The following is a 144,179-nucleotide window of genomic DNA, read 5'->3' as shown; positions in this document are numbered from 1 at the left end:
GGTTGCATTGACTTTAATCCCAAAAGAGACAATCTGCTATCTGTAGTTAAAAGGATGGGGGACAAAGAGTCTTATTCTGGCAGCTACACACATTCCATGTACACTTGGCACATTAATAGTTAACCCAGTGTGGCTTTATTTGCAGTGTAACCTTCGTTTTTCTCGCTTTTGACCTCCCTGCCAGCAGAAAGGAGCTGGCGTGGGAAAGGTTTACCAGGGGTTACATTACCCAATTCAATTAGTATCTGCATGCACGGTGCACAATGGCTGGCATTTGAATGAAGCTCCTGCAGCCTTTTCATGCATTTTAATTCAAAATTTTAAAAAACAAAACTAAATATGTAATAAAAACCAGTTCAGTGGAACCAAAAGCCTTGGAGGGCGCATGACTCATAATATTAACATGTTTGATTCTTCATGCTGCAGCAGCCATGCACTGAAGCTGAATGCTGCATTTAGCTGCATCTTGTAAATCATCACCACAGACTGGCTGCATTTCTTTGAGTCCAATAATCATACAACTCAAATATTAAAAATATAAATGTGTAGAAACGTGTTTTTCTCCAGGATAAGGCGAATTATTAACATTTCTTATTAATGGGAAAGGTGATATGAAGCTGCATTCATTCAATATTAATACCACACACTCACTTGAGCTGTCGGTGTCATCTACGAAGGTCACTTGGAAGGAATGTCCGTTGTTGAGAATCTCCTGGCAGTTGGAGGGGTCGTACTTCAGGCTGAGCGGCTTCAGTCCTCCGTCGAAGGACGCGTCCCCAGGTAAGATGTCAATGGGAGACTGGCGGGGGCCATTGGCCACAGGGAAGTTATCAGCCCATTTGTCGGGTCCTAAAATGAGATAATGATGTTATTATTATTATTATCATGAGGTTGGAATATTAGTGTTGGTATGTGGGTTTAAATTGCGCATCTGGGGATGTGCGTAAAAATCCCCCCCCAAAAAACGCGCACAATGGCAAATCTCTGCAGTGACCCGTGAATGCACCGTCCTCCTTCCATTCATTCTGCGAATTGCCTGCTGGTGTGACTGGTTGTACACAGTCATGTCTACAGTAAATACAGCGTGTAGGAGTCGTGCCTCACCGTTGTCTGCTGCGTATCCCCAAGACATGGTGAGACTTTGAATGTGAGAGTAAATGCGGAGCTGTAATCCGTGAGTGATGCGAGTTTCCTCAGTGTCCTCCACCTGACAGCGGCACCGCTTTTATACGGTCCCCTGTGAGCGTCTGTCGGGCTGGTGTGGGCCAATGACCGGGAGGAGTTTCGATGCGCAGCAGCAGCAGCAGTGGATCAATGAGTCTCTCTCTTTCTCTCCCGCTCTCTCTCTCTCTCTCTCTCTCTCTCAATTGACGAGCTGTGTTCAGTCCGTCTACACACTGAGCGACTCTGCACCTCTCTGATAACGGGTTAAACTCGCCTATAGGAAATAGGAAATAACGGAATTATGCAACAAGAAGGCTGCAGTGGTGACTGTGAAGGAACAGAATGTATTGACATCAACCGGACCTGCTTGATCTGCGTGATATGCCTGGTATAGTTAAATCTTAGGAGAACAGAATGCCTTTATTCCCTTTGTACAAAGAGAAAGCAGTACAAAGGTGGTACCTATATTATTAGCCATCAAAGGTAAAAGGTCAGATCATAGGCTATGAGCTGACCTTTTACCTTTGATGGAGATGCTTCTATAGCCTATGATCTGACCTTTTACCTTTGATGGAGATGCTTCTAGACTTGATCAGAGGAGAACCGTGTTCCTATTAAAAGCCTTGGAAGTTGCCCCTATTCCCGAGCCCCTATTCCCAAGTACCAAAGGCGTCCAACCCCTTATTCCCAATCTGAAAGAGGCCCAAAGGGGTTTTGGGAATAGGAGCGTGGAAGAAGATGTGTATCAAACCTGGTATAGCAGTACCTCCAGGAAGTGGTGCACCAGTTGATGGTGGTAATGCACCTTGATGTTGATTGCCACCCACCCGGTTGATGCGTGGAGTGGATGGAGCAATTCAAAAAATGTATCTAGATGATGCAAGACTTTGCATTTAGATACATTTTTTGAATTGCTCCGTCCACTCCACGCATCAACCTGGTATAGTAGCTCCAGGAACGGTGCACCAAAACTGTAGACGGCAGCCTTGACATTGGTGCCACCCGTCAATACTCAAACCTCAAAGACTGTGAACAGGTCCAGCAACTGAAGCAGGAAATCAGCAGCAACCTTAAGAACATCAGGCTAACAGAGCTTTAGCTTGCTCTGGAACGTTCCAGAGCAAGCTAAAGCTCTGTTAGCCTGTTACCCCGACTGATGTGACCACTTACAGTGGTCGGCGTTCCACTCACAAGAGTTGAGAACATGATCAATTTGAGAAAGTGGTTAGGATTCCCAAGATGTCTGAGCAACATCGGCCTGTATGCACAGATGGACAACTCCTTCAGAGCGGTGGGAGTTTGTAGTCCTAGAAGTCCTGGGTCAGGAGGAGGCAGCGAGATGCGTGAAGGCTGTCACTCAAGCAAGACAGGGGAAGTGGATAAAATGGGAGAGCATAGAGAAAAAGGAAGATCAGCTGAAAGTACCTGTGGGGGAATGGAAGCAAGCAGGATCAGCTTCCTGCTAAGAGCAACCGATGACGTCCTTCCAGATCCCAACTGGGACTTAAGATGTTAGGGACACACAACCTGTGGTGCTTCTGCCTCAGAGGCCAAACATCTACTGCTGCTTGGCAACATACACAAGGGATATTCACCATCTTGTCGTATGTTCTAAAATGATGCAAATTTATAAAAACAAGTTTAAAATCCAACACAACCAATAAATACAAGACTTATACTTTGAAACAGAAAACAATTTGTTGTTGCACAGTGAATATTGCACCTGAAAACTATGTTATGTCATCATATCATATGAGTTTAGACGTCTGATGGCCCAGGGACAGAACGTTTTCTTGAGTCTATTTGTGTCACAGGTATGCTAGAGTTAATGTTTGGCTTCATTGCACCTGTAGGGAGTTGATCCAACGACTTTACATAAATTAAAATTCACAGTGTGCCTTGCTCAATGATTTTTTCAGGGTTCACCACAAAAGCACACATATAGACAATATTAAACTATTGTCTGATGATGCCACAAATCAGAAGTGTGTTCGTGTGAAAACCTTTCTGAACTATATTTGATGAAAAACCTGAAGAAAACACCATTGTTTAAAGAAAGTCTTAAAGATATTTGGTCCCTGCACAAATCAGCAAAGATCAAGTTTAAATTAAGATATCTCAGAACAGTTTTCATTCCTCAAAAACAAGGTATAGAAACCCTGAGAACATAAACCCCAATGACCCTGATTTGTCTGCAGCCGGTGCAAAGTGCATCATTTTCAAAAGTATGTGCAGTGACAAAGAAACGGGGACACATGCACATCCATCAACATGCATTATAAAAATAGTCTGCTGAAGTTCAGGAGAGTTTCAATCATCGCAGTCATCGTATTCTTTTTTTAAAGTTTTTAAAGTGAGTCTATTTTTAAAAGGTGTTGTAAATGGTGTTGTTTGGAAACTGCACCTGCTGCTGTAACACATAGAAAAAAACAAATATCAGACAGAAGCAGCTGATCATCTTGTTGAGGGACGAGTCTAAAAGTCTCTAAAGGCTCCTGAACAGTCTGATTAGATCTCAGTGCTCAGACTAGAATGACATAATAACTCATCCCCATTGCAAACAGACACAGGCTGAAAGGAACCAGTGGTGCTACGGTGCCACCTGCTGTTGGTGGATGGGACTACAAGGATTGTGGTAAATTATAATCATAAAAGTGCTTTTGCAGAAGATTTTACTTTTTTGTTCGTTTTTTCTTTTGGTGTTGATGTGAAATCAAACACATTAAAATAAACATTAATCACATCTTAATCCAATTAAGTGAATCCGCACAAGGATCTTTGTCATTAAAATGTTAAAACATACAAAGACTTCAATGAATTCAATAGACGATCTACAGGATAATTTGCACAAAATACGTCACCGAGTGTGTTTATAACATTCTGCATCATTATTGAATCTGTTAAGTTAAATATATAATGGAACTAAACCTTTGTGCTTTTATTGTGAAGGTTACGCATCCAAAACTGAAGTTTTATTTTCATTTTAATAATAAATAATCGAAATAATCTGGTAATATATTGTTTTATATTTAGTTTTATTGAACACAGTGTCTGATAAATAGATTTTTCTTTTAATTATCCCATACTGTAAAATTGTAATCAGTTTTAAAAGACACTTCCGCTACAAATCACCTTTTTAAAATAATGAATGTTATTTTGTGCTTTGTTCCAAATATTACTACTAAATTAAAATTAACAATACGTGTGATATATAAATATTTCAGCCCAATTATAATAAAATGTATGGTAAGAAATGTGACGCGATCAACGTACGTCGGTTGTCGCGCGCCAGTGACGTCACATTGCGGAAACGTGTGTCGCACATGAGGATAAAAACAGGAACTGTTCACGAGCAGGTTTGTTTTTAAGTTTCTTTTACGTCTGTTGTTCAAAATGAATTAGATTCGTCTCGTCGCGTTAACAAGACGTTTCAGTAACTTCATTAGAAAACTGAAGAAAATACAAACTATACAAACGTGTTTACATCTGGGCTGTTTTTAGTGTTTTGGTCATATTCATATTTAACTTTAGGTAAATGGATGATGTTCTATTAATTGTTTTTAATGCACTTTTTAACCAATGCAGTCTTGACATGTTTTCTCTTTATTTATTCTGAAACATAACACGTTTCTTCTTTATTTCAATGTCAGGTGAAATATACAGGTTATACATGCAAAAGACAAAAAGACACTAACTTACAGTTAACTACAGTGGGACAGAATGAACAGACTGATAGTTAACTTTCTGGAAGGAGAGATACATGAAGAAGGAAGGAGGAGAACAACTATTTATATTCAGATGTTAAGTTGATATGGGTTTTAATTGTAAAATATAGAAAGGCTACTTTCCCTGAATGTAAAGAACATTTTCTTTAATTTAATTACATTTCCTTTTGCATGTATAAAGTGACCTATAGTTAATCATTGATGCAACTATTACGAGTAGTGCAGGATCTTTTTTGGCAGATGCCCTTCTTAAGAGTTTTTAATTTTTTAGAAATTGCCACCAGCCCTTTTAAATGAATCACCAGTTATTATCTACGACTACAAGCACTAGTACTTTACTGAAATACACCAAGAAAAGATGTTGGGTTGAAGTTGCTCACACACCAAACTCTGCCACCAGCTTCTCAAAGCTTGAATCAGGATGTGTGATTCATCGTCTTTGCTCCAGACACTCGTGTTTCTCCTCTGCACTCTCGGTTCCTTCACGCTCACTTACAGCTTCACCTTGTTGTGGGCTGACAGGAGTGGAAGGCAGGAAAGTCTCCTGAGCAGGTGGCTTCCCTACTTGAAGACTTTATTTCTTTCTCTTTCTTTCTTACCCTTGAAACAAAAAGATCCCTTTTCTTTGCCCTCAAGGCCGTTTGTTTGTGTTGCAAACTCCTGGTAACAGTCTGGACGTCATCGTGCAAGAAAATACGAAAAGAGGCCAAAACTGGAAAAAAAGTCTGCAACAGTTTGTTTGTCCTCAAGTTTTCACTTCGTATTCATCCAACATCTGAGGCTTTTTGCCATGTTCAGTTTCAAAGAGTTTCTAGCATGAAGAGTAGAGGCTGATATGAGCCTTTCACTGACATCAGAATCTGTGTTGGTTTGAAGATATGAACACTTTTATTTTTCAAAATAAACAAAGAATAGATGCAAAGGAAAATATTTTTATTCTCTTTATTCAAGCTCTGTATAATTGTATGTTGCTGTGTTTCTCATAAAGTGTGTGGTTAAACCGTAAAATATCAAGCTTCAATGACATTACATCTCATGAATACGTCTGTATTGACTTTTGTTCTCTCTCCAGGAAACATGGGGAAGAATAAACCAAAAGGGAAGAAACAGAAGAACGTCTTTCGAGTGGCGAAGAAACAGCCGAAGAACAAGAACAAAACCAAACCCGTCACGACGACACTCAAACACGTAAGAGCTCTCCTCTGCTCTTGTTTTCTTTATGAACAGTTTGTGCTCTGTTGTGTTTGTTGCACCTGCTCCAGCATCTTTTGTGACTTTCACAGATCAATGCGGTGAAAAATGAGAAGGTGGAGAGCCTCGATCAAATGTTTACAGAAGTCCAGAAGGACGTTCAGAGTGTTTCCAAGCCTGTTGCTCCCGAACCGAAGAAACAAACACAGGTAGGAGGAGGAGACTGGGCATTTGAAACTTTACTCTCTTGGCATATTTAAAGTAAATAAAAATACTTCTATTCGTTTATATTTTATTGACTGAGGGACAGTGTTCAAACCCAGAGAAATCCCCAAATCCCACTGTTTGTATTGGTTCATGATTGATTGCTGTTTGCTCTGTAACGTAAATAAAACTTTAACCAGGACCTCATCTTGGTGGTGAACACAACAACTGCCATGATCCCACGCTGCTTCACAACATCATCAAACTAGGTATTGAGCCCCTTAGCAACCGACGTTACATATCCTACGTTCTTGTCTTTGTCTCTTCAGGTCGTCAGGGAGCCGCCAAAGGAATCTGTAAATGTGGACAATGCTGCTCAGCTTTTCTCTCAGCTGTAATGCACCCAGAGAAAAGGACTGTGATGAATTACATTCATGAAAGGGTTGAACCGCTTCTCTTTGCTCATTTTCACATTTTGAAGTCAGGTCTCAGAGGAGCTGCTGGTTTACTTCCAGTGAAATTGGACATTTCAGGCCAAGACACAGACTCTGCAGCTGAGTCTGAAAAGAGAGGAGGTGCAGCTATGGCACGTTGTTAAAAATGTGTCTTTCATTTAATCAGCCAGTGTTTTCTGTGCAAAGGAATCACGTAACGAGTCTGAGCATCATCATTAGTGATATTGTGTCAGAATTATAGGATTTTATTTTATTTTCATGGACTTAATGTTCCTGTAGAGATATTTGCTTTATTAGTTCTGCAGTTAATGATCATTTTCTTGATTAATTCGTGACTTGTTTTGTTTTTAAATGATCCGAAAAATAATGAAATAAATGCTCATAATAAAATCCCAGAGCCCAGATGGATTATCGTCAAACTGTTTTTTTGTAGGTCAACGGCCCAAAACCAGATAAATATTCCCCTAACTGTCAAATATCAGAACATAAGAAAAAAGCCAGAAAATCTTCACATTTGAAGCAAATGGAATTAGTGAATGAAATGATTCATCTGCTAAGAAAAGAAATACCATTTAGTTTTCTTTTGACTAATGTTGATGTGTTTTATCTCCATCAGACAGTGTTGACATGTTTGCCATCATATTAAATCCTCAACCATGTGCATCTTTCGTTTCGTTTCGTTTCATCAGGTTATTCAAGGTTTTCACATGATTTTCTTTCATGTTCTTCATGTCAGGGTTTGTGTGAAAGCAGCTGCTGTTCGGAACCATCAAAGGTTTTTTGCCTGCAACACTTTTGTTACCTGTGGTTTTCACGGAAGTCATTAACATTTCATGTAGAATCAGTCACAGAATGTAAATGAGGGATTCGCAAACAGCTCAGCAAGAGTTCTAATTAAATATCTCATTCTGCACGGATTTTGTTGATCTTTAATATTTATGTGATTCTATGATATGATTACAACAGTATAATATGATACAAGGGCTACATGTGGGATATCAATGACATTTTGTGGAGAACCCTCAGGGGCTGATCTTGGATATTTTGCTTCACTGTCATTAACATTGTGAGATCGGGGGTGTTTCAACAATGTTGTAAATGTAATTCTGAATATTTTATTGAGGACTGTTTGGCCTTGGTGGACGTATGAGCTCTTCTGATGTCATTCTAGCCTGTTTGTAAGCAGGATTATGTAAAAACTACTGGATGGATTCCCTCTGAAACGTGGAAGGATGTGATATAGGTCTGGGAGAAACCCATAAAGTATTTGGGTCGGATCCAGGAATTTAAATTTCACCTTCAACATTGTGAGCTGTGGTGTTTTTCAACGTTTTCCTTGATTCTTGAGTTTTATTTGGTGGGCGGGCGTTTCCCAGCCGCTGCATAGTCACAAATACGGCTCGAAACTGTAGCTATTACCAATGTGAAGCTGAGTAATGTGGCCTCAGATATATGGATTGATTTGATTTAAGCGGAGCGTTGGCAGAGAAAAGGGATCCACTGAGTGACAATCTAGTTCAAGATATCGTTTGAGGAGGCAGATGGTTCATTGATGATATACAAATGCTACATGTGTGCACTGTTTGTTTTGTAGCTGCAGCCCATAGATCATGTTGAGTCTGAGTCACGGTGTCAGCTGTCTCCTGCATTTCGTCCACCTCTGCATGTACGAGCTCTGAAGTGCAACCTGAAGATGAAGTATAGATTTTTCTTCTGCGAGCAGGGGGCCGTTATCAGTATTCTGCCGCTGTAGCGACTTGACATGAAAGGTCACAGAAGTAGCGGCGCCCAGCTAATTGCTTGTCTCAATCGTGACCTCTGACTGAGTTAGTGTCTCAATAAATCTGGAGCACGGCGAAAAGCAGGGCCGAGGCTGGTAAACAAGCCAGCGTGGACGTAAATAAGCCGAGAATGACGGTTTCAAGGTGAAGATGATGATCGGGACGGAAGCGTTTGAGTGATGGTTTTAATCTACTTGAATGCAGATGGCTTGTACTGTGCAGCGGAGAATAAAACAGCTGCTCGGTTACTATATTTATGTGGTTCTGTCCTGCTGCAACTGTAGTGTCTCTCTTATAGTGTTTCAAGGGACCTTAGGGGCCCTACATCCAATGAATGATGGACTCTCTTGTCTTTAACCATACCTCTACGATTTGGCAGAAAGCTCCTGGCTTGAGGCTTCTTCTGACCATGCTTCAGTCTCATGTAGCTGATCATATGAATGTACGGGGGTTCTCACATAATTGTCATTTCCGTGGATCAGCCAGTCTCAGGGGCCACCTCTCAGTTTGGGGATTTCAGGGACTTCCATGTACACGGGGCCTCGTTGTGGATCAGCCCGTCTCAAGGACGGCTTCTCTCAGCTCAGGGCCCCGAACACTTACCTGTTTTGTTGCAACGCCCCGTTCCGCAAAGGATCCTGGGACAGCATTATCTCTTCTCCTGTCATGAAAGGATAGTCCAGTGTTTCCAAGGGAAGCATTGAAGCTCCTTTCCTTATCATTTACAGAATTCACCCCCCCTAATGGTCGCCCTGACATACTTCTGGGTCATTTTACTTCATTTGGAACCTTCCTAAGTATTGGACCGCAGCCCAGATGACTTTCTGAGTGATGGTTTTAATCTTCTTGAATACAGATACCTTGTATTCGGCAGTGGAGGGGGAGAGAAAAGCTTAAACCTGCAAAAGAAAAATTTGGGGCCACTTGCAGGCAACATTCCTCATTTCTGATAATCATAACAACAACCTTCACTTCTCCCAACGGCGTTGTGGCTTTTGCATTTGTATTTTCGGCTGTTGCATTCTGTCCAGCACTTCTGGGCCACCGTACCTTTCACCCGTGAAGTTAGTATTTTTATCCTGGTGATCACAGCAGCTTTAAAAACTAATATTCAACTTTGAGACGCAGGATGCCGCTGGGAAAGTGCAGCAGACCCGACAACCGAAACCACAAAAAAAGCTCAGATACAACACGTTTGCTCTGAAATCCAGTCAACTGATGTTTGTTTGCGGAAACATTTATTTCGAGTACAGGGGAGAAGAAACGACAGCTGCCGTGTGAAGGTGTCAAGACTTTGAGCAGGTGCTTCCCGCTAGGATCCAGATCCAGATGACAGCACCGCAGCAGAGGCAGTGAGGTGGCACCGCCGCACCCTGGGGACGCGGATCTGCCAGAACACAAATATGTTGACTTTTTCGAATGTGGGAAGTAGCCGTATGTGTCGGTGTCAAGTTAAGGGCGTGTTTGTGAATTTGTTTAGTCAAAAATTGTCGGTATAGCCGGATTTTATAAAGAACATAAACCAGAGTTTTGCTTGTTGCCAAAAACCACCAATTACAGAAGAATGTAGCTCCGTATGTCTCACTAAAGGCTCATATTTTCAGCCTTTATATACAAAAAGATACGTCCGTTTCTAACGATGTAACCGTCCTTTACGTTGGCATAGTTGTTTAGCAATCCATCCACTAGAGGGCAGCGCATAGTTCTGACAAACACGATGGTGTGTGTTGTACCGCCAAAGCAAAAGTTTCTTACCAACTCGCAAAGTCTCCTCAAAAAGTTCTGCCATTGTTGAAAGTTCTTCCTCGTGTCCTATGGTCCTCACGCTCGACCTATTGGCTGCACTGCCCCCACATGATTTCCACTGGTACTGCTCACTTTGGTTTATTTTGTACATACTCGGAAGCTTTCAGAAGACACGCACAAATACGGATTAAATTTACGCAGAGGGCACAAGGCTCCATCTGTTCTCGTATATATCTAACATGAGCAGAAATGACTAGAAGCCGACTTTTCAGTGATTCGCTTGCTAATTTCTGGCTATCAACTCTCCGGCTGAAGACTCCGATCATGCTCAGTGAGAGCACGGGCCACAGACACCGGGTTTTAATCTTAAACTTTATCTATTGATGGCTATCTGGACGTGAAAAGGTTCTTTAGGAGAGTTGGAGAAAAAACAAACCATCTAAACCTTTAAGCCTGATGCCAAGACGAGCTAGAGACAGACAATTAAATGTGAGTGTATTGATTCATGAAATAAATTCTTTAAGAAGAAGCTGCTTAATTGAACGTAATCAAAAGTGACATGAGATAACCACCAGAGCTGGAAGTGTCCACAAGATGGTGCTCTGGATGAGCTCATCATCATGCATGGAGACAAACAGGGAAGTGTGTGTGTGTGTCGGAGAGTTGAGGACACAGAGAAAAGAGGAGTGTTGGGCTCGCTGCATGCCAATAAGAAGCTGAAGGCCTATTTGCAGTATGTCATTCCTGCAGCACAGCTGGGTTTTTTCTCTCCGACAGGAACGGCAGCGAGAGGTTACGGCACCTGCACGTCTTCCTGTGAAGAATCAGTGCGTTGGTGAAACCAGAGAGACACAGCTGGTGTGTGTGTGTGTGTGTGTGTGTGTGTGTGTGTGTGTGTGTGTGTGTGTGTGTGTGTGTGTGTGTGTGTGTGTGTGTGTGTGTGTGTGTGTGTGTGTGTGTGTCGTGTTCGTCTCTCACCCCAGACTCTCAAAGCTTTGATTGTGACTTTTCTCTGCTCTTGAACGAACTGTACCAAGCGAAGCACCTTTGACTTTGATGCAAAGCTCTGTGAATTTAAAAGAGGGCTCCATAATGGTTTTTGAAAGGTCAGATTCGTTCAAATTAAATTATAAGTTGTGATAAAAATGTAAAATATTATCTTGACAGGGCCATTAAACCAAGTCTGATGCATCATTCTGCTGCACAACCTCAAATTCATATATTTACTCATAAAATTGGCTTCGCTGAAGAACATTTGAGATACAAAAATTGAAACTGAGCCCTTTCTCTCGTCGTCTGAATCTCGTCTTAATGTCCCTAAAGGCTTTTTGCCAACAAGTTACTCAGCCAAGATTTAAATTATGGTTCAAGTTGCTTCTTCAGACCAGAGTTCAGATGAGAAATTACTTGGTGGAGTTTTTAAAGTAGCCAAAAATTCTCCTCACGCTCTCAGACCCTCAGACTTTATCTCAGGTGAATCTATATATTTTTGCTTCAATCTTTAAGTCTGGGAGTTTCGGCTGCTGCTGCTGTGCCCTCGGTGTGATTTGCTGTTTGATCGAGAATCCCTTCCTCCATTAAGGAAGAATAAACACAAGCCTGTGGTACTTTCTACCAGAGACAACATCACACACTGACTCTGTAACGCTGGAACAGAGCTGCTGTTGTCATTGTTCTTCTTTTTTCATGTTCATGTTCACGAGCAGGAGAGAAGAGCAGAGAGGTTTACTGATGCAAATAGAAACGTTCCCAAGATACTAAACCCAATATCATCTTTAAACTCACACACTTTGGGGTTTAGTGTCTCACAAGGAGTTTTTAACTGGTTAGGAAACGTCTTATTTGTATATTATGACCCTACAACAGCAAATGAGAGGGTGAAAATTGGCTTTTTCTATGAACTATTCTCAATGTCTGTGGTCGGGACGGGTAACCTGCAAAGTCAGAGCAACACACCGAACTGAAATGAGACAGTCTGGTCCTCCTATTGTGTCACTAGCTTGTCCCGCCGTTACAGCCGTCGCCTAGCAACAATGTTAGAGACGAAAATGTTCGTCGGTTGAGTAGAAATGTTGATAACATGTTTGTTTTTTTAGACGTGTTCCATTACCTGCTCGGTTGAGTTCTTGCATTTAAAAAAAATCAGGCATGTTTAGAAGACGATATTTAATGTGAACAATTTGGTGCAGATCCAAATAGAAGGGATCTAGTGAATAAAAGGGGACTGTTGTAGCTAAAATGTCTTGATTAGAAAGACTTCTTAATTAAAAAAGTAAGTGAAAGCTGTGATTAAAAGCTGTTGTCTTCTCCTTTATCTTAAAGCAGGTGTTTAATTGTGGAGGTGGGCCTCCCCAGTGAGGTTAAAGATTTAGTTAGAGAAACACTTCAGGCGCACAGCAGGTTTCGGGGACTTCTGTTGTTCCTCCTATTTTTCCCAGAGTCAGAAGACAATAAAGAAAATAATAGGGATCTCATAGGCATCCAGAAAATTGAGTGACTCGAGTTCTAAACCAAGGTCGAGTGAAGCGGCTCATCTTTGTCTGCGGGGAAGATTCACGGTCTCAGACTTCGAAAACCTGGGGTTTAAAAATGCAGAGGTAGGGATCCGTCAATTTCACAAAAAAAGAGAGAAAAGACTTTCGATCAAGGTCACGGAAGAGACAGAATTTTTGAGATGCAACTCCAGTCTTTGCCTTGAAAAACAGATTTATAGATTCACTGCATTGAGTTGTTGATGAAGTGGTAAAAACTGGACTTAGTTTGCAGAGGAGAATAATTAGGGCTTTGCTATAGTGAATTTGGATGAGTAGTGAATTTCTAAATCTGTAGTTTGCATAGGAGAATTCATTTCACCATGTTCAGGTCCATCTTTGCTGGATGTACATGATGTAACAGACTCATAAGTATTTTGAAGACATAGATTCATTTTAGTTGAAACTTTTATGTTTTGTCTGACTGTTGGGGCCAAAGTTTGGTAAAGTCTGGAGTCAAAGTCTCACACGTCGCACTGTGTTCATTTCTATTATTGTTTCTATGCAAATGTTAAGTCTGGGCATGAAAACACTTTGCGTTTAAATGCCAGAAATGAGTCAGAAGAGCACACAAGAGAGTTTGTGTCTAGTTGAGGTGGGAAAGTTGTTGTATTGATAAACACAAAATGCAAAAGAAGTGCAATGGAAATGTGTTCAATGAATAAATCAGGACATGGAACATGGAATTTTAAAGTCCCCTGAAGCCTCAGCTGTGTGTGTGTTTCTAGAATTCATACAAAACAAACATATATAATGTCTATAATAAAAGGAAATAGACCAAAGAATTTATCTGTGAATTAGTGTTGCAGAACACTGACTTTCACCAAAGTGAGGAATTAACAAGACATATACCTGCAGCTATCAGGAAGTGACATCACAGCCTCATTATCATAATTGACACAGCAGGTGAATCAGATTTTCCTCTGATTTGAGTCACCTGCTGTGTCTATTATGATAATGAGGCTATGATGTCACTTCCTGTTATCTCCCAGGTTCATATATATACACACACACACACACACACACGTCTTCTTCTCCCTTCATTTCAGGTTTAGTCGAATGTGGTTTAATAAGGCGACTGTTGGGAGCTATAGGTTCTCTGATTGTATTTTGAAATCAAAACCAAACACATTTTTCAAAGCTTAAAAACCTTTTCAAATTGAATCAACAATTTCCTTTGAATATTCAAGAATCACACACTCGGACTTGCAGAAGCTTGAGTTTGACCAAAATGACCTCGTGGATACAAACTTCGATTTGCAGTCAAGATAAGAATCCATCATCACCACACACACACACACACACACACACACACACACACACACACACACACACAAACAAACTGTATCTGTATTGCAACCAGTTGCCAAAACAAACAAACTCAAGGCTCTGCCGCTCTATTTTCCATCTGCAACAAACCACCAGAGCGTCACACCACTGCAAGCTGTTTGGCTCGTAGGGAATGAAATAGGTTTTACACTCCAGAGAACACGCCACACAGAGTTACTTTTTTAATAGGATCCAGGGCACGTTGCTGGAGTCGCCGGTGAGGTCCCACCTGCAGCTACTGGGGCCGAGGGAGCAGGGAGGTGCAGGGCTCAGATGTGGGGAGGGAGTTTTCTGGTACACCTGTCAGATGCATGAACAAAGTACATCTGTTCCTCCTCCTCCTCCTCCTCCTCCTCCTCCTCCTCTGTCACATGTCACAGACTAAAAACAGGTTTCTAAAAAAGGCACACAGCACTTACGTTTGTGTGCCTCGCTGTCGCTTTGTTTTTCACACACGTATGAGCAGAGAAACAAACGCACACAGACATAGAGTGGTACACGATATGTTCAATGCGGCATAAACACAATGCAAACATAGTCTGTAAAATGCATTTTCCGACATAATGGAATTTGTCGTTTCTGCTCTCTGGTGCCCTCCTGGTTTCACATTTACTCGAATCACAGTCACAGGAATGAGAAAAACACATTAAAGTATATATATCATGTTTATTAAAGGAAAGAGAACTAAATGGTTCAGTGCCTCCTTGTTTTCAACATGTCACATTTTATTAGTTTCAGGGTTTGGTCCCTTTACACACATTTGAACAAGGAAAATCAAATCTTTGTTTATCTCATTACATCAAAAGAAAATGTTTCTGTTGTTGCATCACTTACAGGGTAATGTACTGATTCTTTTTCGTGGACATTATTTTATTGAGTCAACTGTTGTACGGTTTTAAATTTGAATTCAACATTAAAAAGCCATTTCAGAGTCACATTTGCATCTTAATAAAATACGTAGAATTCCTCACAGGCAAAGTGAAATGTAGCTGCAGCTTTTAGCAATGAATCTACAAACAACTGCAACCACTGACCTTTTGTGTGTTTTGTCACCTCAAGGCCACCGTAGATTCTCTTACAAGTTGATGGACGACATGGCAGCCCCCCAAAAGTGAAGCCAAATCATCTTGATCACCCCCTGGTGGCTGGCTGCAGTATAGCTCATTAACCCTGTCTCCATGTTAGCAGATGGGATATGAACCAAACTTAAAAATCTAAGAAAAGTTGATGTTCAAATGTTCATTTTTCTGCTAAGTTTGGTTTTAATGAGTTATTTGAGGATAATATAGAGAGACTGACTCGTGATTGGTCAAAAGGGCAAAACAAGATTTTAGGAAACCAGGAAATTTGTTTCGTCATTTGATTTTCAATGGTTGCTGCAGTGTTTTGGAACAGAATACACATATATATATATATATATATATATATATATATATATATATATATATATATATATATATATATCATATTTACTTCTCATCATCATCTGTGTTCTCACATAACTACTTTTTAGTGCAGTTGAAATGTGTTTAACAGAGATTAATGCTTCCTGCTGCACAAAACTCGATGTGCTGAAATCCCAGATGATCTGCAGGAAAAAAGAAAACCTGCAGGCGAGAAATGAAGTTGTGATGTTTTTTAGCTCCAATCAGACACCGTGGAAGATCCCTGGAGCACAGCGAGTCCCTCTTGTTGGATCTTGTCAGTGGCAGCCACAGAAAACTATAGCACCATAGGCGATGCTCAAATGTAAATAAGTACGTGAGGCTGCTGAATAAAAGTGTGCGTGCTCAGCGAAACCTCCCTGCATGCATAAAATATCTCAATTTGTTATAACAATATGAAAAGAAATGGCTTTATTCCAGGTCTGCAGTTTGCATTTAGTCAGAACAGCTTGTTGGTGAAGTCTCTTACGGAGTAAACACGATTTAACCGACACTGAAATCTGACCTCTTTACATTTAAAGTAGCAGTCGATGCCAAAATGAGGAGCAACCATTAGTTTGGGGATGACAGAGGCTGCATGGAGGAAATGTTATTCATACATTTCTGTAACAAGGCAGGAACATTTTCCAGTGTTGGCAGAGGAGAGCGGCGAGGGAGCGAGGTCTGCGATTCAGGAGAGGAAAGGACGGACGTGATGTGTTTGTGGATGAGAGGGAGTCTCAGCGGTAGAGGAGGAGACTCTCTGGTGTCCTGGCCGGGGGTGAGCAGGTCAGTGGACCGCCGGGGATCAAGGGGGCGGAGGAGCCGAGGGTTTAACACTGGTGAGGTTGGGAAGAGGAGAGAGAGGAGAGCAAACATGGAGCCTGGAGGCGAGGAGGTGGAGGAAGAGAGCTGTGACACCTCCAGGCTTGTAAATGTCCTATGTAATTAATATTAAGTTGTGTTTATGTGGAACTTGAATATCCTGAAACAACTTGTTATCTGCTGATTATTCCAAGATCACTTCTGGTGACAGAGGATAAACAGGTGTTTGCTTTTAGAGCCACAAACCTGTGGAAGAGTCAGGAAACATCCATAGTTACATATGAAGCCTTTTCAGTGTTACTTTCCTCTAACTTTCTCAATTATGATCCTGGATCTGAGCAGAAAATGCTTCAATTAAATCTCTTCTAACATTTTTTATCGCAAAGCTTTAATTAATGTTTGAAATATACAGGGCTTTAGTTTTGTGCATTTATTTTAATCCCCTCTGTTTTTCTAAATGGATTAACTGAAGCAACTTCTCATTGCTGTTCTTTTAATTTCTTGTGCTTTATAAATTAAGTTTATTCTCAGAGAAATATGGAGAATATCTTTATATATTTAATATTTGTGAGTGCAAATAAACATTAGATGAAACTGTATTATTCTCATATGGGAGCGTTTATAAAAGTAATTCTTAAAATAACAATTAGTCAGATTTTCTTGTTTAATACATTTAATAAGTATATGACTATAATTACAAGCGTTACTGCTTTTCCATTTGCTGTTGTGCTCGATCTTTTCCTGATAAAACCAAAGAACAAACATAAGTAGAAGAGGAACGTGAGCAGTTCTCCTGCAGAAACTCATCTGTCAGTAGCAGAAACACTGAGGGTCGGTTGCACAGTATTGCACACGGTGTTAAACTGACAGCTGATCCCTGGATATGAATCACTTGGCTGTTTTGAAAACCAGGATGTCACCTTAATAAATTAAAAAATAGATGTTTGCAGCTCATAACTGAAACGATGTTTGGCTCATAGAGTTCGTTGCTATCACTGTTTTACAGCACGTCCAGATAAAGTCAGACACTCGTACACTGAGTGGAAAAAATCGGTGTTGGATGATGTTCCCCTCGACTGAGTGACATTTAAAATCCCGCCTGTCTGCCAGCGTGGCGTTCAGGCCTCTTCACACCCCCGCAGATAAGAGCGGGGGAGAAGTTTTCAACCTGCAGACGAGCGGAGAGAAAGATGATGACAGCGGCGCCCCCCTCACCCCTGGGAGGCGAGGAGCCCAGAGGTGCTGAGAAGAAATGGATTTCGGCAGCGAGGCCGTGCACCCGTGGTGGAGATGGTGCAGAGTGGGAGTGCACGCTGGTAAACATGGTGGAGGAAACGGGAGAGGTGCCGCTGAGAGTCTGAAGGGGAGCAGCAGATAAGAGTAAAAGGAAGTTTCAGATCAATACCTGCTGTCAACAGGAGGAAAGAGAGAAGAAGAGATTCGCCAATGAAGACTAGATGTACGTTAAAGCTGCTCTCAGACATGAGCTGAATTTATTCGGAGGGGCTGCATGTCCGAGTCAGCTGCTCTGGACATTCTCCGGCATTTTTCATGTTTGCCCCCTGGTGAAAACTCTAGAAAATGCAAATATAAATATGTCGGGATCAAAAAGTGGCACCCTACATGTAGATGATACAGAGGAAGATGTCAGCTTACAAAGTTGAAGAGATTCCAGAGCTTTTGGGGATGTGCTTTAAACAAACATGTCCTGCCTCCTTCATGCTCTACACAGACATCACCTCTCAAGTGGACTCTCCGGACGTTTGCCCAACCAGCAGGAGCTGCCGGGTTAGACCCAGAGCCCGAGGGAGGGACTACATATCCCATCTGGCCAGGGAACGCCTCGGGTTCCCCCAGGAAGAGTTGGAAAGCATGGCTGGGGAGAGGGACGTAAGGAATGTCCTACTTGGCCGTGAGCCTGGATCAGCAGAAGACGATGGATGCATGGATGCATGTCTCAAATCTTGGAATGGAAAAATCCTCCCTGTAAGACCGGCCTCCACAGATTATTCTGAACTCTTTCAAGAAGCTGATTTAGCTGATTTACTTTTCATTTGAAGTGATTTTTGAGTCTCCTTCATGAATGCGAGTCAAATATTCCTTTTCTTTGCTGTTTTTCTCCAGTTAATTACAGAGGGAAAACGTTTGGCTCTTCAGCTGCTAAACGCTCCATTGTGTTCATCTCCTGTTTGTGTGTCTCTTCTCTCTGGCGTTAGTCATGTGCCGATTTTTGCGCTTTTGTTTCCCACAGGCGGCAGCTTCCTGCTGCGCGTGAGAACAAAGACGATGAAGAGCATCGACGGTGAATCAGAAACTTGTCATGCAGCTTTTTCTTCACAACAACACGGACACAGGTTGGTGCTTAGAAACGGGCGTTTGTTGCTTGGGTACGTCTTTCCTCTGTGATTCATCCTCGTCTCGGTCACGCCATGATCACGTTGTTTGTCTCCATGAACACAACAGACACGAGTGACAGAAACGTGGATGAATGACTGACTTGATTCCTAAGAAGTATGATTTGCGACTCTTATATATTTATATTTATTTACTGATTTTCAGCATGAGGAGCAAAACATAATGAAACAGTGTAGAAAATGTTTAATTAAGGTAACAACAGGCGAAAAAAAGGTGACGCTTCAATTAAGGGTCAAAGCTCCAAAGATGTAGTTCAAGTGGGTCACACTGTAAAAAGATACTGGCAACTTTTACTGCCATACTTTTTTTTAACAAAAACAAACTCGTAGTTAATCTACTCTGAGCACATTGAAAGCTTTGTTTGAAGTTAAAGAAGATGAAAACTAAACATATTTTCACTTTAATACATTATGCTCTTAATAACATTTGAATTTTCAGGTTTTTAAGGTCTGTGGAGTATGAAACATGAGCCGCAGCCTGTAACACTCACAATTAAAATGTCCATATCAGCAGGACATCTCCCCCAGTGGAGATGATTCATTATTTAATAATTCTTCTGCGAATGTGCAACACTAAGAGGAAAAACACCCACTGATAAAAGCACCACAGGCTCTTTGCTGCCCGGAGATCCATCTGCAGTTGCCAGAGCCACAGCGTTTGTTTTTGTCCATACAGTACATGACTCACACACACACACACACACACACACACACACACACACACACACACACACACACACACACACACACACACACACACACACACACACACACACACACACACACACACACACACACACACACACACACTGTATTTCCACACAATGCAGTTCTTCACCAGGCACTCTAATGAACTGTGTGGAAACCCAAGTGTTCCATCTCCCTTCTTTGCGATACCATTAACGACCTCGCGGACACGTCTGTGATTTGCAACACGGCATCTTTTCACAGCACACGACACGTCGATTTGTAGAATCACAACACTGGATTTGGTACGAAGCTGAATGTCCTGTAATACCATTTTGAAAAACATTATCATTAGTCCTGAAATCAGAAATGTAGACAATGGCTTTGTTCATTAGCGGAAAGAAAAACTGCCTGAAGCGTTGTAATATCATGAAAATATGTAGGAGCGAGTGTGTGATGATGTATTTTGTGTCTTAAAGCATTAACAGGGAGGTATTTGTAGTTTTTTTAACTCTTTCTGGATTGTGTGGCTTGTGCAGCCACTTACAGAAACTGAATTCTCAATGGAAAATCCAAGGAAAACTATAATCAGTGGAGCACATACCACCGCCAAGGGCCCCAAATTATGATTTTTTAAAAAAGTCGTATAAATTCTGAATCCCCGCCTTCGTCTTCAGGAAACCAAACTCTGCTGAAAACAGAGATTGGTTTGTTTCCAGCTGGGTCAAGTGAAGTGATACAGTTTAGCCTCGATCTTTAATAAAGTAGAAAATCTATTCTTTATGCAACACTGCAAAAAACTAAAATAATCATAGGATAATCAAGATTTTGCTTCTCCCGCTCAGAGCAGCAGAAGTGTGGTTTAAAATTAACTTATTACATTTGTTGGAGAAAGGATGATTGATTAAAGTTTAAAACTGTTCAATGAGGCATGTGCACACGGTATTTAGGAGTAATAACAGTATTTCACATTCATAAAAAAACATATAACGCACCAGTGGAAAGAGAAAAACTGAAAAAGCATCACATGTCTCCTTTAAAACAGTGGGTCTCATGCCGGACGCCTCCTCCCTGGTTGGATTCCCCGCAGCTCGCTCCTCATCCCGTCCTCCACATTACTCCACAGCAGCTGTTTGGGAAAATCTAATTATGCGTGGGGATAAAATCTAGATTCAGCTGCTGCCCTCAGTGTAAGTCATGATTTATTGATACTGCAGAACATTAATACTGTCGTCGAGATTAAACCTCGTCCGACTCAATTTGAGCTCAGCTCCCGTCCTGACGTCTTTATTATCCTTCCATCGGTTCGCAGGGGAGGTTCACCTTGTGCTGGGGCCGCGCCGATTGTCAGTCTTTGGGGTTTGTACATTAGGGCTTCCCTTGTTATGTGTGACCTTTCGAAAGGTTGCACCATTTCATTTGACATTTCAGAAACAGCCCATTTGCTTCGACGGGCACGGCATCAGCGACCGGAGACGTCTTTGTTCGACCTGCTGCAGAACACGGAACAAGAGAAACACTGAGTTCTCCACCATTTTTTAAAGCTTCTTTGATTTGGAACCTCCGAAGGGTCACACACATGTTCGTAACCCCAGCACATTTTTGGATTTATTTTTAATGGAGTCGTGTTGCGTTAATCAGCAGAAAGAAAATCACGTTCAAATAGTGAGATGAGATTCTCCGTTATTATCGTAAAGGTTTATCAAATACACACATGAGCTCATTCCATTTCATGGTTCTGTATCTGGATAATTAATAAAATACCAACCACGTATCTGGATGAGATTAGATTTCTGCTCATTAGCATTAATAAGGATTTAATATTTGTGAATTGTAATGCTGGAGGAGTCCTGTCGCACCGTCTTACATTAAAACACAAAGAAATATGGGTGAAATCTTTCTGAAAAGTCCGTGATTCGAACCAGCGACGGCCACGAGGCACAGCTGAAAACTCTTTCAGAGGAAAAAAGCAATCAACCCGACTGTTGTTCTCTCAGTGGGTCACAGTGGGGAGCTTCCCTTTCTTCTGCCCCCTCACACAATACCACAGCCTCAGTCCTTGCTCTGCCTCTGCCGCCGCTTCATCATCCCACTCTGCCAGTATTGATTGCATCAAGTCCCTCCAAATGGATGAATAGAATAACCTTCCTCCCTGTATCCATTTCCTCTTCCACTGATGGGCAGGAACACAGGGAGTGTGGGTTATAACGGCGAGCCTGAGAGTCTGGATTCCTGCTCCACTGATCATGTGCATCGTCCGACAGCGACCTCAGACAATCCTCCTCATCCCCTTTCCCATCAGCCTTGGTTTAGCCCGACTGGCCACAACGCGCACAGAATCAATCAGCACTGAGATATGGGCGGCCGTCACGCCGGTGACCGATTTTGGCATGCAAGGCTCTCCCTTAATAGACAAAGAGACGGAGATCAATAGTCAATTTGGCCTCGGAATGAGGCTGGAATGGATCAAGGAAAATTCATTTTATTTTCCCTTTTCTTAGCACAAAAAGTCGGGAAAATTGTGATGAACATTCACGACTGGTGCACTACAGCAGTGAATCAGTCATCGGCCTGTGTACGACTTCTGCTGGCAGCGCAGATCAGACTGTGAAATCACTCGGTTTGTGAGTTTTGCAGTTTTGAAAATGTGCAGAGTGAAATATGTGATGAGAGAATGTCGTCGGGTTCAAACAGAAAGCTGACTCGTGGGTTTTCTCTTCACCGATAAAGTCAATAAGAACATTCACTCAAAAACTGAACCTTAGTACAATTTCAAGGTTTTAGTTCTTTACCTGAGTTTGTTGCTCTGTTATTCACTTTAACTGATAACATATTCTTCTTAAACAAACTTTTGAATTCAATATTTTAACATCCACCACTTCACAACCCCCTTTTGTCTGTGTACAAATACACAGTATTTTGAAGCCTGGTGCACAGTCATCCCTCCCTCTACTAGCACCATGTTCCCTCTCACGTTGTTCTAACGTCACGGTGTAAATGATAATTACGACAGCCGGGGACTAAAATGACAATAATTTGCGTCTGTGCATGAATGGGCCGCGGCCTCTCCAGAGCGTAATTGGCGGTGGAGAGGATTCAGTCACCAAACCTGAAGGATTGGTTTTCTACACATTTACCGCTCGTTATAATTATGTGACAATTCTCGGCACTGGGCTATCATTTCCCCATTGAGATGCATAATAACGTATTTCCATTAGGAGCGCCGTCTCCATGGAGAGCTATCAGGCTGGTGGTACAGTGTGTCAGGCGGGGGCGGGGAACAGTGGCCTGCGGGGCCCGGAGACGTTTCAGGTGTGAAGTGACACTTTGAGTCGTGCAGTAAAAACCCTCGCTGCTTCAAAAGAGACCAGTCAAAAAGTGTCCTCCCCCTTCATCTCCCCCCCCTGTCTGTCTCCCCCTCACTGATCCCTGACGCGTGGAAACCTCAGAAACACGGATAATTGTGTCTCGTTATGTTTCAGGGAAACTCACAAAGTCACGACGGCCCTGAATGTGATGGAGAACTTCTCCTGTGGTTTTATTGATTCAGAGCAATTAGTGCAGAACTGAAGGGATAAGTCTGCACACACAGATTACTCCTGTTTCCTGCAGTCACATCCTCCTCCAGCTGTACAGGCTGATACCTTTAGTCCTGTTTCTGCTTCAGGTTGTTTTACATCCTAATAATTCCACCAGGTGATTGACTGCTGTAACAGAATCTATATTTTGATTCTGCTTTGTTAAAGCCGCAGTAATCTGTGTTGTTGTGATGTTATCACGATTAGACACAATGTGAATCTCTACGTGGCAAATTGTTTTATAATCACTATTTATACGACACACTTGCCAGATAACACATAATAGCTACTACTCAAAGTAGCTAGAATAACATTTGGGATTATAAAAGTTATTTGTTTTTGTCCATGCTGCAAATTAGATTCAATCGAGCAAACCAAGCACTTTATTTTGTTTTATAACAGCCAACATTCTTCATTCAGTGTGGCTCAGTGTTGCCAGATGGGAAATGTTCAAGTATCATACCAGAAGCTTAAAGTTATTGTATTTTGGGAAGATTATCGAACAGGACCAAAGTAGGGATGGGACGCTCGATACTGACATTTCAAAGCTGTGTCGAGTTTCTGAAGTGATTTAGTGTACAGTCCTTTTCAAGGCCAGGCTCTTATTTTGAAGCATGAGTCAGATCTTACATCGTACAGAGGGAAAAACTATCGTACAAATACAATAATTATCGTACATCTGGCATCACTGGTGTGGCTGAATGATTACTGGGGGTTTGTACAGTTTTCCCTCTGTAACTTACGCACTAGATCTCCCATATAACACCAACTCTTAGTAAGCTACATAAACTTGAATTATTCTATGTGCGATTATAATATAAGTTTATATTTCTTAAAGTTTCTCTTCCGGTTTCTACATAAGCAACAACAAACTTTCAGCTTTTTCTGGGATTTCCAGCTGTGACATTTCCTCTTTGCTGAAGCTGCAAAACCAAACGTCACACACACACACACACACACACACACACACACACACACACACACACACACACACACACACACACACACACACACACACACACACACACACACGCACACACACACACACACACACCTTGCGGACGTCCTCGTCTGACGGAGATCTAACGGGATTAACCTTTATGATTCGACCCGCTCTCCGGCCCACCTCCCCAATACATCACCGCCACGTGTTTTCAGTCTTAAATTACCCAGTGATGGATGCGTCTTGATGACGCCGGGGGAGCGATCGTCCCCCCCACTGCACCTGAATCCATGTGATATCATCCCAGTGGCATGAAGAAGCACCAGCGATGAAACCACTCGGGACGTTCGAATCCTCTCTCCGTGAACGAGGCAGATTTTCTCCACCGTTACGAGCTAAAGGCTAATGTTGGCCCCATCGCACTTAATGACACTGAGGCCCCTCATCCTTCACCGCCGCCATAGACTCAGCTTTATTTCATTAGGGCGTCTGCAGGGATGAGAATCGGGACGCTGAGATTATTGGCAACATGTGCAAATTTGAATATAAGTTGTTTTTTTTCAAATCAAACCTCTAAAATATGCTCCTCATGCACCCCTGAGCTAATATAATATAAATGTTAATTAAGGTCTGTGCGGCGAGCTCTGGGAATGAATATGTGTGATAAAGCACAGGATCTTCCTCTTGTTCAGCAACTTAAAGAGGAAAACATAATGATAGTTTTTTTTTATATATATTATGTATTTATGAACATAACTGAGAAAACATACACAGTAAATACTTTAGTTATTTCCTTTGCCACTGGCGCATGTGGTGGCTGCTGCTGAGATAATTTAAAGATGCAAATCTCTGCGCAAACAGTGACGTTGAAACTGAGCTGATCATTTAGTCCCCGAACGGACGAGTTAGAATAATGTGAATTCAATCTGTCAGCCGAGTTGATGGGTTGTGAGCCACATAAACATGTTTAAATTAAAGATATATGCACATTTCCAGCGTTGCCAGCTCTTTACAAATCAATGCAGCGTCCGGCAGCAGCAGCAGCGACGGCAATAATTTAATCTGTTTTCACTCCCACAGCTGTGAAAGTTAAAAAATTCCATATTGCAGAAGCTCGACGCCTCCAGAGGAATTAAAATCACATGTGGTCACTTTGATTCCGCGGCTGACTGTCATCGCCCAGTTTTCTTTCCCCGAGAAGTTTCAGTGGTTTCTGTGGAAGTGAGTAAACTCCGGTGCATTAAGCAGCGGTGAAAAAGTTTTCCTCGTACGTAGGTTAAACGGGAACAGCTGTGCGCCGTCGTGCCCGCCGCCGGTGGGGGTGGACTTGATACAGCGGGTTAATTGCGTGTGGCGGTGACGCTGGCCCTCATTAACCTCACTGCGTTACCTTGTACCGTGGATGAATGGCGGGCTTTAAATGTGCCATCTGTTGCTGCCCACCTTCCTTTGCCGAGTCGCTAACTGAGAGTGACACGACGAAGCCTTTCAAGGACGTTAATGTTGTCGTCTAACAAGGAGGTAATAAGACACGAGACCCCCCCGAAGAGCTCCGGCTGCTTGAAGCGCCGCCAAATACCCTTTTATTAGCATTGATTAGCTTTAATGTCAGGAGCGGATGCTTTAAGCTTCCCCGGCATTTGATATTAAGCTGACACGCATTGAACCTCGGACAATTTCATGAACTTATCCAGAGGGGTTCAACACAAATGTCCAAGTTGCTCCACAGAGCTTTTCCTGTCAGGCTCCTTGGTAAAGCGTCCGAGTGAGGCCGAGTGTCTGGAGAATTCAACGTGAGCGAGTGGGCGTGTAGAAGCTGTGGTGATAAGAACTGAAACAATAACACTTGATTTCCACAGCGGAATTTATACGCTCCACCCCTCGCCTGAATGTTCAGGACATTTTCCTGTTGTTGTGAACACGTCTGACCCGGAGAATCTCCTGCTGCTTTCTTTATATGTGAAAAACAAACTCTGGAGATTGGAGACTTAAATCTCATGTCTGAAATCGGCTTTATTTGCTTTTATTCCACTTCATACTCACTTTTTTAACGAGGGGGCTTGCAGGAAAAGATCGGGAGAATGTCTGGAGCAACTGACTCGGACATTTGCGTTCTCTCATGCAGACCCTCCGGATAACTTCAGGAACACGTCCGGAGTTCAGTGCAGGTCTGGTGCCTCCTTTTTGTCACAAAGTTAGAATAATCTAATGAGCTTGATGGTCGTATTGCATTTGTAAAAAAAGCTCCCAGTGATATTTACTTGCCGCCATTGTGACTGGAGCCACGAGTGAAAAACAAGGTGACGAGCGGATGTTGTGGTTTCCAGTTTTCTGCTGACTGACGTTAATTTGACATGTATTCAAACACTGCGCGGCACAACTTGTTAAAGTGTCAGTGTGGTGACAGGCGCGGCACATGCGCTGCATAATCAACTTTATAAATCAGGATTAAGTGAGCCGCCTGCATTGAGGGGAGATGGCGATGAAAGGAGAGAATGGATTTTTAAGTGGCACGCCTTAATGATGACAAACCATCTGCAAGTAATTATCACGTCTTATTTACAATAAAGTCTGAGCGGGTTCCTTCGTCCTTCAGTTCATGTTTATTTGTAAAATAAAGTGTTGAAACATATGACACAAACATTTCAGTGACTCATAAGAACACAAATAGTTTCTACGACGATGACTTTTCTAGCCTCACAACAGTTTGGGAATATACCGTATATTTTATCTTTTTTTATACATGAACTGAAAATACAAAGTTACGGTAAACATGCCTCTTGATAAAAATATCTTTACAAAAAAATGTACATTTTCTATACAACAGTTGTCAGTTACATGTCAAGTCCCACGAATTCGCTTCAAACCCACAAGAATTCCAACAAACTGTCAGTATATCATTTCAGCTTTATTTTTAAAACCTCTCTTTTTAGTCTATTGGTGTTTGGAATCAACATAAGGATTATTTACACGGAGAACAAAATGTGACCCAGAGAAATTACAACAATTAAAAGCAATGATGATGGTTGTTTTTTTTTTTAATACATATTTTTGCAAAAGTGTTTGACACATCACTGCACGGTTCATTAAATAACTACCAGCAAATAAACATAAACATGAAGCAGAGCCATTTCCCCTTCGTCGTGTTTCCGGGTACAAAAATAGTGCTGAATATGAATCATCATCCACCAGACACTTATTGTGAAAGAGGTGTTATTTTTATTTTATCGAATGGATTTTTTAGGGCAGCGCAGCCGTGTGTGTTGACTGGTGAGTCCATGAAACTGTGCGACGTGACTTTTCCTGGAGAATCTAAGGATTTCAAACATTTTCTTTTCATTACCCGGTGATGTGGTTTTTATTTTCGCAGCTTTTGTGCAAATAATAGGAGACACAATGGAGTGAATGAGGTTTTCTTTCAGGTGTTAAAAGCTCTTAAAAAGGCATTACCACAAAACCACCATAATAGTTTTCAGGGGAGCCATTTTCTACGACTCAAGGTTAAATACTACTGTGAAAAATGTCCACAGAGGAAATGTGCGGATTGTCCCGATGAACCGTCTTGAAAAGAAGCCGTTAAATGTGTCAAATGCCAGTTTTCAAACACAACACGAGAGATTTCTTTTACCTTGGCTGCAGCGTCGTGGTCATAAGTCTCAGGGGCAGACGCTTAAAAACCTGCGGAGGTAAATCCACCACTCTCTGCTTGACTAGAGGGCACTCGGTGTCGGGAGGGAAATGTTTTCTTTCTGCTATCGTGAAATTACTCCACTTTCCTTTAGGAGCTCGCTCAGGAGGAGGAGGGGGGTGCGGCTCGTATACATCAGGTGTCTTATTGCTCCATAGAATCTATGAGGTTACTAAACAGATTCCCATGAACCAACTTGGTGGGAGGATGTGGTGGGTCAGGACAGAACCAGTAAGAAATAGGACGGGAGGAATGTTAGCGCCACCAGCTGTTTATCTTCCCATAACAGTGGTGAATAGAAATGTACACAAATATTCATTTTCTTTAGCTGAGTTTCTTAAACTATATTTGAATAGAAATCCATCTAATTGGGGGAGTGTGTCACTTTGCATTTCACTAGCTTAGCCATTGTTCAGAGTGGAATTAGCTAAATGTTAACTTGCAGAATAATGGAGCTAAAGTTGGGCGTGAGTGACTGTAGGTTTACACCCCACACAGGTGACAAGGGAACAAGGAAGTTTGGACCTGGAGCAATATACAATATTTGTTTTATCATTTATAGCCTTTTCCGACTAATCCTCTAATTCACATCAGCATCGATAATATTAATTGGGAATTCACATGTGTAAGCTCGTCTCAATGCCCAGAAAATACATAACAAATAAAACATGAAATCTTAAGTTATTTAAGTGTATTAAAAATGCAAATGTTGAAGTCCAATAAAGAACAGAACACAAGGTTTAAACTGCATCTGAGTGAATAACTTTAGTTCTTTTAAATCCTTCAGACCTCAAGTGCAACAGGTTTAACAGCGTCCGGAAAGCTTTCACATTAATGAAGTTGTTAACATGAAGTTGGCTCACGTACAGTAAAACATCATCAGCAGAGGAGACACCTGGTTTATGTCGAACCGACGACCTGCTAACGGCCACATCTTAGTGTGTGTGGGGGGGGGGGAAATGGAGCAAACATGAAGTGAATAATTAACAGTAAAACACGCTGGCGCCCAATCACCGGTGACATAATTCAATTTGCAGCTATTTATTTATAATCATGTTAATTGTAATTGCTCAGCTGAAGCTCAAGCCGCTGAAATTTGTATATGTTAGCAGCTGCACGTGGCAGCGGACGCTTCTGCCAAATATGAGCTGGCAGGAATCGTACCATTGATGTTGGTAAACAGTAAATCCTCCGGTGCCAGTGGCCAGTTCAGCTACATCTGCTCACGGTTTGCACTCAACCATAATATTGACTTTCACGGACATCTTGTGTTTTGTATCGTCTCATTTCAACGCAAATTAATCAGCTTTTTGAAGCGATTGGAATCATGAACGCATATTTACAGTAAACAAGGTCAAAGCATTACATCTTCCACCATTTTTTAAAACCTTACCTCGCTCCCTCACCTACATAAGACAGAATCGATACCGGATACAGAGGGATGAGGAGGATGAGGAGGATGAGGAGGATGAGGAGGGAGGGCGTTGGCTCGTGAATGGCAGAAATCCATGTTGGGTTGCGCAGGCTGAGCAGGGCGATGCTCCGTGGCAGGAGGCCTGTGCCAGGGCTGGCGTTCTACCACAGGAGGCCCTGTCTGCTTTTGAAAACCTGGCAGGAGTTGGAATATATGATGGAGCAAATTTGTGTGATAAATGGATAACGCAGGAAAAGTCATGCTCACAACTATTGGCTCATGTGCGAGTTAAAATCCGAAACCAGGCGGCAGCGACGCTTCTTTCATTTGTCTGAATATCACACCGCTGCCGCACGTTGTTCTTCTTTGTTATTTATTCATTCGATTTTTGAGCTATAACAGAAAATCCTTGAAAAAAAGTAAAATTACAGCGCAAACACATTTAAGAAAAGCAACAACGTCAACGTCTCCTTCTTGCAACACAAGTCAATAAGTAAAGTCCCTTTTATTTCCTTCAGTTGTTTTATTTTTTTTTTCAGGAACATGATTATCGCATCATATTTGCAGCCTCTTGCAATGAAATAGGAGTTGCACAGAATATCCAGGAGGGTCAACTCGGGCCGACGCATTAAAATGGATCTTGAATACATTTTCTACAGAGAGCAAATCACACTCGGTTTGTGCCGCACAGTCGTGGCATCTTAAATGTGACTCGGCTTCTCTTGAACACACAACTCACAGTCCAGAATGGGTGTCTTGATTCCTTCAGAGATCCTTTCCCAGTCTCTTAGAAGGTGATGATGAAATTCTAATATCGCGTCTGCGTCCTCACCCTGGAGTGACAGAAAAGAGAAAAACGGACTTAGACACATATCAGGCTCGTGTCTCCTCCTCAAACATGACGGCTGTTTATTAAGCTGGAAATCTGATGAGGATTAAGTTGCATTTTAAGAGCTTGTCCGTTCTGAATGGGCCCCGGAAATATCCAGGGAAGTGCAGATATTCGTTGGAAGAGGGAGCCGCCTGCCTCTCTAATCCTTCTGGACATGAGGTTCTGCTCAATGGGATTTTCTGCCTCCGAGCAAAACATTGATATATTCCACACGACCTCAAGGGAGATTTTCAGGTTTTTAAATCTATGTGCCGGGGAGGTTTAGAGGATCTGCTGAGAGTTTTGAAAAAGGCAGACATGTGGGGATGGGAAATAGATGTGCAACCTGTAGAGGGGAGTGAACCACCTGACGCCTGGATGGATGGACAGGTGATGGAAAACCTTTTGGTATTTGCTGTGAACATTTTAGCTCGAATTCGTACTATAAGAAACTTTACAGCAGTTTTATCAACAGATGTCAAAGGAAAATAATACAAACTATATTTCTGGATGATAGAAAATGAGTCAGCGTTGCCAGATGGGAAACGTTGAAGTATCGTACCAGAAGCTTAACGTTATCGTATTTGTATTATCGTATCGGATTAATTTATATTTAATTTCTGCCTATAGATCCCTTTCACCTAAATCTTACCCACTCGACCTTTAAATGATTAAACTTTAACCAAAAGTAATGAACAGCTCCCTGAAAAGATGACGAAAGCTAAAATGAAAAAACCATCCAAATAACTTGATTAATGGTCTGAACAGAGTTTTTCTCTTTGCTCAACCAGCAGCAGCAGAAAAGTGTAACCGAGCTGAACTCCGTGTTTCAACATCAACCGTCTCCAACTCATAAACACATTCAAGCCCCCCCCGCTAGTGGTGAGCTAACTGATGATGTGGCTGCATCATTACCCTGAGAGGCAGGAAACGTTTTACCTCGGGCCTTCACACCCCCTTCCACACAATTCAATTAGATGAAGGTTGTTTATGGGCAGTTCTGGCCCATTGAAATACCATTAATGTTTCCTCTGTCGAATCCGGCATTAGCTGCCCTTCACTGGAGCTGGTCTTCCAAATGTCATGGAGCTCGTGACTGAGCAGATGATTAAGGGATGTTTAGAGAAGTAAGAGCCTCCAGGACCTTGTGCTGCAGGACAACCTCACAGATTGTCCTCCAGGACCTTGTGCTGCAGGACAACCTCACAGATTGTCCTCCAGGACCTCGTGCTGCAGGACAACCTCACAGATTGTCCTCCAGGACCTCGTGCTGCAGGACAACCTCACGACGCTTGAATTAAAGCTCTTACCTGATCTCAGTTGTCAATATCCGATACGTGGTTTTCTATCTGAAAAAGAACAGAAGAAAGGATTTCAACTGAGCTCGCAGGTTTTCGTTCATCTTCTCTAAAAGGTCACGCGCTCGGCAACAGCAGCCGCACTAACCTGTGGAACAGGGTTTGTTGTACATTATCACAGTCAATGATCAATGTGACCTTCAGGAAACAATTAAATCCATCCACCCTGTCTCTGAAAAATAATCTCTGCTGTGAGCGAGGACACAGAGCTTTCATCCAGGACAGCAAACCCATCCATACATGGTTAACGACCAATAAATATAACATGACAGAAGGAGGCCTGGTCAAAAACATGGCCACAGCTGAAACACGGGTCGGGAGACGTAAAGTAAAACAGCGTGACTCTAAATTTCTGGGTACTATATTTTAACTGCTGTGTAATTTGGTGTTGGGGATTTCTAAATCTATAAAAGTTATTAATGTAAGAAATACTTAGATTTGAACATTTATATTTATGTTATTATCATCATCATGCTACATTGATATTTGTTTTACAATATAAAAGCACAAAACAGAAAATACTGCCAAAATGGTACCAGTCTTTTTTAAAATTCTTCCATTGTCACATTTTCTTGCCCATTTCACAACTGAAAACTACAATTTTGTGTCTGATGGCAGAAAGTAGCACAAAGCACTGAGTCTTTGTCACTTTCACACCGGCATAGTTATCATTTTATCATTCAGCGTCTATTTTGTCTGAATAGCAAAATGCTTTTAAGCCCATCTGAGGAACCAGTGTTAGCCTGAGGCAGCAGAATTAGATATAAATATAGAAACATGAACAAAATATAGTCTACAGCGTGTGTATCACCGCAGTTAACTAAATGTGATGACATCCCAATGACGTCTTTGCTTTCTGCTGCAAAATGAATGAGTGCTTGTAGTTTTTATATCCGATGGATGGAAACACTCTCATGCAAACAACAATCTTCCACAGCCAGTATCTGTTTCGAATCAGCAATTCTGTGTGTTGTCGAGTTTGTTGGCTGACGGAACATTTTCTCTTTTAAATCATCTTCAAGTTAAAACATGAAACCTTCTCATTTTTCCATAGTGTCATTTTAAGAATTGTAGACAGTTTGTCTACCAAAATAAACAAATTACTGTTGTAATATTTTTTTTATTTCACGACAGTTTTCTTTATCTTTTGAGAAAGAGAGATAAAAATAAAAACCTCCTCTTCCCCCGTTCTGCATGCACCATTTCACGGTCAGCTCCACAGCCGTCCATGCAGTTCTCGTCTAAAACCCCCGTACTATGTGTCTTAAGCCCTTGGCTTTAATTCCAGCCCGTGAGTGTGTACGTGTGCGAGCCCCGTGACTGTGTGTGGGCTTGTGAAGGGCCATGTTTCCGCCGTCTGAGCCGGGGTCGTCAGGGAGAAACTGTCAGTCCGGGCGCCCTCGCCATTCACTCATGTGAAGCCCTGCTCTCTCAGATCTGTGGCCATGAATAATTCTGGAAAATTAACTTTCAGAAAGCAAAGACTCTCTGCCCACTGGAGAGCTCCCCAAAGTGCCTCGCTCTCTCTCCCTCCCTGTCAGCGCCGTCAGCCCTTTCTCTTACCAGATGGTGGCTGCCCTCCTCGTCGTAGTCGTCCTCACCTCCATCGGTCATCTCTCCCGCCTCCACGTCCAGCTCCCCGTCCCCGGCCTCCTCCCCGGAGTTCTCCGCCGTCTCCGACACCGACTCCTCGTGCAGGGAGTCGCAGTTGTCCTCGTACTTTCTCTGAGACTCTTGGAGTGAGACACAGAGAGTGAAGTCAGCGGGACACCGAGATCAGTATCGGTTTTCTTCCTATAGAAGCTGCAAAGTTGACTTGGCTGCTGTTTTCAGAGACATAAAGGCTTCTCCTGCTGCTTCTTACACTCAACTGGACACAAGCAGTTTGACCTCAACAACAGAAAATCCACTTTCTAGATATTTCTTGATACAGTTTTCAGCCGTCGTTCTTACAAACAAGCAGATTCAGATATTTCACTGAAGCTTTAGGAGCATGAACACAACCAGGAGCATCTCTTTATCACTTTCCATTCAACCTAAGCAGGTAGATGATTAAATGAAGCGGACGTAGACACTGGCTGAAGCACGATTTAATATTTCTGGACTTCCACCCGGTGCTAAATCGAGTGGATCAAACATCCCTAAGAGGAAACTACTCAGGTGTGGTCACACAGATTAAGCGAAGCACGTTTTCATCCCGTGCAACTCAGACAAATGTGACCAGTGGAGCGAAACAGCAAATGTACCGACTGTACATTAGCAATAAGCTACGTAGCGACAGACACACGCACTGTGCCTGTGGGGGTGTGTCCGAGCTTTTCTGTTCATCTTAATAGAAAAGTTCCCTCCATTATGTACCTCCAGTTTTACCGTAAAGCAAATCCAGAATGTCATCTGGTTACATCTTTCCAAAGCCTGTGTGCACTCACGTCATCTCTAAACTTAATTTTGTGTTTCCTATGCAAACTGTCAGATGTCAAATTAAATTTCAAATATGAAATATTACAGTAGGTGATTTGAAGGGGGTGGGTGGGTGTGTACCTCCAAAAAAGATTCCCTTTACAATCTTTGACACAATGTTTTATTTTTTTAGAAACAACCTTATGTTGAATACATCAATAGTTGTATGAATATATGATCAATCATGGCGTCTGCCGCCTTTCTTTGATAAACACGCATTCAATGAATCTTCTTCTTTTTTGAAACATTTCAAAGAAAAGATTGTTTTTCAAGCCTTCACATGTCATCTTGAGTTTTCACTGTTCTCTTTTATCTGCTCTTGAATTTATTCTCACTTCTAACAAACCCCACAGAAGTTTGCACGAAGAACCAAGTTCTGTGATTTTTCTTTTTTTTGGTTCTTTTTGTTGCTTTTGAACTGTCGCAGTCACAGAAGAAAATGTGGGGTTTTTAATAAACAGTGCAAACATGCATTTTGGAAAATTTACAACACGCACTCTTTTTTTGACACAAATTCCTCGTGACCTTCACAGTGAGCTGCACTCGGAGCCCGTCCTGTGGTGCAGGGCGTCTGTAAAGACCTCTCATATAAACTGAGTCAGCGTGGTGTTGACGCCTGTTCACTGATATGATGGAGAGCTCTGCTGCTCTTATCTCCCACAATGTCACAAAGACTTATAGCCGGCGTTGAGCTCTTAATTTCCCTCCCTCAGTGGTCGGCGTCCTTTTCCCCCTTTATTTCTCTTTCCTCCCCCTCCTGCTGTGATCCTGCTCCTCACCAGACTCGGCTCGCTGCTGCTTCTCAATCTTCTCCAGACGTCCGAGTAAAGAGTCGATCTTCATCTTAATCTGAGTCAGCTCCCGTTTGATGGTCTGAAGCTGGTCCGTCTTCACTGCTGAGGCCCGGAAAAAAGAAACAGAAACAGAGCGTCTTCATTCATAGCTTGGTTAGTTTTTCATTTAGCTCTAATGATGCTGCCTCACGCGGTTTATTACCGACTGCACGCTGTCATCAGTTAATATGCTTGGTTTTTAATTTTGGATATCAAATCATCTCTCTTTCCTCGGGGAAGAACATCTCAGTCCGGCCAACTGCAAAGTCACCGAGCTGAAACTGTGGACCCGCTGTTTTCAATTTGAGGATTAGTAGCAGGCTTACGCCCACCACCCTGCACAGCGCAGCTCATGTTCTGCACAATAGTGCCAATATCTCTCAGTTGGCATGAGAAGCCAACTGAGAGAGAGAAAGTAATATGATATTATTACATAGACACTTAGCTTTTACTGTTCCCCGTAGGAGGGGACTGCTGCAAAAAACTGGGGCAGTGCTCGAGTCGCACACATCGTAGATTTATTCAGTGATAGTAAGTTCCTCTGTATCTTATCAGTTAATAACAGAAAATACTGAAATATGAAATGTGGTTTCCAGATGTAAATCAACATTGCTAAGGTTTAATATTTTTCCAGACTGTTTTTTATGGATGGTTTAGACTTTCTGACCAATAGGAGGAAGACACAACCCAGGTAGGTTATGACAATAGGACGAACTCTAATCTGTACAAGCTGAAAAGACTGAAGAGCAGATCAACAGCAGCTCATGCACTATTTTAAACATCAGCTTTGTTTTGTGTTTTCTCTGAAATCTAAACAACCTGCAGCAGGAATTCTCAAATCATTTTAAACAGTTTTTCTTTTTATTAACACCGGTTTAGTTTCAGGCTAATATGAAATTTTGATGGATTTAAATGAACTCAATCCACTGTGTTGCTTTCGCACTTTATTCTTAACACACTCACTGTAACTGTGGCTGATCATTGCCTCACTAACAGAACCACATGAGAAACACGGGGCACAACTTGCCCTCCCACAGCTTCTGTTTACTGCCTCATGAATTATTGCTTTTTCCCTCTTCCCCGCTTCGCTTTGCTCTCCGTGTTCACTCCACAATGCACGTCTGAGTTTTTTGGGGGAAAATGAAGCAAAACCAAATCATGTCAAAGTTTGCCTTTGATCCTCGATGTGTCGCACGCAACGAACATCTGCTGGAAATTTCAAAAAGGAAGCCGCCGTTAATTCAATCAGGCCGAACCTCACGGTTGCTGAAGAGAGGATGCTCTTCCTCAGCAGCTTGAACCGAGCAGATTAAAGAATCCGGACCCTGAAGTAATAAAATAATCGTATTCCTTAACCCTTGGAAGCTGAGATGTGTCAGGTTTTTTATTTTTTGGGAGCGGAGGGGAGGAAAACAGACAGCATAAGTTGAGACGGGAACATAAAATTCTCTTTGACACCTCTCAGGTTCCGTCAGGGCTGGCGAGCGGCTGGATGAGCGCTCGGTAAACAAGCCCACGACTTCCTGTAAAGCTGCAGCCAGAAAAACCAGCGGCGGGAGACCAGACGGAATCAAAACATCCGCTGTGTGGCATCATGTCGGCATTCGGCTCTTTAACTAAAGTTTCTCTGTGTACATTTACACCCACACAACATCACAATGCAGAGCCCCCCCCCCCTACATGTCTGTGCACTGCTATGTATGAGCTAAACTGATGCATAAAACATAAACTTGTACGCTCTGAGCAGATGTCAGTGCATGAGAGAAACGTGTGACGTATTAGCCTGCACTTAACTGGATTTCCCAACAGGACGTTTTAATCTTTCAGTGGAATTCATGCTGACAAAGAACCCGAGTGCTGCTTAGGTACGATTCAATGTGGTGTAGTTACTTCTTTAAAAAGCAGCAGGATTTTAGAGAAAGGGCCACGCGGATGGCGATACACACGTCTCATGTTTCCTCGTAAAGCAGCCGTCAAGCCCTGAAGCTCCAGAGACGCACAGAATGGACCTTTGTGCTGCGGCAACAAGGAGAAAACAGTGGATAAACAACGGTATCTCCGACTGTCTCTATCTCCTCCTCGGTATCACCTGCGTCCGTGCGCACAAAGCAACTTCCACAAACGCTCATGTACACACTCGATTCCTTATTCCAACGCTATCTGAGCTCGCGGTGGGCAGCTTACTAGTTGTCGTTTGAAGATAAGAAAGTGTGGAACAGTTTTTTAATTTATCGCCGCCTCCAGGCCTTTTTCCCCCTTTGTGCTATCAGTCTCATAAGCTGCGGAGAGAAAAGCGAACACGTCCTAATCCAAACGGCGTTTCATCAACACGGTGTCGAGGGACGACTCGGGTTAAAGGAAACGGGCAAGAATGAAAAAAACGTCATTGTTATTTAATCAGCATTAAGGGAAGATTTAGGGAAACGAGAAATGGATCTAATTTTAGGAGCTGGTGATGAACTGCAGAAATGTTTATCTGGGGGATACTGAGGGTGAATCTCCTGAATCACTGGTCTATGAAGATTAAACCGGACAAAGAGCTGGTGAGGCTGATGTAACTCAGACCCGAAATAGATGATGACAAGCTCCCAGCTCGGAGGTATTAACAGTATGGAGGATGCTTGGGAGAAATCTTAACACGGAATGAATGGAAACATGATTATTTTACCATTTTAATGTTTATCTTGTATTTGTGTTTAATATCACGTCATCTGAATCTAAGACGGAGTGTTTGGGACTTAATTTTGGACAAAATCTGTTTAAATCCAATCTTAATATTGACAAACTGTAAATTGTTTGAATATGAATTCCTACGTCAACCATTTTAAGATAGATGTTGTGGTTAAGGCTCCGGAAATGAGTGTAAATCATTGTAATTTCCTCTGAGATTGTGTGTGTGTGTGTGTGGATCAGTGCAGCCTGTGACTTTATTCCTTTATTACTATTACTATTAAGTTTAATTTTATCTTCAGTCTTTCTTCAACAGAAACAATAGGTCCAAAGTCAACCTCATCCTCATGATCCGTCCGTCTGACGCAGTTTCTTTATTTCCCCCGGAGTGAATTGTTGTACACGAGTCCTGCAACCTGCCCACACTGACCCACCCTGTTGGACAAGCTAACCTTATTCTCCTGTCCAATCTATCTGGGCCAAAGTCTTTACCAGCGGTGATTTTTCATGGTCCTGGCAGAAGCGAATTAGTCTCCCGACACACAGCAGCGTGGCTCAGACACACGACAGAGGATTCATTGACTCTGTCCAAAAAAGAGGAACGAGATGGGCTGATTTCCCCCTTCGCTAAAATACTAAATGCGAGCGGGTTCTCCTGACAGACCTCACCAAGCTGCTCGCGCTGATAACACCGGCCGAGACGGGCAACAATGAACAAACACTGTAGCCAATTACACAGCCGGCTACGAGTGGTGAGGCGAACGTTGAGGAAAACACAGCTGACCACGGCTCCACATAGATGCCCCCAATCTCACGTTAATTACATTTAGGACGTTATAAAGCATCTCCGGCTAATCAGACGACCCAATGAGATCCAGATGGATCCCAGAGCTGTTTGCTGAGCGGGCGCTGCTCCGAACGCTCAGATTGTATTTGTGTTTGTTGTTTTTCTCTCCCTCTACATCGCAGCGCGGTTTGTTCAGAGCTGCTGGATTGAATTAAAAAGCTTTTCTCGGCGGCGTAAGTAGCACAGCTGAATCACGTCGCCGCCTTCTCCTCCCCGAGCCTCTCCGCCGTCACTCTTTTGAAAGGGACTGAATGCATATTGGCGTAATTGGACTGCGTCACAAACTCTTGTAAAAACACTAGACAAGTAACAAACACAAAAGAAGGACCTTATACTGTACGTACGTTTGAGCCCGGAGGAGGAGGAGGATGTGGGAGGTCTGGAGGATGAAGAGGAGGAGGAGGAGGATGTTTTGATGGGGAAGGAGGTCTTCCCGCGGCGGGAGGATGGAGCGATCACCCTGGAGCGTTTGAGGGGGATCACGGCTCTGGGTGGGGGGGCCACTCTGCCATGGTAGTCGAAAAGCCTGGAGAAATAAAAACACCAACAATATTACACTTCTCACACAGTTTTTATAAGTTACTGTATCCAATAACACGTCATACAGCATTTTGAAAACCAAGGTTTATCTATTTATTTCACCTTCGGCTCAAGTGCTGCATTGCAACGTTCATATCTATATGGATTTCTCTTGGATTCTTTGTCTCAGCCTGTATAAAACAAAAGGTAGACGCTCACCTCCACAATAATCCCCTCACACATCCTCTCAAAGTGAAGAGGATAAAGAGAAGAAGGCGCTAAATGTCAGATGAAGGTGTCAGCGTCGACTGTGACAGTGGACGTCAGTCACGGCTCTCAACAAGTCTGACATTTAGAAAAATGCCTCTGCAGATAATCACTCGTATCGCCCGCAGATAAACGAGGGAGACAACAGACAGCGTTTTCTGCATCGGCGTGTTGTCCCGTGCGTTCAGCCATTTTGACAATCGGACTATTTAAAAGGTGCCTCTGAGGGACGGTTAGTAAATTGAATCTGACAAGGGGGGGACCTTTAATGAGGAAGAGTCAAAGTCTGAAGAGGAACTGACCATTAAGTAAAGCCCTCCATCCAAATAGGTGCTGTCCGGTTTCAGCTTAGAATCATAACAAGGCATTGGAGCCATATCAGGCTTTGGATTTCTAAACAAGTGTTTAGCCTTTAAAAATGAAAAACTCTGCAACAAAAGTATAAGAAATGTATTTAACAGTCTATTCTTCTGTTTGTCCAGCTAACTATTGTACTACAGTAGTAACCATTCATCATTATTACTAAGAACATCATAGACTCTATGTAAAGATGAGCAATATGGCAGCTCCCCAAAAGTGGAGCCAAATCATCTTTATCACCTGGCTGGCTGCAGTAAAAACCCTGTCTCCTTCATGTTAGTGGATGGGACATGGACCACATTAGAAAATTCAAAAGTACAAGTCAAATTTCTTTTTCCAAAGATGTAATTTAAGGTGTATTCTGCCTCTTTTGCTCACTAGACGGACTGTTTACCTGCAGGCAACCTAAGCCTGCTCACACGTGATTGGTCAAACTAGAAATAGAAACCAGAGGAACCTTCTGGCCCCAAAATCTCCTCCCTCACCTACAGATTTATTCACATGCAGGATCTTTTTATAGAGATTAGGGTTCAGCCAAGGGGTCAATAGTTCCCTTGTTCGGTCCCAGACTTGTTGCCATGATGTGAATGGTACATACCTGTTGTAGAAATCATCCCTGTAGTACTCGTAGTCAAACTCATAGCCACTGTAAGAGAGAGAGAGAGAGAGAGAGGAGGGTGAGGCAGAGATAAAGAAAGGTTGTGTAAAGAGGAGCCATTTTGGATCTGTCAGGGGATCAAGCTCAAGCTGTTCTGACTCGATTGGACGCCCTCTGGTTTTTGCCTAAAGCTCACGGCAGGTTCAGCAGCGAGCCTGAGCCACGCTGGCACGCAAAGACCACAGAGCAACAAAGAAGAAGGAAGGTTTCAGAGGTGGAAAAATACAGTCGGGGGAACGAACTCCGACCCCGGAGAGGAGAATCAATGTTCCGCACACGCTCAGGATGGCAGGTCATTTAGAATTCAGAGGGAGGAATAAAACTGTCGAGAAGAGGAGGATAGAGACGAAGGAGCTGTTTTGAAATGTTGCTACTCTCACAGGAATTTGAATTAGTATTAATGCATCAGTTTTGCCAATTTGGAGAAGTGTAGCGTTGGGTTTTTGCCTCTGCTCTTCCTGTTTCATAATTACCATATTACATCCTGGCTGTTTTCAGCTGCAGCTATAAAATGCAAATTAGGCTTTATGATAACACAATGCACAACAAACAAAAATTAGTGAAAGAACATCGATTCAGAGAGAAACTGAGTAAATTGGTGGGAATATAAACTTTTCCAGTGGACAAACTATTAGTAAAGAGGAAAGTGTCACATTAGGCTTTGCTGCTTTCATCTGTGTGCGACCAGGAGATGTGCACGGGCCAAAGGAATCAGGCTGATGCTTAATGACGCTTGTAACAACGGGCTCTCCTCTGAGCTCCACAGGCCTGTGACCCACAGTCTCCAGTCAAGGCTGTGGAAGATGTGGAGCGCGGTAAAAACTCAATTAGAACTTCAAGGTTCAAAAGGAATAGAATGAATAAAGAAAAAACACACGGGAAACGTAATCATCATTCTCTAAATATTACTCCACGTTTACGTCAGCGGCAGCAGCAGGATGTGGAGGACGGAGGACGGGAGCTGTGAGGAGGAAGTGGTGAGTGGGACGGGTCTCACCTGTAAACGGCGGAGAGCGGCCGCTTGTTGCCGGGCTTGGGCCTGTAGGGCTTGGGCTCGCCTGCCATGTTTATGTCTGCAAAAGAACACACACACACACAGTCAGATAAATCACTCCTGAGTCATTCTTTAACACCCCCCATCAAGCATTTATGAGCAGTATATAAACCATTAATTAATGAGATAAAACCTAATATATATAATTGTGTGATCATATAGTTATACTGTGGATGATTGATTTATCTGCCTGCCAGTAAACATTGGCCGATATGAGTCATAATGATATCTGTGTTTTTCTACGATATATTATTATCCAGTTGTGATTAATTTGAAAGATATTCCTTAGCTATTCAGTAGCTTGATGTATTAATATACATACTTTATCAAATTTCTATATTATATAAGAAGGAACCTCCAAGTTCAATATGTCTTTGTGAGCTCTGAACATTTATCAACAGTTAATGAATCTTTCACAACAGACTTTATGGATATTTTCATGTACTACAGGTTCAGTTATACAATAGTTTACAGTAGTTACAGATCCGCTCATATGATTCAATGTGTTCTGATTAATTACGTAGAGAAACACTGCTACTTAATACTAAATAGGGAGTTCAATTAAAGCACAATCATTTGTATACGTTTTTCAACATTCTCTACTGAACAGGTCGTGTTCAATGATTTCATTCTGTGCACATTCACACTGATGCTTTCCACACAGCAGTGCAACCTGCAATAATTCAAAACCCAGGAACTGTGTCAATGAAAGCCAAAAACCTTGAGAAACCGTCACGCAGAGCGACGGCTGATGATTCTAGTGATGCTACTCCACACAACTCAGAGCGGCGCTTGAACAGAAGGCGGCATAAAAGTACCACTTGATAATAAACGGGAGTAAAACATCTCCTGAAGCGCTGAGCTATTTCCACCTTTTCATGCGACACTTAAATATGCAACACACAAAGCTGCAGCACTGGAGGACATGCTCGCTAATGTCGAGGTGCAACGCGAGAGCCAATTTTCTGAGGCACAACTGGAGACCTCGCTACGCCGTGCACTGGAAAGATTACAAAATGAAATTCTCGTCGCGGAGCAGGAGAGAATCCTTGAGCACGGAGGAGCAAATAAAGGAAAACTCCGACAAAAGCCGGGCGTCAGGGAGGCTTTGATTTATAGGCAGCTGCTCGTTCTTTGTGTTTAAAAGTAAAAAAATTAAAATCTGGCGCACAGTTTTGTGATCGAGCAATGCAGAATTTTTTCCATTCGCTATCTCTGCACTGCCAAGGGTGTTGCAAGGTCCTTGTGTTCGGTGCCCGGTCTGAGTGCCGACTGGGAGACGAGCCAGTGGGTCAGAAGAAGCTCCAGAAACTTTACGATGCACACGTGAGGCTACGTTGACTCAAAGGGGAGGAAAGTGAGAACTTCATCTGAGGGTCAGAGCTAAAAGTAGCATCCTTACTATTACCTCCGCCAAACCTCCACTTCTCAAAAACTACTGTACGGATTAACACTAAACTGGGTGGAAAGATATGGTGTGAGTCAGGGAAGAACCCATTACACTTTGGTGCGGGTCCAGGAATATATTTTTAACTTAGGGCATTTTCTTTTAAGGGAACCGATATTTTTAAAAGTGTTAAATTTGTTGCAGATTCACAAAAATCTGTGAATTTAAAATATGGACTGAATACAAGGGCCGTCCCTTTTTATTAGAAATTAAAACATTAATTTGACCCTGGGAGAAAAGTTTTTCTTTGTCCTCCTCCAATTCAAAATCGTCTGAAGTAGTTTGTCTCCTTATCCATCAAAGCACGATCACTGAACCCACTGTATTCAAACAAATTGTCAAATTCTTTCAAATTAGATTTTTGGAAAAACTGACAGCCCCACTGGCTAAATATTATTCTCCAAAAATATGTATAAATTAATTTAAAAGAACTGCGTATGGGGACCAAAGGTGGTAAAATCCCATCATTTTCTTTAGAAATAAATATTTTCTTTGATACCAAACAACCTTTTGAAAGCATCTTCACATTTTTTAGAAGTGAAGTCCCCAGAAAAGGTCATTTCAAAGCCAACAAGAGAGAGTGTGAGAAAAAATATATCCATCAACACGATGCCCTTGAAAGAATAAACCCAAACTTCTTCAGTGTTGTTGGAGTCCCTCTGAATAAGAGCCTCAGAGGTACATAGATCACTTTAAAGGAACTTTCTTTTTGCATGGAGACACATTTTCACTATCATTACATCCCTTCCAGCGATACACATATGCTTAACTAATTCATGCATCCTCCCTGCCACCTCCAGCCCCGACACCAAACGAGCGAAGCGCCCCGATCCCCCGGAGTGGAATCGCACCAGGGACAAAATAAGCTGCTGGCAAACTCTCGTCTCCTTCTCCCTGAGGCTGCTCTTATGAGAAATAGGATTAAACCCTGGTCTGTTTGTACACCAACTACTTAGACATGCTAAAACACAGACTTTTTATGCAGAGCTGCATGACCAAGCGAGTGTGTGTCTGCATACATGACGGAGCATGTTGGGATTTACCGTGATGCTCATTAACCCGAAGGTTTACATAGAGGCAGGAGGGTCGTACCTTTAATTAGCCGGCAGAAACCAAGAAAATATAACTGATAACAAAAAGCTCAGACTGCTTAAAAACCTTCAGATGAATCTTGATGAGCCACAGAGTTACTGCAGAAATCAGGTTTTTCTTTAAAGCAAATCAACACCAGGAAATGGAAAATGTCAAGAAAATGTCCATATTTCGAAGGATGTCTGAAATGACATCCTCTGAAATGTAGAGGCTCTGCCTACGGTGGGTCTGCATTGCAGCTTGTGTCTTAAACGGCTGAAACACTTCATGATGCTGAGGTTTACAACTGATGAAACCTCCCTAACATCCGCTGAAAGATACACAAAGTGCGTAAAGGCCTCGGAGCGAGCTACACAGCTAACTGCCTTATTAAGTATTTGCCTTTGAGAAAATTGCGACCATCTGCTGCCGGTTTATTGGAGGATCCCAGCATCAGGGGAAGCAGCTTTTACACGTCGGCGTGTTTTACTAACCTCACTTCTGTTTAGAGGCAACTAAAGCTTAACAACTGTTTAGCTTAAATCTCTTATGTAGGTTTTGGCAGAACACTTAGTGTCTACGCAGCAGTAAAACCATGCGTACTGGGTCTGCAGTGTTTTATTCATACGTTAGTCAGTTGTTCTTGTGTTTTTTTTCCGTTGCTTCGTGCCTTCGTTTATTTTTCTCGTTCAGTCTGAAGCTGGGTCAGGCAGGAACGGAGGCGGAGCTCTCCGTGGTGCTGAAGTTACTAATGGTCGCTCTGCACAGCAAATCAAATTAAAAAGGTCTCCATGTTGCAGTTGCATGAACGTACACGTGACGCAATTTCAAATTTGCAGCCCTGAAAGTTATTTTTAGACATTTATGAGCTCCTTTTCTCTTTCTCACAGAGATAGTCTTGTCTTTCTGTCGGAAACGAGAACCGACCAGGAGTGGATAAATATTTGAGGTGGGTTTGTTATTGGCTGAGGAAAAATAAGGAAGGACAGAGGCATAGAGCGTAGGCAATCACCGAAGACAAACCTGAGCTCTTCTGTCAAAAAACATGGATCTGTGACTCCCTGAAGGAGCCTGCCCATGTGTTTTATTGGTCTCATTTGTTACCTTCCATCTGCGTCTCTCTCGGACTTCTCCTCCTCGTGCTTCCTGTTCTCCCCTCAGCCTCACCCTATCCCTCAACGTCTCTTTCTCCATTCCCCTTCACTCTCCCTCCCTCCGCGCCCGCACAAGACGATATCTAATCCCACATCACCATCCCTCACTCTCTCTCACATCCCATTTTTCTTCCCGTGTCCCTGCGCTCGCTGGGGAGGCTCATTACGAGACATTTCAGCGCTGAGCGTCACCTGTGGGGCCTTTTCTATGTGACACCTGTGCCGCCAGTGAATGCTCCGTAAGACTTATTCCTCCTCTCTTTTCATTAGCGAGGGATGAATAACAGCACGGCGACGGAAGTCGAGGCTGTGAATAAATCAGAGCTGTAAACTGAGCCATATGGCTTCATATTGCAGGGGAATCACTGGGATGAGAAAACATGGCGGTGGAGAGCAACGGGACCCAGGAGCGTAAAGGGGGGGTGAGGGTTGTGAGAACGCAGGGGGACAGAAAGACGCTACTGGAAGGAATGTGAATGAGCTACTGTGGCGAGCACGAAAAACTGCTGAAGCCACAACAAATCAGACTCTAATCCGTCGAGCCACTTTTGCATAGAGATCCACTTATACTGTATTCTTATAGAGGCGTTAGGAAGAAAAGGAATTTTCACAAAGCTGAAATATCGCCCCACAGTGTGAAACTGTGCTGTGTAACCATGTACTCTATATAAAGATGGACGACATGACAGGTCATAAACCCTGCCTCCTCCATGTTAGCAGATGGGGCATGGACCAAACTAAAAATGAGAGAACACGTCAAATAAAAGATGGTAGAAGTGTAGAAATTTCATGTAAATTTGGTTTTAACAACCTCCACCAAAGAAATATGTTTTTTACCCCAGTCTGTTTTTCTGTTGTAAGCAAGATTTTGCAAGCTGCTGGTCGGATTACCACAAAATTTAGTGGAAGGAAGATGAATATGTCAGGAAGGAGTCTATAAATAATTAAATTCTGGTGCGGATCCGGAACAGAGAGTGATCCAGGATATTTTTTTTATCTCTTTCTTTAACATTGTGTGTTTAAATTTGTACTGCATTCCTAGAGAATAATTCATGGATCTTGATGAGAAAAGGACTGATATATAGAAGTATGTGCAAATTGGTGTATCTTGATTTGGGCCTTGGTGGAGGTTGGTGCCCTTCTAGTCAAACCGATCGGGCGCGTGCATCATCGTGGTGTCAATCCTGCAGCTCCACTCACTTTTGCACAGACTCTGGCTCTTTGTGATGTCAAAGGCACAAAATGGCGGCACCCGTAATAAGGACATTTTGGCTTAATTCTTGTGGAGACTGGTTGTCCATCTCTATTTACTCTCCCTTTCACACAGACGTCGTTCAGGCTCTGTGACCGTGTCCCCGACTTCCCAGGACAAACCCCCCCTCCCCAAGCAACACTTGAACATGTTGCGTCAAGGCTTCTTCTTTACCTCCACTCTTCCTCTCTCTCAGACGGAGGAGGGAAAACCATCTAATAGCCCCGAGGCTTCAGAGGATAGCGATCAGGCATGGCTAGCACAGGTCACCACAAGGTCAGGGAGAGGGAGAGAGGGATAGATTGTGTCTCGGTGAGCCGAAGAGCCTCTTTGTATTAGTGTGGGCAGAGCGTTGGAAGATGGACAGAAGGGCAGCTTCTTTAAAAATCTATTTCTCCTGCAAGAAGCTGTTCTTATCAGACATAACTCTGTTGAAATAATAATCCCATCCCTCAGCTTTCGCCAGCTCATCTGCGGACGGGCTTTTCTTTAAAAATGTGGTGAGGAAGATTATTGACTGGATACGAGGCGAGTCACGTCCATCAATGTAGTCAATCATAAGAACAAACAATTCAGCCGCATTACTCACTGAAAAACAGGCTCAACACCATTTACATCTCCGGCAGAAATCAGGAGCAACCAGTGACTCATGCCCTCATTTTGAGTTGCAGCAGCTGTACGGCTGAGAACACAGCGAAAGCCGTAATTTGCATGTCAGACGAACTTGCTAGTACCATGTCAAATTTCACCCGGCAACAGAAAATCACAGCACAGTTGGGTTTTGTAGACTTTCACTGCTGCAGTTTCATCGCCCGCTGTGTTGAAGCAAACACGCAGTAATAGACAAAAAAACAATTTCCATGAATCAGTTATCACCTTAGCATGTCTGAGCCGTCGTGCAGAGACGGGAAAAAAAACATGCAGGGACTCAGGCTTTGGTTTGAGATCACATGGGCTGTAAAATATAGATCCAGTCCCTCTATGCTCAACGTTTGATACCTTCTGTATACGAAACATGGATAAAGTCCTTTTAAAACAAATGAGGAACCACTGGAAATAACCCGGTACCTTCAACTGACAGCCTTGACATTGACTGTTAGTATCATTATCTTATCTCGAAGGCCCACATGTTTCTATGCTGACGATATGAAAAACAGAGAATCTTTGTGATTCGGCAATGTCAAAGGAATACAATCTGTGATATTTAATTTATAGGGGCGGTCTCTCTAACCTCGAACATCCCGCCTCCATCAAAGTACAAAAAGTCCTTTCTCCTCCTCATTACATAAAAAGCTGCGGCGTCTCCTTCTGAGTTATATCTGAGATGAGCAGCACGGCGACAAGGTGATTGACTGCAATAAACCTCCTTTCAGACGTATCAGCAAAGACCTTCGAAGAATGAGAAATGTGTTCCTTTCTTTTCCAATAAACAAGAGGAAAATTCAGCCCAGACCAGAGCTGATGGCTCTGCTACACATTAGTTACTTTTTTCTGTCATTTCATTCTCCTCGCCTCGCAAACGCCAACCGTCTATTTGACGAGATAAACATTAAAGGCAAAGACGGGCAAAGGGAAAGAATGAGGGAAGCTTGCCGCTGAGGGAGCTGCCGATCATCTCCTCACGGAACGAGAAACTCTGCCGCCAATCTCCCCAACGTCTTAATTAATTGAGCAAAGTAACTAATCATGCAAATTGTTCCTCAGCAGGAGAGATGCGAGCAACGAGGTGAGGAAAGCGTGGAGGAGCTGAATCACGCAGGTGATGGACGTGCAGGAGGGACCGGTACGGATGTGGGGAATTCATCTTCCCTCTCCGGCTCCGGCGCGGTTGCTTTTGATGTGAACTCCTCGATGAATTGTGATCAGGTCCAGTCTGAGAGGACGGCAGAAGGTCTGAGCGGAAGGAATTTGCCACATCTAATTCCAAACGCCGTACATCACGGCCTGCAGGCGAGGCCCTGGCTGGCTCAGGGATCATGAAACGCCAGGTACACGTTTCATCTTTGGCCGATAAAGGACATTTTTCAGGTGTCGACTGACAACTTAATTGACAGTTTTCCATGAAACCTCAGTTTGAATTAGAATCAAATGTGTCATCCCAGCAGATCCTTACTGTGGCCTGACAGGTTTTCATTTTCACTAAGTCCTTCCTGCTTCGTGCAGAATCAGACGTCAACCTTCACTGCCAGACATGAGCTTTGTTCATAACTTTTTCTGTGCGTGAGAAGCTTTAAATCAAAGATCACACGACGCAGCAAGCAGCTTGTTTATGAACAGCTCTCAACAACAAGAGTCACAGGAGGCCACGCAGTGGCCCGCTGTCGTCTAATTACATGGAAGAAAAGAGTGGCGAGGAGACGTGGGGCGACAATCTGCATATCAAAGGTTTGGTTCCAGGAAACTTTGAAGACCGAACATCACACGGGGAGATTCAGGAGAACCATGAATCAAAGTTCAAGGTGAGGTGGGGGTCTACATTTTTCTGTTTGGTTATAAGATTTAAGCTGACACATAAAAGTATCTATGGGGAATTTATGCTTTTGTTTGTCGTATATGATCATGAAATAAATATCTTTTCGTTTTTAACTGTTAGAATAACAATCTGAAGAAGTTGTCTTGGGATCTGGGGAGTAAGAATTGAACTTTTTCCCTAGATTATAAATATATCTATATCTAAATGATTTCACCTGCATCATCCAACCCAGGACGATGTGTTATCAAGAGCAAAGTGACATGATACAGTATAATTTCGACATTGCGATGTTAATGCATCATGATTTACAAATAGTAATAAAGTGCAAAAGTAAACAATATTCAGTTCAATTAATATCACCGATCATATAAAACCTGAAACTTCACAACTTCCAAAGTAACACAAGTCTCACACTTCTGCACAACTGGAACCACAACTGTTCACAACCAACATTTTCAAAGCAGTTGCCATTTGTCTGTTTTCTTCATTGTAGAGTTTCCAGAGTTTCCTCTTCCTCGACTGGTCAGCGATGAGCAAAGCCTCTAAACTCACATCCTCCTTCGATCCTTCTCCTCTTTAATACCAGTCCAGATTCTTACGTGACTACAACAGATCATTACAACACTGGAGCGTGCCTCTCTCTGTAAACACTCGAGCGTGACTCTCAGTCTGATGCCCGGCCTCAGCACCTCTCTCAGCGGCTCCACCGTTCAAACTCCGAAAGGGGATCAGCTCATAATCCCCGGCCCCTTCAGGCACCGGCACAACAGATAAAGGCACCGCATCGGTTTGAGATCACATGCCTCTGTGTGACCTGTGAGAGCCAGTGAGCCGTCTCCCCACGAGTCAACAATGATACACTTCAAAAAGCAGACTATTTGGACGGCCGGTCGGATGAACATGGCGCAGCGAGGGGGCTTAGCGGCGAGGGAGCCGGGCAGCACAACAAACACGGGTATTTAGAGCAAGTGTCTCCTGTGGGAAACATGACGAGCGGCGATAATCAGGGCATCGCCTTCCACTTTCCTCACTGCTGACGAACGGGCCCTTTGTTGTCTCTTTGACTTGCTCCAACATCGCGCTGCTTTAAATGTCCCGCTTAGACATTTATATTTCATTTAAAATGGAAAAACAAAGAGAATCGCTGATTGAGAGAAATCTGACAGGCCCGTCGGTTGCTGGCCTACATGCCCGTGTCACTCATCCCTGCATGTGAGAGCGAAGCAGGAAAGTTCTTCTCAATTATTCCACCGAGTTTGCATTGACAATTGACAGATGCTAATTTTCGCCCGTTCCTCGGAATGGTGCAGTCTTATCTGTCGGCTGTGCACATTAGATCCAATATTAATACGCAGCATTCACCAAAGCCTGTTGCTCTAAATATTCTGCTTCGTCGAGATAAGAACAATAAAATCTGCTGCTGGGCTATAAACCCCCAACCCTCACCCCCCCCTTCCACGAAAAGCTTATCACACGCAGGACTGTGGATAATAAGGTGTCATCTACTTGTGAGTGTTTAGTCCGTGCGTCAGCGATCGTACGTGTGCAGATGTTACTGTGTGTGTGTGTGTGTGTGTGTGTGTGTGTGTGTGTGTGTGTGTGTGTGTGGGTGCCCGTCACTGAATGCTTGTCTTTATGTCACACTGATTGGCCGGAGTCCAGGCAACCTCTGCTTCACTGAATCCGAGCGGAGCTGCCGGTGGAGAGACGAGGAGTCCGGGGGGGGGAGACATCTCGTGACAACTCTGTCACATAATTTCATCATCGATATAGAGGAGTCTCATTAGGTTCCCTTCTGACAGATGAAATCACATTTCCGGGACAGAGGGGAGTGCGATGCGGCCGCTTGTCCAGGCCACGATGTGTTAAAGGCAGAGCTGGTGAATTTTCTTTTTTTTTTTAATTGTAGCGACGAAACTAAAAGAACCTGAATTATCTTGTGGAATCGCTTATGGTTTATTCAGGAGAAGCAGAGCAGTTCCGCCAAGGAGTGAGCTGCACGTGATTTGTTTTCCTCCTCATCAACATGCAAACTGAGATTTTTGGGGGCAAAATGGAGCCAAACACACACACACACACACACACACACACACACACACACACACACACACACACACACACACACACACACACTTCTTCACACTCTCACATACGCCCTTGACACATGGCTTGAGATACACGGAGGACATCTGACAGACGATATAACAGCCTGCCTCTCGTGCTCCCCCACCTCCTTCCCCATTCCCTCACCCTCCCATCATCATCACCAACACACACTCACACACAAACACACACACACACACTCACACGCACACACACTAACATCTGCAGCACAGCGAGACACATTTGCCAAATTTCACAGCAGTAATTTGCAACAGTAACAAGAGGTGACCAAGACGAGACTCAGTGGATTAATAAAAAGAAGCTGCACAGACGACGCTGGAGTGACTTTCTTTGTTTGATCAATTTTCATTAGCAGCCTTACGAAGTGAAAATCACTCAACCGGACCCTCCGCAGGGACGAACGTACACATACAACACAAACATGCACAGAGAGCCCATCCTGCTGGTGCAGAGGGCTGGAACCAACATTTGATCTCCAAAGATTCCTGAGCTGCAAGATCTTAAATATTCATGGAACTCAACCCAAATACTCTGCTCGTGCTCGCAGACGCACAAGAATAAAGGCTGAGAGCTTTTCTTCTCCTAATTAAATTAATTGCAGTATGAAAACACGCTCACGGACACAGGGTTCACCTTGATAAAGAACAAAGTGAAAAGCTAAATCTGCCAGTGGGTATAACTGCACAGCCTCGTGTTTATGCAGAAACCTTTGTTACAACAAAAGAGGGATTTCTCCTTTCGAGTTAATACACAATCACAAATAATGAAAGCTTTTACTTTTCTATCGCATCAATGCAGCAGTTTTGCAGAGCACATTTCAAAATAAGAGATGCTGGTGCCAAGAAATAAATAATGAATCACCGTAGACCTACTCATCCCAGAAGTTACACCCATACACACCTCTTCACGGCCAATCACACACACACTGTTCCAACATTGCTGAATCCGCACAAAAAATCGTACACGAACTGAAGGGAAGAAAAGACCAAGAAAGACCAAATGTTGGAGTGAAACTTCATCTGGATTCGTCCTCCAACAGCCTTTCTCGAAGCCGCCAGCGTTTAACGAAGCCGGGCCCGACACCAAACGAGCATCTGACTCTGCAGAAAGGTTTGACGAATCCAGATTAGCTGCTTTGAAGACACATAACTGAGCTTTCCTTTTCAAAATGTGTCAGGGCTGTCACAAAAATTCATTCAAACGTTTGGGGAAAATATTCAAACGATAATGACCTGTTTCGAATTCAAAACAGTCAGTCTAGAAGTACATAAGACTGTTTGTTGTTTGCCCCATAATCCAGCAGAGGGCAACTCATTACCTGAGTGGACAATCACAACACCGAAGCATCTGAGAAGCGGCATCTGAAAGTGTTACGGGTTCTATGATGAAGGCAACGTGATTGTACCATGCAACTTACATACAAAAAGAGATACGTCCATTTCAAACGATGTAACTGCCCACATACCTCCATGCATCTTTTACTTTGGCGTGGTTGGCAACAATACATCCACTAGAGGGCAGCGCAAACATGTCGATGCTGGAGGAGGTTGTGATATTCGAGTAAAGTCTATAGAAAGAGGCAAAAGCAGCTGTTTTGTAATCTCTCTACGAAAAGTTCTGCCATTGTTGAAATTTCTTCCTCGTACCCTGTGGTCATGGTGCTTGAACCATTGGCTACACTGCCCCCTCACGATTTCCGTAAGTACTGCTCCGTTATGTCTGTATCCGTAATCTTTCAGAAGATGTGAACAAATAAGGACAAAAAGACCTGACTTAAAAATCAGCTGTTGCTTTAATTTTGTTTTCCTGTTCTCTCTAAAAACCCAGTTTGTAACGAGACACCTCATCCTCTCTCAGTCTCTGTCTGTCTCTACGGATCTACAGCTGCCAGACAGAGTACAGAACAATCTCTTTAACAAGCTCAACATCTTCAGCCCATGCACATATTCACTGTCTCCCTCGCTCTTTGCCGAAGGACTTCCTGGATTTCCTCCTCCTGCTCTGTCTCTTGACACTGCCTCCTCCTGTGCTCAGCCCCCTGCTGTGCACAAGCTGCGTATCCACACAGTTCAAATGCAGCTCGCAGATGTACAGTGCAGACGACAGGAAGGAGAAACACGCTGTGGGAGGAGCCTGTGTGCACCTGCGGAATATTGAGCCAACAGCAAGTCAGCCTAATTAGCCAGCCACTGATTTTACATATCTGTTCAGAGATATCTTATTTTTCAGATTTCTTAATCAGCTCTTTGTTTTTTATACTTTCCCTGCACCATGCATTTCTTACTTGGCATTAGATTGGGCTGCATATCACCATCCACATCAACTGTTATAAGGCTGCAACTAATGATTTATTTATATTCATATGATCAGATTCATCTGCTGATCATTTTTCTGGATTAAAATCATTGTTTGGGGTAGAGCACATCTGAAATTAGTGAAATAATCATAATTATTTACAGTAACTCAGACCAAAGAGACTGTAAAACAACATGTCTTATCTGACCCACATTCCCTAACCTAAATCTTCCATTCTGTGGAAGTTCCTCATGAACAACAAGCTTGAAGTAGGTAATCCTTGCAGAAAACAAGGAAATAAACCATTATTTAAATATGCAAACCGTTGCCTCATGGATTAATCAATCAGCTGATCAATGCATCCTTTCAAATTCATGCATATGGATTAAAATTCCCCACAGTCCATCAGCACAAGAGCAAACTACAGAAATCTATGTAAATCTATGTGAGTGTGTGAAAAGCAGCAGCAGAACCAGTCTCATAGGAAACAGGGTCTTGCAGAAAATCTAGTGCTGAGTTGGATCTACATTTCTAAGGTCATGAATAATATCTGCGATACTTTCAAAAACAGAAAGAAGACAGATCTCATCGTTAATAGCGACACGTTGAAAACACTTCTGCAGAACGAACACAGGTTATAACACAAGAGAAACCCGAGCGAGGATGAATCTTGTGAAACAAAAGATCAGGATCCAGCAGGTGACCTGACTTCATATGAGTCAGCTGAGTTTAGTGATGAAAGATAAAAAAAATAAAGACGAAACGATTCATGCTGCAGGTTTAACTTTGCATATTAGATTATTTTTTTGGGCAGATTTATTCAATCGTGCACGAATCAAATCTCAAATATTTGCAACTTGCATTTTCCCGCAGAGCGACGGGAGCCCGGAGAACAATGTCCCCGTTGACTCCTGCAGCGATAATAACAAAAAAACTTACAGCGACGGTTGCGACGCTTCCCCTTGTACATGGTCATCATGTACGGGTCCAGCTTTGCGCTCGGTCAGATCCTGGATGAGGAGCCGGAGGGAGAGAGAGTCGGAGTCGGACTGAGATCCTGAGAGATGCGAGACTTTCAGACTGGAAACAAGAATCAGCTCCTCGCACTGATTCTCTGCTGCTGGAGAGGATCGTACCATGATCTCACACCGGAGGGGGGGGCAGAGCATCTCATTCTCACAGGGATCAGCGCACTGACAGTCACAGACTCAAAGATATTTAAAGGAGAAGATAAATGTGGGTCTACGAGACAAAGAGGAATCTGTGATGATTGATTCTCTTCATCTGCTCTTAATTTAGATCCAGATATTTTTTATTCTAACCCTTTGATTGATTTTTGGGTCAGATTTTACGTTTATAAATCGAAAAAGCAAGAAGCCAAATTTATCTGAGTTGATTAACTGCAGCAAATAAGATTATATGATTATATGATCAGGGCTCAATGTTTGTTTTACATAAGCTATATATGTACAAATTATACTGTCTGTTCATATCTGTTTAAATAAATATATAAATGTCATATTATCCCTCACAAAAGAAAAGATCCTATCTCACTATAGTACAATGAAGACATATTACATTTATCTATAGGTCAGATATTTGGAGCCACACATGTCAAACTCATGGTGGCGCTAGAGGAGAAAGTTAAGGGATCTCCCACATCACTGGGACTCATCCTCTGTTGACCACAACGCAAAACAAGTTGTCACTTTGTCCTCCAAGTGTTTGCAGCTAATTACTATTCTTCAAATTTATCCCGCCGGTCCACCGGGGGATGAGTTAATTCACAGTACGCACCACGCACGTTAGATTCCCTGTCAATTCAACCTTTTGAAAAAAGGACAAATCCCTGAAATCGAGCTCCGTCTCTGACCTTCAGCACGACACTGTTCCTGGTGATGGTTTCACACGTGTAAAGCAGCTTCTGGCTGTGTGAAGAGAAGCAGGAGGAAGCAGCCAGCAGGTGCTCGCTCTGCACCGTAACACTGATTATTATCTGACTCCACATTGGCACATAAAGAATATTCTCCTCCATCCACAACCTCTGGGCGCTCTTCAGTAAAGGTGCTTCTCATCTCACTTGCAAAAGGGGGATTGTGTTGCTACGGAGACAATGATGAGGAAGCACCACGGAGGCTGGTTTTGTGCAATTCATCCCACTACATTACATTATTATTGTGTGGGGTGAATGATAATTTTTTTTTTTTTGGGGTGGTGGAGAAACAAACAACTCTGAAAGCCGACTGGATGGAGAGGAGCCAGATTTCAATCAATATCTCCGTCCTCTGAAAACCACCGTTGCTCTCACACGCGTCACAATGACAAATGTTCTTCTGCGTGTTTTTCACTTTGAAACTCAAAGACGATGAAAATCCCTCAGAGTGGATTTGAGTGAAAACGGCCAATTAAAGTAAATCAATGCAGCGGATAAGATCAAACGCTGAGCTGTAGGTCAAAGTCATTTATTGTAAAAAGGATGAAAATGCTTCCCTCACATATTTAAATTTGTATTTTTATAGAGGAGGAGAAGATCTAAACAATGATTAACCACCAGCCAAGAGAAGAGTCTGTGTATAACAGCATAGCAGAGACATCTACTGTCCAGGATGCATTAATACAACAAGCAGGGTCTAGAATGCAATATTGTAAAAATGGCATAAAATGGGATTTGATCATAATAAAAAAACATTTTCTAACGTCCAAATAAGAAATTAAAGACACATTTACTTAATTCAGAGTATTTTGAATGAGCGTCACACAGAATGAAGCTGGAATCGCAATTTCAATTTGTTCTTTATTAGAAATACCTTAAATAATTTCCTTCATGTTTCCGATGTGAATGAAAAGTCATGAATTCATGTTTGAGAAAAATGTTTTCCATTGAATATCTCAAAACCAGAGCTCTCTGAACCAGAACTTGAATTCTTTTGGTTTTCTCTTACCATCCAAGTTAGATGAACCTACTGGAAGCAGTAAAAACATCTGGCAGCTACAGAGCCAGATGTTTCCCTCATATGTGTAAAAAAACTGATTATGAATATGTTGCCATGAGGATATAATGTCAGTATTGGACTCACAGCTTGTTTCTGCTGCCCCCAAATGGCCGAAAGAATCTGTTGTTTTCGTATTAAACTTGGTGGCAAGTTTAGTTTAGTTTATTTCACGGAACATTAATACAGAATAAACTAAATGTACGTGACACATACATGTGGGATGTGGTAGAAACCAGTAATGTCTTGTATGTAGTTTGTAATACAACACATACAAAACCATGACAACAGGTTAAGAGAACATTTGTATATATCAGTATAACAGTAAAAATAACACAGAGGGAAGCACGTGTGCCATGTTTACAGTGAGGAGAAGCAGAATAAGGAGGGAGATTGATGTGAAATAACTTGGATGTTAACATTTAAAGAAAGAGCAGAATACAGTGGGTTTCTGGAAAAGTCTCTAAAACATTAAGCACATCATTAGCAGCTTCAGAGAGGACGCACATGCATCAACATGATCCACAGAGCTCCACACTCTCACACTCCCTCCGCCCGTTAACAAACGATCCTCATTTAGAGCAGAGATGGAGAGATGGGGACGCAGCCGACACCCGGGGGGGGGGGAAGATTTTCTACATGATGGATATAAATCTGCTCCAGCTATCAGATCTCATTGGCCTGTGACTCACAGCCTCTCGGAGCTCATTAGACAGCCACTGCTTTTGGCACAGAGTGATTGCAAACGTATCCTGTGTGTCAACTGCTGCAACTGCTTAGCAGCCTGTGACAGAAAAGCCTGTGTCTCTTTGCTAATATTATGCTCACAAAGCCCGAACCACCCATTTGTCTGGATTCGGTCCAATTTAAGGTGAAGGTTTCGAGCAAAAAGTGTAAAAAAACATGCTAAATTTCTATATTTTTATTATTTTCTGAATTAGTGCCAGGTTAGCAGTGTGTTTATTAACATTTCATGACGTTCTCCAGGTCTGCACATGTAAATTAGCCAAGAATACTGAAAGAAGCTCTGTGCACAAAGACGACTTTATACCGAGAAGAAAAAACTGCTGTGAAAACGAAGAAAACTGACTCAGGAGATTCAACACACATTATGTCCCATGCATGTTTTCTAACTGCACACGAGTGTTGATTCAATGTGAGAAAAACTGCAGGAAACAACAGTTTCTCCAACAGGAGCTGAAAGTGCTGGTGACTGCAAACCAGAAAACCTGGGAAGACAAATTGCACCCTCTAGTGGAGAGCAAGCAGCACGACAGCTTCTTCCAACAGAGATTGAAAGAAACAAATGTTTCCGGTTCACTGGTTTGGTTTGTGGATTTTCTTTATGAGCTGAACACTGGAGACACAGACAGTAAAGATATTATATAAACAGTTTCTATAGCTGCTGCACAGAAGGTAAATATGAAACTTGCTCTAATTTTTGATTTAGAATTTAGGTTCAAAGTATTTCCACATCTGTCTCTAAACATCTTGTCAGATGCACAAACATTAAGAACGTTGCTTTCATTTTCTTACTGTTTGCAGATTAAGTCGATGCAGGGAAAACATGCAAACTCAATTATCAGAGGCAAAAAGCAGAAAACTCAATCATTTCTTGCTTTGATAATTAAATTCAATAAATCCAGTTAGTTATAAAAAAATGTGTGTGATGATTTTAACGCCTCGCTGGTTTTCCTTTGAGGCAGAAGGAGTCAAATGTTTAGAAAGAAATAAAATTGTTGGAGTAAAACTTGATCCTGTGCAGAAAAGAAATTCTCGACGGTGCTTTTGAACTCAACAAATACACAAATGAGAAAAACATGATCCTCGTTACGTTGAGGGATTATGTTCTAAAGCTCAGACTCGTCCTTTAATTTGCCCTCATCTAATCAGAAAGATGAATCTGTTCATCCACCGCACGACTTTCATTCATCCATCCTCTCAAGTAAAACCTCATTTGTTTCTTTTATTTAGTTTCCATCCCCAGGATCATCCCCCCTCCCCCTCCGCTCCCGTTTTCCTTATTCCTCCCTCGTTTTCTTGTCTCTTCTTCTCTTCCCCTCTCCCCCTCTCCATCTGTCAGGGTCAGCGGAGTGCAAAGAATCACATTAAGAAGTATTCAAATGTTGAGCTACTGGCAATTGCTATTCATACAGGCATTAAAGGCTGCCAAGTCTAATTCAGCTCAGACGACATCAGTGCCACGCTCGTTCACCCAGTCGGCAGAGATAATGTGAACCACACTAAAACAATAACGACTCCTGGATGTAATGGAGCCACAATGACAGAGGCATTGGCCGATGAATGGTTTTCACCAAAGGGAGTAAAACAAAGAAGAAGAAACAAGTTATAAGTCACCTCATTTCTGATTATACCCACTGTAACAATGTTAATACTATAAATATGTTTCCACCTCTTTATGGTTTCCACACATGTGTTAACATGTTTTACATTTCAATACAATAGTATTTTTTTCCCACCACACATGTTTTTATGTTTATTACCCTAGGCACATTATTGTCTATATTTATGGCTTGGATGAAGACCAGATGATATCGTATGATCAAAAAAATAGGTCATTCCAAAGGGTTTAAATACTTTTTTGATTTTCAGAACCATAATTTATGCATCAAAAGACACATGAATCTAAATCTAAGCTCTATTCTTCCTCAACTAGACACAACAGGTAGAATAGATTCATATTTCTATAAGGAACAGAAAGCATTGTAGTCATATGCTGCATTTATCCATAAATGATTACAGAAATGTGATGAACTTTTGATTTGTCTTTGTGAAACTTTGTGTTGGACTTTTTGGATTTTATATCTCAGCTGTTTGCACTTTGAGTTTATTCCTGTTTTATTTTGTGGTTTCTTTCCTTTGTCCTGTTTCCCTGATCTGTGATCACCTGCTTCACCCTGATGTGTTTCACCTGTGATCAGTTATCTGTCTCCACCTCCCGGTGTATTTAGTCTCTGCATGTGATTCTCTCTCTGCTTTGTTGGCTTGTCTGTTCAGTTGTGTTTGGGTCAGTTTACACGTTTTGTTCCAGTTTAGCTCGTGCTGGGTTTCATCGTGTCCTTATACCTGATGTTGCGGTTTGTTAAATTACTTTATCTTTGCATTTGGGTCCTGCTACTTACAAACCTATGTTCACACTTTACAGTTTATTCTGTCTAAAGAAATAATCTTTGTACAACTGACCTGTACTTGCATTCTATGTGTCTCATGAACAAAACCTGTATTAAAGTTTGGAGTTAACAAAGTTCTGTGGTCACAACAAAATCTGTTTAGTAGTTTTGGTTTAATCTGCCAGACAAACAAGCAGACAGGAGCAAAAACATAACTTGGCCTCTTGGCTGAGGTATTAATGACAACCACAGTGATCCTAAGGACTTTAGATTGACTTCCATTCATTGTTTACAGCCAAACCAACCTTAACCCTGAACCTAACCACGCTTAACATCTGACCTCTAACCTTAACCAGATCCTCAGAAGTGACCTTTTGCATCATTAGGTCTACTGGTCCTGATAAAGTCACTGTTTATACTGGAAAAATTCCCTTAAGATGTAATAAAAATTAGTATATGCGCACACACACACACACACACACACACACACTACAAGTAATAATCTTCTCCTACATTCTGCTGTAGCAATACTGCAATTATTGATATTGTACAAAATAATAAAGTAATGTAATGAAGATATTTCTAAACCTTTAAGTGGATTTCCTTTGGCTCTGTGAAACTGCCGATGTCATCACAGGAGTGGATGTGCATTAGTAAATGAAGCTGTGAGTCTAAATCACTTGAACAGATCAGAATGAACATGTTGGCAGCTTCGCCTCCAGCACCTCAACATGATTTGTGTCAAGTCCAATAGCTCTTACACCAGGACTCCTCCACTGCTCTCAGATAGTGACACATGAGCCTATTAAGACAGTGCAGCGTCGCCCTGTTCCTCCGAGCAGCCGACAGGAAGAAAGTAAGAAACGAATCACTCAGTGAAATGGTTCTTTATGAAGAAAAGCTGAGAGCCTTCACGGTGTTGGAGTGTGCATAAATACATGTGACATGATTGGCTCTTAATGCAGTGAGGATCCACGGAGGTAATGACTGCTGCGGGCCACAGTGTGGTGCTCAGTGACCACGGTGTGAGGAGCTGCCTCTATGATTCAGAGACACATGATTCTGTGAACCTCACTCACACACGAGGAGACGAGGCCGACAAGCGTCTCCAGACCCATCATCTCCAAACCGAATCAACGCTCCATGAATTCCTCCCCCCCTTTTGTTATAACAAGTGCTCGTCTCGGGCTGCGGCTCACATTTCATTCGACAGGACGGCTCCTGGCGGCTCGGGGTAATGAAGGAGGCCCATCTCGGCCTGTTAGATGAGCTGCATAAATACAGACACAGCTCATTAATAATTCTGTCACACAGGTAGGCTGTGGAGGAAACTGACACACTTAACAACTCCAGTCACAGAACTCAACAGATACAAAGGCACCAGGGTATGGTCACGTTCTGCAGCCAGGAAACTAAACAGCTCAGAACCAGGTAGTGGTCAGAATCCTGTTGTGACGTAGTATCTCAGAATAATGAGTCAGAATCTTCCCAGTTTAACGAGTTAGAATCTTCCCAGTATAACAAGGTAGAATCTTCTATATAATGAGTTAGAATCTTCCCAGTATAACGAGTTAGAATCTTCCCAGTATAACGAGTTAGAATCTTCCCAGTATAACGAGTTAGAATCTTCCCATATAACGAGTTAAACTTTTCCCAGTATAACGAGTTAGAATCTTCTATATAAAGAGTTAGAATCTTTCCATAAACAAGAATCTTCCCAGTATAATGAGTTAGACTCTTCCCAGTATAACGAGTTAGAATCTTCCAGTATAACGAGTTAGAATCTTCCCAGTATAACGAGTTAAAATCTCATTATTTTCACTGCATCTTTTTTTTCAATGGCAGAAATGTGCTTCCATAATTCATCCATCAATTATGTATTTAATTTAAATTCTTGTCATCCTGCGTGTGTGTGTGTGTGTGTGTGTGTGTGTGTGTGTGTGTGTGTTTTGTGCTAAATCTTCTGGCAGGACTTGCCAACTGTTCCTGTTTTCATATAAAGAAACCTCTGCAGCTATAGTTTACATCTTCATCCTGCAGCACCGAGGCTACAGGCCAATAAGAAAGTGTGAACGAGCCACGAGGAGTTGTCAAGGTCAGGAACGCACTTCCCACCACCTGCTGTCTGTTGAAGACAAACCTCTGCCTGCGTGTATAAAGCTAATGTTTGTCTCTTTTTGTTCCTGCGAGGCACAGAGCAGACAGCTGTGCGTTACGATTCCTCTCCCTCAACAGCTGCAGTCGCCGCTCGGCCCTCCTGTCCGCTCAGTGCAGCGTGCCGCCTTTTTATCGCTTTGGCTCTAAAAAGACGAATTCTTATCCAAAGTGAGTTTCACCGAGCGCGCAGGCAGTTCAGCGTCTCACCCCAATCTACCCTGAATATGCAAAATATCCAGGACACTTTTTATATTTTTTATGAAGAGGTCTGTTCAGGTAGAGGTCATTATCACTTTATGATTCCCTTAATTAAATCTATAGCCGTCACAAAGGAGGAGAAACAGATAAAGGAGAAGAAGCTGAGTTTGAGAAAAGACTTTTAAAGCTTTGAGATAAGTGAGATTGAACAAAAAAAAAAGGCTGTAAAAGTATGAGACTAATGCACCAGACGCTTTGCCACCTCGGCTGCAGAATAATCCCTCCAGCTGCTTCCCCTCTCCCCAAAATAGCTCAGGTTTGAGGTCTAAGAAGGCCAAGTGGCCAGTTCTGTCATGCGCCGCTGCCCTGAACAGCGCCACGAGTACCTTGAGGTGGTTATGGCCTCGCTGTAAACTGCGTCTGGATGGTGTCAGAGAGGTTACTCCTATAATGCAGAGTGTTGACTGCAATAAACTTGAGGTAGTTAACCGCCATCATGCTCGGCGCGACCTTTACCGGACAGTGGGCCCCGAGGCTGGGCAACCGTCGTCCACGTTTCCAACACTGACAACTTGATGCGATGATTCACAGGCCCACAGCTCTGCAGCGTAATTGGCGAGGAGGCCTCGTGAGCAAGAGGACGAGGGAACGAGGAGGCAAAGTGGCGTGAGGGCAGAGCGAGGAGAGGGAGGGAGAGCAAATGCAAAGTCAAAAACGGAAATGTGAGAGGAAGAGCGAACACATGAGAGAGCAAGACATGGCTGCAGGCGAGGCTAGGGGCTGTTTTTTAACGTTATCTTGTTTATACTGTCCATCTCCATTCAGGGGGCGAACTCCCCAGCGAGTCTGCCACAGTGATTTTTAATCTGCGCACTAAGCAGGGGGGAGTCAGAGGGGGTTACGCTGCAGAGCCCTGTGAGCACGGGTCTGCAGGAACCCTCCGGGGTCGCAGTAATTATCACCGCATGTGTAATCGCGAGTCACGAGCCATTACTCACACAATATGTCACCTTTTATCGCCTGGATTTCTCCCGTTGTCGCTCCGCCCGAGGTGCACATCGACAATTATAACATGAATTAAGAGGCAGACATGACTGACTGGATCAATTATTGTGGAGTATTAAAGGGCAGATTTTCCTTTCCAGGGGTGTGAGTGTGGAGTCTGTCGTGGAGGTCTGTGTTTGAGATGATGCTCGGTGTTAAAAGGTCACACTGCAGTGGCCTCTCGTCATGTGCACCTGCCACAAACACAGTTGTCATGTTGGAGTATTATCTCCCAGCATGCACATGTGGAGCATCTGTAAGAAGACTAATCCTACACAAAAGGCTCATGACACTTCATACACATCACTGAGACACATATAGGCAGGAGCGTTCCAGCAGAGTAGGCAAAGCAGGCAGGTGTCAGGGGCCCCGAGATGAGACAGGGGGGGGCCTCCAAGAACAAATCATTATCGCTGTTTTCACTCCAGATAATCTCCTGGACATTCTCCGGAGGGGCTGAATGTGAGGAGCAGACCTTCGCACCAGCACGCGCTAATGATGAACCTGGACTCGTAAACATGTGTCTGTGATTATGCACAGAGAGAAATGATCTGTTCTTCTTCGCTGGTCCGAAGCCACTTCCCCTCGCCGCCCGCGTCTCTCCGTCCCTGTGGTTGGATGTAATGTTAATGAACGCATCGTGGCCAGGATGCTTGTTAGGCTTCCAGCTAATCCTGTTTCCTCACTGTCCCCACTGCTCGTCTCAGACTGAGCTCCATCCGTTTATTCTCTGGCTGCTGTGGACCAATAGAAAAGGACGGACGCTTCAGGGAGCCTCAGTCGGCGAAAAATAAATAAATGTGGCTTTGGACTGAGGGGAGGGGGGGGTGGTCGGCAGGAATATGTGAAGATGGATTCAACAACTGACTCATGTCAACATAAAGGCTTTACTTCTATACCTGTCATTAGCTGAGATGGAGAACACTTTTGGAATCACTTATCTTAAAATGTCCTTAGTCTCACCTGTTGCTTTTTTTCTGATCATATCGATACATCACCCACTAGGGGGCAGCACAGAGTTTTCTGACGACAACAAACATGTCAGCAGTGGTGGAGGTTGTGATGATGTTCTTCTTCAGAAAGGGACTGTTTGTCCATATCCAGGGCGTAACCCACCTCTCGTCCAATGGCAGCTGGGATTGGCTCCAGCGCCCAACAACCCTGACAGAGCTGCATAGATCTAGATCTACAGGTCTGTACATTTACAAGAAAGTCAAATGTTAGAGAAAAAACTCCAACAACAGTTTGTGTTGCTGACTGTGTTTTCAGTCCTCTCATGTGATGCAACACTGCAGCTCTGCTTTCAGAAACACAAACCGTCTTGTTTTCGTCAAAGACACTTTGGTTGTGTTTCTAATTAGACTTTCACGTGTGGGACATTCGGCAACATTTAGTTTGTTGTTAAATCTAAACTGAGAGATGCACTGTGGAGGAACTTTAAAAGCCAAATTATTTTAATTGAAATAAACAAATCAAATTAAAATTGTTGTTTCCTCATGGTGTTGACACACATGATCTAAGTGAAGTATTATAGAGAAAAAAAATTGTATTAATAACACTGAAGACTTTTCCAACTATACTATAATATTTATTGTAAAAAGTTTGAAATACAGAGAAACTTGAAACTAGAAAGTAATTGGAAACATAACTGTATGCAAAGTGAAGCCAAAGCGTCTCAATCGCCCCCTGGTGGCTGACTGCAGTACAGGTCATAAACCCTGCCTCCTTCATGTTAACAGATGGGACAGTTCAAATGTTCTTGTTTTAACTTAGTTATTTGATGCTATTTAAAAAGCAGTGAAACGTCAAGATTGACAGCTGTGACTGGCTCGGGATTGGTCGAGGATGTGTATGGGTGGGACCTCGATACCACTGCTCCTCCCCCTGATCGCCACTGTGCAGACACTGGCTCCAAAGGAAGTGTTTGCCACTAGATGGCAGCATTCGAACCTTGAAAATTATGGCTTCGCTTTTGCACAACAGGAGGATGTGGAGACGCTGCGTCCATCTTCATAAACAGTCTATGGTTAAATCATCAAGTTGGAAGCAATAAAAAAGTCTCAATAATGTGTTTACATTTGTGGAAAAGGGAATATCTGGTCATTATGAAGCGGATATTGGAGTTTTCATTTTGGGGGGGCGTGTTGCTTGTTGCTGAGGAAGCAGCTTTCTTCATTTTGCTGAAGGGCACTTTGACACATTGGCTGTTGCACGAGGATCAAAAATACAACCTGTCATATACGGCGAGCACGATGCCCTGAATCATGCATGAGTGTGATATTTTACCACAGAATATATTATGTATTTTATTTACCGGCCTGTCGCTCTGTGGAAAATTAAACTTTGAATATGGAAAGCGCCTCTTTTGTTTTTCTCTCGACAAGCTAATAATTTTACCTGCAGTATACTATATAGAACCATAACTATACAACACATACAGCGTCTGACTTTGACATATGAACATATGCACCCACACACACACACACACACACACACACACACACACACACACACACACACACACACAGAGCTTTCCGGAGCGCTGAGCTCTGACTCTGATTCTCTGCCTTCTGAACCCAGGTTTCTAATCAGAGAATTAGCTGCAGGTTCCTCTGCCAAAATCCACACAGTAATCCATCTCACTTTGTCCACACTGTGGCTCATGCCCCACTAAAGCATTTGTCAGTATGTATGAAAGCGAGAGGGAGATAGAGGAGGGGACAGACGGGGAGAGATCCTGGCACTGTTCCTGGTGTCCCGGTGGCTTTATTAAAGCCTATTAAGTGCACAATGACAATCTTAAAATTTCTTCAGTGTTGTTTCAACAAAAGAAACATGTTCTTATATACTGAATACATGACAGCTCAGATAAATCCTTGGCTTGGCCACATCTTTGTTGTTATTGTGTGACCGAGGGCCTGCGTGCTGCTCTGCACACCGTGTTGTGGAGGCTGTTGTCGAGCGCCGGGTCGGGCCAACTGTGCATTCAGCGTCCGGCCCAGTCTCTCAGAGTGTGACTAATGAGGGAGGAGACGGACAACCAGGATGCATTTTAATCACCCACGAGGACGAGGAAGAGACACGGGAGGGAAGAAAGAGACTAAGACACAAAAGAGGTAACAAAACAAGATTATACAGTGTATGAATTACAATTGGCGTGAGGTGGCTCGGCTCGTTTTTAAAATCCTTTTCTGAATGAAGCTCAAATCTAAATATTTTAAGGTTTCCTGTCTGCACAGAAAGCCCACATAGATACACATGCCCGGGACGCGCTGAATACGCTCTCCGAACACAGGGACATGAAAGACCGAGGGGGGCCTTATGGGGTTGTCTTTGGCAAGGTTCAAGCCAGGGTATGAGGGGGGGGGATCGGCCCCATCTAGCTGCAATACCCATAAGGCCTCTCACTCATGACGGCTCGTGCCTCTGAACCTGCTCTCTCTCTCTCTCTCTCTCTCTCTCTCCCTCTCTCTCTCTCTCTCTCTCTCTCTCCTCCCTCCCTCTCTCGTTACTGAGCTGTGCAGTTATTGTAGACATTGTTGGAATTATCTATGCAAACTTCAAAGTGAGAGCGAGCCTGTGAATACTAATGGCGAGCGGTAGAGAGAATCGTAGCAGCCCAGGTGGAGAAGATGCAGGAGGATTTGGTTCGGATTGACATGAAAGGGAAAAAAAAGAATCCCCCCCTCGGGTTTTCATTTGCAATGTTAAGCCTGTGATAGTCAGTGTATTGAAGGAGTTACCTGTGCTCTCTGATGGGGCTGCGGCAACTGACTTGTTGCATTTTATTTGATAAGCTCATCTCTATATGGTGATGACATATTCTTTCTTTTACCAGGTTGCTTTTGAACATCTCTTACACTCAGTTCACCATATTTAGGTCGATGGTGCAAAATGGCGAGTCTAGAGAAATACCTTTTTGATTCTCATTTCAGCCACTTTCATTCTTTCAAAAGCCCTTGAACAATGGGGGAAGGTCGAAACATAGATGTTCTGGTTTATCTGAAGGTTTGCCTACAGGGTGGCTGAGCTCAGAGAAAGAGGGTGAGGGGTTCGGACATCTGGAGGGAGCTCGGAGGGGATCCACTGCTGGTGGATTTTATTAGGAAGCCTTCTGGGTGGCTTCCATTGAAGGATTTCCAGGCAAGCCCAAGTGAGAGGAGTCCCAGAACTGTCTGGAGGGACTGTAATACCCATCTGGTCTGGGAACACTTCAGGAGGGACTAGGAAGCGTTGATATGGAGGGAGATGACAGGAAAACCCTGAATAGTCTGATGCCACCGAATCCCAACAGCAGATAGATGGATGGAGGGATATTAATTATTGGAGACTGACACGAAATATTGTCCAATGGCATCCAAAGTGCAGTAAAACAAATGTTCAATGTGGGTCCAACAAAATGAATGGCCCCTCATAGGAAAAGTGCTGCCCATAGAGGCACTGGATGAATGTGTGTGTGTGAATGGGTGAATAGCAAACTGTAGTGTAAAGCTTTGAGTGGTCATCAGGACTAGAAAAGCTCTGTATGAATACAGACCATTTTACATCAAATGCATCAAGGAATACAGCCTATATTTATCCAGCAGGTGCATCTAGAGCAACACAATACACTGTAATCCCTGCACTCTCTCTCTCGCCACCTGTCCCTGCCCAGTCTTCTCCCTCTTCCCGGTACACTCCAGCTTCTCTGTCCTGTGCTGCTTGCTATGCATCATGTTGGCCCAAAATGACGATTGATTGCAGTGCCACTGCCTTTGTAATCCGCTTAGGATGGATTTTGCATCTAAATCACTTTATTATTTATGTGCCTAACTCTTGCCAATGCCATTTGGAGGCGGTGTGATTGGTGATCCATCACACATTATCCTTCAGTGTGGTCATTAATATTGTAATGTGATGGACCTTCACCGTGAAACTTCCAGGTGGATGGGAATGCAGATCTCTTCAGGGAGGGTCATGTTTCTCAAAGCGGGAGTCAACAGAAGGAGGATTATCAGGTGTTGTTGCTTCGAGGCTGACTCTCCAGAGATGTTGTTATTTTCCTCTCTCTGCTATTAACCTCCCTGTGCCGTCCTCGTTCTCCCCTCGCCGCTCCCAGGTAGCACGGAACCTTCTATCTTCATACACGGCCTCTCATAGAAAAATACTGGATGCTTTCATTGTCCTTTTCCATCAGGGCTTCAATCACCACCTGCCAATCACACGCATCTGCTGCCTCCGGGCAGACACACACAAGCACACAGTGACACATCAGGATATAGAAACAAGCTCCTTTTATACTGTAGATGGGAAAAATAAGAGATGATGGTTTCTAATCTCATCGCACAAAGGGCACGAGTGATGTGCACTGCAAAGTATCTGGTGCAGAGATGTGAACGGAGTCTTATAAAATCATAACTCTTCCTTTTAAAAACTCTGAAAACTTTAAAAACATCAGTGTTATATACAGTCACTGCACCGCACAGATTTGGAGACTCAGCACTAACGTGAACCGGAGGCCCGGGGCACGCTGGGACAGCTCAGGGCAAAAAGAATCTGTCACTCTTTGTCTCCATGGCAGCCCGCAGAAGAGAGGGGGCCACAGAGATGCAGCAGATAGATCTCAGCGGGCGAGGAAGGAAACCGCTTGGATGCATTTGAGGTTCATGGATGCCAGCAATCATCGTGTCACTGTGTCATGAGGAATTCCCCCCAGTACGCTTTTAGCCAGAGGGAAGGGAAGAGACAGCAACACATGTGAGACGCAGACATTTTAGGAACTTAACAAGAATTATTCCGCTCCAGTGCAGCTGACTTCAGACGGCTCCGACATTTGCAATGTTCTCGTGATTGTGGCAATATTAAAAGTTTTAGGAGACTGATTTTGTGTCGTAATTACAAAAAGCAATGCATGTTTATTTTAAGCAAAGTATGTACAATAAGTGCACTATTCATACAGTTGAGCTATGTTGATGGGGACCATAGATATACTGTATATAAAGATGACAGCTCCCTAAAAGTGATGCTGAAACACTTAGATCGCCCCCTAGGTCACAAACCCTGCCTCTTCTAAGGGAACAAACAAAAAGTTAAACCTCTTTGTCATTTTAGGTAGTTGCATTGTAATTAGTTTGATCCTAGTAATACAGGGTGAAATGTCACAATTGACAAATAAATAAGACTTGTGATTGTCGATATGTTTGTTGTTGTCAGAAATTCTCAACTCAGTGCTGCCCTCTAATGGATGTTGTGCCTAACAATGATGCCAATGTGAAGGACACATGGAGGAAAGTCACCGATGACGATTACATTGTTTTAATTGGACGCATCTCTTTTCGTCTATAAAGGCAGAATAAACGAGCCTTAAAACTGCAAATAACGTAAAAAAGTGCAAAATTGCTGCACCCATCTTTATTTACAGTCCATGATTGGGACCCAGCCTTGGATGATACTTTTTAGCACCATAGAGATCCAGAGAGAACCGAGGAAAGATTCATCATGTGTACTACACAAGACTTAATATTAAACATCCGTGCTCATGTGAGGTGTTTAGAAAATGTCTACAATCTTGAATGTGTTCTCCTGAACTCCTATTCATGTTTAATGGGTAATGAAGCGTCCATTTTTCTCCGAGCGGCAAGGGGAGGAAGGTGCTGCCAGCTGTGTTATTATAGAATTTTTGCACTCGTTCATCAGCCGTGTTTCATACACACACACACACACACACACACACACACACACACACACACACACACACACACACTCATCTTCTGTGGTGGCGGCAGGCTATGACCTCCGACCCTTGCGTGTCATTGAGTGCACAGATTAGTCATCACCAGTGCGTCTGAGCTGCTGAATTGGATCTGTGCAGTCGCTGAGTGATGTGATTATTCCACTGACCTCTTTCCCAGTGACCACTGCCAGCAGTAAAGCAAAACCTCGGCCTCCTCGACATGTTGTGCTTCTCTTTGTGTGGGCAGAGGATGATCTCAGTAAACAGACACATTGATTGTTGGAACATACATGAATGCAATCCCTGCAGCACCACAGCAAAACTAGCTTACAGATGTGATGTGGAAATTAAATTCAGGTGCAATCAGCCTGCAGGTAATGGCACTTTAATGAAACGTTTTGGAAACAGAAACACAGATCCTCGCGGAGGTCATTCCTCAACTGCAAATCATTATGAGGCTGATTCATTTCTTTGCCGTGTTAATATAAAAAGCATCAGCTTCTGAGAATGAGATTGAGGGTGTCCATAATTGTCAATTAAAGATGTATTGAAATGAGCACGGGGAGTAATGAAAATACTTTCAATTATATCTGCTTTCTCTGCCAAAATCCAGCTCCCACATGTGAAGAGAGTCAAACAATTTGGGGAGAAGTAACAGATAAATCACTAAGTCTCTTATTGTGGATATGACAGAGTGCTCAGTGGTAATTTCAGCTCTGACTGATGATGGACCAGGTTGTGACTGTTAATAAGTGATGAAGTTTTTCTGCAGATTCGCTGATTATCACATCCATAATGCCAAATATCAAACTAATGAAATCCCTGAAGCACAGAAAGCCATTAGCCACCATTAATCAGGCAGAAACAATCAATACCTTTTCTTCTTTTTATGAAGAAATGGTAAAATAAGGATTGGCCCTTGAAACACCTTCAGTGTTTCGTGATATCACATATATTGGTGGCTAGTCTGACACGCCCCCTGACAACGCCAGAGCCGAGGCCGACATTGCCTGGCGCTGGAAGTGGTTGACCAATCTAGGACTAGCTGGCCAATCAGAGCAGACTGGGCTGTGGAGGAGGGGGTCTTAAAGAGACAGGAGCTAAAACCAAGTGTTTCAGACAGAGGCTGAAAAGAGGAGCTGCAGCAATGGACAATATGAGGAAAGTGAGCATGTAAACCTTTTACAGTAATGTCACAAATTAAATATGAACCTCAATCTGAACATGATCTGTCTCCTTTAAGATTCTGCATTATTTCACTTATCAAATTCGATGAAGACAATCAGATTTCCTTGATGTTTTCCTTCCACTGCTTCATGTTTTCACAACATGACACGAAGGTGGATTTGATCCACTCATCGGAGTCTTGTTTATGCAACTAAACTTGCAGCCAGCGTTCATCTATTATAAATAAAGCTGTGGCTAAGCTGCTGCTTAGTAAGCAACGATCTGCAGGAAACATGTTTCCAGAACATCATTGCTTACTAAGTAGCATTGTGATGGTAGGAAAAATGGCATCAGAACTAAGTGAAAGTGACAGAAGTCAAATTGTTATTCTAAGCACAGAGGAGCTTTCTCAGCATCAAATCATGACTAGACTTAAGGTTCCTACGGGGGCAGCGCATGGAACTCTAAAACGCTTTGCGGAAACTGGATCAGTTGCATCCAAAGCACGATCAGGCAGAACAAAAACAACCACACCTTCAGAAGATCAACAATGGAGCTCAGGTCCCTGAGAGATAGAAGAGCTGCTTCATCAGTGAAACACAATTCGCTTGATATTTGCTAAACAAAGAATGCAAAACTCCAAAATTTGCAAATGTAAAATCAAAAGAAGGTTGTGTGTTGTGGAGGTCTCAGAGAACGAGGAGCAGTCTCTGCAGTGCAGGAGCAGAGATTTATGGCAGTAACAGAAGGGTGCATGGAAGGAGGCGAACAGGAGAGAGAAGGAGACCGCAGTGTATTAAACTGACAGTGAAACATGACGCTGGGAATATTCAAGTCTGCTGGTGTTTTGCTTCTGTAGAGTCGGACACCTGCACCAAATTATCTAGAACCTGATGAGAGGAGAAGTATCACTTGATTCTTCAGAGACAAGCTGCAGCTTTAAGTCCAAAGCAGGCAAATGAGTCGATTACTGTCGATTGAATCATGTAAGGGTGAAAACATATTCAAAGATTTTATTTATAGACTATATAGACTATCAAATAACATAGTAAACAAGCAAAGATAGTACTACAAGCTTAAGCACACTATCTATGCTAACAACAGACTGGGAGTGTGTTTTCTCTTGCTTCTCTGTACCTGTTGTTTAAAATTGAAAGCCCTCTGCAGCGTTTGTGTTGTTTTGATTCATGACATAACGTTGGCGGTAATTATTTTGCAGTGGCGACCTGCTGTATATCGGAGATCACTCCCCAATGTGCGATGCTGTCGGAGCTATGAATTAAAGTCACAGGCCAAACTCCCTATTATTCACTCGTCTGCTTTAACTGTGTAACGTCACCCAGTGATATTTGCACACTTCACTCCCTGGCTGATGTTCTGGCATGAAACACTAAACTAATTTCTTCCTTCACCCCAGTGTCCACCTACAGTTTATGCTCCACGTGGAGTTTATGTTCCATGTTATTATATCACTACGATCCCTCCTGTGCTGACTTGATTTATCCATGTGGATAGTCCAGAGGTCAGAGCCTGGATGCCAAATATCAGCTCTGTAAATATTCTACATTTACATAATAAATTCCATGGTGCAGAGTTTGGCCCACGTTCCCTGATTGAAACACTTGACCTCCTGCAGAGTCCACCTCTGAGTTCCCATCGACAGGAAACTGATGTTGTTTCCAATTCCTGCAGGGAAAACTTGGTGTATCCTTGTGGGGAGTGACGAGGTCAAAGCTTAGCTGCCAAAATTAAATACAGGCCAATAATAATTGACTTCCCCATGTTCCCTGGTTGAAACACCAAACATCTTACTGTCTGCTGCAACGTCCCTCCAGTGTCCACCTCTGCGCTCTGATTATGTTCCCTCTGGGTCGAGTTATTATCACGGCCCATGTTCTGCTCTGCTGAGCTTGATTTATCCTTGTGGAGAGTGATGAGGTCAGAGCCTCGATGCCAAATATCAACCCGGTAAATAATTCCACATTCACACAATAATCCAAACTGCATATGTTACCTTCAGGCTCCTCTTACGCTCAATGTAAAATACATACACGGGAAAGGACGGAGCCTTCTGGCCGTACTCTGCGTTCATTTTGACATCCTCTGAAAACTGACCAATACGGATACAACTGAGAGGAGATTGGACAATAATCAAATCTGAGTCGGAGGCAAAGTAGAGGACTGTGCGAGATCGCTCTGCACTGCCCTCTAGTGGATGTATGGCTTAAGAACCATGCCAACACGAAGAGCACATGTATGTGGGCAGAAAGAAATCTCCTTTTGTACATAGAGGCAGCTTTAATTGAGCCTCTAAGCTATCACCTTTTATTCGAAAATCAATATGCTGCATATATGCTCACATATGTTCTCTGGATGAAACACCACAGAGATTGTAGTTCACTTCCCACCTATAGGCCCGTTAAGCACGGTCTCTGTATGTTTGCATAGGGAGGGAGCTATTATTGCCGCTCATTAATCCCAGCTCTGCAGAACTTGCCGTATCCAAATATAAACTCTGCACACACTTTTAATTTACATAATGAATCCATTCCAGTTTCTCACTGCACTTCCATCAAACACTGCCCTCTGTGATCGTCTCATAATCATATTTAAACGTCTCCATCGTCCTGACACTGTGATATTTGTGGTCTTTACACTAAGTCATGATCATTTGAAAATAAGCAGTACAGGAGCATTCTCTGAAATGCAACCCTGTGATTAAGAAAGATGTTTTAACAACATCAGGGCCAGGACATTGGCTTTCACAGACAGAGCTCATTCATTCAAAATTGAAAAGATGGCTTTGTTTGCTTCAAGGGAAAAAAAATGATTTTCAAAATTTCCTCAAATTGTCTAGAAAGGCACCTTACGAATCACATCTTTCATCCTCGCAAATATCTTGCCTCCCGGCCATGAGCACAACAAACAGGCTTATAGGCTAAAAGACGTTTCACAGTCAACATCCACAAAAACAACCTATTACAAAGTGCACGCACACAACTAGAGTCAATGCTTGCCGAGTAATTGGTAGCTGCAACCAGTGCAACCTGACATATTCTGCTGTGCTCTGAGTAATGTGTCACAAGGACTTTGACATACTTTCTGCAAGTTGCTGCCTGGTAAGTGGTGACATCAAACTGTGCTTACATTCAGCGGTGGATCAGTTAACGGATTCAACTGGGATTCCCCCCCCCCCCAAAAACAGCATGACAACAAACACAGACACTTCAGCATTTAGGAGCCAAGGGATGTTCAAAAACTAAAAGTCTGAGAGATGCCCAAGGCCTTTCTGAGTTCCAAGGAGAGACAATCCAGTCCTCTAGCAAACAGCAGGCTTTAATGAAACGGTCTGCATTTCAAGGGGACGTTTTTGTGAAGTGCAACATACAGTATCTAGCGCTTTATGAGTTCCTTATGGCATTTGCATTGAGAAACAACACATGACTTTTTCCACAAAAACACAAGAAAAAGATGAGACTCACCAAGAGGCTGCCCAGCGATGACACGGGTATTTTCTCCTGCCACAGCTTGCCGAGCGTTCCTCTCATTCACGTACTGCACAAAGGCGTAACCCTTGTGTACGGAACAACCCACTATCTTGCCGTACTTGGCGAAGATGACCTCTATGTCGGTCTTCTTGACAATGGCTGTGTTGAGGTTGCCAATAAAGACTCTGGAGTTGAGGGAGCGCGGGTCATTCTTGTTGGTCACGTTGCTCGTCTGGGTTTTACCAGTCATTCTCCTCCAGTTGCCCTCCTGGGACACACACATGGGGGGGAGGGGAGGAGAGGGCTTTAGAGGTTATGGACAGGCCAACTCCAGGTAAAGCTGCTCCTGAAGAAAACACTGCAGAACCTCAAAAGTGTTAATAAAATCAGTTTATAAGATCATGAAATAACATGAAATGGTATTTTATCACTGTCTTATGATAAAACATGCTCCTAGCCTCCTAGCAGGCTCACCAACCACCAAATTTCAAGTCGTAATATCCGACTTCCGAGTTGTCTGGAACGCAGCATTAGCTTTTCAGATGTGTTGTGTGTCTCTGATGAACATATTTAAAATCACAAGTCTGCCAAAATAACTTTGAATCAACCATTTATCTGCCACCTAACAAATGCTCTTTAACTGAGCTAGTTAGCTCGTTAGCTAGTCAATTAACTAGTGTGTACAGGAAGTAACAATTGCTCCTGTAGGACTTTTAGCTCAGTGGCTCGTGTGAGCTCGAGTGGCAATAATGCCAAGGTAATTTTGTAATCTAACCTGTTGCTTTATGTAATTACAGTGCAAAGACAACTACCCGTACTTCATTACCAGGGTTTCATATGCTACCAACTTGGGTTTCCTGTTAAATTCAGAGTTACTGCAGCAGCGTTGTGATTTCAGGGGCTGTGAGAGCCTCTCGTTGTGGTTTATAGCAGCTAGAAGCTAGTTAGCCTGCTTTCAGTTGATAAAGACAAATGGTCACAGTTGGTAAAAATGTGATATTAAAATAAATTGTCACCGACACATTTCAAAAGGGCATTTTGATGATTAAAATGAATTCAGTCATTACTCTTAAATTGATAAAATATCATTTCATATCAATGTTTTCATTGGTTCATTAAACTTGATTATCATACATATTTAATACCTTCTTCAATTTCTTTGAACACAAGATTACAATAAATGTTGCTTTATCTCAGTATTTTCACATGACTACATGATTGAAATGCTCCCACTGAATACGTGCGTGGGGGAATTAGAAGGAGCAACAATATGTGAACAGTTTTCTCTGCTTTGTCAAAAAACAAATTCAGTGAAAGCTTCGCCACCTCAAGGCCCATATTGTTGCATCCCTGCTGCTTTGTGTGCCGCAGCATGTGCAGGTAATTACTGACAGTTTTATTCAGGCTCCTTGTTCTGTCAGTGCATATTAGAGAGTTTGAGATTTTCATGGGGAATCTGTGCTGTTATTTCTAGGTAACTTGTGCGTTCGTTTTTTTGACAGCTGATTGGCTGCACTCAGGGAATGAATCTACCCAAGGAAAGGATGCACTGTTAAACAACTCAAATTCCATATGTAGTTACAGTTCTCTCAAAGTAAATGGATGGATTGATACCACACATTTCTCATTGCTGTTCCCATTGATTTTCTTGTTAATGAAAGCGCATGATTTCATTTTTCATACCTGTAGAAAGTTTTCATTAGCGTTTGGACTCCTAAATGGATTATTCTTACTGAATTAAATACTCTGATACATTGTGAAGGAAACACTGAATATTCAATATTTGCTTCCTCTGAGTCTCTGTCCCTGACACACGGTGATAACAACTGCTTTGAGACGAAGAACCTGAATAATGGATCCAATCCTCAGTAAATAGGATTAGTAACCAAGGTAACACAGATGTTGTTGGACTAGTGCACATACACACACATGCACACACACATTTTCTCACTGGAAGTCTTATTTTTTTCTCGCTCATACAACTTCATTTCTCATTGCAAAGAGGCAGGTGACGCCGTGTGGCCTCGGTCTCGTCATAATTACATGACGCAGTTTTACTGTGGAGTGGTTTACGATAACGGGGCTTGTTCGGCTAATTAAAGCACGGTGTGAGATTACGTCTAAAATACAGCGAGGAGGTGTAATTCACAAACCAAGCGACGGCTACATTTCCTCGTCGTGAAGTCACTTGTTCTGTATCTACAGGAGATGAAGGAGGACACTGACCACTCATCCAGAAATTCGACAGCAGACGTTTGATTTACGGGGCAGAGCTTCCGTGTCAGGCGACCATTGTACCTGAGACTGGGATCATGAGAGACATTCGGCTGCTCACTCATGGATAAACACGTATTATTCCACTCGACAGCATCTGTTTTCAGCATTACATCACCTGAAGTCTGATGCTATTCACTTTGCCGTTATTATTCAACACCCACTAGAGGTGCTGGTGATTCAGGACTCCTATGGGCCCTTTGTTTACAGTGCACAGTGCATCAGCATGTGTTTTTACTGCATGTGGGTGTGGGTGTGTGGGAATAACCTGCTGATCGCCATCTCTCGAGTGACCTTGACATTTATGAGCACCAGACAGTGAAAACGAATGTGGCACAGGCACACACACACACACACACACACACACACACACACACACACGTTCTAACTGAAATGAGCTCCACAATTACCACCTAATGGTGGTTTAAACCCACAATCTGACACCCCCCCTATATCGATGTGCACGGACAGGTCACCGGGAACATGACAAATCAGCGGAGAAGTGTTAGATTACCTCTCGTGTCAGATAAATCGGGAACGGGTAACGGCCACGGGGCCTTTTACCGCTCTTTACTGATATATTTCATGTTGTCTTCAGGGTTATTTTCTTTAGAGCAGGGCACTAATTTATTCCATCAGTGGCATTCCTGCTGACCTTGCCTTTTAGTTTATTTACAACCTCCATTAAGCTTCACATCCCATGAGGTGATAGCGTCGTGAGGAGAAACATGGGCGAACAACGCTGCAAGTGATAGGAGCCAGTGGGGCAATTTGCTAAATAATTGTTGGGGGGACTTGACATTTGTTATCAAAAGCAGAGAGAAAGCGCTTCATCCCAGAGATGCAGTGCGCAAACTGCTTTTAGAGGAAAATAATCACGACCTGGTGTTCAGAACGATCACAACGTCTACATTACTCTGTCAGTTTTTTTTTTTATGTGAGTGAAGAGCAGAAGAACAGTAGAAGTCTTCATTTTCACTTTCATGCCAGTGTGGTCGTGTCAGAAGAAGTGTCACATTTTTCAGTAAAGGTGGGTGTCTCCCTTTTTTGAAATGAAACACTTTCCATTACATGAAATCCTGGCATGTCTTTCCTTTTAATGCGGCACGAGAAAAAGCATTCCGACCTCAAACAATATTAAAGAAATGTGGATGAGTTCAGCAGAAAAAGCACCAAGGTCATGTTGTTATCAGTGCTGCTGTGTTGGGAGTGTGGCAAAGTGAGAAAAGGAGGAGGTTCACTGTGGATATTACCGAGTTCTCCCCTCGCTCTGTAAAGCATTGTCCCTTTTGTAGACAGCCTCTTAAAAGGTTGTTGTTTGGCTCTGGCCATCTGCCTGATTTATAGACATCTCTCGCGAAGGGAGGGAACTCATTGAATTGATTCCTTTCGTAATTTCCCACCACTGTACATTTCTCTCCGCCATGCCTCAGCCACTCGGCTCTGATTGTTGCCAAGGCAGCTTGACGGGCTGAGGAAAGGCTGGAGGTGCTGCTCACTCAGACAGAACAGAGAGAGGTAGCCCGATACACCTTTTCCCCCGGTGTTGCTGCCATGTACTGCAGAGGTGGAATAATTGCTTCGTGGATTCCCTCCATTTATATCGTGTCTGAAGATGTGTCTCTCTGCCTGTGAAAGCGACGGCAACAACTGAGGACACGCACACACACAAAAAAATTCCCCTCTGTTGGTAAATCAATGTTTCTATTTGCATTGTTGGCTGCAGAGAATTACTGTGGAGCACCCAGCCGTGAATTTGTGCATGACCAGAGACGGAAGCTCTTCTGCCCCACCGGGACAAACCGCCGACACAAAGAAATGTATCTGCTTTACAAATTAAACTGTTGCATGGATTTAATTGAATATCAACAGCAGACTGACATATAATAAGGTAAAGATGTGCACAGACCACTTATACTGTCCTCTTGAAAAACGAAGTCTCATTTTCTACAGATTTTCAGCCAAGGCTACAAGCATAAAGTAATTTCAGTGGCTTATTAAAAGGAATTATTTCCGCTGAACAATATTTGCATTGAAAAATGTCGAGGTAAGTGCCTTTTATTTCTAATGTGTGAGAAGACGTGAACTTTAATTGCTCTCAACTCTAACGTTCGCAGGAAGATTAATTGAATCGGATCCATCAAAATGTGTGTTTGCAGCATGACTCAGTTATTTATCTAGAGTTACATCGCTAGTGTGACGGGTCTGTGATGTGAAGTGTGTGACGTGGTCTTGTTTCGTCCTCTGCCTGTCTTCATACCTCACAGGAAGTGTTTCAGAGGTGGGCAATTGTGTCTGCCTGGTATTTATTGACCTGCCATTTTGGTAATTGTTCTCAGATATTTGCGCTACTCCCACAGGTCCATGGTGAACACACTCTGATCCTCTGGTACCACCGGTTATGACTCATGGTGATCTGATATAAGATCTGCAAGAATATGCACAAGACGTTTTATTAAAAAATACAATTTTGCTCAGAGCTACTTTGTGCAGTTTGACACAGCTTCTGTTGAAAACACACCTAGAGTTCAGCTTAGGTAGAACAGGTTTGTGATGCAGCAGCCCACTCAATACCAGCGAAGCATGTTAGTGGGGCCCTGCAGTCATGCACATTTAGTAGTTTGCATCACTTATATACCAAAGGAAAAATACAAACCCTTACAAACAAAATTAATGGTATTTTACTCTTGTAACCTATGATATTTTTGTATACTTTAATATTTGCATAGCTGAAATGTTCGGGTTTGAAGTCATCATATTCACAAGACTTCCAAAGCTTAATTCCAAGCTTAATTTATTGCCTTTTCCCCATGTTAGAAAAGCCTCAAGGAACTCTGGGATATTCTCAGAAACTCAATTTCGAGAGGAGGTCACTGGAGGAACGTCAAATAAATCTGTGCCAATGGAGTGGTTGCATTGATTGAAAGAGAACTGCAGGTCTCCTTAATCTGTCTTCACCTACACAACTCGTGATACTTTATTCCTTCAGCAGCTACATTCAAAAACACATACTCCCTAAACCTCTGTGTATTTTTTATCGTAGAGAATGCTTTTCTACTTGGGTGGTTACCACGTTTACGCTCCTGGGACAAAGTCTATACCCTGTGTACCTCATACATCTTCCCTGACTCCGGCCTCTCTCTGCAGGACCGTTTCCTCTTACCTGCAGAAAACCTCATTTCACTACAAATAGTGGCTCTTTGCTTTGCAGCTCCAACCATTTTATTCCTGCCCAACTCTGTCCTCAGAAAATTCATTGACTATTTAAAAGCCTGAAGCAATTAGCTAAAAATGCAAATGAAGCCATTTCTCTATTGGCCCTCATTCACCTGCAGTGAGGAAACTGGTAATGTGCAGTCGGTGGGAGAATATCCGACATGCAATGATATACGAGTAGAATTTGTTATTGTCCGGGAGGGGGGGTATTTTTGATGGACAGGGGAACACTTGGACTGTAATGACAAGATTACATTTCTTTCTAGGGTAGAATGCAGCGGCACAGAGTTGAAACTAATCTGGTCAAACACAGCGAGCTGTCGAGTGCAGAATGGATCAATCTCTGTCTGCTCTTAATCCAATTTGATTTTTTTGCTAAGGATAGCACCGGGGTGTTTTATGATGTAAAACCCACTCTGCACGATTGTTTTGAAAAGCTTCCTCTCCACCGCGGATCACGGCTCCGCAGGACGTTTAAAAGCTTTCTCTCCACGGCGCTGAGAGACGTTCCCGTCCTCTCCAAACGTGGTGGCAGACAAATTGCATCTGTTTCTGAATTACCAAATGCAATCAGGGTGTTTATGAGCACATCAGGCAAATCTCCTTTTAGGATAAAATCGACACAAGGCAGAGGTGGAAACACGATGAAATCCTTGGCTTCTGTACAAGCAGCAGAGCAGCAGTAGAAATTCACTCAAGGTCAAGTGGCACTGGGCTGCTTCGTTACTATAGTGATGCATCATGTTTTATGTGCTAAGCAGATGTTTTAGAAGCAAACGATTTTCCCTGAGACGGAACGAAGAGTAAATGAAGGCTCACAAAATGTAAAAGAAAAAGTGTATTTAACGACACTCTCCTTGGAATAAACTGTAAATAAACATTAAACCTTTCATCACTGCACATTTCAATGATAAATTAACTCACTAGTTAAACTTTTATGCTGATTGGATTTAATTTAACATTTAGTTTCAAACTGAAATGAAGATATTGGACATTATGTTCATCACCCCACTATTTATAATGCACAGATTTTAGATGCAGTTGTTTAGCTTCAGTTAAAGTTGAAATACTCTTGATACAGATCCACCTTGCGGAGTTTGGAGATCCCACCAAAGAGTCAGTCTTACCTGTCAATCATGAGGTTTGATCCCATTTTTAAAACATCAAATAACATAAACAACTACCTTAACTGAATACATATTTGGAGGAGAAAGAACACTGTATTTTGACCTTTTAGTTTGGTCCATGTTCCACCTGCTATACATGGAGGAAACAGGGTTTACGACCTATACTGCAGCCAGCCACTAGGGGGCGATCCAGATGATTTGGCTTCAGTTTTTGGGAACTTCATACATGTCAGCCATCTTTGTAAAGTCTGATATGAATCTCTTTAAAGTCTCTGTTAGTGGCTAAATGCTCCACAATATTGTCCAGCTTGTCGCTAACTTTCTCTGTTTTCTGTTTAGTGCCCTGCAGGTAACATACAATGAGTTTTTAAATAATGTTTTTGCCGGAGACAATGATGTGGAAGATGTTATAAAATTCCATAGAGAGAAGCTGGCAGAGTTAGGTGGTGACTTTCTGTATGTTTATCACAAAATCTCCCAAAATCCATAAAGAGAAACTAGGTCAAAAGGAGATGAAATGTCGTAACTGAAACCAAAATGTTTATACATGCTAAGGAATTGTAAAGGTATGCTGAGATATGGTGGGTCTAATGAATTTGGCCGTTGACCGTTCTGCTCCCCCTATTAAATCTGGATGTGTCATCATTAGTGAGCTGCAGCTGGGACAAAATTTTAATGGGGGCAAATTAGCATTGGTTAACATTTACTCTGCAGGAGAAGTAAAACAAAGCCCCAACTCTTTATTAGAATCATTAATGTGCACTTTGAAAAAGGTGGATGACTGTAATGGAAACACAAACTGCAGCCTGAGCTTCAGTATCTAAAACGAGCACGTAGCCAAACAGCAGAGTGTTTAGTCAGAGGAGTGGACATTTCATTTAATCTTGTTCTCAGCCCCGCGCAATTAATAGTTTGCAGAGGGATATTTCTTATTTATGGGTGCCGCTGTGAGCCACACCGTGCTCAATAGCCTGCATTGTAAAAGGATGACAGGCAATTTTTTGGGCTTCAAAGGCTTGGCAACAGCTCAGTGGAATATAAACGACCTTAAAATTCACAGGTTTTCGTTTATGGAATTACTATGCAGAAAATTAAGAGTATTATCTGTACAATGTCATCAAAATAAGCTGTTTTCTCCAATTTTATGCACTCTGCTCTTGTTGTGGGATGTGCATACGAATGCTGCTCGTGAGTTTCAGTTGCGGGAGGTTGGAGGAGAGACGTCTGGCTCGGCACAGAGGGGCTGGTTGGCCATCTGTAGCCTTGAAATGACCTGCGTGTCAGCAGAGGCCTCGTCCAGCAGCAGTTGCCTTTGCCTGTAGCAGCGTCTGGCACTGAATCTGTTTTATGGTAACACACTTGTCCGTCAGCCTCTTCGGGTTTGTGTACACACGTCTCTGCAGGTGGTGCAGCAGGACGCTGTGACTTGGAAGCACACAGAGGCAAAGTCCTGCTCTCCGTCTGCTGCGCGGCGCCGCCACCTGACACCATACGTTCACACTGCGGGCAACACAATCAGCGGAAATGCATTGATTTCATATTGAGGTAAGCAGCCAGGGAAACTCAGCCTACACACACACGCAGGAGCCGGCCAAGAAAATTTTGGCCATTGCTCAGCTGTTTGCGGCCATCAGGCTTCAATGGCCAGGATTTCCTGCTTCGCTGTTTCCAATGTCAGTTTCATTTTTATTCATAATCGTTTCGCCTGCCAAGTGCAAAATGGATGAGATGTTTATTCTAGTCATTCATCGCCGCCCACGTGACGGGAATAAACATGTCAGAACAACTGGAATTTCAATCACTTCGCACATCTCTAACCACTTATTGGTCAAAAAGGTCAAACATAAAGCAACACTAGGTAGTTTTTATGCTTTAAAATCATTTTGATGGTTCACAAACTTAAAATAGGGAGAAGGACCTGTCTGTCAAGGCCCCGGTGCTCCGTGTCCGGCTGGAACTGCACAATGTAACTCTGGTTGACCGAGCTGGAAGATTACAAGTTGTTTTACAGCATATGTCACACACCAACAACCAGAGACAACTATAGCTATCTATATCTGGATTTGTCCACTCGCAAGTTTATCACCGGACTCCAGGTAAATCCATCTCGATCGAGGCTTAGCTAACGATGTGATGTGATTTGGTTTTCATCATGCTCCGTCATCGCTAACTGCCTCAGCTAGTTACTTGCTGTGTTAGCTTGTATGCTACTGTTCTACAGAGTTGATTTCAGGTAATGTGCAGACGTTTACTTCCAGACCTCGTCAGTAGAAATGGTTCTTTGACTTTTGAGGTTTCTCCTTTCTTCTCCTTCTTGTGTACAGCTGTGTGCACGGCAAGAAAAAGACTAATATGTAAATGTGACTAAATATAAAAAAAGAAAAGCATCATCGTCGTTATCATTCCCGAAGAAAGAGATGCCGATCAGTGAAAACAGCATTGACAGGTCTGTGTGAAGGGACCTGTAGGATGTGTACATCAGTTTGAAACAGCCCTCAGAAGGACTTTGATGATACCAATCTCCATCATGTTGTGTTTATGCCTGTGACATGCTCCCTCCTCCCATTGCCTGGCTAAATGTTCAAAGGTAGCTGCAGAAACTTTGTCTAATGCATTGACAAGGTAAAAAAAAAAAAAATGCTCCACAAACTTCAAAGAACCCGCAACAATTCTAAAGCTTCTTTGTGGTTCGGTGACTAATCTTCAAAGACATGCTAAGGATGGAACTGATAGCGCCGCGGTGAACAGCGGGCACAAACATCCTTGTCAGCGCCATTGAGGTGTGAGGTGTAGAGACAGGGAGAAGAGATAAAACGAAAAGCTAATTGAGACAAAGACTGTCCCTCAGCTGTGTGAAATACAAACTCTGGCTGGACACATTCGGTAATTACATCTGAACCAATCAGTCACATGAATACTGATGGTGAAACCAGACGTTAAGGTTAATTAAGAAAATAAACATATTGTTGATCCAGGATGTTCGTACCCGTCATTGTGGATCCATCTTTGCTCCTTCTGCTATTACTCTGAAATTATCTGGAGACTTGAATGTTCCCCGTTGAGAAAAATACAGTTATTTACCTGATGACTTTCTACAGTTTCTCTTTTTACATCTGTCAGGTCATTATTCCCCAATAACTGACAGTGGATCCTTTTATCAGTAAAGGCTGAAATAAGCTATTACAGGATTATTACCTCTGCTTGGTTCTCGTTTGTTTGTTTGCTAACAAGACTACACAAGTGCCACTAAAAGGATTTCCAGAAAACTTGTCGAAGGGATGGGACATCGGACAAGAAAGAAGCCTTTAAAATTTGGTTTAGATCAGGATCATTGGGCAGATTCAGGAATTATTTTTCCTTTAACATCGTGAGATAAGATGTAGACTGACTCGTGATTGGTCGAGTGCGTGTGTATCGTCAGGAGCTCGATAACACGGCGCCATCCCCCAACAGCTACTGCGCATACAAGTAGAAGAACTAAAATAGTAACTTAGCTGATTAGTGAGGAACCATTTAAAGAGGAATCTTCAGCCCTTGTGTTCAGGCAGCAAGAGACAGTAAATCAAGGCTTCTTCCCTTTGCTTGTCCGTACCAGTGAGGATTGTGTAAAACAGCAGAACACAGGTAGACAGAGATGATAAACATGACCCACTTTGCAGAAACACACAGAGCAAATGTTCAGGAGTTTTAGCGCAGCATTCGTGTGCATCTTTGTACATTTATGGGTAGATTTTCATATCTGAGACGGATCAATGCACAATCTTCACTTCCTACCTTTACTTTTATGGATCTTTGAAACATACTGGTATGTGTAAGAGCAAATATCTTTGTTTTTACCATGAATGTATCCCAGACAAAAGCTGAAGTGTTCGATTCAATAGATTTTTTTTTTCTTCCAATTGAAAATGTGCATATAAAATTGGCCTCCTGTTGTAAAGCGCCTCTTATTTCCACACTAATCAAATGTGTGTAGCCAGGGTTGAATCTCAATAACCCAGAAATCCCACAAGAGCCACAACACTGATATTATACTGATGCCCTGTCCACACTGTTGCGGATATTCAACAAAAAATGTAACACTTTCTAAAGTACAGATTTTCAAAAACTCTGGTTTCTGTGTATCTCTGTGTTCACGTAAAAAAACTGAACATTTGGGAATCCATGACACTCGCTTCACCCATTGCCCAATGTCGCTTTGTGTAATAAGCAGGTGCAACAACAATGATGTTGGCTATAAACCAGTTTCTCTATGTTTGGTTGGCACAGGTCGGTCCAATTACAAGAGAGCAGCTAAATCCAGCATCACTGCAGCACATTACCGTCATTCACAGGTTTCTGCCTCAGATTGAGCTTGTTTGAGCGTTTCTAGATGTTTCTGTGTTCTTGGATGTAGATGTATATATATTTATTTTTAAACTAAAGTTGTGTGGACAGAGACTTTTATAGAAATGGAGGGCTGCATGTATATATACGTTCAAAATAATATCCGCAGTAGTTTAGACAAGGCCTAAGGGCATGACACACTAAATATACTCACTATGCATGGTCGGGGAAAAACATGGTTGTGTCATCCAGACGATATAAGATAGAAAGTAGAATATAAAAAGACGTGTGGTATAGAGGGGGTTCGTTTAATTGTCTGGCTGCATGTTTTGTCTCCATTTAAAAACTGTCTTCCACCCTCTCCCGACTGTAAATAGACACCTCATCACGCCCCCTCATTTCATTTCCTTTAATTGCACAGCGTCTCTAGTACAACAGTAAAGCACAATTAAAGCAGTCTCAATATTTGCTGACAGCCGTGTGCGGTAAGGAGTTCAGGATGAAGAGGAGGAGCAGAGGCAATAAGATGAGCTTGATGAAGGGGATGATGCCTCTTTTACGCTCTTTTTATTGTCTCTCACAAATAGGCCATACAATTGCAGCAGGTAGTAATTGCTGCTAATTCTACTTGTTCCACACTAACCAAACCAAAGCTAACCCTAACCCTCTCTCTCTCTCTCTCTCTCTCTCTCCAGCCAGTAATTGCACGGCGCCGCTGCAGATTTAAAAAAGCTAGTTGAAGCCCGAGCGAAACCTCAAGGGTCTCCCTGGGCAATGAAGCCCTCGGCGTACTTCATGAAGTGTAGCACTTCTTTTTTTCTTCCTCTTCTTCTTCTTCTTCTCGCCGTGGCATATTTCCATTTATCAGGTCTGCAGTGTGAGAGCTGCAGACTTCAGTAGAATAGATCAGAGTTTGTCAAAGGGGTTTGTCAAAAAGCAGCAGGCGAATTTGCGCCCTCAAATGTGGACGCACTCATAAAATACACAAACAGGAGGACAAGTGCAGTGGGGGACGTGCACACACACACGGATGCACACGAGCAGAAAGCACACACACACACTTGTGCAAAGACATAAAGGCAATGGAGAACCTCACATGGCGGACCCGTCACAACCCTTGAAGTATAAGTTTTGACAGTTTGACAGCGCACGCTTTTTTTGTGTAGCAGAAGAGGATTATGGAGTCTGTCTGCTGCCCTCCACTCTTCTTCTCCTCTCAGAGAAACGAAGCACACGCACCGTATAGCTTGATGCAAACGACTGCGCGAGCCGGAGGAACTACTCTTGCATGAGACAAAACAAACAACGTATAAAAATAGACACGAAAAAATACCGTCTCCGTCGCAGAGTTCACAACCAACATCGTTATATGCTTTTGAAAAAATAAGACAACAGTCATGTGGAAAATCTGACTCTCTTAGAATGATTGGAGTCGCAAAAATAAGGCTCAGAAGTTGCTGAAAAATTGTTTTAAACATCATACGTGGGAATTTGTTTGTGTCTAAGCAAAAGCTCGTCGGATTTAGAGAAACATCGAGCTCATACCTCCACTAAGGACCAGCAGCCTCTTTGAATTCTGCACCAAATCTGTCAACTTTGTTTGGACGTAGTTCTAAACTAATGAGCAGACATGTAAACTGGGGATTCTGAACTAAATCCACAATATCTCAGCTACACATGGTGGCAGTTCCAGGTTTGTAGCCCTGTTTGTTGCCATAGTGAAGAGTCTGGAAACCTGATTGAGTTCGGACAAAAACTTTGAAATGATAGTTGAATTCACGTCAGCTTTTCTTGATTTTTCTACGGCACAAATACTTAAATTAAGGGAAATAACAGAAAGCCTGATGGGTTCGGGTCAGGACGCCACTGTACAGCAGCTGAAAAAGTCCTGTCCTCCTTTTTAAACCACAATTTAAATCCACAAGATAGAGATGTTTATTCGAATCTGCACCAAATGCACATAGACGTAAATATCAGTCCAATAAATCAGACTTTTTTCTTATCAACATCCAGGAATCATTCCCTGGGAAATCTATGTAAATGTCAGAGAAACTATGTGTCTGTGAAAGAAAGTGGAAACAAAAATCCTGGATCCTGAAAATTCTTTCTTGACCCGTGTCCTGTCTGTGGGCGGCTGTGACCCAGAGGGTAGAGCGGATCGTCCTTTAACCAGAGAGTCGATGGTTCAATCCCTGGGTTCCTCCAGACTGCATTTTAAAGTGTCCTCCAAGATACTGATCCCCAGATTGCCCCTGATGTCGAAAGAAAAGTGCTGCATATAGAAGCGCTTTATGAATGTGTGTGTGAATGCGCCTTTATTAGTCGATAAAACTGGAAAATGAATACGAAACATCGTCCACATCTTTCCACCATTTTTTGCGGAAATCTGTTTGGTAGTTTTTTCTGCAATGCTGCTGAAAAACAAACCAACAAACGGACGAAGAGAAAACATAACCCCTCCCGGCAGATAATAACTAAATATAAAAAAAGGATTCCAGGCACTTGTACTGACAGAAACCCTTCATTTCCTCTTAGCGCCACACTGTGTGACATGTACGCCTCAAAGTGCTGTGCAGGAGGCTGACCACATAATGACATACTTGCTGTGGATGAATGCTCACATCCTCCAAAGAGCAGAACACGAAAATCAGTTCTTATGAGGGGAACGTCGCTTTGAGGGGTGACGGTCGAAAAAAAGGAAACGCCATCTGTGCTCCTTTTTTCAAAACAACCGTCATCTCTGAGTGTGACGACTGTTCCTCATTTCCCCCGGAATGAAATGCACTGTCATGTCTCGCTTTCTAAATAAAGACGACTTAAAATGAGAATACGGGGAAGTGAACGACAAAAAATTGTTTCTGCGCGCCGGTGGGGAAACGGGCGACACGTGAAACCTGAAATCCTCGCGGATTAGAGGCTCTGTATCTGTCAAACGCTAAAATAACTTGAGGTGAAGTGAACCGCTAAACCTTGTGATCCTCCTCCCTCCGTCTTCATCTCCCTCTCGAGCCTTATCACATCATCCATTTCCTCACTTGTTTGTTGCTGTGAGTGACACCTCGCACTCAGCCTTATACAATATCTGTCAGATTGCATTATTAATGCTGATCGAGCGCCGGAGGAATCGTCACGTGAGCAAAGCGCCACCGCGGCGGAAGGACGAGAGCGGGAGAGGTCACGAAATTATCAAAGAGCGGCGAGGACACAGATGACAGACGGGGAAGCTTTGCCACACCAACCACCGGGGAGTTTAAAATACATTGATAAACAGCTTTTTCACGGACGAGTGAATCCTGTTAATTTGTGGCGCTGCCGGAGTAATAACAAGTAGAACACAATAATAAGCTTCCCTTGTGGATTCTCTCCCTGCTGTTGAACAATCTTGTAATCGCCGCAAAATAAATCACCTAAAAATCTAATTCCCGCTCATCACGTTATTTGCCTGCTCGCGAGGTTATGGATTGGCTATAATGAAAGTATCAGCGCTGTCACGGGAGAGCCGCCGCGTGCCGACTCCCTGCTTTGCCTCGCAGAGTTGAAGAGGATTAAGGCCGGGTTGCCTTCATAGCTATAACCCAATAATATGTATGACAGAGCTGCAGGCGGCTCAGTGTTTACTGCCTCACATCTCACATCTGAGGAGCTCGGAGCAGCAGCGCAGACGGGCCCGATGTTTTTCTCTCCATCACCTCTGCTCCCTCTCACACTAAATCATCACTGATAGCCTCTATATTAAACAGTGACGTCTGACTCAACGTACAGCAGCTCGGCTAACGCGCTAACGCACTAACGCGCTAACGCACGGTTATTAAAAGAGCCTGTTTACTGATGAGAGTGTTGTTGAGGAAAATATAAATATAAATCAATGTTAGATGACGTGTAAATAATAAAACTTGGTTGTGCACATGTAAAACAACAATTAAATATTGAAAGATATCAGATCAACTTATCGCAATTATCAATATGTGTGTATATGTATATTTGTTTATTTTTGAAGATATTTGACGAATGTATTTTATGTTTATCTAGATCTGGGATTTAAAGCAACACTACGCGACTTTCACTAAGCAACAGCGCCCTCTACAGCCTCAGTCTCCGTGTGATTGATGGGTTTTCATGTAAAGAAAAAACTAAGAGGATCAATCTCTGACTGAGTCGTACCACTTGGACAATGGATATTACCCATGATCCTCGGCTTCCTGAAGCAGAAGAGCTGCCGTTGTAACAAATCCACCAAACTCTGTTAAGAATTCTTCATATTTTAAAAGTTTCCTGCTGAATATTTGAGATAAACTCTGGTTTTTAATAACTTCGAAGTCTTTTTTAAACTGATCTACAGTTCAGCTTCACTCTTCAACTTGCTGGACCTGTTTCTGAGACTCTCAGTCAGTTCCACACTTCTCACAGGAGATCGAACCCACTCACCAAAGTTACATAGAAAGAGAAAACATTCTCCATATTCCGTCTGACTAATATCAAAGCTGCTATTTTAAGGTCAAAATTCGATTTTTGGCTGCCGCAGCACAAAAAGCAAGAAGTTATTATCTTTTGAAGTAGCAATGTTGAATCATTTTAGGGTCGTCGTGTCATCTGAGAAATTTAAGTATAATATTTATTCCTTTTTAAACATGTTTTTTTTCACGAAAAGATGAGTCACATAAAGTTGAGGGTCATAAAATCAAAACAACGAGGTAAAGTGCTGAAGTGTCGCTGAAGGAAACTGTCACGTGTCAAATGATCATATGGTTTATCATCAGGAGCTGTCCTGTTTTACATCAGATAATCTGAGCAGCTTCAAGATACAGAGCTGCACATGATCACTGCCATTTTATGACAGCACTTATTTCATTGCTGATTTGGTGTCTGTGGTTATTTGAAAAGTCAGCGACAGCATCACAAACTGCAGCGGAGAGACTTTTTTTGTCTCTTTTCCTTCCCTTGACAACGGAGTGATGCTCCGTAATGGATGTTAAAAAAGAAGCAGAGACGTGGAGCTGCACTTTGTTGAATCCTGATTCGTGCCACATGGATACACGGTGCAACAACTGTGACTTTGTCAGCGCTGACTGTAAGTAAATCTGATTCCAGCTTACCTCAGACACCGGCAGCGCTTTTTGTCAAGACAACAGGAGGAATGGAGAGAACATGACTGGTACTTTGGGGAAAACGCTTTAGTGTGGTGAAACCTTGAAGGCGAATAGTGACTGTCTCAAAAACAGTGTGTATATATATATATTGTTATATATGAGGCTTTTTGACATTGTTGCCAGGTCGGCTTGCATCTTAATATTCGAGAATAAATTCTAAATAAAACTGCGGATTTTCAGTCGGTTGAAACGTCTTCAGTTTGAGGTTATGAAACAACCTAATGTGACACAGAAAAAGACTCGAGTATTTCAGCTGAATCCACTCGGCACAGGTGCGTCTCGGCGATGAACATCTTAACGACAGAGACGACTCGCACCGGCTCCATTATTCACTATGCAGATGACATGTAATGACTTTCTCCTCCCGCTAACGACTCGCCCGGGAGCCTATTGATGAAAGTGTATTTGGGTGTAATAGACAGGAGGTGAAGGGGAATATGATGGAAAATTATTTGAATGAACTTGAATCTCACTTTCTGCGACGCATGAATAAGAAGAAGAAGGAACACCTGACACGGTGCTGAATTAGGATGCATCACCTCTTGCACAACACTCACACAATTCACACTTTGGAGGAATAGCTTTAGTATATGAATATATTGTAGCCTGTGCACCAGCAGAGCAGGAAGCAGGGTATTGTTTTCACTGGGTCTGTGTGTGTGTGTATGTACAAAATAACTCAATAATGCCTGGAGAGATTTTCACCAAACTTGCTGTGAATATCACTTGGGAGTGTATCTCCAGATGATTCCTTTTCGGAGCTGATCGGTCAAAGGTTTCTTGACCTAAAGATTACAAAACTTCAACATTTTCTTTAGGCCTTATCTGTGTCTAATGCTGAACCATGACCCTGTAAAAAAGTTGCATATAATGAAGCTCTCCCTCCCTCTCTTCCCTCATGTCTCCTTCTCTTTCTCATTTTCTCAACACAGAATTATCTTCGAGGCTCACAGATATGTTGATGTTCAATTGTTTTTGTACATTTAATTGCTTTTCCCAGTGGAAGGAGTACAGTACGCATGAAAGAAACAAGCCAGAGGGTTCTTTAATTTAGACGATCTAGTCAATGATCCTGTTATCTATCTCACACTCCTCTGCATTTATCTCTGTGGCGGCCGTGACCTCTGACGCCAGCTGCATGACGATGCGTTGGAGGACCTGCTCGCTTTCATCACCTCCTCCATGTGATGTCACTTCTCCGGGTCACGTCGGGCGCACTACAGGCCGGCAGGCGAGCTGGAAACATGCCAACGTATTGATTTTGTGGCAGTTGTAAGAGTTGTAAGCTGCAGATTATTTGTTGCAGCAACACATTCAGCCTCCAGGGCGACACGCGGTGAACTGTGGGGCCTCTTTAGGTCGTCGTGTTGTTTCTCCTGCAGAATTCTTATCGAGATTCACTTTCTTGTCCTTTCAAATGAGTCCAGATTGATTTGGAAACTGTCAAACCTCAGCTTGAGTTAAGTTTTTTGTTATTGTGCACATTGGTTTATTTTGAAACTCTCACCCACTCATTCACTAACCCCTACTTCACTATATAGTGTCTTCTATATGGAGAACTATATAGTGATCTCATCATAAAATAAAATAAACGCTTTCTGACACTAATTTGAATAATGACGTGAAGCAACTATAATGTCGGCAGGTGGAAAATCCCACAGTTAAGTTCAAATGTTTATTTTACACTTAGTATTAATATTTTCAAATCAAAACATGTTGACCGATCATATTTATTTTCCACATTCAAACTACAACACTGACTTGAATTTATGAAGATAATCGACTATGTCATTGAGACTATTTAAGACAACACTGATTACACATGAAGCATATGGACGTCTTTGCCCTAAAGAGTCATCACCATACTTCCCCCCCTCCTCCGTGTCTCTGCTAATTTGGCTCTAAACCATGTTTTCTTAACAAGTGCTATTTTAGAGCTTCTGCGTTTTCGACGGCTTTATAATGGATTGCAATAAAATCCCTTCTTCACGGGGGGGGGGTTGAAAAAAGAAAAAATATCTCCATCGAACTGTACAATGCATCAGAGGAGGGGGAGAATCTTAATATTCATCTGAAGTTACCCGCTAATGTCCTGCAGGGGTGTGTTCATCAAATCCCAACTGTTTCTGCAGATGCTACACACTCTGTATCCCTCTGCCCGTAATCAATATGAGTGCTGGAGTGCGCTGCTTTGTGCTGCTGGGTCATGTTTACTATGCAGTGTGTATAGCAGGCGCAGATCTTTAGTTGCTGGCGTAGAGAATTCTCTTTGAACAACACAGAGGAAGCAGAAACTGATGCTGCTGCTGCTGCTGCAGCCGTTCTGCAGCTCGGCACTGTCCTGTGTTCACATTCAGTATGTATGGAGATGTTTCGGGAAGATGTGATAATGCCGTGGATGCAGAGATGCAGGTAACGCTGCATCTCTTAAGATAGAAATGATGCTAACAATCCTTTCCAATGGTTTTTAACGGTTGCAATATAGATTTTAGAACAATTTGGATATTTTCCGCAACATGACAGTCGATAAAATACTCGTCTCAGCTTATGCAATGGTCTGAGATCAAAATGGTGCTTTCAGTTCCTTCTAGTTTATTCTTTAATGTGACATCTCCTTTCACTTTCCGTCTCCTGCTCCAGACGTTCACTGTAGTTCTGTGGAAGCCTCGGAAAATCACCGTAGTTACTGTGCACTTACATGGTGGAAAAACACTGTAATTGTGTTCCTCTTATTTTCCGGACGCTATAGGAAGCTGAGATCTCTGAGCTTAGCGTGACGTTAGAGAAATAATTATGGCGTTTTGGTCAGAGTCTAGACAGAACGATGTGATGATGTGGCATGAAAAAAACAAAACAAAAGTGACAATAACATGCAAATGACTTAAAAATACGCATTTTATTTGGTTACAACAGGCGGCAATTACAAATTATTAAACGCGTGCTTGAAAAAAAAGTTAGTTTATAAACCAGTACAACCGTATCCCGTTTTTAAGTGAAAACTAACTTTTCTCCGTGAAACAAAGACAGAAACACCTGCAGGAAGTTAACAACACGGTCGAGACTCAGGGCAAAAGGCCACGAACGTCAGCGCTCCAGAAGAAGTCATTAGTTTTGTGTGGGAACCGTAGCAACCTCACCTCTCAGTTATTTCATGGTCATTTTCTGCCTCAGCACAGTTAAAGTCTCCCCGTCTCTCTAAAGCCATGTTAGGAGCTCATGAAATATTTATGCAGCAAACAACAGTGTAATTATCATCAAACACAACGAGTACACAATGGCTGCAATCAAGCCACTTCTGTCTCTGCGTCAGTCAACCCAGGGAAAGGTTAAGTTCTCCTCCCACTCCGCTCATTTCCGCTGACCTTTTTGCGGGGGTGATGTCTCAAACCCAGAAAAGAAAAAGTTTCTAAAGTCTCCAAATTTCCTGGCACTTATTAAATCACTCAAAATAAAATCAGCCGCGGGGGCCGTCTAAAAATAAACAGTCTCCTTTATAGTGTGTGTGTGTGTGTGTGTGCGGCACTCCAGTGAATCCAGCACAAAGAGAGGGAGCCCTCAGCGGCTCCATCTGAGAAAAGCGTTGCCTGGATAAGATGATGACACATCCCAACACATTACTGTGACACTGGCGGAGATCCAAGCAGGAGACGAGACTTGAAAGCACAACACGGCCACTGAGAGCCGTCTTCAGAACTTACACGGGAGTTTTTCTGTTGCTTCTAATGTGTTGATTTGCCACATGAGATGGCGTGACTCGGCACAGCTGGAGAATGTTTTTGCATTTCCACCTCACGTCAGATCGGTTCGCTGGAGAAACGAGGTGCGGCTTCTCGTGAGGTCTGTGAAATGAGCGTAGAATGAGCAGAAGAGCTGGTTTCGCAGGTTGAGTTACAGAGAAGATGCAATCATGTTGTTTTTATATATATTTTCCCTCCATGGTCGAGTTCAAAGTTAAGACTATAAGAGATAAAACTTTATTATTAGTACAATATGAATCGTGTTGTATGTTCTGAAACGTCCTGCACCTTGTGACCCTGAACCAGCATTATGTCTGTTTACTGTTCCCCCCGGAGTTTATTATATCTTCACGAGTGTGTGTGTGTGTGTGGGGGGGGGGTCTGTTGCTACGACCTCGGTTGCTATGGCAACTGCTATCGGGGGAACGGGCCAGCTGGACCCTGTCGATATCTCCGCAGCTATCCGACAGTTATCTGCTGTTTTTTAAGGCCTAATTGTACGTCTTTAAACGCCGAGAGTTAATTAAAGACTAAAGATGGATAATTACTTCACATTTGCTCCTAAATAATCCTCGATAATCCTCGATAAGAAAACTATTTTCTGCAAAGAATTTAAATCGTAATTTTCTCTGAGTGGGACGTCTTTTTAATAATGTTCATACTGACATTTAGTGTGGTTGGTATATCCCAGCGGACGGTGACATCAGGAAATGGGAGCATGAGAAGATTGAGATGTACCGATGGCTGAAAGAGCAGCTGGAACAGATGTGGAAGGTGAAATGCAATGTGATCCCCGTGGTAGTGGGAGCATTGGGGGGCTGTGACCCCCAAACTGGGAGAGTGGCTCCATCAGATCCCAGGAACAACATCTGAAGCCTCTGTCCAGAAGAGCCCAGTCCTATGGGAACAACCCTCAGACACTGGGGCCGCTGGTTGAGGAGCCTGAGAAAGACTCACCACCCCATGTCTCATGTGTCGGGGGAGGGTGTCAGGGGAAAATTTACATTATATAATCTGTCTTTCTTATTTTGTTTTTGTTTTTACACTGTGCCCACACTGCGTCTCATTATTACCACAGGAGTAAATAACAAGACTGGTTAATGCACCGGCTGATGTACCGCAGCTGTTTGGTGGTTATTGCTTGGACGATTGGATGTTTAACGCCCATCCCTTTGCTAGAATGTGCGTAAATGAGTCAAGAGAGATTCCAGAGGCACGACAGACTCAGACTCTGATCTGGTCAATTTGTGAAACACAGCGGCGTCACCTTCAACGTTTCATCCCCTGCTGCTGAGGCTCGTCGCTGTGCCGAGCTTTAATGGCATCTCCAGCCACTTCCAACCTCTCCCAACACCTCTCGCAGCACCTCCCCTCGCCTCTTTGTGCCACTGGATCTGTGTGTCAGAATCAAAGCGAGGCCACAAAAGAAAGAGGGAGTCAGCCCGGATGAGACGGATGAAGCCAGGGAGCCAGAGAGAGAGACGCGCTATGTGCAGGTAGTTGTGAAGTTGCGTAGAAATGAGTTAAACTGGTTGCTGCTTTGCCCGTCTGCAAACACAGCTGGTGACGCTGTGATATAACAGACAAAAGAAAAAAGTAAAGAAAAGTGAGGAATGAAGCCCGGAGGCAAAATACAACATTTCTCCGAGAGCTAACTTAATTTTTTTTGCTGTAAACATTTGTATTGAAACAACTTGATTAATTACTTCAGCTCAGCACAAGCAGCTCCCATATGTTACTGTTTAGCTTCCTCTGATGGATTCATCGTATCCACTGCAGTTAAACACTTTGGATTTAATCTGTCATTGGGCGATAAAGTGATTATTTATTCCTCCTTGAATAGAAGATAGAATAAGCTCAGCTCTGGGTTTTATTGTTCAGGGTATAGTGGGGTCCTACCACCGAGGAAATATAAAGACAAAAAGACAAAAAAGACGAGGCGGCAGAATGTAATTAATGAAGCAAAGGACCGAACGTCTGCGTCTCTGGAGGCTTCTGCTGGGATCTGTGAGGACGGAGCGATGGGGGGGGGGGTACAAACTGAGAAAGAGGTGGAGCTCGATGAAGAAACGAAGAGTGAAGAGTCTCGACACAGAATCTCACCTGTGACGCTGCACTGTTGCAGATTTGCTTGGAGAGATAAAGCAAAAGGAAACCAAACAACATCTTGCTTACTTTAGCCTCATATACTGTAATATGTATGTGTATACGCTTACTCCACAATATTTAATACTATTAAGTAGTATATAAACATGTGAATAACAACCATGATGTGAACCGATATGTGTTTATTCATATATATGTAAAGACTGTTGAAAACCCTGAACCTCCACCAAGGCCACTTATCTCCATATTGCATGTGTTGAATGTCATGATTCAAACTGGATCCGAGCTAAATATCATCTCTGCATAGATATTACTACTTTACATATGCCTAATTGTTTCCCCCAGAAAGATTAGAGCATTATCTCCTGGTATGAACATGTTGAAAAACAGGATTTTTCATTTTCAGATCCGCTCTAAAATGTTATGGTTTCTTCTTTCTGTTAAGCCCCAAACCCTCTAGGAAACTTCACGGAAATCTGTATTTTTGAGTAATTTTGCAGACAGTCAATGAAAAGACATGTTGTGATGACACATTTGCTGCCCTGAAGCTGCTCAGAATTGCATTATTGGGCTCTTTAGCATTAAAAGCTGAAGTATTTTCATTTCAATTTTCCATTTTCAAAGTCTAAAATCCTATAAACAGCTCAGACAATCTGATATTTTTCATCCAGAATAAACTTTAATAATCGTTTTTCTTTCTTTCTTTTTCTCATGTCAATCATGTTTGTTGTCTCGCTTCAGATTTACCTCAAACTTTCATCACAATACAGTTAATAAAATAAAGTAGAATAAAGGTTATGTGTTCTCCAGCTTCTGCTCCTGTGTGTTAGGAGAGAATGTGACTGACCCTGTTCAACTCTGCAGCCCTGAGTTCTGTTCCCGAGATTCCTAGAAAATATTTACGCACTGCAGCTCAACACACACTCACTCACACACACACACACACACACACACACTCGTAAATCGTGATGCATACTGGCAGCTGAAGGTTCAGTTCTACGGTGAATTCTCCCTCGGTCCTGCTCGTCGTGGTTTGGGGACCTTTCTTGCATCTTCACACGTGTTTTCTCCTCCTGTTAGTTTCCTTCTCTCAGTGAAACTTTAATTGGAAACTGAAATTGCTTTTCAGATTGTTTGAACTTGCAGCGACTGACCTAATTAGTTGAATGATCACGCTCAGAGATCCCTGCCTAACTGATGTGACTAATTTGAATGAATATTTCAAACCCATGTCTGCAATTAATGCCATTTACATATGTAATGTGTCTGCCTGATTTCTTAATGATGTTTATATTCCCTGATGCTGCCCCTGACAGGTGTCTTTAAGAGTACAGTAGGAAGTGAGGCAGATGTCCTGGTGCGTCCACGTCATGTGAACGATGCAGGAACTGAAGCTGGAGCTGCAGGACAGAGCCTCACGTGGCTCGAGCATCTACGTCTGACAGAAACATTCACTGTCATCCAGCGACTCGTCAGAATCGGACAGAAATGGATTTTCTATGCGGTTACTTCCCCTGTGGCAAAGAAAATAAAAACAAATAAATAAGGTGAAATAATAAAAACAAGTCTTTCTTCTATTTATCTTTTTATCCGCTCGAAAAATTCCTAAAAAGCTCATATGACGTTTTCTGGGCTTTTAAGTAATACTGTGATTAAAACTTGAGTATTTTTTTTCATGAGTTTGACTCATCTCCAATTCCAACATGAAACAAGCTGCTTCACTTGATGTTTTTCTGTACAGTTCACTTGGTTCATAGGATTTTCACTGGAAAACCTCTGAACTGAACTGAAGTGTAAAGTTGGATGTGGAGCGAGCTGAACAAAGCAGAACAGGAAGTGTTTCCTGTTTGACTCGGAGCAACGTGCTTGTAAGAAAAAGAAAGTGAGACCTTCATGATCTCCAGTTCAGCTTTACTCTTCAACTTGCTGGACCTGATTCTGACAGGTGAAGCTGTGACTCTGAGTGGAAGGGAATGAAAGAGGAAACATTCTCCATATTCACAGCCACTGAGCCATCAAACTCATATTGAAGCTGCTGTTTAAAGGTAAAGAAGTTGCATAGTGTTGCTTTTACCTCACGGGGAATAAATAATTAAGTCAACTCGATACCCTCCGATAAAACAAGGCCAGACGTCTTGATGTTTACAGCTGCTTCATTAGAAACTGAAGCTTTTTTGTTGGATTCTTCAATAAAAAAGTCTGAATCCAGATTCACGTCTGTGCTCGGTGACGATGCTCATGATGCTTATTGGAGAAAATGGATGGAAACAGAAATAAAGGCTGTGACAGCCGCCGTTATCCGCAAGAACAAACGGCAACGAGCTCTTTGATTCCCTGTGATGTCAAAACCTGAAGGAAAAAAAGAAAAATCAATATGAGGAACGAAGCCTTATTTACACGGTGCCACCTGATAGACTGTGGCTCTCTGCAAGATGTCAACAAGCTATTAATGTTTCAGGAGGCGACTGCTTTTTGAGGCTAAGTGGGGAATTAAATGATGGAGCTTCTATTTTTACCCACGAGCACGCTGGTGAATACGAGCACATTTTAGCGAGACAGATGTTTTTGTCTTTTTTTTTTTCCCGAACTCACATTTAGCTCAGAGGGTCTCTGTAGCCTGAGTGTAATCAGACGGACGTCGGCCGTTCTTAATCTCAATCCGGCACGAATGCAATCCTGCACACACGCACAAAACCGGGATTATTTCATCCGGGCTGCTCTCGCTTTCCATCACACGAACCGAGCGATGTTGTAAAGCGTAGTAAAATAAGTTGCGTGTGTAACTTTCACCTGGTGGAGTCCTGCAGAATGAAACGACCGCATTTAGTGAAATTAAAAAAAGCCTCAAGTCCGTCCATATGCTGCAGTCAGTTAAGGTTTCCCTGTCAGGCTCAATCAGGGTTTGAGTTTGGAGCTGAAAACATTCTCGCCATCAACCTACAGCCCCCCCCCCGAGTGAAGCGTTTGTTGAGGAGAAACATAAAAGGTTTGCTCGGCGGACATGTTCTTGCCCTCGGGGGTACACAAACTCAATCGCTAGCCGGCTAGCTAGCCCTCTCTACTTGAGTGCACCTGTGCTTTCCTAGTGGCAGACACGGAAAATTGAGGTCGTGATCCTCGTGAGTGTGTGAGTCAAGATGCCTCCGCGTTGAAATATCTCACTTCTCTCTCGGCGTCGGGTCACATCTCTTGAAATATCCATTCAGGTTTCAATATATATATAAACACACATGCACACACACACACACACACACACACACACACACACACTTTGTCTTCTTTACTGAGTGCACACATCCAGACTGTATTTTCTTCCTGTGAATCTGCAGCCCCCTTTTTGCACCATTCCCAGTTATGTATATGTCTGATTCCCTTTATGTAAATCATCTGTTTTTTTGCAAACAGAAGCTTTCAACTGTACCGTTTATTCTTTGGGATTCAAACTTTTAAAAAACTTGATGCAACTGAGCTCAGATTGAAGTTCCAGGGCTTATAAATGAGAGATTTTATTTCATTTATTTTAGTATTAGCAGTTTTTAAAATCTGTTTTTTGCCGTTACGTTTTATTCTGTGTAAAATGAATCGGCAAAAATATATCTTATACCCATTTTAAATTAAATCAATACCAGGATAAGGGGGGAAAGGGATTTGAATTCTTTCCAGAGCCACTTTAATTTCCCTTATTAAATCTAAGCAGCAGCAAGCCTTTAATGTAAGTACACCGGGTTTATCAGGCTAAAGCGCTTTAAAAACATCGTAATGCAATTAAGAGCGGACCGAATCCTGTAAGTGAACAAGGTTTGTTGTCAGGGGGGATCCTGCAAACAAAGAGAAGCTGGAACTTCACTTGTGTCCTGAAGAGCAGCTGCAGGAAGTGAACGCTGTGTCCAACGTGAACATGAATGTATGTGCTGGGCCCCTCAACTGCAAATAGAATAAAAACTCAAGACTCAAAGTACAAATGATACAGTCGGACAATAAATCTATGTCCTTGTCATGTTATATCTCTCAAATAATTTTGTATCTCCCCTGTAGTCTCTGCTTCTTACACTCGTCAGTTTCTGTCTCTTTGCATCTCTGTCTTCTTCCTCTTCGTGTTGGGCGAGTGGCAACCGACGTCAAGGTGCATTACCTCCATCCACTGTGTGTTTCACTGTCCCACTTCCTCCTCTTCTTCCCCATTCAGTACTGTACCTCTCACTACCCTTGATGTTTGATAGCTTCTCCTTCTTCTTTGTTCGGTGTAGTGGCGGATGACAACCTACTCTGTTTGTTGTGTCCCTTCTATCGAACAAAATTCAGCCTCTGTATCTCTCTCCAGTCACTTTCTGTCTCGTTATTGTCAGTTTGCATCTTTCTTTATACATTTTGTCTCTCCCTCCTCTTTCTCCTCTGCTCGGACCAGTGGGTGGCGACCAACATCAAAGTGCATCCTCCTCTTCCTCCTCTTCTTCAAACCTACTCGTCTTTATGTCTCTTTGTTGTTACTTTGCATCCATTTGTGTCTTTTTCTCACCAGTTAGTGTCTCTTTGCATTTGATAAACTTTCCAACAACAAACATTTACACTCATTTAAAACTGCGTCCCTCAGGAGGCCAGAACAATATCTAGGTTATCGATGCACCTGTTAATGTGTCTGTCCCCATACAGCACAGTCTCTCTGTCTGTGGAGACGGTGGATGTGTCGGTGTCCGAGCATCCACACTGGTCACGAGCAGGTGAGAGACAGCTGAGTCCTGCAGGACGACAGTGAGAACAGCTGATCCCTGCAGAACCCGCCTGGAGCTGACCCAGATGAGGACGCTCCACTGTAATCGGCGTCCCTGAGGTAATGTAGGCGAGACATTATCCGCTTCGCTGCTTCTCTGCAGCATCTGGAGGCATCGGCCACCTGCTCTGGAAAACCTCACGCTGCTCCTTGGCCTCTGTTCTCTGGGTTTGTTCCTCCACTGGACTCTGTAACCTTCACACAGCCTCTCAGACAGTGTCACACATCTGCCTGAGAATCACGGAATCAAGTCTCTGTTTGTCTGTTGGTAAAATAAAAGTTTGTCCATGAGGACAGTCCCACTCAGAGGCCAATGAACTAACCGCCGTCAGGAATTATCAAGCAGCAAATAAAATGATCTCCCCAATTAGATGTTTCCCATACACTCTGTTCATACACTTATTATCGTCATGCCCTGGTCACTTCTAAATTTCCAGTCGTGCTCGCTTTGCATTTTAATGTTAAATTAAATTTGTCCCGTAGGTCACTTTCTGGCAATAATCTCCATTCAAGTACAATCAGAATTTTAAACTCGACAAACTGACCTGTGAGACCTGCTCTGTTATTTTCATGTTTTCTCTTCGGTATCAATTATGTATTAATGATCCGTTTAGTATTTTATAGTCTTTGTTTGTTGATTCTCTGCTTCGTGGTTTACTGCTTGTTTTTGTTGTTTTATGTCTCAGAGAGAGGAAGATGATTTTTCACCCTGATGAGAGAGAAGGAAATGATGTTCTTTTTTGAATCCTTGATCATCATGGTCTTACCCAAATCTCTGCTACGTTACAATAATTCTGTCTGTACGTTCTTTTCGTTCATTACACCCTCGCCCTATTTAACTGCCTCTGCAGGTGTCGGTATCACTTCCTGTCCTTTCAGCCCCTCCACTACCCAGCATGCACCTGTAGCCTCCGACAGACATTAATAATAACCATAATCTTATCGGAGCATAGACGCCAAACTTCTGCTGCTGTAACAAACATTTCCGACATGAGTTGTGTGACTGAAAGGAGCCTTGGTCCTGAACGATTAGCACAATGAGGACGAAAGAAGTTTACTTTACATTCCGTTTCATGAATGAATCTGTTGCTGCCAAGGATCCGGCGACTGTGGTGATATTTTATTCTCACAAGTCAGGAAAGAAAGAGAAACTTCACTAATCGCTCTTCCAAGGTCACAAACTCTGAAATTGTGATTCATCTCTTTCATCCTCCAGCTCCCTCTCTCTGTCATTGTTACGAATCTTTGTGTGAGCTTGTATTACGTTCATAATGTTTCACGGAGCCACATTGTTGCTTCCTGCCAAAACATTTCAGCCACATTTCCATAACTCACACATTTAAATATAAATATATACGCAGACATTCCATTATTTTCTAAGGGGACACAGACGCGAGCAGGAAAACTAGCGAATCATCTTGAATGCGTCCATTTTCCTGCCTGAGGGTAAAAACTTTAACGACGACTCTCTGCAGACGGATGAGAAACACTTGTATTAATGTGCCCAAAAGTTAAGTTTGATGAAACAAGCTCCTCACACTGAGACTCATTATTTTCTACAAATTACAGTTTAATAAGAGGACGTCGGGTGCAGGGAGGTGACGCCGCTGCAGAGAACTCGACAGAAAACAACAGATCTATTCACCAGGAGCGGCTGAGATGAATCCGTGTATCATCATAACAACAGATTCTGAATTATTTGATCTCATGATGACTCTCTGCAGCGTCCGTGATGTAAACTATGCGCCAACATGTCGACACGCACATTTTTCTATTTGTAGAGATGACGTTCAAATGGCACTTTTTAGAGACTACTTCATTTTAAACAACACACAGCTACATGCAAAACTGAAAAAGCTTCAGCTGGCAGATATTAATGATGCATTCAGAATTTTGCTCAGGCTTCCAAGATGGACAAGTGCGATTCACACGTGTGACAAATGTCCCGACCTTTCATGCTCTGCTGAGGAATCTCATGCACAATTTAATGATTCCATAACCTCCTGAGACCCGAGCTTTCGTTTATTATGCATTTTTTATTTCCTCTAGCTATTTGGGATAAGTAGGACCCGTTGAAAATGAAAAATAAGCATCGCCTGAGAACAGGAAGTAGTTTATGAAGAAGAAATGATGTCTGTTTGATGAACTGGGGCTGAAATCGACGCGGCCTGGAAGCGATCAGGTTTTCTGGATCGATATTTGCACATTCAGGTGAAACTGCATAAACTAGACTTTCCTCCTTTGGGAAACACTTCTAGTTAATCAGTGTAAAAGTCACATGTGGGAACATCTCTGATGTATCTTCCTCCGCAGGTTTAGATTTCTCCTTATCAGCATTAACCTTATTTCCTCTAGAAAGAGGAAACAGTAATTCCTCTGTGAGTTTGTTTGCTCCTGAAGGAGAAACTGAACCGATTTCCTGCCCTAATTGATCCTTTGTTTAGGCTCCACTGATAAAGCAGTGAGTTTCTCCTTTACACAAACACAAGCAAACACACCAACTCTCAATCTCTGACTTGTTTTCTATATTTACTCAAAGGTCAAATAGACGAAAATTAGTTTCCTCTACAAGAAAGTCACAGATTTCTAACTTCTCTCTGCCGTCATTAGCTTTTTGTCACGTCAAAAAAGAATGATGCACTCAAGACCAAATGTTAATGAAACGTAACTGAAGCAAAAGTTAGTGTGAAAGTCTAATAATACGCCGAGGTCTCAGCGTGTCAGTGCAGAAGGCTGATGCACTATAACTCAAACGTTCCCATAATAGACAGAAAGTCATTTAGCCCGACTCTATACTTCAGATACGGGTTTAATTGCCCAGAATATGACGTGTTAGATCCACTCACTTATCAAATGAGCAGCTCAGAAAAGGAAAGTAAAGTACTTCACACTTTTCAGGAGAATGAGTCAAAGGTAGAAGCTGTTTATCTGTTACAGGGATCGGGGGGGGGCTTATTGAGGGAGTTAGTTATTTACATTTAGCTTTATGTGTTTTACATGTATGGAATAAAAGACAAATTAACCCAGAGAAGCTGCTTCTTTAATAACTTAGAATGTGTATTTCATGAATAAATAGTTCAACAACCCTCTGTAATCTAACACATTATACAAACACACACATACACACACATATTGTGCAAGATTTAATTACTTTAAAGCAAGAATTCAGCATTTCACTGTTATTTTACATGTGTATTTGTTCTTTTCTTGGTTCATATTGACTATTCTTATGTCACTATTGTATATTTATTTTGAATTTCCAACATTTTGACTGAGGTGTGAAGCTGCACATGGACATTAAACATCATCATGAAGTTGGGGTCTGGTCTATTCACTCTTCATTTTAGACTGAGCATGTTTGACTAAAGCTGGACTGAGGGAAAACCTTTCTAACAGAAGCCTCTGTGCTTCTTTGCATGTTTCTGTGGGTTATTACATGTCCTTGATATGTGCTGAATACAACATCCCAGAGTGAAGACACATCACGTGTATGAAAGATGCAAAACACAGCATATTAATTATGTTTCCATTTGTCCAGCTCAGTCAGGCTGAAACTGATGTTCCTGAGGAGCGGATGAACCGAATGTAAACACAGTTGCACACACATTCAGACGAGGACACATGCAGATGCACGCGCCCGATTATTAAGCACATGCATTAGTGTGTACAACTTGTTCTGGTGTGATGTTTTATTCATGGTGGCGGAGGTAAAGCCACACGTGAGCTATCGTGTGTCTCCTGCGCGGGTCTGGCTCGGCCCAGATAACAGGGAACCTGCCTGGAGGGGAGACACAACACCGCAGGACGTAATAGAAGCTATCATAATGCTCAGCAGGAGACGTGTCCACGAGCTCGCGCTGTGGCAGAAACACCTCTCAACCCGGGGGCGTGAAGACACGTCGCTGTGCTGTGATGAAGCGACTCGAGGATCGAAAAGCAAGATGTGGAATGTTTGATTAAAATGTGTGATTACGACTTACAGGGATAAAGAAAAAAGGAGCAATTGTAAAAGCCTCAGTTTGATTGAAGGAGGCAGATGTTTGTGCTTCGTTCTGCAGAAGTGAAACAAAACGGAGGAAGCAGTTGGAACCCCTCCGAGGCCTTTAGAATGAAAGTCATGTCCATGTTAGCAGATTGGACCAAACTAAAAATGTTCTTAAATATGATTTCTGACATTTTAGGTGTAGCTCTTATCACAGTTCTGCTAAGTTTGGTTTTAATCAGTTATTTGATGCTATGACACATTATGATTGACAGCTGATTCTGACATGTGATTGGTCTAGCACATATACCTGTGGGACCTCAGCGCTTTAGCTCCGTCCCTTTTAAGATGTCAGAGTTCGTAATTCAGAATATTTCAGCTTCATCAGTCGATAGGAAGGAAGTGGAGACGTGATGTTTATATACAGTCTATGATTTGTAGAGTTTTATTTTGAAAAGCCAAACTGAATTAAATCATTTAGGGCATATGGGCAATAACAATAGTTATCACAATATAATTTCCATATTGCAATATATAGCAATATAAGAAAAGTTCAACCAATTTCAACCCTAATTGGTTTAAACGTTCTATCTTCCTTCACTCAGGAGAGAAAAGAAGTCTCTAAACGTCAGAGATAATAATAATGTGACATTAATAAATATAATTATCGATATTGACATTGACATTTGTATTTTTGGATTTATCGCTCCGCCATGAAATCTAATCAGGGACAAAAAGTGAGAAAACACTGAGTATTTGCTTGAGAACCAAACTTTCAGGTCACATCCCTCTTCAGACTCACACCAGTGCTTTGCTTTGTCTCTATGTCACCGCAGATAAAACCCCCGACTCTAAAGAGACACTTTCACGATTCAGCTCCACGCATTGTCTCTAAATTGTCTTCCAACTTAAGAAACCATTCAAACCTCCAGTGTGGCTCCTCGTCTATACGTCTGCTTTACGGCCTGCGTACATCTCACAGGAGACGGGAGAATCGATGCCTGGCAACAGCTTCTCGATACATGATAAAAACTCATCACCTCAATTGTGCTAATTAGTTTCCCTTCTATTAAAAGTGTACGTTTGTAGTTCTGTTCCTTCTCAACGCATTCAAACTGCTCTGATTCTGATCTTCCATGGCAGCTTGTTTAATGACACCGGGACTTTACAGCCTGTACTCAGACCTAATGGTCCAGTCTCAAATATTTTATAGGCCGGAAGTATTACACTGACAAAAAGCTGTGTTCTGTTAAACAGGCTACATATGGAACAGAATGAGGGAAAATAATGGGAGATGATGCACAAGCTGAACTCTACTTAAAGCCAATATTAAGCTTGATGAAGCTCAAGAATGATATAGAAACTTATGGATTTATGTATGTTTTGACTATGGACTCAGCTTCAGCAACGTGGCAGTGATTCGTAAACAGGAACGACACACAGCAGTTTTAGAGCCTATAAGACACAGAACAGGAAAACTACAGTGACTGGTTTCAAGCTACGACTGCATGTTATCTATTTAGCCATGTTCGCATATCCTGCAGTGCACCAATAATCTGAAGTTAAACCTGCTTCGCGAAGGATTAATACCCTCCTAAATCCTTTTCGAGTCCCGTCAGTAGCTCGATAATCATGTCCTGCAACATCAGATTGAACTGATCCATGAGTATTTATGGAAGCAATGAGGAGGGCACTTAAGTTTAGGAGGAAACTTTGCACACGCGTGACACAAACTGTGGTTATCAACCTGATTATTTCCACCCCACCGTGCTACTGCAGTTTAGAGAAACACTTCACTGCAGCAGCAATATAAATAGTTATTCCTGCCTGTGCACGTCGATATATGGATGGAGCCTGGATACTTCATCTGTAGGAGTCATTAAAGTCGTTAGAGTGCATCCTTCCGAGGGGACCTGAATGCAGCTACTTACATTCATTCCTCAGCTGCTCAGATTGTTGAACTCAACACACAAAGGGAACATTGTGAGCAAACGACCTGTGCAGGATTTTCCAACCCTTGTTCTTGATCAATAGATTGTTTTATGGTTGTTTTTTTTACGCACAGATCGATCACATGATCAGGTGATAAAGGAATCCTACATTCAGCCAGCCTCACAAAATAACACGTCAGCCACAGGTGCATATTTCTGTCACCTCAGTCTTTATTGTCAAATACAGAAACGTGTCACTTTATCCACTCGTGTCATATCAAGCCTACCTGCAAAAGGGAAAATGTCTGTTCATCCTCGTGGACACATAAAAACAAAAACGCATTGAACTCCCCCAAGAATCAAAACTCCCCTCGTCCACCCAGCATCATCTAGTCATAAAAAAAACGACCACATCCAAAAATACTTGACACTGCCACCAGCAAAAGTATAAGGAGAAAAAAAATAAAGAGAAAGCACAAAAACAAACCTGTGAGCTCGGCTGCAAGAAAAGTATCAGGTTAAAACGTTTTTTAAAAAGGACCCACAGAGAAAAGTAAAATCAAGGGTTTGATCGGTGAGATGCACCGACACATCAAAATCTCACAAAATCACAAAACTGGAAGGCAACGAACAACACTGCAAAATGCAAACCAAAGCATAGCAACAGCAAAAGTCGACAGAAACAAAAAAAATATAGATATATAAAGAAAAAAATCAAAGAAAAAATAAAAATGTTTCAAAACCCAACAATAAATGTTGAAAAATCTCAACACTGACAAAACCTGCTTGGTTTCGACCCTCGAAACAAAACTGCAAGCAAGTAAAAGCCTCGTGAAGACCGATCAAGCCCCCGTGCACCCTCCTGGCACCGGATCAGAATAACATGCTAAAAACTTGAGAATCAAAAACGCTGAAAACCACCATGTCACTGCTCAATTCAAACACCAGCAAAAGGAGGAAAAATAAAAAAAAACGGGGAGGGCAATTAAAAAGACAAAAAAATGCTTACAAAAAAAAAGCCATTGGAAATGTACTCACCGAGCGGGGAGTAAAATGTGGCGATAAAAATGTGATATGGCTCAAAAGAGAGAATGGCGGAGCGAGGCTGAGACGCTGTGGCTGTTTCTCTAGGTCTCTGCCTCCGGTTGTGTCATGTGACTGATTGAGCCGCGGCTTCCAGCAATAAGAGGCCGGTGAGGAGCAGCTGATGCGCGGGTGAGTTCTCTCCTCACGGCTCGGCTCGCTCCACAAGTCAAAAAGAGGTAGTTCCTGCTCGTCCCGCGGTTCTGACTGAGCTGCCTCTTTCTGTTCGGGGGCTTCTTTTTTTTTTTTCTGTTTTAAAGATGCAGAGCTCAGTCGGTGTCAGCGTCACGAGAGCGTCCACACATCCTGCTCCCCCCGTTTCACTCCGTTCACTGGAGGAATGAGGAGGTCTGATACACACGCGTGTTTCTGAGCTTAGAGGAGGAACCCGGGGATGGAAGAGGAGGAGAGAACAGGAGGAACCAGGGGATGGAAGAGGAGGAGAGAACAGGAGGAGCTGGTCAATATCTGCTCTGTGAGAAAAAACTAAAATAAACATCATCCTCCAGAGGAAGTGAGGAGGCGAAGCACGTGCAGGAGAAACTGTTAATCCTTAAAGATGAAGTGAGCTCTGTCCATGGTGCTGAAAACAATACCATTACTACTATTATATATGATGAGGATCTGTCCATGGTGCTGAAAACAACATTTCTACTGTTATATATGATGAGGGTCTGTCCATGGTGCTGGAAATAACATTTCTACTGTTATATGTAATGAGGTTCTGTCCATGGTGCTGAAAATAATCACATTTGTACTTAAATGGATAGTTCACCGAAAAATGAAGATTAACTAATGATCTATTAACCCCTATGCAGATGGGGGGGGGTTGAGTTCGCCAAACACTTTTGGAGTTTCAGGGGTAAAGAGCGTTGCAGCCAAATCCAACACAATTGAAGTAATTGGTGATACATTTTTCTAATCGAATAAAACAACAGAAAAAAAACATGACTCCTCACTGATCCTGTGATGTCAATAAGTGTCCGTAAGCTCCGGCATTCAAACTCGACTCCAAACGGCGTCATTTACACCATATTTTAGCCTAAATGTCGGCTGCCGGAAGTCGCGATGTTAGCGGAACTAGCGATGCTACGACCGCGTATCCTTGGGCGAGAGCTTGCGTGCAGTGTGCACACTGTGGGAGCTGTCATGTCGTCCATCTTTATTTACAGTCTTTGGCGTCAGGCTTGTTCATTGACCTCAAACTGCAAGAATCCACAAAACGATTTACAACAAACAACGAAATAACAGGGGGATATTCCTCATGTTGTCCGGCTCTGTCCATGGTGCTAAAACTGCACGGCGTTAACGCTGTACTCACTTTTCCTTTAACACACTTTCTGATGACAACTCCTGTATTTAAACCTCATTCTTTTTTATTTATAATTTCATGTCTCAGGTCCAGAATCTGAAGAGATTTCTTTTACGTCAGTTTGATTTTAACGCACCAACATGAGTTCCTGTAAAAACTCTCTGTCTCTCATTTGTTAAAGAAACACACCTGAGAAATGTGGGTTATTGCCGATTGTGCCAGACAGGAAAGTAATAATGTGTTATTGATGCATTAACGTCTGACTGCAGTTGTCAGACAAAATTCAGTACAGGTTCATGCAGCACACAGCGCTGGAGACAACTGTCACCATTCATTCATCATAACTGTGGTTGGTGCACTGTTTCCACCTTAAGCACTGTCTAATTTAATTTACTTTCCAGATCACATCCAAGCCTTCGGGAGGCGCAACGTAAAACGCTTTACAGCCTCTGAAGAATACACTGGGTGTCCAATAACAGTGATCAAACTTTGCCTGGAGCTAAATCTAGCAGCTTTATCACTGATTGTGTTTACCTCTTCGTTCACTTAGCCATCAGAGCCTGTTAAGCTGCTTTGGCAACAAATTGCACAGCACTGTTTTCTTTTCTCCTCTTTTTTTATTTTTTTTACCTCATTCAGTGTGATATATGTCAACAGTGTCTTCACACACCGCTCTTTGTGCCCGTAAACCTAACCTGACAGTCAGCGTGTTGTCTTGCAGGACATGTCAGAGTGTAATTATCGATGCCTGGGGGTGTTCGTGACCTAACTCACTGTCAATGAGCTGATTCCGGATGCTGCAGAGCCCTGACTTCAGAATCGGATAGTATAGAGATAGAGAGAGATTCCAGCACGTGGGCCGAGCAAAAGGTGACGAAGAAAATGACGCAATTGGGCCGTAGCCAGCTTTAATCCACGTAATCCAACCCCACACTCTTTAATAAACAATGACTAACGCATGATAACAAAGTCATTCGGCGTCAAAATCGTCTTTTAACTTTTAACGCACGCTGCGGAAGATTAACAGGATAATAAAGAATTCATGTCTCACTCCACATGTGGCTGTAAACAAGGGACATGATTCAGGCTTCAGGTCTGTGTGAACATTCACGTGCTCCTTGGAAGGTGTAGATTGCTGAGTTGTCAGATTCTCTTCTAACATCACCTCAATGTATTTCATGTTGCTAGTTTCACAAATTAAATAAAATATGAAGTCAAGCCCCATTGCCTGGTATGATATCCCCCATCAGCGCAGCACAGCGGAGGGACCACGAATCGCCTTTGGCCATAAAGAGCCAATCAGAGGCAGAGCTCAAAACATGTCGGCTCCCGGGCCTTTCTACACATCCACACGTTTCCTCTTGAGATGCATTGATCGATATTTTGTTGGTAAATTATTTATCGACTGTGTGCAACAAAAATAATGATTTTTTATTGTGATTGATATGAGAAAGACGGCTTCATCTTGTGATCACAGATGGACGAGCATGACCTCTATCAGGGAGACGTTTCAAGACATCCTCTGTGGAGGGATGTGGTCGTTTCAAAAAGAACGTTCCACAGAATATCTTCATTTTTCTCCTTTTTGTGCGATATCTTGTGGTCATCACCCCACACAGCTGAGACCCACTTCATTGTGCAGCAGTAAAGCACAGGACCCTCTGGCAACACACACACACACACACACACACACACACACACACACACACACACACACACACACAGTCAAACCTTTATAAGTATGGACTGAATTAATTTCACTTATTATAGCAATTTGTATTCTTTAATTAATATTTGTCAAGGAGTCTGCAGAAGTCATGCAGGATATTTTAATCAAAAATAAATGGAGTGTGCTCACGTAAGGGGATTTAATGCTCATTACAATAAATGGGTTACATTTACAAAATCTAGAGCTTGAGGTGCAAGGATTATATCTGATAAGTCAAAATAAAAATTACACTCGAGAAGCCTTTTTTCCAATTGCCTGTGTTTGCTAATATCATCAGTAGGGTATGGGTTTAGTAAAGTCATTGCAGGGAAGGCTTTTTTCAGCATTATGCATAATTTAAATGTTGGAAATGTGCGTGTGTGTGTGTGTGTGAGATTGTGTGTGTGGTCTGGCTCGGTCTGAAAAATGTCCCTCAATGCATTTCAGGGTTCAGACTCAACTGAATGGATGTCCCATGTGGTTTTGTGGCACCTTCATTTTCCTTCCTCCCTTTGTCCCCGTCTGTGGCTGCACTCCATCCGAGCTGACTGACACACAGAGGGCTACCGGGACCTCGGGCAGGTTCACTGACGGGAGCATCACTCACCCTGTTAATAATCGTCATGTCGGAGGATCAGCTGCTGCTAAATATTTAAGTTGTTATGAATGTTGAATGTTAAAGTCAGTCAGTTGGATAAATAGATGGTTCTTTAATGAATCTTAAAGCTATAATCCTTGAATTACTGTTCCACTAATTTAGAGTTGGACTTTTATAACAGTGTCATATATATAGTTTAAAATCACTGCAGCAGAACCAGAGAAAACATCTTGATGATATTCTTATATATGAGAAGATACATGAGCCTATGTTACCCAAGATGCAACTCAACCTCTAGTTGGAGATTTGGATGTTTTAGCATATATTGGTAGGAAAGGACCGTTTATTCATGTGGCGTTTTTTATTTTAAACCCTGATTTAAATGACAGTTTTAATAGACGTCAGGTTTTCACAAAGCTGCTTCACTTTGCTCGGTTTTGTTCCTGGAAACACTGAGTGAACCTGTAGAAATTCTGTTCAGCACAAAACAGAACGAGGCCTCTGATAAACCAGTCAAGTCTCTTTTCAGATCTAACACACAATGAGTTCTTGCTCAGCAATATAATATTTAATGGGATTGTGATTAGTATTCCGATACTACAAAGGACTGTGTCTACTAGCAGAGGAAGTGCAGCAAAGTGAAATTCGCTGCATTATTCTTCATTGGACGGCATGTTCCACTATCTGTTCTCTTCTGTCTAACCTTCAGCTGTGGCTTATGAGATTCACTGCACATAATCTCATGATAAAAGCATCTCATTATACCAGGATGTTCACATTATAACAAGATACTGAGGCTTTATTTATTTATTTAGTGTGTTGCTGCGCTGCAGAATGTTTCCGTTCATGTGTGGCTGTTAGTGTGCGATGCAATGGCTCCTGCATCGTAATAAAGCAGATGCTAGAGCCGGAATAAATTAGATAAACTGTCTTTTTGACTTTCATTCGTGCGTCAGGAAATACTTTCATCAAAGTCACAAAGTGAGATAGATGTATCAGCGTTCTGAGATACGCAACGTAAGCTCCTGATTCATGAACCGAAATCGCTTCCTTAAGTCAGGTAAACACAGTAAAGCTCTTTATGTGGAACTTGGAGGCGACAATATTATATCAGGCTGATTAGTTGACATCTCAGGAGCAGACATGTGTATTTTCTCTTTAAGTGTCGTATTAGATTGTGAAAGTGCGAGGTCATCTCTATGTGACATTCAGGAGGTCACGCTTCTTCCTACAGACTGTTTCTAATTATCCAGTGTTCTTAGGATGTGAACTTTGGTCCAAGATAAGATGAGATCGTCCTTTATTAATCCCACGATGGAGAAAGTTAAAGTGTTAATGTTTTATTTAATCTTGTTTTCATTCTTTTCTCATCTGTAACATTTTCTTTTACCACTTCGATAAGAATAAAGTTAAAGTAGGTAAATAAGTAAAAACAAGTTAAAAAATACATTCAAACAGTTTGATATTGAAATGAAATGGATAGAAAATGATCATTGCAAAGATGAAAAAGATAAATTTCTATATCAGATATATTTGTTTTGTTAAAAATGTAAATATGAGTCACCTTCAGAATAAAGTCCTTTCAATTGTCTTTGCTCTAGCTTCTCTCCACTGATCTGACACATGAAAGTCTGTTTACGGATCTTGGGGAGATGCTGTTAATGTGAATCCCTTGTTCACACAATGACAACTATTATATACAAAGGTAATAACTGCATGTAAACAAACATAAAGCAGAAAACAATTTAGAGCATAAATAGTGTTAAAAACAGACGTCGATTTCACGTCAAAGTTAATTTACTTGGGACGTACGAATGCATATGTAGAAATAAAACGTATAAAGTCTCTGAAACGAGTGTGATACAGTTTGGAAAATGTCGTCAAGTGATCTCCCACGAGAAGTTCAGATCCTGACGGATGAAAGTTTAGAAATGTGAAAGTCTGGGGGTGTGAAGTTAGAAGGAAGTGATCTTACCAGACCTCTTTGATCCGCTCCTCATCTGCTGAAAGATACATTAGCTGATACGAGCGGGAGACACCCACCAGAAACTGTCTGTGGTTGAGTTGCATTGTGGGTAAAAGGACAGACTAAGTAGAATCACAGGACGATATTTTCCTTTTGCAAGAATTTGTTCAAGACGTCATTTATTTGAGTTTCCTTTCAAGGACTCCTCACAGGATCCAGGTTGGAGGTAAATTATGATTGTGACAGAGTAAGTGATGGAGGCACAGAAATCTCTAACCCACTTTAATATTCCTTTTTAAGAGCCTGGATGTTTTCACCTATGCTCCTGGAGACTTGTTGTGGTTGTGTGTTTGCTTCCCTGCGCTGGAGTCGAATCGTCAAAGTCGTCGTTGTCAAAATAACCATCACCATTCGCTGTAATTCTCATGCAAACCGAGTTGCTCTCTTCACTGTTGTCTGCCTGTGAAATGAGACCCAATTACAGATGCTCTATATTCACCCGCACTGTTTTTTTTTTCCTTCCCTCAGAGTAATACTCGATTTGATGTCTTGTCAGGAGAAGTAAACAGAAGTGTGTTGACAGGACAAAGGTTCAGACGCTGAAATAGCCGAGCAGACTACAAAAACCGTACACGCACATTAAACTTGATTTTGCCAATTTACCCACGTTGCACTGCGGCGGCATCTCACAAAGCGTTTACCCTCCCGTTTAAGTTTAAAGAGAAAAATCTGCGTTAAATTCATTGAGCTCAGTCGGTGACAAGCAACCGGAAAAACGTCTTTAGAGGAAGGAAGAGAGGAAAAGTGAGGCCGTCTCTTTACCTTGTTAAGAGCAGTCGGATGTGATAATTATAAACTCTCACGGGGACAGTTCAGGTTCAGTGTCACGGCCACAGTCTCCCACAGGGACTGACGCGGGACGACCTTTTCAGTGTGAAGTATCCGGACTCTCCCGGCCACGACACAGCCGGGAGCCCGGTGGAGCCGAGCCCGGTTGATTGTCCTGTGCTGCTCGTGCCCTTTTGCAAATTAATTAACGCAAAGTACATGACAGTTAATTTGTTTGCACGCAGCATTACTGTACGACTGTGAGTCTCTGTGGCTTCATGCACGTTGGAGCGTATGGGACAGGAAGGACACGGCACTGATCTGGATTCCTAACGGTGGATCTATTAAAACTAGTTTGTTCAACCACAGGAGCATGAAATTGGTCCAACTGTGGCTGCTGGGACTTAATTGCGTGTGACTAAAACTATATCAGTTTACTGGATTTGAATGTGTTATTTAAAAGTCACTTCAGCTGCATATGTTGGTTTCTGTTTTGTTGTTTTCCAAATTTTTGCCAGAATAATGTCGTGATATATTTTTAAAGTCTTAAAGGCCCCCAAAAAAGCTGTACTCTTGAACTTGGATTTAATTTTGGTAGCCAAAGGTCAAAGGTCAATGCCACTGTGTCCTCACAATGTGGTGAAATCTTAAGATTAGCTTGAGGGAACGTCTTCGAATTTGGTGTAAATGTTAAACTGGATTCACAGATAAACTGATTAGAGATTGGTGCCTGGAGGTCAAAGGTCAAGGTCATAGTTTGAGACTGGTTGTGTGTGAGCGTTTTTAAAAGTAGGCCAGTAACAGAGGGATGAAGAAGAAGACAGATTCTGTGGATAATGTATATTTGAAAGTACATTATGTAACTTCTAAACATATATAAACACATACTAATTAAGTAAATATCATATTTTCCTCTATTCAAGTCTGCGTAGTGAATCTTTTTTTGTCTTCTTGAATCGTCTGTGCACATTCAAGGATGCAACTTAAGAAGTTCAGGTCACTGTGGTGTGAATTACAATCGTCTAAATTTAGAAACAAAACTGATTCATTAGACTGTTTGCTTTTAATTTCATAGCTGAGTGGAGCCACAGTAAAAGACTGTTGTGTTTTTCTGAACTCCACTTTAAGTCTCACCTCCTGCCCAGTGTCTGGATGTTCGGCCTCATGTAACCGAACTGATTCCTGGGTTCGTCCTTATATCTAAAGTTTTACTGCCCATTGAGTATCGTTGTTAGATATTTATCTGCTATTGATTTTAAATTTATCGATCAAATCCCCTGTGATCAGTGTGATCAGAATGTTTTAAACATTTATAACACATCATGTATTTTTTTGTACATTATTCTTTAATGCTACATTATTAGAAGTGATTTATCTTATTTTCTTTTCCACATTGAATACGATTCATATGACGCAGATGGTAAATACTCATAAAGATCTATATTATAAAATATGTGCCCCCTAAATGTGACAGATAACAAATAAGGCACTGTATTTATTTATAATGCGTATTGTCTTGTTGGTTTTAATTGTATTAATGTTTGTCAGGTTGTTGAGACAAAGCAGAAAAAGGCATAAAACACCAACCAAGCTTCACAGCTGAGAATCACAATGAGATCTTTCCCACTAAGTCAAGGTGAAATATAAGGTGAAGCTAATCAATTGTGCAAACCTGCTAAACATGATGTCTGAATAATCAGATTTCAGGAGTTCAACATTGAGAGGTGGGTCGAATATCGACAAACACATTGTCAGTATATTGAGTGGAAACCGTTTTAACTCTCACGTCTTATCATTATCGACTTTTCTTATATCTACATTCTTTCCTTTACCACTGACCCTTTCATTCAGAGAAACAGGTGTAAAAGAGGAGAATGTCCATGTTTGTCTGTGTGAAAGCAGATTTCCAGGACTCTGCAGCGTCTCAGCCAAACTGGGGCTCTTTGATTCGGAGGTACAGGTGCTTCTGGAGCTCCCAGCGGTTCCTGGCACAAACCATAGACATCCTTCTTAATCAGATTCTGCAGAAGCTGATAGTAGAAGAAAAAAAAAGGCTTCCCAGTGGCTGGTAGCACTTTGGCCGCCGTGCGGTTCTTCCAGACGCCAGAACCAACTCCATGGGTTCTTGCCCGATATTGTTTCTTCCTATTTAACCTCTTAGTGGTAGTGAATGGTTTTTTCTGGTGCCTTTGGCGTGTGGTGCTTGCAGCCGCTTCCAGTCTGAGCTGTGAGCCACGAGCCTCTTGGCGTTAAAAGGCAGAGCCCATTGTCCTGCAGGTTTGCTGCACGCACACTTGTAGGATCAGTGTGAACTGACATGTTGTGAATGGTACAAGCTGTAGACATCCAAGATACCACTCTGTGATTTATCAGCTTCTGTAAAGAGAGAGATGTTCAATTGTGATCCAGACATGCACTGAACTCTGTCTTCCATCTTCCTGAGACGATCCAGAGGGGTTGAACGCAAATGTCCAAGTTTGTTGTGAAGAACTTTTCCTGCCACTAGTAAGATTTTCCAGATAAATTCCGGAGTACACGTCTGAAAACGGCTATAAAGTGTCTATCAATAAAAACAAACACAACTCAAGTTGGTGAAGTGAACTAATAACTGTGAATATGGGCGTCAGAATGTTGGACAATAACATTCAGCAGATGGTATTTATAAGTCTTATCCATGTACATGTTCAAACTGCATCTATGACACTAAGATGAAAGTTCAGTCAGTGGATCTTAACTAATGAATCTTAGCTTAACATTTATATAATATTAATATTTGTGTGAATAATTCCTTGAAAGCAATTTAAAAACAATGAATTATTTGTACAGTTATTCACCATAAATGTTGTAATCAAATCAAGGTTATCACAGGTTCACAGTCAGGAAACGGAAAGAAACAGAATCTAAATGAAAGAACAAGTTTCATGCATTTCGATGGAACTTTTAAGTACTGATGGGACTGATTTATCAATGGTGTTGATGCAAACAGATAAGTAACTTGTATACAGAGGCACACAATGTGTTTAATAGGTGTCCTCTCAGTCTCTCTACAGATAAATGGCTGCACACAATCTGAGTTTTGTTCTAAAAGCGTCACAATGAAGCGACAGAAGTCGACTGCGGCTGTTTTTCTGCTCGTTTCTCTGCGTAAACAGAGAACACTGCACTTACCCATCAGGGATTTGTACGTGAACATTAATCTTCCCAACTCCTCGCTCACACAAGAGGCTGAGGCCCAATCTAATCAGAGCTTCTAGATTAATCCATAGAGCACTTGGAAGGAGTTTAATTCTTCACATTTGTTTTAGAGTAGAATCTGAGAGTGAAAGCAGATGAACAAACATTTAAAACATGAGAATGAAATGATTTAAGATAAGGTGAGGTGAAAAACACATAGAATAAGTGATAGATTAGGTGTGTTCATATATAATCAGCTCGTTTTTTCCTGCAACATAACATTTCCTGACAGTTTTATCCAACAGCACAGTCATTTCAAACTCTCCCCATCATCCTCTCCTTCCAACTTGACTCCACCTCACTGAGATGGGACATTTTTTGAGACGAGATGTGACCTACATGTCAAGTTAAGTCAAAATAATTGGCATATCTTCTCTCGACTGTTCGCAGTTGAAGGGCTTTACAGTATCGTGAAGGGAAAAACATCCAGAAAGTAAGACGAGGGGGATTTGTTCCCGATGAAGTTCCCACATGCTGCGTTTTTTATTTCAACAATTAATATGCGACGAATGTTCGTTCTATCAGCGTATGGATTATTAATACTGTCGACTCCGGTTGCGTGTTTAACAATCTGTCATCACAACAGTTGACCTTTCTCAACATAATTGAAACAGATTTCATTCAACCTCGATTCTTTCACAAGTCTTTGCTCCCGTGCTCGTTTGTATTCCTCGCTGCGATGCCTCCTGGCGTACACATCACTATTTGCCGTACCCCCAGCTGTGCCTCAGTTGTTTGTCATGCCACGATGAAAGGCACATGCTGAACTCCGTGTAAACCCGCCGTCGTTCCCGTCGACTTTTTTATTTGTGTGTGGAAAATTGAGGCTTTTTAAAAACCTCAACGGCTCATTAGTGGCTCTCTGGTAGGACAGTGGATTCACAGGAGGCGTCAGACAACAACGAGTCGTGATTCTGGAAATTCGGTAAAGCTTTGTCATGATTTCCCAACTCACAGTCGGTTATTTTAAGCGACGGCAATTGTTTTAGTTTTTGCATCATAGACAGACTTTTCCTGATTGTATCAAGTACGATAAAATCTGCTCGACGGAACAGGGTTTGAAACGTAAACATCAAACTGCACAGGGGATACAAACATTTAAAGCCTCGTACAAAACTTCTGTCAATTGTTTGGGCGACTGGATTAACATCTGGAATAAAATGTTAAAAATGTTTGATATTTACAAACTAATGTTGCATACTTGTGCAGAACAAAAACTCAGCTGCAAAAAGCCTGAACAGAAGTTTTGTCTTCATATTATGAACATAATTCTGCAAGCTAACAATAGAACTTTCCAGCTACCCCCCCAGCTCCTTCCAGATTTGTTTTCCTATTTTGTGCTTAACCTCAAATTCATGCTTCTGCGTCGAAGCTAAGTCGTAGTTACGACATACGGAGCCGAGCATTTATAGCTCACACATGTGTTTTCTCTGATGAAATGTTCTCTGCATTAAAAGCTAATCAAAATAATGAAGGTGAATTGAAAAAAATAAGTAGCTTTAGCCTATTTTCTTTTCATCCGAGATCATTACAAATATATGAGGCAACGTTTGCGTCTTCGTTTCAGTGCAAACTGTTCAAAAGAGTCTCTCCGGGGGAATGAGGCTCAACTGTCATGATTGGATTCGCCTTCATGTTCCTTCACATGAAAGCTGATCATCGTTGGCGAGGACGCGTAACAGCTCGCGTTTCAACATTCCAGCAGTTGTTTTAAATCATCATCAGGAGAGGTTGGGATCTCGTTCAACACTTAAAACTTGAATTAGACCTCTGTGGAAATTAACCCCCAAAATCATATAGATAGAAAACGTGATGCATTTTAATGTCTCAGATGTTTTTTTTAGTTATTATAAATTCCAAATCTTTCCAAAATAAAGAGCCTGTCTTGACTTTTGTTTGACATTCGTTCATCGCAGCCCCTCTGGTGACGAGTGTGTCATAACATTAGGTGATAGCTCCGCTTTGGTTCCGTGTGTAATTACGTTTTAATTAACTGTCTCTCCAAACGCCTCCCGAGAAACAAAACACCGATATTAAAGCAGTGCCAGAAAGCAACACATTAGAGGGGTGATTTTTTATTAATGCAGCATTTAATTTATTCAGTAAAATGTTCTCACGTTCTTCTAAAACTGCGCTGGTGACGCCATTTAGAGCCGGAGTCTCTGCAGCCGGAGTCTCTGCAGCCGGAGTCTCTGCAGCAGTGATCGTGGAACAGAGGTCCCACCCACAATCAACCACTCACAAGCAAGTCCAAGCTGTCAATCATCTTTCCATCTCTTTGTTGCATCAAATAATGAACTGGATTATCACTGAGTAGAGCAACAGTCCACTTAGGAAACATAAACATTTAAATTCACTGCACTGAATTTTGAATTGGATCTTCAACACATTTTTCATGGATTTTTAACAAACAGGCAAAATCTTTGTTTGCTTTTCTTTCCTCCACAATATTATAAGTGATTTATTTATTCCATATCAAACATGATGTATATAATGCAGATGGTAAATCTCTTTTAAATATGATATCATACCCACCACTTGTAACACATAGCAAAGAAAGTACAATATTTTAATTACAATGGTTACTTCATTGTTGTTGGCCTTATATTTTATATAAATATATTAAAATTTTAGAAATATTATGACTACATTATCAGCTATTAAATATCAGTCCCCTCAACATGATTTTCTGTATAAAGACCCGTTAATTACTGATGTAAATGTTGGAAAACAGCCTCTCAAAGTTATAGTAAAAAAAAAACATCCCTGACCCACATATCATCACAGAGTTTCATGGTATTCAGTCCTGTAATGTTTGCGTAATCCTACTAACTGATAAATAAATACAGACGAAACTTAACCTCCTTGGTTATAAGTTGCTCATCTTTTGTTAAAAATCCTCCAATTATTGTGCATTTCACCTGATTTCCATTTCTGCTTCTCATGTTTAGAGAATCAATGAAAGTAGGTTAAAAAATAAACCCCAGCACAATATCTCAATGAACGTCAAACAACATTATCTCTGAGGCCTGATTCACCGGAGGCGGTGGAACTTGAAAAGGAAACTTTCTCAAGGACAAAGTGGAAACACTTGCCGCGAGTGAGTCGATGCAACGCGGTTCATGGACTGATTCAGTGAAAAGATGTGTAATTAATTCATCTTTTCTCAATTCCGCTGCCTGTCAGGCATCCCTGTGGCACGCTGCGCCTTTATTATTTTGCCATTAATGACAACTCACTATCAATCACAAAGAGTTTCTTAACTCCGAGCTGCTTGATTATGGACTGCTCATCATCCCCTCCTCAACAATGAGTAATTGCCCGGGATCAGCATGAGGAGTCCGTGACAAATGAAGGTTAACAAATGAGGACTTTGAAGTATCTCGTCCAAAAGCGATTAATAACACGCCGGCGACTCGTGCGAGGGGACGGCCGTGAGACGTTGATGTGGTCAACATGGGGAAAAACAGGATTTCCAGAGACTGCGATGGTGCCGGCATCTGTCTGAGGTTCCAGAGATTATCATCAAAGTTGCAGAGATTTCGGCTAAAGGAAGATGGAGCGAGTGGAGGAGGCGAGTGCGTGCAGAGATTTCTCTACAAAGGCCTGGCAGGGCCGAGAGGAAGCTCCGATAAGGCTTCTGAACGTATAAGTCTTTGCCAGGACTTGCACTGTGGTGAAAATTGAAACATAACAGACAAGGAAAGATAAGCGAAGAAAATAATCACGCCTTTCATTCTTGCAGCAGCGACATGATAGAGGCATCAATCTCACCACTGCAGCTATTATGACATAAAACGCCACACAAGGCGAATTATAGCGTGAAGTCTTTAGTCCGTTTATGAGACGCAGAATATGGAATTAATCAGATTATGGAGGGAAGAGCAGCGAGCGTCGGAGCATTTAAGAGACGAGCTTCGGTGTTTTTCTGTTCTCGGATCCAATGTTTGTGTTTTTAACTAACTTGAAAAGTTATGTTGATGAGTTACGGACAATTTCTAAAAAAATTAATTCCTGTTGATGGTGACCACCAGTTGCACCAGTTTGAAAGAAGCTTGCAAAACGACAGATTTATCAGAAATGTCATTCGGAGACAGTCGTGTGATTGAGGCGTGTCAGAGGACGCAGGAGGCTTCTGCAGCTGCTGTCATAAATCATATAGACTCTTATGACTGCAGGATTATTCTGTCATTTTCATACATTATATTATTAGACCAGAGGTTATCTAGAAGTGAGTCTTATCATCTAGAAGTAATGTGTGATTTATCATTATTAATTCAAGATATAATATAATAAAAACATATTCTTGCTCCAATATATATACATTATATCATAGGCACTATGTTGAGTGTAAATCAATAATTAATGAATTCTACTCATATTAGCATTTTCTTTATAAATATTTAACTTGCTTCTCATTATTGTAAAACCTGTTTGTGTTGAATTACAAACATCATTTTCATGCTAAATAGATTTTCAGGGAAAACGTTACGCCACCTCGACCGTGCTTTCAAAACATCCACAAATTAATCACGTTTAGCCGATCTACACAATGTTCGCTGCCCCGGGTTTATGCAGATGAAGCTGTGGTGAACAAACAACTTGTACAATGTCGATGCTCAATCCAACTGGTGGAGATTAGTCAAAGATTTAAGAGTCTTTAGTCTGTTTGTTCAGCTGCAGACAAGGACACAGTGGAATCGGGATGACACAAAACAGTATGAGAATATGAGAAAAATATAAAACACATAGAGAAATATACAAATGTACAGATATAAGAAGGGGTATGAGAGGAAATATGGACATACAGTGTGCAAATGAACAGTGATATTCAGCAGCATAAGAAAACTTGCAGCACTTGAGTGTTGGCACGATTGCGTGATGGAGAGTTCCCTGTGTGTGTGTCTGTGTGTGTCTGTGTGTGGTTCAGGTAAGAGAAACACTGAGTTCATGTTTGAATTCAGAATTGACTTGAAGCACGACACACACTCTGAACGCTGCAGCCTCTAATGAAGCTCATTTTACATCCACCTTCACTTCTCCCTGCTCCTTTTCTTCCATGAATTTTTTATGGTTTTTTTTATCAGTGTTTTCATCTTTTTGACTTAACATCTTTTGAAAAAATTCTCAGATTTCCTAGATAATTATTCATGGGTGTTGATTAAAAAAATCAGTCATATTTAGGGGACCGATATCTATGATGCAATTTTGTGTGGAGCTGAATAACATTTGTATTTTTTGTTTTACTTAAACGTGGTTTTACAGGGTGTTGGTTCTTTTAACCACTGTAAAAAATACGACTACAAACCTGTAACTACGTGAACGTGCAGCTGATATCGTGATGTGGCCTCAACTAAGACATTCACCACGTCTGAATGAATCCTGTGAGGTTTTGTTTTACAGCCATCGCCAGAAGGACTAAAGTTTTATATGATAACAAATCATTTTTAATCACAACCCTCCTTTGTTCAGATTGACACGGCATTGACACTCTGTGAAAAGCCCCCAAACTTCTGCTTTGTTAAATTCGTTTTTTTATTTGTTTTGTTTTCTTGCACAGGATATTCCCTCAACCTGGAGAAAGCAGTGGGTTTGCGAGCGTTATAATGTCTGAGGGTTGTGCATCAGCTGCCCGGCTGAGGTGTCCCCTGTCATTTGAGGTTCTTTTTCCAGATAAATGACTGCACTCTTTGCTCCGGTGGCAGCAAAAGAAAAATGTCTGCCAGTGTGATGATACTGAGTCGAGTGAGAGCAGGGGCAGGAACTGTGAAGTATCAGTCTGGCTTCCGCCACGGAGCTGGTGACTCAGCACAGGGCGGCAGTGGATTTCAATAAATCAAAAAGCTAACTGGACTCACGGGGTGGCCATGGCCGAGTGTTTCTCATTACAGCTGGGTAAGTCAACAACGAGCGGAGTGACAGTCTGGACGAGAGCCAGGGTATAATCTACACACATTTGAGCTTGTAAGCAACTTTACTGCAGATTCTTTACTTTACCTGTTTTCACACAATGCATCAACACTCCCCTTTGATTTGTCGCTGCGGTGAAACCTCTGGATTTACTGTCGGGAGCGGCTTTGATCTTCCTTCTTCATAAAGGCAGCGGGAGCTTCGGCCAAAAGAGACTCACAAAAAAAAGTGCACTTTAATCATTGGAAGTATTTGTGCTATTGCTGAAAATGTACATGATTAGATTAACTCCTCAATAAAAGCCAAAATGTACAAATACAAGCTGAGCATTCACAATATAAATTAGCTGCATATATATTGTCTAGACAAACGATGTTTCTTTAAGTGAGTAACTTGGGGATAGAATAACTTTATTTCTTACAAAAAAATTAAATTGATTAAAGTGGAGAACAAGGATGATAAAGAAAACACAGCACTTCATTAGATTGTGGAAAATCTGAGGGAAATTTGTGAAAGTCAAAACGACAAATCTGCTTCGAATCGGCGAGAGCATTTTGAATATTCAAAGACGATTTACCATTTAATTCCCAGAGGACACATTGTATTAATTTGGAGACGTGCAAGTTACTATCTTATACGGTAAAGGGGGAAAATCTGACTTTTGTCGATCGAAGTATCATCCATGAAAGTCCAATGGAAAGAGATTTTATCGTTACATATATGAATCATGTGACTTGTTCCCTAAATACATGAAATATGAATTATACTTTGTTATAGAAGCACTTTGAGGAAACAAATGAAAAGTGTTATCAGTGAACACTTTGCATTGAACATCCTCGTTCTGCTGATAAGAAACACGTTGCCAGTGGCACAACGCTCCCTTCCTATGGTGCAGTGGTTAGCGCGGTGTCTTCTCAGCAGTAAGGACTCGACCTCTGGTCTGTGCATGTGAAGGTTTCCTCCAGGTTTCATCCCACACTCCAAAAACATGCAGGTCGGGTTAATTGGTGACTCTCAATCCCCCGTAGGTGCCAACAAATGCTTGAATGATTGTTTGTCTCTATATCACTGCAAAGTCTTTGGCCTGAATTTCCCTTTTTCTCCCCCAGTAATGGCCATAACTGGGACAGGCTCATGTTAAAAGTGGTGCCGGTTCCCCAGTGAGTGTCAACTCCTCTCAAAGTCTCCTTGAGCAAAACACTAAACCCTTAATTGCTCTGCTGCTCGGAGCTTCCAGGCCGACTCTCCACTCTCAGCTCTCCAGTGACTTGCATGCGAGCTGTTGTATCATACACACTTCAGGGATATATGTGGAGAAAACGCAGTATACCTGTGTTTAATATGGTATGATATATTCCAAAATATCTGAGGTGAAATCTAATTAAACTGGGTGGACAGAACTTAACAGCTATGATTATAAATGGGACGGCTGTTACATAACCAGCCGCTGTCTTGCTGCTCTGCAAAAGACGAAATCAGATTCTCTCGTTTAGCGAAATGCAAAAGAAGCTGCGGATGCTTTTTAGAGGAAGCAAACAAAATTACAAGCTCTACTTACACATGAAAACATAATTAACAGGCACAAAGTCTGACAGTGCACCTGTTAACGTCCTGAAACACCCCTCCTGCCCGGGGAGGAAATCTGCTGCTGATCTGCGTCGTCTATAAAGATGCATCTCGTTCTCTTGTCTCAGTTCTGGGTAAAAAAATAAAGTCCAGTAAAATTTTCAGCTCCACTGAATCCTGCCCTCGGTGCTCACACGCCAGCAATCCTATGTGTTTGTGTGCACGTATGTGGAGCTGCTTGCATGTGTGCGTGCATGTGTGCTGCAACACTTGACTATAATGAGCTTGTGAAATCTTCCGCGCTGCTCTAATGGCTGCATCCCGAGCCCAAACCCCTGGGCTAAAAGGTCGCGTCGCGTCGGTTTGGAGCCGAGGCGAGCACCAGCGCCTGGCAGCCCGCAGCCAAGTCATCTATCAGCACAGCTTAGGCCACAGTACTGCTCAGCAGCGTGGCAGAGGCGCAGGCTGACACACTCTGCCCTGCCTGGAAATGCAGAGACAAATCACACTTATACCAAACGTGTTGGGTTTATCAGAGAGCAGCATTCAGACGAGGGGAGGATGCACAGACTCGGCAAAGACGAATTATAATGTGACATTTCAATATGCCTCCAAAAATAGCTGCAATTACTTATCTCCTTTTGGATTAAATAGATGCTTTTATTGCTAGTTAGAGGGAGAGATCTCATTTTAAAGATAATATGAAATATAAAAGCAAAGATCTGATCTGTCAGTGTGAACATATCACCTATACGATGGATGTTTAGTTCCTCAGTGTTGTGAATTATAACACATATGTGGCTCATTACCATCTACTGGCCCCGGCTTGGTGAAAGCTAAGCCGTGATTTTTAGAAGAAGCTGATATGCGAGGGGAGGATTAGCAGCAGAATTCAGACGGGGCTGCACACGCGTCATCCGCAGCATCAAAGTTCATCTTTATTTAGGAAAATAATGAGGATTTTACTGCATCTAATAAATCTCATATGTTTCAAAGATGCAAAGATGTCTTTTTTTTTATCCTATCAAGAAATATCTGACCTCCGACTGTAGCCCTCAAATTAAAAGTATTTAGCTTGTTGGACACTTTCTTAAGATCTATTTCTATAATTTCACAGAGCTTCATACATTCGTTGATCAGAATCCTTGCCCATAAATAGCACAAGTGATTAATTAAAGTTACTGCAAAGCGCATCGTGCAAAAGCAACGTTGCGAGTTTGCAGCGTATTGCTGAGCAGTCGGATCTGTTGTTTCCGAAGCCTCGTGTCACCTCATGTAAAAGACTTGATGAGGAGAATCATTAAACAGAAGCAAAACCAAAGAGACAAATGTGATATATAATGCAACAAAAAAAGTTCTTCCAGACAAAGACTGAAGTCTCTGTAGTCGCCACGGTCCTGAATATGAAGAAGAGGTCTTGATTTCCAATATAAGTCGAGTTCTTTATGTATGGCTTTGATAAATAATGTGGCCAATTCATAACAGGATACAGAAAAGGGAACAAAAGGATGATATCAAAGACAGGAGCGGCTTCATTCTTGTAATAATCGGATAAGTCCTTTAAAAAAAAAAAAATCGTTTCTCTTTTTGTAGCGCACCTGAATGATCCTTTCCTTTGACTGCGGGGAGCTCCAGCCATCGATCCAGGCAGTGATTGTAAGGTGGCACTGGATCGGGTCCAACAATCACCCACAATTACATTGATTGGATGAGTCTCCAATAGCTCGCTGTGGCTAAACAAAGAGGAAGCAGTTGGAGGCCGGGGAGGACAGTGTGAGGTGATGAATGATTCACTGTGTATTCTGCACCTGTAATTTACTTTGACAAGCTGATGAGACTGCACGGCGCGCCACCACGCATGCTAATACGCCCCGTGCACAACCGTGGGCCCGACCGCCCATTAGACACAGTCTCGGCACATTACACCGGGAAAGTTGGAAAAGAAAGGAAACGGCGTGAGTAGAAGAGAGAGTCCCTGATGAAGACGGGAACTGGCCTCACGCTAGGGTTTAATTAGACGTCAAGAACTTTGCGCAACCTCATATTATTAGTGCCCTTAATACGGATTAAGACAAAAACCTCCAGACATCTTACATCTGGATGAAGATGACCCCAGCGAGATAACTCCATGTTTGCGGGCCTATCTTCCTTACACCTGCTCATCGCTCACAAATGTGCCAGCGTCCTCTCCGTCCAGAAACCATATCACCCTCCTCCAAGACCGACGAGGCCGCCTTCCCCTCATTTTCTTTCATTCCGTTCCCACACCTGTGAATCCGTCCATCTGGAGCAGAGATGCGCGTGGTGATTCATGCCAGATGTGGAGGAGCGGCGTCCAGCATCCTAACACGGTGTGAGCTGCTTTATGTTCCACATTGGATAAAGTGGTGCAACATCTTACTCCGATTAGTGATTTTTATTGTTCAGTATCAATTCTACCGTGGTAAACAATAATAAGAAACAACAAAACGTATATCATGTATTTATATGTATATGTTTTTCCAATAAAAGGCTTTTGAATCCAAACACTAGTGGAGGCTTGTACTGAATTTAGAGAATATAAAATGTTTTTGAGATTCTCATATCTTCTTTGTATCTTAGTCACTAAATGAAAGTTTGCACTTAAGTGTCGTTAATTTCCTTCGTTATATTATTGGATAAATGAAATGGATATTACTGAAAACAATGGGAAGTTTCAGCTCATTTTACTGTTACAGAAGCAATGTTTCCCCACAGAACATGAAAAGAAAATCTGTGATATCAGCCCATCAACACATCTGAAGTCAGATAATCAGTCAGCAGTAAAACTGCCGAGGCCAGAATCAACCCCTCAGAGTCTTGTTTCTCACCCAGGCCCATTATTTCTGTTGCTTTTCTCTGCTTTGCACGCGCTCTCATTTATTTTTGTCTTTTTGTGCTTTTTCTCACACATAAGATTGGACATGCGACTCAGTGTGAGAGCTGTGTGACTTGGTGTTTGAATTACAAAGTGAAAAGTGAAAAGCTGTTGGGAGCAACAGCTTGTTTCTGTCCCATAACATCCTTTGTTTTCACTTTCCAAGCAAAGCAGATAAAACTGGATCAACTGGCGAGTTGTGCATTTATATTTATCTTAGAATTTAAATCTCACAGAAATTCCTTCCATAGACTGCATTGAAAAAGACAATTGTTGGAGCAACTTAAAAAAAATGTTGGTCATAAACTCTGGCCTCCTCCATGTTAGCTAATGAGACACAGAATAAACTAAAGCTGAGACTGACGGCTTTGACTCCTAGTGACGTCAAAGGAGAGATAAAGATGGCGGCACCGGTTTCTGGGATGTTTTGGTTTAATTTTTGTACAGTGGGAGGAAGTGGAGACGTGTGATCCATCTTTATGTTGTGTATATTCATCACAGTGGTTACAAGTTGATGAGTTACATGCTATAGAAACATCACAGAGCATGAATCCATTAATCCTTTTAACATTTTGATTGCTGCATTCGTTTTTAATTCACAAAAAAACCTTGATTTCACTGCAGGTAACCTCTGACACACTCGGCTCCAGTGACTCTTGCATGTGAGAGTGTGTCTGTCAATGAAACTGCTTTCGTCCATGAGGAGAATTATGAGCTAAACTGTGCGTCTAACAGAATACTGTTACGCTCAGTGATGCAGAACTCCACAGGAGAAAAATGGAGAATTCAACTCTCAGAGAGCCACTGTGCTGTTTGGCTAAGAATTATGATATCAGACTGAGAAACAGTTCTTGGGTACATTATTGAAGAGGTCTGCTGTGTCCCTGGATACCAGATGACGCGTGCAGGAGAAGAAGCTCGGTGTGTCCTTTATGAAGAGAGTAACGCTCACTTACACTTACATTCAACATTAAATATGTGTTGTCTGGCCTGGCTGGTCTGTTGGGAATTCACTCACAGAGGAAGAAAAGGCCACTGATGGTAAAAAGCTCCAAACGAATAAATCTGACGTGATGCGGCTGCGGCTGCTCGTCCAGAAATCGCCTGTTTCTTTGCGTACGACTAATTCAATTTAAAGTTGGAATGAATATAAAAGAGTTGGAAGGCATTTGATGACACAAACAATGTTTCATCACGTAACTTTTGTTGTGATAAATATCACAAAAAGAAGCCTGCATGGGGAATAATTAGCCTGGAGCCACAGCACAATAATATAATGCATCAAACGTTTCTCTTTTAGCAGGTTTACACAAAACTAGTATGTGGTACAGGTCAGAAAAGATTGTGTCATGAAATTGTTTTCCACTTTGAACTCCAGATAATCTCCAGATAAACTCCAGATTTCTGTGTTGTTGTGAACACATCTGAGCGGAGAACCTCCTCCTGCGTTGTTCACGTGTGAAACGCAAACTCCGGATAAAGTCCAGACCCAATTCTGTGGACATCCTCCGGAGTTTAGGTCAGAAAACGGCTTTTCTTTTGAGCAACTTGGTGCAGATCCGAATAAAAATCCAGATCTAGTGGGTTTAAATGTGATTTCTTTGGAGAGTAGGTTGTTTTTTAGCCACTCTATAGTAACAAATAGAGCTAAAAACCTGTAAATACCACCAAAGTGTAAAGCACCTGCCTGACTTCTGCCTACACCCAAGAACAAGCAAAGTTCACCTGAACTCTTGATTATCCTTCTCTTTGGTATTCTCCACTGCAAACACAGAAACACCAGCGGATAGCGCTTTTTTTCAAGGAACACCCAGGGAGGTGTTGTGAGAGACGACGTGTGAGAAAGCTCCAAATGGATTTTCTTTTACTGTTTCAGACCTGCGAAGCAACAGAAAGATTAATGAACCCAGTGGAGTTCATCCAAAGAGACAAACAGAACGAGGAAAACACTTAAGTGCTCCAGTATCGTAATTAAACGGGAGCAAAGAGATAAACTGAGATTTCTGTTTGCAAGGGAACTTTGTGATTAATTACATTCACATTTGCTGTACATGAATTTGCGTTTGTATTTTAACTTACACGATTCTGTCCAGGGAGACCGAGGAAGCAATTATACAATAAAACAAACACTTTTTGCCTGAAGAGCCTGAAATGTAATTTAAAGGACCCTGCTGCGGTTTGATGTAAACTGACCAGCACATCTTCAAACTCAATAGAAACAGACTTTCTCCTGTTCACAGGTCAGGAGTCGTGTAAGTAAGAAAGTAAGAAATGATTTATCCCACAGGGGTATGGGTCAGTTATCATACATAAGGAAAAGCGCTTATGTAAAACTGTTGGTAGAGGAGGAACAGTATTTATTTTTGATTGTACGCTTGTGCATGAGCAAATGACCATAAAGGAAAATCTTGAAATCTTGATATCCTTCAAACTTTATCCCACATTTGGCCTCATGTGACATTTTTACCTCGGGTGACTGGATCGGAGAAAACTAACCCTCATACATGTCTGGGTTAGATGCCTAAATATGCTTTTTTTTGTTGGTGTGAATTTGCTGGAAATTCAGTGAAAACGACAAGAAAGAGAAATATTTAAAAAATTGCTTTCAGCAGATCCACACCAGAATACAATGGTTTCTTTCTTGGCTCATGTCCTGTACTTTAACTAAGTTTTGTAGAAATCTATTCAGTAGTTTTTGCGTTAATCTCTCTGACAAACAAACCAAACAGACAGGGGGTGAAAACATAATTTCCTTGGCAGAGGAAAATATAACTGAGGCAAAATTAGATTCACCACAAAAAATAATTTCTTCTTGTTTACTTGATACCAAGGAACAAACTGATTCAAAGACCCTGCAGGGACTTCAGAGTTGTCTCATCTCGCTGGGACACTATGGATCATACTTAATTTCCTGTTTTACTTTGTTAAGTCTTACCTTCATATATTTCTGTTAGTTCTATTTCCTGTTATCGTTCAGTCTCCGCCTGTTTTCCTCTCCACCTGTTTCCAATCATCCAATCAGGGATCCCCCTATTTATACCACCTGTGTTTCACTTCCTGTTTTGAGTATTTCTAACTGTATGACCGCTTTCCTTTGAGTTTTTTTGTTCATATCCTGATTTTGGCTCATAAACGTATTATTTTAGTTGTAATCAGTGTCTGAAAGCAAAGTTTCAGATGGACAGACTTTGAGAAACTGTGTCAGACTTCACAGCAGTACACGGATTGATTTGTTGGGATGTTTCAGTCCCACTGGAGGAGAAGTGAAGGTGTTACCTCAGTGAGCAGGATTTATCCTCTGGGGACCATAAATGTCTGTAGAGTGTTGCATGGCCATCCATCATGTTGAGACCAGAGTGGAGCACTGACAGACGGACTGTCCTCATTGTCGTTAAAGTGGCCGCGACAAGAGAAACTATTGTGAATGTGACTCTCGGCTATCGATGGAAATCAGCTGGAAGAGACTAACTACTGCTGGAGAGACGTGATCCATCACAGGAAACCTTTTGTTGCCGCCGCTCTCTAAGTCACTGTAGAGCGGAGGGCGGCGCCATTAGGGACGACGTCTGGGATCTGAAAGGTTTGACCACCTGCCAGATTTGACCGGTTATTCAAAAAATCAAACACAATAAATGAAGGATTTCAAAATACCCCCCTGAACGCACTCGGTTCTGTTCTATCATAAGAACGTCTTTCTGCTACATGAGTAAATTACCGTTAATGAGTGTAATTCAGCGGCCCAGTCCTCCTGTTGAGTTCAATGAGAAAATCATCCCCGACTACAGAGACCTATTATTACTGCCGAGTTAAATGCGTTTCAGATTTTTACCCTTGGACTGAACCAATAACCAAAGGTAACTGTTAAGGGAAGAGGTTAATTACAACGCTCGCTACTGAAAAGTGTGATACCAGTGTATATCAGACCAGACTACAGTCTGCCAAGCATTTTCTAAATTCCATCACATCAGATACATGATTCTGTGATGATATTTTGGATTATTTTTAAGTTAAGGGAAATTGTGATGCACTGATCGCTGACAATTTCATTTTAAATGTCAATGCAGGTGGCCTGTTTTTCCATGAGGACGGGTAGAAATGTCAAATTTAACTCTGCACCAAAAACATGACTTGTAAGGCAGTGTATGCAATCAGCAGCCAAAAGAAAACCCATCAGAATTGCAAACTATTTTAGCTTTTTGTCCCGGCAACGAACCTCTATTTTAATTTTCATGATTTCCCTAATTTAATACCCAGGCTATAAATATTCAACTCGAAAAATTAGTGAAAATGAATCCATGTGGGGGCGTGTTGTCAAAAGCAGTGGCACAACAGAAATCTAATATGAATAAGATTCAATGTGAATAAAGCAACAGAGAGGCCTCGGAGCGGTCTGCATAATCCAGTGGTCCCTGAAGCTGCCGTGGGTTGAATAAGGTAAAGATCTGTACAGAGTTGTTAAATCAATTAGTCAGAGTCTGGCGCTAATAATTGCAATATAACCAGATAACTTCCAGCCCAGGGAGCGTCGCCTCTTCTCTTTGGCTCCGTCGTACCTACAGATATCTGAGCGACTCGGGGAGGGAGCGGGAGAGAAGGAGGCAGACGTGTTATTGGTGCTGGAACATCAGGGCCAGTCTGTTCGGGCTGTCACAGTCTCAGCCACTTCTCTGTTATCTGCACGGAACACATGTCCACCCGTGCTATTACACACTGACTGCTAATGGAGCACAAGGCTGAGGTGGACCTCCGATTCACTGCCGGCTCCCGCGGTGACTCTGACTCGGATGCAGTTCTTGGCTTCACACACACACACACACACACACACACACACACACACACACACACACACACACACACACACACACACACACACACACACACACACACACACACACACACACACACACACACACACACACGTACGATGCAAACACACACGTGCAAACAAGTTCTCGAAAATTACACATTTTCTATGAATTATAAATGTACCCTGGGTTATTTTTTTTATTTTTTTTTTTTTTTGACAAAGTGCCCTTATTTTACTGCTGCAGAAAATAAAGATAACTTCCACAGACACAGACAGAGGATGCTTTGCTGGAGGCAAAATAGCTTTAATAGAAATGGTAATGTCCTCCCTCTATCTGATCACGTTTGGTTTGAGATGCATTCTCTCGGTGGCAATTTGAGTTATAGCGATGTCCTATTTTCTTTCCCTCTCTGTCTTTTCTGGCCGCCTCTAATAACAGGCTGGGAGACGACTGTTTAGAGGACTGACAGAGAAGCAACTCAATAAATTTGATGTCGCTCTTTGATATTTCAGACCACACACAAGCGATAGGAGCACATTTATTTTTCTCTAATCCTCTTCACGGAGCTCTGGGGCCGGAGCGGGTCCCAAGTATGTACTGGACAGAAGTCAGGGAAATGCCCAGGACTGGTTGTGAGAACATGACAGAGATAAACAGACACATTATTCCTCAGTCCAGTCCGATCTCGTCCATGGCACTGAAACACAAGAAGGTCTCCACAGCCCAAAACTAGAATGTAGAGCACATATCTTCATATATAGCTCTTATATTTAAAAGTAGTTCTAATACCTGCAACACATTCTACAAACTCTTAGATCTCAACACCATAAATGTCAATATTTTATCTTAAAATGCGTAAATTATTTCCTGAGAAATCAAAATATAAAAAAAATAACTCCAAACACCAAATTTAAGCTGTTCTGCTCCATTCATCCACCAAAATATTTGAAATATGAAGTTCACGTTCGACAGAATCATTTTTCTGTCTCAGGGGCCACTGAGGCCACTTGCACTAAACGAACATCAGTGAGGAAAGAGGAGATTCGGTGGATGACAGTGACCAATAAGCAGCTCTGGTATCAGACTGAACCCCGAGTCCATTTAATCTGGAGCTCTTCACTTTCTCAGCATCTCACAGAGCAACAAAACAATGCTTTACAAAAACCGTTTGCTTTCCAAAGCTGTCAGGTTCAGTCAAGATGATTGTTGACAAAGATAAAGAATCCGGGATTCATACGAGACGGCGAGAATTAAGTGTCAGACCGGGAAAACAAGAACTGCTGTGGAAGGAAAATAATCAGAAATAAAGTAACGGGAATAAAGACAGCACGATAAATATGTTCAACTGCTGTGACCTCTAATTAGCGGCCTCCACCGGGGGAACGAGAGAAAAATGTGGTGGGGGGTCAGAGAAAGGCCTCGTCCTTCTGAAAAATGAACTCTCAGACTAAAATCAATGGTCAGTGCTGTTGTATGAAATTTCTCAACAACGAGCTATTAGTTACCTACAGATTATCTCCAGGCCAAACAACACGGCTCATGTAATATTTATTATGATGTATGCTACAACGTTTTGGGAGCGGAAGATTCGAGCTTCGGGCTGTTTTGTTTTGCGCTCTTGGTTTTAACTCAGGCAGGCGGTCGAAGAACACGGCACCACTGTGGGTTTTTAAGAGAAGAAGAAGGCGTCTTGGACATTTCAGAGTTGTTTCTGGTTGATCGCGGCAAATCACGTCTCATGAAGCAGTTTCAGAGTCGATAATAAAATACTGAATATTTCAAATGATTTAGGCTGCGTCAAAACAAATGTGGTTTAGTTTTAAGACATATTTTCTGCTGCTGCGTTTACACCATAGGTTGAATAACGAGATGGAAGACATGACTGCTCCCAAAAGTGAGGCCCCTCGCTGCAGTAAAGGTCAAAAGGCCTTACCTCCTCCATGTTAGCAGATGGGACACGGGTTAAAATTCAAAGAATGTTACGCTAAATATTCTTCAAGATTGTTTCTGTCATTTTAGGTAGTTGTTATCCCTGTGATTTGGTTTTTGTAACGTTTAATACGGGGTGAAACATCCTGATTGACAGTCAATCTGCTTCCTACTTGCATGCACAGACATAAACGTTGTACGGTTTCCTGTTTTGGTTCAGATTTAGTACTTTCCTAAGTAAGTTGAGCGTTACCAGGTGTAAAAACCCATTGTACACTCGGCACTGAACAGTTTTCCCGTCGTAAAAAAACAACATAACAATGAGTTCTGACGTCAAAAACAACGACTCAACATCATAACAGCAGGATCAGTTAGCACAAAAAAAACAGGGTTACTATCTCTCCTGTCACAGAACAAGCTCAAAAGAACACTTTGTTCTTCTCACCCATTTTACTGTCACTGTAAATACAACTTCATGGGAACAATTCTAACATGTTCCAGTGTCTCAAAGAAATCTCCGGGGACCGATGAAGAATAATTGCCGCTGCTATTCCTGGGTGAACCGTAAAGCGGCCGTTCAGGAATCCTCAAGTGGCCGAGCAGAGCCTTCGAGCTCTTAAATACGATTTGCATGATCTGCTTAAGATGTTCAAAACCCGCGACATTCGGACACTCAAGTCGTCGCTAAGTGAAATTAATGCATTTTAGAAATTAATCAACTCTTTGTTAAAGCACAATGGAGAGTAAAAGAATACAGCACTTGTACTTTTCACTTAATCAGTAACACATTGTAATAGTAACAGTCACAGGGACACTGATGCCTGAAGATAAACGCAACTCAATGCATTTTCTGTGTATTAGAGATCAATCACAGGTTTATTTATAGCTGCGGCAACAATGTCTTCTCGGAGGCACGTTTCCATGAATAGAACGTTCTCATCACGCTGATTAGCGGGACGGATAATAAGGCTTTCAATGTGATGATAGACCCAGACAGTTGTCCTGTTTGAATAAATTAATCACATCAAAGTTGTGTTCCCTGACGATGGGAGCGGCGCAGGCATCAGCGGCAGATTCGCTTCCTCCTCGGGGATGGGAAGTGGCCATTAGTCAGGACAATGATTTGATCACTTCTGTCAATGACAAGCTCATTGCATCACTGGGCGCCGCGAGGTGCATTAGCCTCAATCCCATTCGCTTCCTCGGGTTCTTTTAAGTTTACTTTGTAGCCCGAGAATAGCAGCTCTTGTGAAGATGCATTACGGGCCGATGTTTCCATCTGGTAGCTTCCGTCTTTGTGCTGTACCAGTTGGCTGTAGCCCATGAAATCCACTGGAAAGGCCCAATGAGCACAGGCTTGTATTTCATTTATACAAAATCACCAACTGAGATGGATCCAAATTTTAAAAAATGCATTGTTCCTGGTTGCAGAAGTTGTGGTAAAATGAAATAGCTGTTAAGACTGAGCTGGCTTTTTGGTTTTATTATACTGTCTTGGTATTTAAGTTTAGCTTGTTCTTTAAGAACCAGGGGACAGTTAGCTTAGCATATAAAGAGATATAATCTGTTTGTTGGTAGGTTTTGTTGCTTTATGCAGGTTAGCTTGTCTTTGTGCTAAGCCAAGCTAACATATTTTGGTAAAACCACCTACCTGTACCTTCAAATCTTACAAATGGTCACATAGATTCTACTCTTTTACACTAAGCTAAGCTAACTGTCGCCTCATATTTAATGACTCATATCAAACCTGAATTAAACTCCATTAAATTTCCCAGAGCCATTTCTCTTCAATAGCTTTCACCCTTTTTAAAAGGTTTGAATTTTCCATCAGGACATATGTCAACAAAATAACGACACATTAATGACCATGAATTACCTCGACTGTGAATTACCCACGTGCACGTGAGCGTCATTCACTCGTCACGTCTCTGTTCACGATGCTGAAGTTGACCTTTCTCATCAGGACAGAGGCACAAAATGAAGGATAAAGAAATTGGTGTACCATTAATAAGGCGCCGGCTCTACGGGCTCCGAATCCATGGGGGAATATGCTTTTATGAAAGAGCCCCAGATGATTTACTGTTCCCGTAAATGTGCTCTCAGTGATATTGCAGAGCTCAAAGGAATTTGGCCCAGCATATATTCCAAATGAATTGTCTATCAAAAACTCACTTAACCCCAGAGAGGGTTTGAACTGTGATAAAGGCCGAGGCTGGTGTGTGCAGGTGATGAGAGGTATCCATCAGTCAGATACGCTTCCACATGCTATTCTGGAAACGGGCTCATTGTCGTAAAAGTGTATTTTTCTCTGATGAAAAGTAAAAGGTAAATATTCATATTTCACACATAAGTATAGTTGTTCTTCACTGTTTCTAGAACATTTCTTATCTCATTTGTTTAAATCCTCTTCAATCCCTGAGAGCCGTCAATAAATAAAGTTGTCAGAAAATAGAACCAATAGAAGCTGGTGTCTGTGGCCCCTGGAAGGACTGCAATATTGCATTCAATCTAATAAAATGTATTAGCTTTGTCAGGATTACCAACAACAATATCTTATATCTATATGTATTACAAGCATTGTCGCCTCTCGGCCAGAAGGTTCCCGGTTTGAATCCCAGCTTTCTGAGTGAAGTTTCTCCTTGTTTCTCTGGGTGCTCAGGTTTCCTCTGACAGTCCACAGACCTGCACAGTGAGATTAGGTTTATAGGAGAATCTAAATCATCCATAGGTGTGAATGTGAGCATCAGTGGTTGTTCCCCATCTCCCTCCCAATGTCGGCTGTGATTGGCTCCAGCTCCCCACACACAATATGCAATAATTCACATTTTAAACTTTCTTTCTTTATCCCTCTTTCTCTTATAGTTATAAAATTGACAGCAACACAAAGTCAAGTTGGAAGGATGTAAAAAGGAGAGACTGTAATGACTAATGAAGTGTGCCGTTAAATATAGTAGACAGATGAACTATTAGCACCTTTAGCCACTAAACTTTATTGTCTAATCCTCAAACTCCCTCCAGCTCTGTACCTTCAAAAGTTTATGAAGTGCAGTGAGGTGCAGTCTGACCCCGGCTGAGCCCATGGCAGTTTGCCATTAAAGAATGCGCCGCGCTCTCTTCCCCTCTCATCCCTCACCTGTCTCTCCTGCAGCCCGGTCAGAGATTATCACCGCATGCAAGGGGCAGCCCGAACATAAACCAGCGCAGCAGAGAATGATATTAACAGTCAGTCCAGCTTCTCTGGTCCAGAAAGAACACTCTCCCCATCTTTTCCTCCTCCTCCTCCCTCGCTCAGCTCCTGTCTGCAGCGCGGCGTGGAGCCAGCCTCCCTCTGCAGGACCTGCACACGGGCAGGAGGGAGCTCTGGGCGGATGGGGGACTCTGTGTTTTTCGCCCCTCAATGAGAACATGACTAAGAATAATAGCGCTCAGTGATGCGTTGCGGCTGTCTGCACTGTTGTGCACAACAACATTGATTAGATTGCTGCTCTGACTAATGGCCACTTCCCCTCCCTTAGAGGAGAAAGTGAATCTCTATCTGATAGTCAGTCTTCCGTGCAGGCCCGGCTCTTTCCACCACTTCTTTATCTACAGTGCATCCATCTTAGACTCGGAAAAGGAGAAATCATTAAAAGTTTATTTGATATTCTCCAATTTTTGCCACAAATTCAGCAAAAAATGAGCAGACACGCAGCCGAGCAGGTTCTTGTATAGAAGTGAATCAGCATCAACGTTATATATATACAGCTGAGGAGTAAGCGTATCATACAGTGCTGTGTTTGCCCCCCCTCACATGAGATCAGTATTCCCGGCAGACGGGGGAGTCTCACTCTCCTTGCACCCGAAACCTTGATTCTTCACTCCTGAGTTTCTCTTTGCCTCGACATGACCCTGAGCATATTCCAACGGGCAACTTCCTACGCCTCGAGTTAGCGCTTCAATTGTGATTCTGAACCCGACTCAAATACCACAAGTGTTGAATTTTAACAGCCGGCACAAACAAACCTTGAAAACATAGTTACAAACTGAGGAAAAAAGATGAGAGGGAGGAGACGTGAGATTGAGGTCTGCTACTTAACTCCAATTAAAATGATGATTACAGGCTGGTGGAAATGTAAAGTCTGACCTTGAATTGTGAAACAGTAGTTTACAGCTGTGCTCGCCGTTCTGATATGCAAATGATAACGTGCCAGAGCTAATGCATTTTCCTGCTGAATTCTCACATGGGCTCACTCTGACACTTTTCAGTCGTCTTACTCGGGGGCTTCCTGGAAATGTTTCGGAAAAAGTTTGGAGTTTAGTGCATGTGTGAAAGCAGCTTTTAAGAGAGAAACAACCATCCACACTCACATTCACACCTTCAGGCAACTTGGAGTCTCCAACAAACCTCAGCTGTATGAGAACCTGGAGGAAACTGGGTACAACATGTATCTCTACACTGAAAGGCCCTGGTCAGCCCGCAGGTTCAAACCCAAAGGCTTCTTGCAGTGAGGCGACGGTACAACCCACTGCACCACAGCAGGACGAGTACAACTTTGACCTGTTGTTGGCAATGAAAAGTTGGGAAACCACCAAAGTCATTTGGATTCCTCTGCAAGAGAATTACGCCGTTTTGAGAGTAGCAACCTCTCTGATGTGCACACATTGCTAATCGTCTGGAACAGTTTTGAAGCCATGTTCTGTCTGCGAGTCAACAACATTTGGTAATTACAAGGGGATGTGAATCCTAATTGCTACACACATTAAGCATACACAGTCAGGACACTTCGCCCCCGTGAGGCAGGAATCTTTCCCTGCTGACAGATCACTTCCTGTTTGTTGATTCTCCTCCGTAATCCCAGTCACCGTGGCTCACACGCACAAATAAGCATCGCAGTGTTTACACACAGACAACGAGTTTGTTCAAACTCACATGTCTCCTCACAGCACAACAGATGGATGCTTCTCCTCGGCAGAGTGACGCCGTTTTAATCAGAAAAACACGTTGGCGTGATCAACGAGGTGCGATGGCGGCGGGACGCCTCGGAAATCCGGGGCCCTTTGATCAGAACGTGATCAAGTATACCATCAAGTCCTCTGATGGGTTTAAGGTCAGGTTTGGATTTGAAACACTCCCCCCCCCGCTCGCCATCGTTGCTCATTGCCGTCGTGAAGGATTCTAATTTCCAGTCCATTATGAATGAGTTGGCTGTTTGATGAGAGACATCTGTCCGAGTTACGCTGTGTTATCACCAGCAGCCTGTCGATGGGATGGACAGAAAATTAACCCGTGTACTGTATGCGAGTCTATTTGACCACCATCTGCCACGGCCCCGGAATAGCCGCCTATGTGTTTGTGTGTGTGTACATACATTTCTGTGTAAATGTTTGGTGTCTCCATCTGATGTTTGCTCAGTTAATCAATAGCGGCGATGCTGTACTCAGATGACATATAGTCCAGACGCAGCCTATCTCCTCATCCTAATCAGATTAACAGTGAATACCATCTCTGTACACGCTGGTCTCCAGGCCAGGATTTAAAGCTGGGAGACGCTGCCCACATCGGCCACACAACGAGAGCAACAACACTGTCAGAACATCGCTAATCTTTCTGGGGCTCCGACAAAAATAACACCAGATTTTGACGATAAGAAAGCAATTACAGGACCTTTTTTTTAAAAAATGTTCAAATCGTGTTACATGCAAGTCAACAAAACAGGCGCGGTCTCCAGAATGCAGGTGCATCATATCTCAGGATCCCGACTCCAGGAATTCATAAATGAGCAGTGGAGATTATATTCAAACTGGCACCTGAATGCAAACATTAGCTGCAATCATGAAAAGCCATTTCTTGCATGATTTCTATCAGCGAGAGCCAATTCTGCAGAGGGTCGAGGCAGCGGCATGCAGCGTGGTGTTTTTTCCACCGGGTTGAGAGAAAACACTCTGCGCTCGTCAACATTCGGAAATTGTTTCATATTTCTATTCCTGCCTCCTCAGCCATGTAATACCATTCTCTCATAATCAGTCGAGGATTTAATTTCACAGAAAGAATTCAAAACAAACGGATCCAGCAGCTATTCACCGTATTCATGCATCTCCTTCTTACTGAGAATCATTCTGCGAGGCCTCCCTGCTTTTCGTTAATCCATTTAATTTACTGAACGGGTTCCTTCTTTCCTTTTTCTTACCCTGTTTTCCTCGCGGTTATTCCGTGTATATTTTCTAAAGGAAACAATCAAATCAATCAAAACGTCTGCCGGGGTCAACCTCTCCGCCTCCGTGTGATTTTGTATCCGTCGCCGTCTCCCTGATTGGTCGAGATCACCTCAAACGCCTGTGGAGTGGAAACGGATCCCGTCGACCGGGGGGGTGAACGTAAAACACTAGAGGTTGTTGAATCGAATGAAAAGCAGGAGATGCACACAATCACCAAGTCATTACGATGCAGGTCATCACTGAAGGAAGTTCATTTTATCTCAAGTTTAAACAACAGTTCCCCTACTCTGAATACTTGCTCAAACACAGGTGATGAACTTCTGAATTGGCAGAAACGATCTCCGGGTGCAGAGCACCATTCTGACCTGCAACTTCTATTGTATTAACTGTATTATACAAAAGCAAACAGATGTCTGGCGGAGATTTCTTCATCATCATCTTTAACACATCACCTGCTTAAAATATCGACAAATTTGGCGTCCATTTCTGGGCCGTGCTGACCCAACATCTCCAAGACCTCCACAGGTGACCTATGACTGGATGCTGGTTGATTATTGACTGTTTGTGTACTGCTAGCCTGAATACAGCAAAAAAACACCACTCTTTATGGACATGTCATGCTGTGTTTGATGTTTGGAAGTGAAGCTCCGTGCAGTGGTTTTATTTGTTGTGGGTATATAGCATAAATAAAGGGGGATTATTATAGAGAAAATAAAAAGTGAAAAGAAAATACTGTAATAAAGAGATGTATTGTATGTGTAAGAACCACTTTATTATAACGTTCAAAGTGATAAATAACATTACAGAGTCATGAAAGGTGGGCCCTCAACTTCTGCGGTAGAGCATATGTAAATTAGTCACTGGCGACATTGGCAACAATTGAGGAGTAGTTAAAAGAAAGTGAGATAATCTGGATCAGAGAAGAGAGAGAGAAAGGAGAGAAGGAAGGAAGAAGGAGAGGGGGCTGGGCTCAAATAAATGTCACAACAGTGATAAAGGACAGAAGTAATAGAGAGAGAAATAGGATCAAGAATGTGATCAGGGAAAAGCCATGAAATCTGAGTCTGAAGCCTCAGGAAGAAGGCATGTAGAATGGGCATAAATCTCACACAGATCGGTTTAATCTAAGCTTCAAATTGTAGAATTAAGAATTCGATTGTATGTTCACACTAGACATTGTTTGTGTGGTGGTGTCTGGTGCAGCCTCTCATCTATTCTTACCTCTCATAGGTAGCTCATTTAAGAATAAGAAAAGAAAAGTCATGCTGACAAAAAAGCATGCTGCAGAATGTATGGTATGAATGAGTTGTTTTTGAGGTACCCAGATGAGTACTGTTTGTGTTACTGGGTTGAATTGCGTGTTTTCATTTGTGGCAAATGTGTGTGCGTTCATGAACAGAGAACATCTATCCCAGCATTACCCTAGTGTGTGTGTGACACGTGATCACTATGTTCCAGCTGTGTCAAACAAACTGCAGCGCGGTTGTTCTCTCGTGGTTAATTAATAACAGAGATGCCGCCAGTTGAACTAAACATCTCCTGGTTGCTTGGTTGAAATAAAAATTTGATAACTTGGAAGTCTTTGCTTTCTGTTAATAAAACAATAGGCACCTCTTCAGAGGACAATGTGGAAGTATATGATTCAACTCCCTCCTCCCTGTGCCCCACCTTCCTGTTTTCTTCGGATCTCTCCTCGCTCTGAGAAGAGTGCCTGTGGTAGAAAAGAGGGAAAGGGGTTGTGCAATACAAAACTTATGAGCCTGCGTGCGGAGAACTTTCATACTCTACCTCTGTAATTCACCCTCCTGAGACCGCAGGGCAAGAGTCACAAAGTTTAAAAAAAAAAAACAACAGAAAACAATTCTTTAATAGGGTTTGGTTTAAGCTAAAAAGAACAGTTTGTTTGTTTGTTTGTAAGGGCAAGATTGTACAGGTGATAAGTAGGAAGCTAATATTGTTTGTTTGATTCAAACTAGGTGTGGATATTTTATAGTTTCTAAAAATTCTTTAACACATCTATAACTTTGTTTCCATTTAGTTTCATTAAATTCAATGTGATTAGGAGTTTATTGAACTCATTAGTTGTTATTGGACTTTAATACTGGTGTGTTATTACAGTAGAAGGAGGAATATGATTCAAATTTTGTTTTAAAGCATTTCAGAAATTGTTTTGCATTGACGAGAATGCATATGCACAAGTATCAAGAAATTGTGAACATCCACTCTGGGCTAAGTATAAATAAAGCTCACCATATCTGAAACACTACTGGACTAAACACACTTTGTACTGTGTGCGGAAGAAATTTCGCCCTGAATATATATTGGTTCATGAAAAGAGACTTATTGGAAGTTATTCAATACAGCATGAATAAATAATCTTAAAGGGCTTTAAATATTATTAGAGTGAAATAAACTAAATTATATATTGATGATATAATATGGGATTATGCTGGTATTTAAAGAAAAGCATGTGACCTAATGCTGACCAGATATAGTATTGCAAATATTATTACAAATCACTTTGAACTACTTATGATGCATTAAAGACCTAATGGTTCATAGGATACTAAATCTGTTCTTATTTCTTTCCATATCATTTCTGGTGGTGAGGAATTGAGGCGTTGCATCACTGAATTGAAACTGCTTCAGCGTCTCGCGTGCGTCTATCTCAATCAATTAAGGCAGGTACAGTTTATCCCAAAAAGCAATAAATAAATAAATAAATAAACAAATAAATAAATACATAAATAAATAATAAATAAATAAACAATAATAAATAAAAACAACATGGACAGCCAGTTATCCACATTTACTAATTAATAAATAGTTGTTTAAGTCTAAGCTGTGAATTTACGAAATATGATTTTGTGTGTTTTTAATACAAGCAAGCTTCTGATCTGTATACTGTTTGGGAGATTCACTATTATTTGACTTGTTACGACAGAATTTGAGGTAGACCTTGGATTGCCAAGTAATTAAGTGATTAATCTTACGCCTTTGCGACTAAACACATTTAGTGACAGTCAGTCTCACATGTGAGGGCATCTGATCTTTTGTGAAAATATTATAAGGACTTTGGTTGTACTATTACATGCTTCAGGCTTTTGATTCCTTTAGGTTGGCAGATCAATTTCATTTTCTATTATTAATGTGGTGTCTTAATGGTTTAATACATGAATTGATCATTTGTTAGTTGGTGCCAGTTGGTTGACAGTTGATTACAGGTAGCAGTTAGTTTGTTGATTGATTAATTTGTTAATTGACTGATTTTATTTAATTGTTCATTGGTTGATTGGTTAATTTGATTAGTTGAAAAATCTTAATCTTAAAAGATTTTAATCTTAACGATTACTTTGGTACCACAATAAGGGGAACATAAAGGGAAGCCGTTACAATGTGGAAAAAGGGCACTAAAAGTCCAAAGTAACCTCTGTTGATATAAAACACAGAAAATCTAATCCTTTAGTTAAAGGCATATAAACATTGCAAAAATATCAGGAAAAATGGCACAAATTCTGGCTGAAATGACCAGCCATGGCCAGTGAGGGACTTTCTGCTTGATGTAGTATAATAATAGACATGTGTCCACATACAAGGAAGAGAAGGAAAAAGATGGAAAATGAAGGTGGATAAGGAAAAAATGGAAAATGAAGAGGTGGAAGAGAAGAAGGATGGAAAATGAGAAGGTGGTTTCAAAGGAAAGATGAAAAAATGAGAAAGGTGACAAAGGAAAGGATGGGAAAATGAGAGGTGGAGAGGAAGGATGGAAAAAGAGAGGAATGATGCCCATAATGACAGTGAAGGCCAGAATAACGTGTGATTTAGAGACCATTTTC

The 144,179-nt window shown here is 42.2% G+C and overlaps 3 protein-coding genes across 6 annotated transcripts in view; 1 reads left to right on the top strand and 2 right to left on the bottom strand.

The window, feature by feature from the left end:
* The window catches only part of LOC118098607 (carbonic anhydrase 1), a 5,613-nt gene extending 4,347 nt beyond the window's left edge, over window positions 1-1,266 (bottom strand). The window contains exons 1-2 of the mRNA XM_035142614.2: window positions 1,105-1,266; window positions 652-849 (exon numbers count right to left, since the gene is read on the bottom strand). Coding sequence (XP_034998505.1) covers window positions 652-849; window positions 1,105-1,132 — 226 coding nt within the window. The 5' untranslated portion in view covers window positions 1,133-1,266. The remainder of the gene's footprint in view (window positions 1-651; window positions 850-1,104) is intronic.
* A 3,166-nt stretch (window positions 1,267-4,432) lies between these two features.
* rbis (ribosomal biogenesis factor) lies at window positions 4,433-7,398 on the top strand. The gene is made up of 4 exons (XM_035143035.2): window positions 4,433-4,520; window positions 5,962-6,077; window positions 6,173-6,289; window positions 6,614-7,398. Exons 2-4 carry the CDS (start codon window positions 5,967-5,969, stop codon window positions 6,680-6,682), a joined length of 297 nt encoding a protein of 98 aa, XP_034998926.1. The 5' UTR covers window positions 4,433-4,520; window positions 5,962-5,966; the 3' UTR covers window positions 6,683-7,398.
* Window positions 7,399-26,577: 19,179 nt separating this feature from the next.
* On the bottom strand, window positions 26,578-107,652 carry LOC118098926 (RNA-binding Raly-like protein). Of its 4 annotated transcripts, none has more exons than XM_035143182.2 (9): window positions 107,349-107,652; window positions 73,694-73,967; window positions 40,940-41,015; window positions 39,883-39,930; window positions 38,483-38,664; window positions 34,568-34,684; window positions 32,892-33,061; window positions 31,281-31,319; window positions 26,578-29,932 (listed from the first exon to the last, which is right to left on the bottom strand). In XM_035143182.2, exons 2-8 carry the CDS (start codon window positions 73,947-73,949, stop codon window positions 31,287-31,289), a joined length of 882 nt encoding a protein of 293 aa, XP_034999073.1. In that variant the 5' UTR covers window positions 73,950-73,967; window positions 107,349-107,652; the 3' UTR covers window positions 26,578-29,932; window positions 31,281-31,286. The 4 variants fall into 4 exon arrangements, with proteins under 4 accessions (XP_034999073.1, XP_034999074.1, XP_034999071.1 ...); XM_035143183.2 differs by having other exon boundaries at window positions 32,930-33,061; window positions 106,598-107,492; XM_035143180.2 differs by having other exon boundaries at window positions 34,568-34,681; window positions 106,598-107,492.
* Between the last annotated feature and the right edge of the window lie 36,527 nt (window positions 107,653-144,179).

Source organism: Hippoglossus stenolepis, chromosome 19 (genome assembly GCF_022539355.2).
Source record: "Hippoglossus stenolepis isolate QCI-W04-F060 chromosome 19, HSTE1.2, whole genome shotgun sequence".
Lineage (NCBI taxonomy): Eukaryota > Metazoa > Chordata > Actinopteri > Pleuronectiformes > Pleuronectidae > Hippoglossus > Hippoglossus stenolepis.
Note: the sequence above shows the minus strand (reverse complement) of the source record. Positions and strands in the feature narration are given on the sequence as shown.

What these genes read in the sequence shown, in the direction of transcription:
- rbis (XM_035143035.2), top strand. Translation starts at nt 5,967, where the DNA reads ATGGGGAAGAATAAACCAAAAGGGAAGAAACAGAAGAACGTCTTTCGA. An exon ending in TCACGACGACACTCAAACAC is followed by an intron (nt 6,078 to 6,172) that starts GTAAGAGCTCTC and finishes TGACTTTCACAG; the next exon opens with ATCAATGCGGTGAAAAATGA. An exon ending in AACCGAAGAAACAAACACAG is followed by an intron (nt 6,290 to 6,613) that starts GTAGGAGGAGGA and finishes TTGTCTCTTCAG; the next exon opens with GTCGTCAGGGAGCCGCCAAA.
- LOC118098926 (XM_035143182.2), bottom strand. Translation starts at nt 73,949, where the DNA reads ATGACTGGTAAAACCCAGACGAGCAACGTGACCAACAAGAATGACCCG. An exon ending in CATCGCTGGGCAGCCTCTTG is followed by an intron (nt 41,016 to 73,693) that starts GTGAGTCTCATC and finishes GTTCTTTTGCAG; the next exon opens with ACATAAACATGGCAGGCGAG. An exon ending in AGGGATGATTTCTACAACAG is followed by an intron (nt 38,665 to 39,882) that starts GTATGTACCATT and finishes TTATTTCTCCAG; the next exon opens with GCTTTTCGACTACCATGGCA.